Raw genomic sequence first — 144179 nt, forward strand, 5'->3', positions numbered from 1 at the left:
TAGTGAAGGCGTCGACGAAGAAGTGAAGAAACTTTTGCCGGCAAAGATGATCTAGGGGGTGCAATACCCAACCTGATTATCCAATCCCGTCATGGTAAAAAAGGAAACGGGAGCATGGAGGATGTGTAAGGAATTCATTGACCTGAACAAGACCTGTCCCAAAGATTACTACCCATTGCTTAGAGTCGACGCCTTGGTGGACTCGGTAATGGGATACGAAGTCCTCTGCTTCCTTGATGTCTTTAAAGGATATCATCAGATTGGAATGAGCGAGAAGGATCAGGAAAAAACGGTCTTCTTCACTAACCAGGGTGTATATTGCTACACTACCATACCCTTCGGGTTGAAGAAGGCTAGGGCCACATATCAGCATTTGATCAACCTAGTCTTTAAGTTTCAAATAGGCCGAAATGTCGAAACATACGTGGACGGCATCCTCCTGAAGAGCCAGAAGACCTCAGCCTTCTTATCCGACTTGAAAGAGATTCTTGGAATCCTCCGTGATACCCGGATGATGCTGAACCCCAAGAAATGTGTGTTCGGAGTCACTTCAAAAAAATTATTGGGGTATTTTATACCACGACGAGGTATAGAAGCAAATCCTGATAAGGTAAAGGCAATTCAAGAAATGTCATTACCTTGGTGTACCCGAGATGTGCAAAGACTAACAGGGTGATTGGCGGCTCTGAACTGGTTCTTGTCGCAGTCTGCCTCTAAAGCATTGTCTTTCTTCAAAGTATTGAAGAAGGCTGACAAGTTCTATTGGACAGAAGAGTGCCAACAGGTCTTCGACTAAATGAAAGAATATCTGCACCACCTCCCAAGACTCACCTCACCTCGGTCTGGGGACAAGTTGTACTTGTACTTGTCTGTCGCTGATGAAGCAGTGAGCACCGTGCTAATACGAGAGGAATGTATCCAGATGCCAATTTATTATGTCAGTCGGGTCCTCCGGGAGCCGGAGACCAGATACACCTAAGTAGAGAAGCTTGTGCTTGCCCTAATCCATGCAACTCGTATGTTGAAACCTTATTTTTTGGCTCATCACATTTATTTAAGAACATATCAACCCCTCAGGCAGATCTTATCGCGCTCTGAAACTTCTGGGCGTCTTACCAAATGAGCCATCGAATTGGGGGAATACAATCTGTCCTATGAGCCCCGGACGGCCATCAAAACTCAGGCTCTTGCAGACTTTCTGGCCGAACTCACGTTCAACGAGGTCAGGGAGTCCAGCTCAGACTCCGTCGAGCCCAGCGATGGATTCTACACATAGACGGCTCGTCTAATAGTGAGAATAGTGGAGCAGGTTTGATCCTCGAAGACCCGTAAGGGGAGTTGTATTCGTACGCTTTTCGGTTTGATTTCACTGCAGCTAACAACGAGGCCGAGTATGAAGCAGTTATCGCCGGCCAACAACTAACTCACAAGCTCGGTGCCCAGCATATTCCGGTCAACAGTGACTCCCAACTGTCGTGTGTCAGATACTTGGTGAGTACGAAACTAGGAAGGAGGTCATGCAACGTTACCTCTGCAAAGTCCATCAATTAACTGCACGCTTCGAGTCTTTCGAAATCCAAAGGATATCTCGGCCGCAAAACAAGCGGGCCGACGCATTGTCCCGACTCGCTTCCACCTCTTTCTCCGCTCTGAACAAGACAGTTCTCGTCGAAGTTCTAGCTGAGCCAGGCTATTCAGAAGAAATCGTGTGTCCCGTTTATCTTGGGGACACCTGGATGAGTCCGCTGGTTCGATTTCTCGGTCGAGGAGAGCTTCCGGAAGACCGAGCTAAAGCCAGAAAGTTTCAATGTAAAGCAGTTCGATACGCTCTCCGAGATAACCTCTTATACAAGAGGTCTTACCTCGCCCCCTGGTTACAGTGCATCGCGAAGAAAGATGGGAAAAGAATCCTTCAAGGCATACACAAGGGAGTTTGTGGTGCTCACATTGGCTATCGCATACTGGTCAAAAAGGCCCTATTACTTAGGTACTTCTGGCCTACCATTCGGCGAGATGCCCAACTCTTAGTTTTTGGCTATCATTCCTGCCAACACCACGCTCCTGAACACCATCAACCGATCAACCTGTTGATCCCTATCACATCGCCGTGGCCATTCGAATAATGGGGAACGGATATAATCGGCCCATTCCCTAGAGCCACTGGCAATCATGCTTATTTAGTAGTGGCAGTAGATTATTTCACAAAATAGGTTGAAACCGAACCCCTAAGGAGCATAACCGGCTTGGCTGTCCAGAAGTTCTTCTAGAAGAATGTGGTTTGCCGCTTCGATTTGCCCCGAGTCATCATCTCGGATAATGGAAGGCAATTTGCAGATAATACCTTCAGGGGATGGTGCGAAAATCTCGGAATCAAACAACATTTCATTTCGGTGGGACATCCCCAAGCTAATGGATAAGTTGAGAATTTCAATCGCACGCTCCTTCATGGCTTGAAAATCAGGCTGCATCAAGTCGGGTCATTTTGGGTAGATGAACTCCCTAGTGTCTTGTGGTCCTACCGGACCACCCCGAGATCTACTACACAGGAAACTCCGTTTTCTCTAACCTATGGGTCTAAAGCGGTGATTCCTACAGAATTCATCACCCCGAACCCACGAATAACAGCCTTTGCCGCCAAGATTAATGAAGAAGAACGACGACTGGACCTTGACTTTGCTGAAGAGAATCGGGACGCCGCAGTAGCTAAAGTGGCACTGTATAAAAATATCCTGACTAGCTACTATAATGTGCGAGTTAGACACCTCCGGTTCAGCCCGGGAGACCTTGTTCTTCGAAAGAATTCGGTTAGTCGAACTGAACCCAAGGCAAATTAGCCCCTAGATGGGAGGGACCTTATTGTGTCATTGAGTCTAGTCAGAGTGGTTATTGCAAATTAGTTTACCAAGATGGCACTTTGGTGCCACGGACTTGGCACGCTGAAAATTTTTGATTATATTATTCATGAAAAATACGTTATCCTAGATTTTCATTCTTCTAGTCGTGTTATTCTTTCCTTCCCACTTATTAGTTAATTGATCGGAAAGAATAAGGGGACAGATAACAGAAAGTAGAACAAAACAGAAGACAAGAGAAGTACGAGATAACAGAAAGAAGAACAAGTTGATTTGTATTAAGGTGGAAATCTTGAAAATTACAAGTACAAAAAGTCGAAGTCAGGGGCGCTTCTAAGCACTCCCTGCCTCGATTTCCTCCGTATTGTCACCCCTTCCAGTTTGGTGGCACCCGCCGCCTCGGTTCCCTCCTTCAGGTGTGAATTCGAATTTCGAAAGCCATCGGTTGAACTCTTCTTGGACCTCGGTCAAGTCCTTGCCGGCCTGGATGCCCTCAGTTATGCGGTCGCAAAGTTCTTTAGCATCCTCGTTATAGTTGGTCTTGTACTTAAAGGAATCCAACTCTTCGTGCGAGAGGAGGGACGTGACTTCATTGATGGCTGAGGTATATCCGAACATAAAGCTCGACAGAGTCAGCTCGCCAAGGTCGTATGAAGGCCTCGGACTTGCGGCAGGCTTCCAGTGCCGAAGTACCAACCCTTTGAATGGCCTCCCGAGATGACTGCTCTTCCTGGGATCGTCGATTTTTCTCGTCATCTAGAGCCGTCCTCAAAGAGTTGGCAGTAGCTTCGGATTACTCCAGGTTGGCTCTGGCTTTGTCGCAATCCTTCTCGGTCATCTTCAATTTCTTCTCCAGCAGGGAGATTCTATTTTGGACCTCAACCGAGGGTTGCTAGTTCTCGGAGAGTTGGATGTAGCGTTGGGACATCTCCGAGAGAAAGGCCGTGGTGGAGGCCCACGCCACGGATGCACTTTACATAAGCTCGGCCGGTGTTATTTTTCTTGCATAGGCATGGTCCCTCCGCAGGACCGAGTGCACCAATAGCTTATGGGCTACGAGGGGATTTTTACACCAGTCATTGACGTTGATATCCCACTCCGGGCACCAGTGTGCGTCGTGGTGCCTCTTATCTTCTCCGAATTCTTGGGGCATCACATGGTAGAAATTCCACAAGGATGACCCACTGACCGGCACGTCGGTTGCCGAGATACTTTACCTCGACCCGACGGCAGAAAAGCCACCGTTACACCTCGGGTCACCAACCTCTCGGGGATGCCCGAGCCCTGGAGGGCTCCTTCGCGGATGATGACAGGGGTGGAACGGGTCGTGACAGCCGCAGTGCTCTTTTTCTTTTTCTGTTGTGCAGCCGAAGTCTCACCGGTCTCTTTCCTCTTCGGCTGCCTCTTGGCTACCGCAGCAGATCCCGAAGTGATTAGATCGAAAACCTTCACTACTGCACGAGAAAAATATTACTACTCAGAATCAAGTAAAAATAAAAAGCACAAGTATGAATTGAAAAGTACAATGCTTTTGGAGTCTAGTAGAAAAGTAAGGAGGATGGTCCGGGCTGATAAGGGCTCTGCTGATCTCATCCTTGACTAAGATTGCCTCGGGATAGGCCCAACTATTAATCCGAGGAGCTTCCGAAAATTTTCTTCTTCCATATCTTCCAGGGAAGGATCCTTGGCCGCAGTGGGTTGCCTCCACCAGAAATCCCTGGGGAAGTTTTCGGCAGGAACGAAGACAAAGTTATGCTTCCACTCCTTTATTGAGGAGGGAGCATCTACAACTAACTTCGACATGCTGGAATTTCTGTTGCCGAAGTAAAATTAACCCTTCTCGCTCCCGCTGTTCTTGATGGTGTAACAACGGCGGAAGAGGTTGGCCGTTGGAGTCAGCTTCAGTGCTCGGCAAAGCAGCTCGAATCCAATGAGGATTCGAACTATATTTGGGATCAGTTGGGTTATCCTTACCTCCCAGCATCTCAGTATGTCTCGAAAAAATCTAGTGGTCGGTATCCTCAATCCGGCTTCCAGTTGATCGAGGTAGATTGCTACTCTTCCCTTTGGAGGCCGTTCAGCTGACTGGTCAGGCCGAGGTGGATAGATACTGTAGTTTTACCGAAATGGATATTTATGGATGACTTCGGCCGCCTGAACCTTGCCGATCACACTGTTGAAATGAAGGAGTTGCCTAAAGTCCACAGCTGAAAGATTTGGAGGAGTAGTTGGTTCGGGTACCACCTCATCAACCGGTACCCCGGACCCGAGGTCATCGTTATACAACACCTTAGGGCCGAAGTGTCCTTGTTCTTGTGACGCTTCGGACGCTGCTGACCCACCGGACTCTTCTCCCGGACTAGAAGAAGTACCCTTCTCTTCAGATGGGTCAGGCCTTTCCGCCTCACTGGAGTTCGGCCTTATCGTCTCCTTGTGTGTACGAGCTATTCTAGTCATAATAATAAAAAAAAAGTAAACTTACTCTTGAAAGAAGTCGGGGTTTCGGAATTTGCCGAAGAGAAAATGCTACGAAGGATTGCTCTGGGGTGATTAGAAGTTTTTGCAGTAAAAAGTAAATGGTGAAATGATTCCCTTATTTTGTAGACCAGCAATGAGAAGTTGGAGGGACGGCACATTTGGGATTTCCTAGGAGATATCCTCTCTCCTCATTAATAAATCGCCTCCAATCTGACCAATAGACGTGCGTCTGTTCAGAGGCCTGTCATTAAAGCTGCCAGCCGTCTCATCATCTTCCCCCTAACCCCATCTACACGCGTATGACTTGTCGTCGTTACAATTTGCATCTTAGAACCAATTGGAAGCCTCGGGAAGCGGCGAGCAAGTCCCTCCTCCCCGAGGCTTGAGGGGTTTATTGAGAATGGTCATTCCGGCTCGAGATGATCCAAAGCGGTATTCCAGTCTATGGTACTAGGTTTAACCACAACGTTCATCTCGGCTATCTTGTGCCCCTTTGATGACCGAAGTGAACTTGACATCCGCTGTCACCTCGGAACGGAGTGATAACGCACACCATAGTCGAGGTCATGTCTCATGATTCGACAACTGAAAAGTAGTGAATATGACCCCTGACATACTGATCATTGTTCTGACACACTGCCCATTGCCCAGAGTGGTCAAGTCAAAGAGATATGCTGCCTTAATCAAATGTTTAGGGACTTGTACCGCATGGTCTTTCCCTCCAAATTGTCCCCTATAAATATGGGAATCCCCCACTGAGGAAGGGGACGAATCTCTGGTAACCAAAGCTTACTCTCTCCAACATAATTCTTTTATATCTTACCCCAAGTTAACTTAATCTTCGGAGGAAAATTGGGGGATCTAGTCCCACCTCTAGCAATCCAAGCAGGTGATCCTGGTGCAATTACCTTTTCAAGTAAGAGTACGCTCCAGCTATCCGAGGCAACTTGTCGGTTCAAAAATCACCTCTTCAACTGTCAATATTAACACAATCACCTGCTCAAATAAACAGCCATTTGTTTCACAAAGAATCTCACAAAACAAATAGCACCAGTAAACTTAAAAATAAATGAAGCAGAAACTGAAGAAAAACTACTAAAAAGAAAAGGGAAAGGTGAAATGTCACTTATGAAAATATAGTCGCATAAATGAAGAAAAATTGCTCATAAATTCAAGAAAGATAACAAACTGACCTTCAAGTTAAAGGATTTCTTGATTGATGATATGAACCGTAGCAAAAGGAACCTATCAATTGAAGCACATGTGTATATTAGAATTTATTAATCTGTCTATCATTCATACGTGGAAAATTTGACAAAAAAAAAGGGAAAGATTTTTTCTCACCAAAGAGACTCCAAAGAAGAAGGTATAAAGACCAAGATGCTTCTTCTTGCAGTTCACAAGGCAGAGGAGCCAGCACCATGCACTGATAAAATACCTCTATTCCATTTTTTGATTTCCTAATTCACTGGAAAAGATACAAGCTAAATGAATAGAAAACCTATTTCTTATCATAACTAGAATAAGGGAAAAATCATATTTGAAAAGATATATCTCATCATAATCGTACGGCTGATGAGAATTGAATAGAAAACATGATTTGGGAGGAAAATTGAATGGCAAAGTTGATGAGAATAGAATGGCATACCTAATCTAACAAAAAGTTCCCAATTTCGCTCCTTTGAGTGAGTGCCCAACAATTCTTGTAACATGAAATCAATATAGAAATGGGTTAATTTGATATTAGAGAAAGACGAAAACACGGCAAGTGTAAGCAAGAGTAGTTCACCTGCTCCCAATTTTCCTCCTTTGAAGTACAAACACCATGCGAGTGACCAGCAATCCCTGCAACATGAAATCAAGTGTCTGCAGGAGTAGCAGTTGACCTACTGGCTTGAAGAAGGAACTCACAAAACCCATCTCCCAAATCATGTAAAAATTCAAACTTTTTGGTTAGAATAGACGTTTCGAATTGGGTTTGGTAGAATAGGTGCTTGGAATTGGATTTGCTCAGAATAGGCGCGCCGAATTTTTGCTCAAAATAGCTGTCTGGTAGAGAGAAAGGAAGAAAAGGCTTCAACGGCAAATGAAGAAAACGGCTTCAATGGCAAAAGAAAGAAAAGGCTTCGAACAATTTGCAAGAAGTATTTGACTTTGCCACTTGTCAGAAAATTAAGAAGCCATGTGGCAAAAGAAAAGGAAAACACTAATGAGAAAGAAACGGTTCAATGCCAAAAGAAAGAGAAGGCTTCGGACAATTTGTAAGAAATATTTGACCTTGCCACTTGTCAAATAATTAAGAAGCCACTTGGCAAAAGAAAATGAAAGCACTAAACCTTCATCCTTTCTTATATACAAGGTAGATAAGGATGTTAGTGGAATTTTTGCAATTTTTTTTAAGGTTTTGATAGTTTGACAGTTCAAATATGTTTGGTTCGTTTGGAATATATGAAATATTTATTAATGTAAGAGAATCAAATTTCAATGCAGAACAGATGTGTAAAATGACTAGATTTCAATATAACAATTCGAACTTCAACTCAAATTTGAATTTAGATCAGTTTGAGTTCGCATTTGAATTTGAGTTCTATAAATGACCAAACTTTATTATAACAATTCGAGCTTCAAATTAAATTCAAATTTAAGATTAATTTAAGTTTGCCCTTGAATTTGAGTTTGAGTTTGAATTCAAGCGAATTTAAACACGAGCTCGACTTTCCATAATTAATACAAATTAATATCGAACGCTAGAAATTTGTATTCGTTGACTACTAGCTCTAAGCAAATATTTTCGAACTCAAACGTACCAGTGTTTGGGTTCGAATCGATTCGCTGACACTAAGTAATAGTGTGATGATAAGAGTGGAGTGGGCAGAGGCGGAGGAGGGGCGGAATTTGGTGACAGTTGCTTTATCTTTCTACCTCCAATTTTCTAAAACGCCACCAGGGAGGGACGTCAACAAATCCCAAAACCAAAACCCCTACAAAACTCAGAAATCGGAAACGGCGAAGAACGTACAGAGTATAAGAAATGAAAATTTGAAAGAATAAATAATTACGTCACTCGTCTTCTTCTTCTTATGATTCTCCTCCACCATGGCCGTCGGCTCCTCCTCCTCATCCACCCATTGGTTAAGGTAATCCCCCATCACCATCATCATCATCCGCCCAAAAGCTGTGTCAAATTTACAGAAAATCAACACACAGAATGTTTGGCATTTTAATCCCCCAAACCCAAACGCCTTTGCACTTCTCACCACCCCACTGCAACACCACCCATATTCTCTGCCGCCACAGCCCCCGCCCCCGCCGCCGCTTTAAAAGGAACAAGACAAGAGAAGTCTTTCTCAACAATAAACCTCCTACCACCTTCTCCTCATTCCCAATTCCCTTCTTCACTACTGCTACTAGTGCTGCTGCTATTGCCACAGCCAACTCTTCAGCTGCTGCTGCTGCTTCTTGTCTTCCTTATCATAAGGATGATGATGATTGCAAGGGTGATGACAATGCGCTACCGCTTCCTCTTCCCAAATCTGATGCTTCAAAAAACAACAAGCCCCTTCTCTCCTCTGCTCTTTTCTGGCTGCTTGTAGCTGTTTTTACTTCATTCCGAATCCTGGGGAGCCCACATGCTGCTGCCATGGCTGCCGTGGTCACTACTACTACTACTACTACTACTGAGGTAACTAGGAAGAAGACCAACCCTACTGCCGCTACAAACACCGAGCAGCAGGACATCCGACGTGATAAGCCCCGCTACCAGTATTCACATTCTACCCAGAGATTGTTAGACATTGTCTCCCAGCGATTGCTTAGAAAAATGGAGGATGTCAAAAATGGCAAAGACACCGTCCATAGTGTTGAGGAGGCCTTGAAAGATGTCAAATTCAAGAAAAAAGAATTGCAAGACGAGATTATGAGTGGGCTCTATGCAGACTTGAGAGTTTTTAGAGCAGAAAAAACTGTTTTGCTCAAGCGCTCCGAGGATATACTTGACGCTGTTTCGAAGGCTAAGAGGGAGGAGGAGATCCTCAGTAGGAGCAGCAGCAACAACAACAGGGCTGGAGACTTAGCAGTAGCAGTAAAGGATAAGATTGTCAAGTTGGAGGAGGAAATGAGGAATGGTGAAACTCAATACAACGAAATGTGGGACAGGGTAGCCGAAATTGATGATCAGATTTTGAGGAGGGAGACCGTGGCCTTGAGCATTGGCGTGAGGGAGCTTTCATTTATCGAGCGCGAGTGCGAGCAGTTGGTTCAAGGGTTCTTGAGGGATATGAGGCGGACCAATGTTGAAAGGTGAGACAGACCAAAAACAAGGAAAACTGATATTTTTGGTTTCTGATATTTTATGAACTCATGTATTCTTAGCAGGAATATTGCTGTTGCAATGTGAAAGGGTTAATGAACTTACGTCAAAAGATCTCTTGATGATTGATTTGTCTGATAGATCTTAGTTCCAGTCCTTTTGTGCTTCCGCTTCTGCAATTGCTGCTTGTCATACGGGCGAAGTTTAAAAATAGACTTTGATAGAATAGTTTAAAACATGTTATTTGTATTTCTTAAGCCTTCGGTGCTTTTGCTATTAGAAAGTATCAAGTGGGAAGCTAGATGGTAAATGATTTGGAGAGTAGGTGCTGCAAAGATACAAGTTTTTGTGAGCTGTGCATTATTCAAAAACTTGTCTTGCTGGTAGCTCTCCTTGATTAGGTTTCCTTATCTTTATGTTTCTGCCTGATATGCTTTGGTTTCTGACACTCATTATTCAATCAACTATCGGGTTTACTCATATGGAATTTACTTTATGTGATGTATCTGTTAAAAATCAACCTACTTGTCATACTTGTACTGAATCTTGTGAGTTGTTCAGAAGTTGAAAAGCAATGCTTGATGTGATTCTTGAATTTCCTCTTTTCGGTTTATCACTTTTATGTTGGAGAGTAGTGTGTTCTGCCATTCCATTGTTACATATTGTAGCTTTTGGTCTTTTAATGGGAATTTCCTTTTGAACAAGACACTTTTGTGCTTGCAGTGTGCAAAATAATTCTGTTACCAAGCTGTCCATATCTGAGATTAAGGATCAACTGCAAAGTGCACATAGACAATTCTTGGAGCAGATTGCTCTCCGTAATGTTTCAGTAGGTGAGGATCATGATTATGAGTATAATGCAGAATCACTTGCATTTGCTCAACGCATAAAACATGCACTAAGTGCTTCAAAGGATATGCAGAAGAATCTGGAGGATCATTTAAGAAAAAGGATGAAGAAATATGGTGATGAAAAACGTTTTGTTGTGAGCACTCCAGTAGATGAAGTTGTGAAGGGTTTTCCAGAATTTGAGTTGAAGTGGATGTTTGGAAGTAAGGAGGTCGTAGTTCCAAAATCTGTTGGCCTTCATTTATTTCACGGTTGGAAAAGATGGCGTGAAGAAGTGAAAGCCAATTTCAAACGAGATTTGCTGGAAAATGTTGAACTTCGTAAAAAGTATGTGGCCGAGAGACAGGTAAATATGCTGATATTACGTATATTACACCAATTAGGTGATATATTGCAACAAATGTCTTGGCATATGTAATTAAATATGTCTTCTTTCACTTATATTGTATCTACCACTTCAGTGGCTTTTACGTAATTCTGTGTGGTGTGGACACTATTTCTAGCCTTTTCTTAATTTTGTGTGTAATATTTATTGTAAGAGCTGCTTTTATTTAGTACATGCTAAAATTCTCTTCCTTCCCTGTAATTAGTAGTTAGATCTCCCTTTTATTGTTTTGTGCCTAATCTGGTATTAATGGGACAGCTTCTTTGTACTTTGTCTTATGGATAAGGAACCTTGATGCCTCTGATATGGCTGACAAATAACTTAAGTCAATCTTTGTACCCATTTATTCTATTCGCTATTATTCTCTTAATTGTTGGTCAGTAGTGGGTTTCCGATTGAATGGCCAAAAGTGGCATACCTCTTGAGTCAACTAAGAAGTCGCGCTATTATTCCTTTATTTCTGGTTTAATTACTCATTCGAATGGCTATATTATGGTTATCCTTCCTTTTGTTCACTTAAAATTTTACTTGCTCTATATTTCAGTTGTTATGATACTTGTTTTCCAGTTGAATTTTGTTGAACTTTGACATAGAAATAAAGGAAGTGGGAAATTTCTTTCCCCAAAATCCACCATGGATCCTTCAGTCCACATCAAAACTTGAATCCTTTAAGAAATTTTTATTGATTTCTTTTATTTACACACTCATGTCGGTCATTTTTCAGTTGGCCCATTAATCTTAACTTAATTTTTTATATTTCTCTTCTTACAAAAGAGTCCTGATCTTAATTTTTGAAGAAGCTTTTAAGAATTTTGTGGACTTGAAGATACAAAAGGAATATTTCTTTTGGCATCAAACTAGGAAATATCTCACTAGATAATTATTGTTTCTATGATCAGCAGATGTAGAAGATTTTTAAATATCTTCAACAACTGTTCCTCCGCCCTCCCCCCCCACCAAAAAAAAAAAAGGAAAAAGCAGAGAATATTTAAGATTCTGATTTGACAATATCAGGCAACTAATAAAAGAAAGGTTTTTCTGGAGTTTCTTAGTAGACCCTGTGTTTTGCAGCAGGATATAATTGAGAAATTCTTGCTTAAAGTGGCATAAGATAGTCCTGGCCCTTGTGATGGCATGACGAAAAGGAAAAGTGAAAAGGGTTAGAGAGGAATTTTGTAACTAGTTGGGCCAGATAAGAATAACTTTGTGACTGAGTTGAAATGCAGAGTGCTGAATAAAACTCCGGTGTAGTTTGGCTAAAATGGGAAACAAAAATAGATGGATGAGGTATTATTGTTGTTGCAAATTTTTGTAAATGACGAGTCTGTTAGTACTGTTTCCCTGCAGATCTATGAATTTTTAAATTTTTGTGAATGAGAAGTTTGTTAATATTGTTTCCCTGTGGATCTATGGATTTTTCTTCAATTTGCCGGAAGTTTGTCCATCTTCATTATTTGCAATTTCATATGGGTGAAACTGCCCTTCTTTCCTAATAATGCATTCTTACATCTCATAAAGAGAAACACTGTAGATTACACTTTACCTTCTTCTACTGTTACATACAGAGAGTGGTTTTAGATAAGAAGTTACAAGATTTTAATTCTCGCATCTTATTCTGCAATTTGACCAAAAAAGTAACCTCTTGATTCTCAAGCACTTTCCATGTTATTTATTAAATGCTTTTATTATTTATTTTTTATTCATGGCTGATTTCACTTCTATATGTAAGGGATTTTTGGACTTCCTTTAAGTGCTGTATGTGCTTATACTTTATTTTTACCCCCTTTTCTTTTGGTCCAATATTTTTCCTTGATGGTCTTCTTTTCCTTGTAAATGAAAACTCTCCAAATCTATGACCAACCATTCCTTCAATAGTGTGAAATGAATAAAAGTTTTTCCATTGCAAATTCAGGCAAAGTATTTCCTGATAAAAGGAAAATCTTTTCTTTCCGATTTTTTCTCTTTTCTGCCTGAATGATGACACACTTCTCTGAATTGTTTCTTTTTCTTTTTTTCTTATCTGACTAATTTCGTGTTTTTACAGCTTTCTGAATATCAGCATGGACCCCTTCTTATTGGTTGCAGAGTACTAGATGCTAAAGTTTGTAATAAGATACAACTTGGATTTCTGTTGGAATTGGTCTGCTTGCCTCAGTGGTTAACTTTATTTTGTTTGTATGGTGGGGGGTGTGCCGCTAGCTTCAGGAGATATGATATTGCTTCCGCTCAAAATTTTCCAAATTGAGCATGTCTGGGTCTAATTAACACTTTAACACTTATTGGCGTTAAACTCAGTCTTGCTGCTGCTTTGATACACAAAATCACTTTTCATACATCGTAAAATGTACCCACTTAAATGCCTCATAAGTTAATGATCTTCTTTTCTGGTTTAATAATCATTATATGGACTACATGTATCTTTTGGATGCTTGAACTTATTGTTGCAGGAAAAAATTCTATTGGATCGGGACAGAGTAATGTCAAGGACTTGGTACAATGAAGAAAGAAATATGTGGGAAATGGACCCTATAGCTGTTCCTTATGCTGTGTCCAAGAAACTTATCCAGAGTGCTCGAATAAGGCATGATTGGGCTGCAATGTATATTACGCTTAAGGGAGATGAGAGAGAATATTATGTTGATGTGAAGGTAGTTATATATCCTGTGTTTCAAAATTCATTTCTCTTTCAGAGCATGAAAAGCTCAACCAAATCTTTAAATATGCCTATGTTGGTTTTCACCTCTACTGTCTCATTACAGGAATTTGAAATGCTGTTTGAAGATTTTGGAGGGTTTGATGGGCTGTATTTGAAAATGCTTGCCTACGGTGTTCCAACTGTGGTTCAGCTTATGTGGATTCCTTTCTCAGAATTAGACTTTGGTCAACAGTTTCTCTTAGTAATGAGACTTTGCCATCAGTGCTTGACTGGATTATGGAATACTACTGTTGTCTCGCGTGCAAGAGGCTGGATCATTGATAAAATTAGAAATATAAATGATGACTTAATGATGATGATTGTTTTCCCCACTGTGGAGTTCATTATTCCTTACTCGGTACTAATTTAAGCAGTTCATCTTTTAACCCTTATCAAATGACTTCTGGTTGTGGTTTTTCTTAGAAGGCAATTAATTTTTTAAACTTATTCTAATGTCTTGATAAATTCTCATCTTTCTATAGATTAGAATGAGATTAGGAATGGCTTGGCCAGAGTATGTTGATCAATCTGTGGGTTCAACTTGGTACTTGAAGTGGCAGTCCGAGGCTGAAATGAACTTTAGATCAAGGAAAACAGATGGATTACAGTGGTATCTTTGGTTTCTACTTAGATCTGTCATATATGGATTTGTGTTGCTTCATGTCTTCCGGTTCATGAGGAGAAAAATTCCAGGACTTCTTGGTTATGGGCCTCTAAGGAGAGATCCAAACTTAAGGAAGTTACAGAGAGTGGTAAGATAATTTTCTTTCAACTACATTAGTTTTATGTTTCTTTGGACTTTTGATAGTTTAAATTTTCAAAACTTTGAAAGTGTTTTTTCACACTTTCAAACTTCCAATGTATCTTTGTGACGAGTGTTTTGTCTCAGGGAGTTGAAACTCTGATGCTCAAAAGCCAGGCTTTTATGGCCCTTGGATGAGTGTTTCAAGACAAGTTTGTAGACATGATCAGTACCTTAGATGGGTTGTCTTTTTAGCAATTTTATCCATATGAATTTTTGAATTGTGGATATTTAACAAAGATATCAATAACAGGGTGCAGATCCTTGAATCTAATTGTTACAGTTCTCTCCAGAGAAAAGATATAAAACTTTACAATAGATAGGCATACACTGTATTCGTCATGATAGTTTTGCCAAGGGTAGATATTTTTATACTGAAACCGTGAATCTTTTGATAGTTGTTGTTGAGTCCTATAATATAGCTATTACTTTTGGGAATGCCAAACTTTTGGACAATGTATTATAGGAAACTGTTATTGTTCTATGCTTGTGCTGCTTTAAGCTCTTTTTTTTTGGCAGCAAATGTGTAGTATGGATTTCTTAAGGTCATAAAGCGGCAATACTCATTTCTGATTTTGACCTCCTTTGGTGTAATGAACATACTTTAATGTCCTTTTCAAACTTGTTTCTGTGCCTTGGAGAGTAGAGTGCATTTTCTTATCTTTACAACTGGACTTGATACCTTCTGTAACTTTGAAGCTGCTCTGTATTTGTTTTCTGTTCTTATTTTTTCATATTTCTTTAGTCACTTATCTTTTTTCCCCTCTCCAGAATTACCACTTAATATGGGGGCATGGACCCTTATCATTTTATTAGCAATTTAAATAAAGTACAGTGATGGATGCTAATCCCAATTCCCAGACATCATACTTATAACCCATACTTGGAACATCTTAATGTATCTAAACTGGCTGTACAAGTAATTTTGGAACGGAAACTTCAATTTCTTTGTGAATCATGGAAGGGTAATATGTAAACTTGAAAACTTTTGTTACCGCTGCAATAATGTTTATCTTCCAGTACAAGGTGCTACAATTATGGAAACAATGTGAACCATCTACTTGTTTTCAATCTTTTGTTGTTTACCAAAATTACTAACCAATTCAACATAGAATTGTGGGTTCATGATGAATTAATGTCGTTATTGATATTCTGCTGCAGAAATATTATTTTAAGTCTAGGTTGAGGAGTATAAAGCAAAAGAAGAAGGATGGTGTTGACCCTATAAGTACAGCTTTCGATCAAATGAAGGTTGTATTGTGATTGCATATTATCTTGGTTTGCAGGATCCGATCTACTTTTACTTATAAATGGAATCCACGTTATTTATTTATTTGTTTATTTTCAGAGAGTTAAGAATCCTCCTATAAGGTTGAAAGATTTTGCAAGTGTTGACTCTATGAGAGAAGAAATTAACGAAGTTGTGGCGTTTCTACAAAATCCTCGTGCATTTCAAGACATGGGAGCTCGTGCCCCTAGGGTATGTTCATTTTCGAGATTCGATGTTTATGTTTATTCCAAAAAGTGAGGGCCTCTGTCTCCCAGGTACTTTCATTTAAGGGATTTGATGTGTATGTGAAATGCTGATCCTATTATATAATTATAGGAAGAAAACTAAGAGTAAAACATGTTTGCCTCCATTTGTGACATTAGAGAGAGGTTATCATATCAATTGGCAAATTAAGTACCAGGATATATGCTTAAACGCCATTGATGTAGAATTCTTGTCTAAGATTTGCTAGAGTATATGTATGTGATTGCTGTTCTGTATGGTAAAGTCATTTTTGGCAGAAAAGAATGGTTAGTAACTTTTCAGAGGAGACATTTTTAATATGTTCATGGCTATCAGGTGATACCCAGAAAACAACATATTACTAAATGCATGAAAATGAGCTCTTCACTGAGAACTTCATAGGTAATCGATGCAAAAAATTATTGACTTCAGATTATTTATTAAAAGTGAACTCAGCATATAGGGTAGATATGGATAATTGCTTTTAGTTTGTAGATTACTGATAATTTTTGCAGGTCCAAATCCTTTAACTTAATTTCAATTGAATGCTTAATAATGTTGTTTGGTAGCTTAACAAGTACTTGACATGATTTATAGTTTTTAGCTAAATATTTCCCTAAATCATTTGTTAGCCCATTTATTTGTTTATATGGTCATTTTTTTTTTTGTAAGAGTTTATATGGTCATGTTACTTTGATATATTAAGGTGCCCAAAATCTCTTTTTTTTTTTGAATGTCTTGTTATCCATACTAGAAAATGGTCGATTGAAAGATGACCTTGTGGGAGATATGAATATTATGAATTATGATATTCAACAACAAACCCTAATGTACTGAAAAAGAAAACTGATTGGAAAAGTTCTCCCTGCTGGAAATGGATACTAATAATTTTTTTTATACAATAGAAATTTGGAAACAACTCGAAGGATATTTCTCAGATGATAATCAAGTTGTTTTGCAAAATAATAGTCTGTCTTGATGCAGGCTGGCAGACTCTATTAGTCGTTTCGTAGTTCCCTCATGATCTTTATCACTCAAGCTTATGGTAGTTAACCAGAAAACAGCTGAAGAGAAGGGTCCCTAAATTAGGTGATGCAAATGGAAATATGGTAGGACTTAAAGGATACTGCAAGAGCAGTGGAAACTCAAGATATGTATCATGTAAAATCCTTTCTTCGTGGACTTTGGCGCATTTTTAGATATCTCAAGATACATAGTGGACTCAAAAAGAAAAAAAAGACTAACCCCACTAATTGCAAATTTAGTCTTTGATATGTTCCTGGGTCACCAATTGTATGATAACTAGTTTTGGACCCGAATGCATCGGGTAGGAGTTTGGATTGGTGAGGTTATTATTTGATTGAGTTGTTACTTTTTAAGTGAGTTGATTTTTGAGTAGGATTCATATCAAGAGGAGTTGAGCAATGAGATATAACATGAATGAACTTATAGTTAAAATGTGGCATGGATTTTAACTTCATTAGACTTGGATTGGGTGGCAATCAAGTAGTTTTAAATTTTTGATTCTCCTATAATATGCAAGAGTAGACAGTCAAAAGATGGTATGCAATAAGGGGGTGGTCGGAGCACGGGCTTTTTATTAGTAACTGATATATTAGATAACGAATTCATGCTCCAATTGCCTTGTAAATAACCTTTGGAGATCGATTTTGGAATCCAAGAGAAAAACTCAAGCGAATATGATATGATGTTCTTTTGGCTCAAGAGCTATGAGGGAAAGAGAAAAGCTCCAGAAACTATTGTAGATGACACAAAAGTTAATGGTGCTTCATAACCATTGAGTTCAAACTCTATCAGAACACTGCTGAACTAGCCAAACTAAGGTCTAGGAGGTTCTTTTAAGTCATAAAAAGATTTCTTTAAATGGAGACACTTACCTTGAACTCTTCTCTGAGCAATAAATGTAGGAGGTTGCTCCATATATGCATCTTCCTCCCAGTCTCCGTGCTGCCTAGGAGATAAGTTGACTATAGCCTATCTCACAGACTTTGGATATACTTAACCCATGAGTCACCTTCAATCTTTCAACCGAATATTTTGGGATTAACTTTACTATTATGTACCCATTAACAACCAATGACATTTTTTTACCCTATGGAGGGGATATAAGCTACCTTATCTCATACTGCCGTAATGCAAATGACTTCTCTTTTATGGTTACTTTCTTACCAAGTTGACGTATAGCATCAGTGACAAAATAGGTAATTGGATGAGATTTCAGTCTACAAAAGATTGATATGAAGGATATGCATGGCCATCACATAGGAAGTTGGAGATGGGATGAGAAATGCAATATCTCTTACCTTTCCTTAAGTGATGGGGAGATCAAGGTCAAAAAGAGATGTTACAATTTAGTTAAGTAGCTGAATGGAATTAGTGGATTGGGGGATTGGGAAGATATATCAACCTTATGACTTGAGTAATCCTGAAGGTGAAGGTGAAATAAACCATTACTTGAGTGAGAGGCAATATGAGGGATGAGTACTACCTCATTTGGCCATGAAACAAATGAATGGATTTGAAAGATATTCTTTTGTATTATACAGCAGAGGATCCACAGAGTTTCAGCTACTCCTTTTTTCAGAGGCAATGCATAGAATATGCAACATATGTCAGATAATTTTTCATAGCATAAAGTAACTCTACAAAAGTCATCAACAAACGCTACAAAATACTTTTTTGTTTCTAAAAAAAGGACTAGAGGATTGTCAAACCCTAATTTGGAGGTGACATGATTTTGACACCAAAGGGAATGAACTGACTTAAATGTTGGAGGTACAGTTTCTTTACTTGGAGCAAATAACACTATGATGGTTGTCTAAGTGACATGGATCACTTTCTAAAGAAGAGGACTATTTTGTTTAGATTTTGCAAGGATAAATAGTCCAAACGGCAATGAATATCAAGAAGAGATAAAATTGCACGCAATCCAATTGTTTGATCAAAGTATTATCAAATTTGTTCTCATTTCCTCTTCCATTTATCTTCTTAAGTACATCAGAACAGTTGCAGTTTTGTATAGTTTTGTTGCTGAAAATCATATGTACTCCAGTTCTAGAGGATAATTTTTTCAAAAGATTTTAGACTAAGTTTGAATATATATTCTATTTCATTGCATTGATTTTGACTCTGGGATCCCTTCTGATGTAAATTTAAATCATCTGCATGCAGCAATGGTGAATACCATTTACATTTTCAACTTTCTTTCTCTGAGTTGTATGCATATATCGCAGGGGGTGCTAATTGTTGGTGAGAGGGGAACAGGGAAGACTTCCCTAGCATTGGCTATTGCTGCTGAAGCAAAGGTGCCTGTTGTTGAAGTTAAAGCCCAGCAGTTGGAGGCTGGTCTTTGGGTTGGTCAAAGTGCATCAAATGTTAGAGAACTGTTTCAAACCGCTAGGGATCTGGTATCTCTTTCTTTTTTGTTTCTGTTTCTGTCTTAGTGTGCAAGAGGTCTTTAAATAGATAAGGTGATGAAGACCATCTTACCTCCAATGTGAGAAGAAATCTCTTAGGCATTGGATTAAGCCCTTGGAGTTTCAAGTGGCTTTAGAAAAATTTATTCCTTAAAATTCTGGATTATCAGGCTTAGAGAAACTTCCATAGATCATAAGAACCTGAAGTTTGTTTTATCTGTTTTCTTGGAGTAGGTCGTTAGTTCAGACTATGAATGATCTTTTCTTGAATGATGGAATCAACATTTTGCCAAAACAAAAAAAATCAATACTTTTTCAGAAAATAAACAAATAAGTAATCTTAGATTAAAGTAAAAGCTAAGGTGTTTAAACATATTCTTAAAGTTCAAACTGAAAATTACGTTGATGAAGTTTAATGCACAGTTGCAGCTTTTTATCTCTTTAGTTGTGCTGGAAAGTTGATGGTGTATTGAATCCTTTTATCAGTTTTTAATCACTACTACTTATCCTTGTATTTAATTTTGAGATGCCACCAATTGTAATGCATGAATTGAAATACAGTATTCAGTGAACTTTCACCAACCCCTCTTCTCTGTTGAAAAACAATTTATTTCTCTACACATTTTTATTCTAAGATCTCCGACCTCGAAGTTTTGGTATCTATTTTGCTTCAATCATGATGTTCTGTATATGTAAGTGTAGTATAATATAATTACAACAACTCTTTTTTTAAACTTATAGAGCACATTAAGATATTGGATAGATAAGTGATCTTCAGAAGAGCTAAAGAAGATTATATGTGCATAAACAAGTTGTACCTAAATCCAAGATCACATGTAATTGAATTGACCTTATTTATCTTGTAAAGAAGAGCTTGCACTTTGAAAAGCTTGAACTTTGAGTGTGAGATTGCAATGTTCAAGCTTGAGTCTGATATTGAATCCAAGCTTGAAATTCTGAAGTCGGACTGGCTTGTTTTTTTCACAACTTTAATGCGGTTGAAAAGAATAGAATGTCTGAATGTTCCACTGCTTTTATAAAGCTTCATTTGCCACTATTAACCTACATATGTGATGTTGTAAGTTTGTTTTTCCCATTTGCTCATGTTTACCCTTTTCTTTATGGGCCATAGATGAACTGCTTGTGCTATCACTGTCCTTGCTCTTTAACCTCTGTTTTCCAAATTTAAATGCAATTAATTTCTTGCCCAGGCTCCAGTGATCATATTTGTGGAAGATTTTGACCTCTTTGCTGGTGTGCGAGGGAAGTTTATTCACACCAAGAAGCAGGATCATGAGGCTTTTATCAATCAACTGCTTGTGGAGCTTGATGGGTAGGTAATTTTTGGTGTTCATGGCACAACTAACTCAGTTGAATTTACTTGGTGTTCAATTTAAATTATTTCTCACTTTGGATCTCTATTTTATACTTCTAATGATCATCATCTTCTCATTTTTGCTTCTTGCTAGCTCCTTTATAGTTGATACCCTTGGTATCTTCCGTTCCAGATGTAGAATTCAAAACTCCAATTGATTCTCTGATCGCCTTTCAGCATGGGAGAAGCAAGGGGGAGCTGGAGGGGGCAGCTGCCTCCCGCCCTCTTCCCCTCTGAAAAAGAAAGAGATCTTAAATACTGCATTACATCTCCCTTATAAAAATTAAAACTTCAGCTAGATCCTTGTAAAACTATGTTTCGCCCTCTCAACTATTTATGAAATGTAGTATTGGCTAAACTAAAAGTATGCTCATAGGATAGTGAACCCCGCCTTCCTTGAAGCAACCATAGCATCTTATCCTACCATTTTTGAGGGCATGAACGCAGTATTTGTAAAACAGCTTTAGCAGTTGATAGGATAAAATAATTAAAATGGCAATGCAGTAATTATCCAAATGTCTGGAGCAAGTTCTTGGAAGTGCTAGAAGAGGACAAGAAACTTGAATTTTATAGCAACAGTGATCATTGATAAGGTTCCTGATTTGGAGCTGATCTAGGGTTTCAAACTAAGGTTTGTTTTTGTTAATTGGCATACATTTAGTTGTAATATACTTCAGTGATTTTGTTTATTAATATTCTTAGGTCGCCTCTGCTGTAGGATTTTTTTTTTTTTTGGGTTGTTCAGTAGTAACATAGACTTTTTGCACCATATTTGCTTGGAGATCAAGAGATCAAGGCTAATAAATATCGTTCTTCTTTGCTAGTTTCTGCAGTAATTCTCCTTACTATTAGCCATCTAACACCTCCTCTTAATCCACAACCTTTCCCTATCCTCCCAGTGAAGCTTAAGACTCTCTGCCTATTAAACCAACTTCTCTAAATTCTAAGTGACCTTAAATAGACCAAAACAGGTAATGCTTAGCCTAATCTGGGGCTGAAAGTATGCTGCATTAAATAAACTACTGTAAGTTGTTCACTGGCCAACTTGAAGCTAAGAATGGGGTATCCATTTATCCTAGATAACTATTTAGATAGATCTATGCATGCTTTCCAAATGAAAGAGAAGAAACAAACTTTTAGAAGTGCTTGTATTTTCCCAGCACACAAGGGTTACCTGAGTGAATGGTTTTGTGAAATTCAAAGATAAATTCAAGGGCATTTCTGGATTTCACATTGTCATGTCTGAAGATAAACTCGATTAATTATGATCAGTTAGTTGTAGTATCATGTGTATTAGAACTTAAGGTTTGAAGGGCATATCTTAAAATTGGCAAATGCTGAAGTTGGTCATTGTTAGGCCAGCCATGGTAATTTTTTGGAGTCCTTTTTGGAGTCCAGTCAGACTCTATATTTAAAGTCAGTTTGGCTGCCTTATCCTAATTTAAACAAGGTATTTCTTTGAAAGTGTGGGAAAATGAGGAAAAGTCAGTTTTGTTTCCCTTTGCTGTGTTTGGTATACAGGATAATTGCAACACTACAAGCAATTTTTCTGCATGTGGATGCTGCAAAATTTACGGGATTCTGGAAGGAAAAGGATAAGTTACAGAGAAGAATTTCAATTTGTAGTGCTGTCACTTTGCGCTGAAGTCTTTTCTCGCGAACTAACATGCTCAAAACATTGATTTTCCACTTTTCTTTAACTTACTTTACTGCGCATCACTTGTCTCACATAGCATTCCTTCTAGTTACCAAAGCTTTTAAGTGTTCGCTTTAATTTGACTTTTTTTCCCGTATGTCTTAGTTCCTAGCTTTTAACTTTACTGAGAACTTAATACCACTTCCAGTTTTGTTTCCGACAAATCTGAGTTTTAATAACCGTATGAAGCGGATGAAATAAATAAAATTATGTTTCATTGAGTCCACGATCTTCCATTGGGCTTTGTTTGAGAATTTTTAGAAACCACACTGTGGGATGTCAGTCTAAGGAAATTCAGGTGTAATTCCTATTTTGCTTTCTTGCTAAAGACTTCTGTTTAGTCTTTTCCTGTTATCAGATCCTAAAACGAACTGGTGTCTGAAATCTTTTCTGATTTACCATTGATTCTTTGCCTCTTCATCAGAATCTGGATCTTTGGCTGTTATTTTGTGAAGCAGTCCATTATGGTATACAAATCAGCGGCATTCCCTGATTTGAAATGCACCCAAAAGATAGATTTTTTAGAATAATGATAATGAAAAGATAAAGTAAAACAAGATTGAAGGCATGCTGGTTTTCATTGCTAATATTATTGCTTTGTTGCACTTAAATTCAAAGTTTCTATCATCTTTTGTTGATTAAACTGAATGAATTTGAATTATGTTTGCAGGTTTGAAAAACAAGATGGTGTTGTTTTGATGGCTACTACCCGAAACCTTAAACAAATTGACGAGGCATTACAGCGCCCTGGTAGGATGGATAGAATATTTCATCTTCAGCGGCCAACACAAAGAGAAATGGAGAGGATACTTCATATAGCTGCAAAAGAAACTATGGATGAGGAACTGATTGATTTGGTGGATTGGAGAAAGGTATCTATGGTTTCTTTTGATTTTTTGTTTGTTTTGAATATGAGATTTTTTGTGCTTGTTGCATGTTCCTCAAACAGCTCATATGTGGTGTACAAAGTCATTAATGCTTTTGTTCTTGGTGTTTGTCTTCTTGGAAATACTTGTTGATGACCATCCTTATCCTCTTTATTTTTGCTTTCTCTGGAACCAATTTTCATTTTAATGTCTTTTACATTAATGTTAAAAGATGCATGATGGTTCTTAAGGCTTTTCATTAGTTTGGCTGTTCATCTGTTACTAACTAAGGCAAGCTTGTTCTCTTCAATTTGCCTGCATGAGTATTGAATTTCTTGCTCCAAAGTTTGTTCAGCAGTTTCAGTTATCCTATTGATTTTGCTTGTTGATTATGTCCTACTATTTGTTTCTAACTAGTATGTACAAATGATTGAGGCTTTCTTTCCAATGTTACAATTTCTTATGGATGACCTAATAAGCCGTGTAGAGCTTTCTGCTCTGCAAGTTGATGCATAATTTTATTTGTACCATTCTATATGTGCTTGTTGATAATATCCTACTGTTTACTTTTAGATGGTCCAAAATCATCTGTGTGTTTATGTTGATGTACTTGAGGCCTTTTCTTTTTTCTCTCCATAGAATGCTTCATGGATGATGATATGTGATTTAGAGCTATTGAAGCTTTTTTGATGATGAAATTTTTTGAGAAGCATGTTTCTGGTACTTAGGAGTCGGCTTCGCATGCACAGGGTCTCTTTAGTGGTTTAATTGTCAAAATAAACTGGATATTGTTGCCGCAGTTTTTTCTGACATGAGGTATCAATCAATTTAGGTTCTAGAGAGTCCAAGTTGGAGGTCTTACAGGCCTTAGAAGTAACAAACTTAAAGCAACTTGGTATTTACTGGGGCCAATTTGAAGACAGCAGCTGCTGTTATTCATGTAAAGTATAATTTGATTACTTGGTTTTAACTCACAAAACAATAATGCTTGCACAATTTTTCTTTGATGAGATTATTAGAATATTCATTTTCCACAAAAGATCAACTGCTATCATTTTTGGAACATTCACGTTTCATGTGGGTTAAAAAAATCCAATCCAATAGTATGGATACATCCAGTCTACCTCTTGAGGTTTCATTGACCTGAGTATGCGCCCTTTGGACTTAAATAATAGTGTGATATTTCCCTCTCTGATGATGCTAAGCTGTTATAAGTGATACCATGATTTTATTCTGTCTCAGTTTACTTATCTTCTAACGGAAACCTAGGTAAAAGAAGGGAAATTAGATGGAAAAATAATAAAAGAAAAGGTAAACTGAAAAATGTTAAACAGAATTTTTTTTATTTGTACTTTTTAATCTTTTTGTCACTGCTGCTCTTGTGAATTTATCTTTATTCTCCACTCTTGATTCCACTAATGTATAATGTTCTTAATTGCTAAAGTAGTCAAGGTTAAGTTTCAGCATCCCAGAAATAGTGTTAGTGTAATTTCTTGTTAATGATATGTTTGTCTTTTACAAGCCAAAGTACTTGTTGGTTTTATCTAAAACCCATTTTAGGGAAAAATTGCCTGATATCTAAACTAGATAGGTGAATTAACATTAATGAAACCTAGGAAAACAATCCACAAGTTAGCGTGTATGTTTGGAAGTCTGATGATTGCTTTGCATGTTCTATTTGTGCATGGTTTGTTGATTACTAAACTTTGTTTAACCACTTATTATGGTTGGTTCAAATTGACAATATTGTTAATACTGTTCATGCAGGTTGCTGAAAAAACTGCCCTTTTGCGTCCAATAGAGCTAAAACTTGTTCCTATGGCACTGGAAAGTAGTGCTTTTAGAAGCAAATTTCTTGACACAGATGAACTTCTAAGCTATTGCAGCTGGCTTGCTGTAAGTACAGTTGCTATTGAAGTTGTATTGAAACTTGGTTGTTACTAGCTAGCTTGAATTTCAATGGCGTTGCTTGGGAAGAATTTGTTTCTTTACTGAATGTATTCACCTGTTTCAGATTTGTTGGAGAAATTGTTTCAGTTATTGTTGGTGGGTCATGCTCCATTTAATTATGCGGTAAAAGTCATAGGATCAGTATCAATAGCAGTCACTTCTGTTGAGCAGATATATTAGTTGTTGACTCCTTTCAGTATATTTTTCCTTAATATTATGTGAGTAATTGCAACTGTAGTAGTTTTTGCAGTTATGTGCAGTCAATCATTATATTTTTCTTGTTGGTTTGCTGGAAAACCAAGAGTAAATTCAGCTGCAGCCCTGTTACTTGAGAATCATGATGAGCATATGACGAACCTATTAAGTTGAATAATCCAACAATGTTATAGAACTGATTCACTTTGGTAGTTGATGAAACATTGAACAAGCATATGTTTAAATGCTCCATTGAAGGCCAGATTTTTAGGGGAAAAGAATTGATCTTCATTTTGTGTGCACTCCTAATTTTTTTTTCTCCTTGAGATGTAAGTCTGACTTGATATCTACTGTCATACAGACGTTCAGTGGATTTGTCCCCAATTGGGTGAGAAAAACCAAAACAGTGGGGAAATTGGCCAAGATATTGGTTAATCATCTTGGATTGACATTGACTAAGGAGGACTTACAGAATGTGGTTGACCTAATGGAACCGTATGGCCAAATAAGCAATGGGATTGAACTATTAAATCCCCCTTATGAGGTAAGCAAGCATTTTCTCTAGGTTTTATTAACAAAAAGTTGCTTTGAATCCCCCTTATGAGGTAAGCAAGCATTTTCTCTAGGTTTTATTAACAAAAAGTTGCTTTGAATCCTTCATAATTAGTTTACCCTGGTTTCCTTAGAAATTTTGTTCTGGACCTAATCAATTGTTGATTATCTATTTGCTACGATCATCTACTATCACTTGGGTTACATTCATGCTAGATACGAAGGAATATGCAGTATTATATTCATGCTAGAAACAAGGGATATGCAGTATCTCGATTCCTGTTTTGTGCACGTCTGATTTTGTACACATGTTTGATCTCATAATCATCAATGTCGGAGTTGCATTTGTATTGTTTTGTATTGTTTTTCCTGGTTTGCCTGGGCAAAGGGGGCAAAATCATTTTGGTGATAGACCTTTTTATTTAATTAAGGCCACATTGTGGGGCCATTTTTTCCATCATTTTACTTTCTGTAAACCTTTCCCACATTAAGCTTATCATACTCCATATTGATCCTGAAAACTAAAAAAGGGAGAGAAAATACTCTTTTTCATTATTCTTTTAGACTACACAATGTACAAATATATACACAAGTGTAACCTAATTTAGATCCTAAAATTATGCTAATCTAAATCAATCTATTACCTGATTAATATTTGATACTATAATCAAATCAAATCAAATCTAATCTTTCCTAATATCTACAATATCAAATCAAATCATATATTTATGATTTCTATAATATCAGATCACATATCTTCAACACTCCCCCTCAAGATGGATCATAGATGTTAATCATGCCCATCTTGCCACAAATATAATCAATTATCGGATCATTTGGAGGCTTAGTGAAAATATCAGCTAACTGCTCTCCAGTTCTCACATGATTGGTTGAGATCAGGTTTTGCTGAATTTTTTCATGAACAAAGTGGCAATCAATTTCGATATGCTTTGTTTTCTCATGAAAAATTGGATTTGATGCTATATGAAGGGTAGCTTGATTGTCACACCATAACTTCATTGGAAGTGAATTATTGATTCCCACCTCACACAATAATTGATGTATCCATATAAGCTCAAAAGTGGATTGTGCCATAGACCAGTATTCAGACTTTGCACTGAGTAAGATACTACATTTTGTTTCTTACTTTTTCATGATACCAAATTACTTCCAACGAAGACACAATATCTAGTTGTAGATCTTCGATCAATTTTAGAACCTGCCCAATCCATATCTGAGAAGCATTCAACATGAGAATGATTACCATATAGTATACTACATCCTGGAGCTCCTTTAAGGTAACATAAGATTTTTTCTAAAACTGCCCAATGTGTGGTTTTTGGTGAGGACATAAATTGACTCACAATACTAATCGGATATGCAATGTTCGGACAAGTCATAGTAAGATAATTCAACTTCCCCACTAATCTTCGATACATTTCAGGATCTGAGAATAACTCCCTATCATCTGCTGTAAGTTGCATGTTGGGAATCATTGGTGCACTACATGGCTTAGCATCTAACTTTCCTATTGCTTTCAAAAGATCAAGGACATACTTCCTTTGGCGTAAGGAGATACCTTGTTTACACCTTGTAACCTCAATGCCTAAAAAGTATTTCAATATACCTAAATCCTTTGTCTGGAAGCAAAATTTTTTAAGAGTTGCAATACCTGCATTGTTACTATCAGTAATAACAATATCATCAATATAAATAACTAATAGAATAATACCAACTTCAGATTGTTGATAAAAGACAGAATGATCAGAATTACACTTATTCATGTGAAACTCTTGAACCACTTCACTGAATCTCCCAAACCAAGCACGAGGACTCTGTTTTAAGTCATATAATGACTTTTGGAGTCTACAAACCTTACTAGACTCCCCCGAGCAACAAATCCAGGTGGTTGTTCCATATAAACTTCCTCTTGCAAATCTCTATGAAGGAATGCATTCTTAACATCTAACTGGTACAAAGGCCAATTATTAGTAGCAGCAAGGGAAATAAATAATCGAACAGAGGTGAGTTTTGATATGGGAGAAAACGTGTCTGAGTAATTCGTCTCATATGTCTGAACATACTTTTTTGCAACAAGACGAGTTTTGAGGCAAGCAACAAAACCATCAGGATTGACTTTAGCAAACACCCATTTACAATCAATAGGTTTCTTACCTGTTGGTAGATGAACCAAGTCTCAGGTACCATTATTGTCTAGAGCCATTATTTCTTTCTCTATAGCAGCCCGCCAATCAGGATGTTCCAAAGCCTTAGATAAGTGTTGAGGAAGAGATATTGAATCTAAAGAAGCAGTAAAACAACGCAAGGAGGGAGACAAATGGTCATATGAAACAAATGATGAAACGGGATAAGTGCACTGTCTTTTATCTTTTCTTAAAGTGATAGGCAAATCAAGACTAGAATTTGGAAACTGAGGAAGCGGTGGATCAAGACTCGGATCTATAGATGGAGAAGGTGGTAGAGGATGTGAGTCTGTGTTGAGGACGACGAGAATACACTTGAGTGATTGGTGGTCTTGTAGGAACAGTTGTTGTAACAATGTAGACTAGAATATCATCTTCCTCCCCCTTACTATTGTAGACATTAGATTCAAGAAAAATAGATGTGTCTTAAAAAATGTAACATCAGCAAAGACTAAATAACGATCTAAAATTGGAGAATAACATTTATACCCTTTTGGAAGAGGTGAATTACCCAAAAACACTCACTTGAGAGATTTGGGATCTAATTTAGACACCTGAGGACGGGTATCACGAACAAAACAAGTACACCCAAATATACGTGGCTCAATGGAGAATAAAGATTGGGTTGGAAACAAAATTGAATAAGGAATCTCACCAGCAAGCACAGAAGATGGCATGCGATTAATTAAGAAACAGGCTATTGAAAAAGCATTTGCTCAAAATTGTTTAGAAACTTTCATGTGAAAGAGGAGGGCTCTAGCAACTTCTATTAACTGCCTATTTTTCCTTTCAGCAACACCATTTTATGGTGGTGTGTCTGGACATGAAGATTGGTGAAGGATTCTATTTTCTGTCATACATGAATTAAAGAGTTTAGAAAAGTACTCTTTTGCATTATCATTTCGCAAAATACGGACAAGCACATTGAATTGTATATTTATTTCAGTACAAAAGGAACAAAAGATACTAAATAAATTTGAATGACTTCTTATTAAATATAATCAAGTAACATGAGAGTAGTCATCAACAAAGGTAACAAAATACTTAAAACCAGACTTAGATACTATTGGACAAGGGTCCCATATATCAGAGTGCACTAATTGAACGGAAGATGTAACCCGTTTATTGACTTTAGGCAAGGCAAATGATGATGCTTGGCAAATTGGCATGACTCAAATTTTAAATGGGATAAATTCTGAAAATTTGGAAACAACTTCTTCAAGGTGGGTAGAGATGGATGACTCAAACGACAGTGAATTTCAAGCGGAGTCAAGATGGAGGAAAATGCGACAGGTTTCGGCACTTTCATTGAAGGGGTTTTAAGTGTATACAGGCCGTTAGACTCACGTCCTTTACCAATAATCTTCCCCGTCATAAGATTCTGAAAAACACAGTACTCGGAAAAAATGAGACACAAACTTGAGAGTTTTTGTAATTTTACTAACTGAGAGTAGATTAAAAGAAAAATAAGGTAAGCATAAGGTTGAAGATAAAGGGATAGATGACATAGGAATTGCTACACCAGAAACCACAACTGAAACACATGATCCATCAGCCAAAGTAACATTCGGATGATCTTTGTTAGAATTAAAAAAGGAGAGGATACCTTTATTATCGGTCATATGATCTGTTGCACTAGAATCGATGATGCATTTGTTAGAAGATGACACAAGGCATGTAGTAGGTTTACCTGAGTGATCAATAGAAAGATGATTGGTACTAGAATATGGGTTAGTAGATTTTTTTGAGGCCTGAAACTCAGTAAAGCAAGCAAACTCATCAGCAGAGATGAGTATGGATTTGTCAGAGAGCACATAATTGTTTTCCTGGGTTGCGAAATTTGCAAACGGGGATGTTGTTGAGGTCTACCATGAAGGTTCCAACATATACGTATGGTATGACCTGGTTTCTTACAGTGATAATAGACTCGTTGATTTGAGTTGTATTGTCCATGACCAGCAATCCGATCAGTCCCATTTTTGCCACTGTTTCTACTATTATTTCCTCGACCAGCTCCACTTCGACTCATGAGAGCACTAATAACATTAGAAGTAGACAAAGATCCCTCGGTTCTCAACACTCATGTGAAAGTGTCATAAAGGGAAACAATCTCTGAGCTAGAGAGAATTTGTGTTCGAGCAGCATCAAACTCAATTGGTAATCCTGCAAGAAAACTCATTACACCCATTTGTTTCCGTTGAAATTGTTGAGTTTTTACATCAGTATTAAAAGGAAGGAGAAAATTCAATTCTTCATATACTCGTTTGAAATCCATAAAATATTCTGAAAGAGATCTCTGCTGTTTTTTTCAGACGGTAAAATTCCTTGCAAACATCATATATATGATTCAAATTATCCTTACCAGAATACAAGAAAGCCAAATAATCCATAAGATCTTTAACAAATTCACAATGATTGATGAGATTGACTATCACATTATCAATAGAGTTTCGGATCTGCAAAAATAGTTTTGCATCTTTTTGTAGTCAAACCTTCTTTTCTTCCCCATCAACATGTGGGTCATTAGTGAGATGATCATCTCTGTTGATGCTGCACGATATATTCAAATAGTTTTACTCCAATCCAAAAAATTTTTTTCACTCAATTTGTGTTCAGTAATTTTTGATGTTGTAGGAATAACATCAAAAATTATTGTTTTCATCTCTTTACTAATACTTTTCATGTCTGTCATTAGAATTCATCCAAGAAAGAACTAAAAGTGACTCAATAGGGTTACGTCAAAAGACAAACTGATAACAAAGCTTAAAGTTCTGATACCATGAAAACTAAAAAAGGCAGAGAAAACACTCTTCTTCATTATTCTTTTGGACTACACAATGTATAAATATATACACAAGTGTAACCTAATTTAAATCCTAAAATCATATTAATCTAAATCAATTTATTACCTAATTAATGTCTGAAACTATAATCAAAATAAATCTAATCTAATCTTTCCTAATATTTACAATATCAAATCAAATCATATATTTATGATTTCTATAATATCAGATCACATATCTTCAACAGATCCCATTAAGCTTCAGAATCATTTTATGTGAATCTCTAGCTAACCAACTACATTTCTGAAACCAAATTGTGTGCCCATTTCCAGTGACACTAGTATATGCCCAAAATGGCTTGGATAGCATTTGTTGAGCTCTAAAGCAACATGCTATTTTGAGCTAGATTAGTCTTTGGAGGTATAAGCAATTTTTTTGATGTGTTTGGGAATTGTATAGGATATACTTCGGAAGTTGTATTAGCCACATTTCTGGACAAGTAACAGAGCAGCTTTTATAGATGCTATTGTGAACCTAACAAATGCTCTTTTAAGTGGATATCGTAGTCCAATCGCATTTTAGGGAAGATTTTGCGTCACTTTTTGAGAGGAGAGTGCATGTTCTTAATCTAATTTATCTTGGCAACAGGTTGTATAATAGCAAGTGCTGGGTGCATATAGTCAACATGTGATAGTTAACTCTTGTGAGATATAGGTTTTACAATACTTAATATAACTGCACTTGTTATCCATTGAAACAGGCCTTAGCTTTTTTTCTTATAGTATGTGGATGTACATTGCACCAGAACTAGTCTTTGGCGACTTTAGCCATGCATAGTTGGACACGGAAAATTTTGACTAATATGCTTCAGCCAAGTTCTCTTTGTATTCCGATCTTCAGAGTGGCTGGGAGCTTAGTACCATGAGTAGTCAGCACAATCTCATCTTTTTATATGGAATTGTTGGTCATTAGGTGTGATAACATGTATTTTGGAAGAAAAACGTCCAGCCTCTGTATTATAAGTGATCAATTAATATTTATAGTAGTACAAACCTAACAAATTATTTAAAAGAATACCCTTACTAATTTATTATCTACAAGAGTGCTTATATTCTCTTAACACTCCTCCTCAAGTTAGAGCATATAGATCATAAGCGACTAATTTGTTACAAATGTATTTCACCCTAGAGCCACCTAAAATCTTAGTAAACAAATCAGCCAATTGACCTACAGATGGTACATGAGATGTCTTGATGACTCCATCAAGCAATTTCTCTCGAATGAAATGACAATCAATTTCAATATGTTTTGTCCTTTAATGAAATATTGGGTTAGACGCAATATGAATTACCACTTGATTATCACACACTAAATTTATTTGCTATTTGTGCTCAAACCCAATTTCAAGTAACATGCTTTTCAACCAAATCAACTCACACACAGTGAGGCATAGCACGGTATTCAGATTTTGCACTTGATCTGGAGACAATTGTTTGCTTCTTACTCTTTCATGACACTAAATTACCACCAATAAACATACAATATCTTGTGGTCAATTTTTGATCCGAGGCAGAAGCTGGCCAATCTGCATCACTGTATTCTTCAACCTACATAACTGCATCACTGCATCACTCACGACACTCACTGCAAGCGAAATGTGAGGCCTCGTTATAGTGGGATAATTTAATTTACCCACAAGTCTTCGATATTACCTAGGATCATCTAGTAATGCATCTTGATCTCCAACTAATTTCACATTAGGACCCATAGGAGTATCCATAGGTCGGCAACCTAACATTTCAACTTCACTCAGCATGTCGAGTACATATTTTTTTTGACATAAATAAATTTCATATTTAGATCGAACTACCTCAATATCCAAAAAATACTGTAAGTGACCTAAATCTTTTGTCTGAAAGTTTGCCTGCTGATTGGGCTTAAGCTTCTGGATCTCCACAACATCATTACCTGCAATCACAATATCATTCACATAAACAACTAATAAAATCTTACAAACATTAGAATTGCAATAAAACACAAAGTGATCTACTGCACATCTTGTTAGACTGAACTCCATGATAACATTACTAAATTGGCCAAACTAAGCCCTAGGAGATTGTTTCGATCCATATAAGAATTTTTTAAGACGACAAATCAACTGCGAATTCTCCCCCTGAACAACCCCAAGGGGTTGTTCCTTATATGCCTCTTCTTCCAAATCTCCATGTAAAAACGCATTTTTCACATCCCACTGATGCAATGGTCGATTATAAGTTACTGCTAAAGAGATAAGAAGACAAATAGAGGTAATCTTTGTAACAGGAGAAAATGTTTTGAAGTAGTCTATTCCATACACTTGAGTATATCCTTTAATTACCAGGCGAGTTTTTAATCTATCAATAGAACTATTTGCCTGCACTTTTATAGTGTACAACTATTTACAACTAACAACAGACTTACCAAAAGGAAGAGGAACAAGATCCCAAGTACCATTTTTCTTCAAAGCAAACATCTCTTTTTACATAGCTAATCTCCGATCAAGATGATTGAGAGCATGTGTAATAGATTTATGAATGAATGCAGAATCAAGTGAAACAACAAAAGAAGAATATGATGGAGAGATATGAGAATAAAAAACAAAATTAGAAATAGAATTAGAAGTACAGTGCCTCTTACCTTTGCGTAAAACAATAGGAAGATCTAACTTACAGAAGGGTGTCATACTTGGATTTGAAGATTGAGAGTTACTTGGTGAAGCACATGGTGTATTAGGAGCTTTCACAACTACGGAATGGCGAGAATAAACTTGAAAATTAGGACGAGATAACCGAGTTGTGGAATCTAGTGGACTGTATGACTCAGGTAATAAAGATGAAGGAACTGATAAAACAGGAGAAGAAAAAGAGGAACACTATTCTAACTCATTAGGCATACTTTGTTTCCATAAAATAAGGAGTGGACTCAAAGAAAGTAACATCAACACAAGTAAAAAATCGATTTAAATCTTGACTGTAACATTTATATCATTTCTGCGCTCATGCGTATCTTAAAAAAATACACTTAATAGTACGAGAATCTAATTTATCCACCTCGGGAGCCAGCTGATGAACAAAACACACATTCAAAAATACGAGGAGGTAATTTTAATATAGGTTAACGAGAAAAAATAATGTAGTGAGTTAATTGGCCTCCAAAAATATTAGATGGCAAGCGATTAATTAATTAAAATACAGTTAAAACTGCATCACTCCAAACCTATTTAGGCACATGCATGTGCAACAAAAGTGTTCGAGCAAATTCGATTAAATGTCCAATTTTTCTTCCAGCAACTTCATTCTATTGTGGAGTGTGACGACAAGAAGACGAATGAATAATACTGGGCTTAGACATAAAAGTATCAAAAGGAGCGAAAAAAATATTCTTTCGCATTATCACTGTGAATTGTACGTATAGGTACACCAAATTGATTCTTTATTTCTGTAACAAATGCATAAAAAATGGAATATAGTTCTGAATGATTTTTCATTAAATAAACCCATGTAATTCTGGAAAAGTCATCAACTAAGATTACAAAATATTTAAAGCCTAACTTGAAAATGATGTGACTAGGACCCCAAGCATCAGAATGAACTAACAAAAACGGTTCAAAAACCCGTTTATTAACTCTAGGGATAAAAGAAACATGATGATGCTTTTCTAACTGACAAGACTCACATTCTAATGAAGACAACTGATTCAAAGTAAGAACCAACTCCTTCAAATTTTGTAGAGACGGATGACTCAAACGACAGCGAATTTCAAGAGGAGAAACAGTAACAGGACACGCAATCATACCATTGGAGTTTAGAAAAAAAAGATCACTATGCTTATGCCCTCCACCAATCGTCCTCTTTGTCTTCAAATCTTGAATGATAACAAAATCAGGAGAAAAAATAACTGAACACTGTAGAAATTTAGTAAGCTTACTAACGGGCATTAGATTAAAAGGCAAATTGGATGCATAAAGAACCGAAGATAGCGGAAGAGATGGGTTAATTTCTAAATTGCCTAGTCCATTAGTTTTAGTTGTAGATCCATCAGCTAAAGTACCATGAGCAAAGCAAGTAGACTCTTGAATATTAGAAAAATATCTAGAGTTACTTGACATATGTCCCGGAGTCGATAACCCATGAGTCAGAATTAGAGGATGTGGAGAGACAAATCATAGCATTACCTTTTTGTGCTAAAGAAGCAGAGGGAAGAGATGCGTGATTTGCAGTTTGGTGCTGCAGGAATTTAACATAATCTGTCTCGGATATGGTAAAAGTCTTCTGGGACCCTTATGTTGAAGAACCAGATTCAGCTTGATTCGTGGTAACTGTATTAGCAAATTGAGGAGGTTTTTCAACTAAATCCCAACAAGTATTATGAATGTGATTTTTCAAACCACAATGAGTACACTCATGGGTGCCTCGATCTCCACGACCTCTCTACTTCTTCCTCCATGAGAGTCACATCCAAAACTAAGTTGCTCACATCCAGGACTAAGTTTCTCTTTCGATTGTTGTTAGCAACTAATGTAGACTTGTCATTAATTAGAGCACCATCACCCTATTTATTATCCTTAGATGTAAAACATAAGACACGAGCATACGCCTCTATAAAGGATGGTAATTGTTCACCTGCTAAAATTTGATATTTGATTAGTTCAAATTCTGGCCCAAGGCCGGCCAAGAATTTGAGCACAAGCATTTGTTCTCTTTGCCTTTGCATAACTGTAACATCACTCGAGAGAGGCATTACAATATTTAATTCTTCTAAAATTCGCTTGAAATCGGCAAAGAATTCAGTTACTGTCTTGTTATATTGTTGCAACTAAAAATATTCCAAAGAAATATCATACATCCATGAAAGATTACTGCAGTATAATAACTGGACATAATCCTGAACTTCTTTTGTTGTCTCATAATAAAAACATATGTAAGCAATTCGTGACTCCATAGAATTCCATTGTGCTCCAAGAATTTGGGCATCCTCTTGAATCCACATTAGTCTCTTGTTATCCTCCGTAGGAGAGTCATCTGTGAGATGTCGTTGTTTTCCTAAGCCTGTCAGATAAATCTTAACAGCTTTTGATCATTGTTGATAATTAGGGTCGTTCAACTTCCAATTTGTGATTTGAGGCGTCACCATTGTCATAACATTAGTGGATGCCACGACACTTTTTGATGAACTTTCAGCCATAACGAATAGCACTTCAAACCATAGTTGGTAATATAGACTTAATCAACTCTGGTACTCTGGGACAATCTCACCTTTATCCTGATGGTAACTGCTAGTTATGACAGAGTATGTTGCAAGCATGAACCCATAAAATCTTTGGCAAAAATATCAACTAATCTTTCTGTAGAATTTAAAACGATGTTCTTATAACTTTTTTCTAGCAATTTCTGTTGAATTAATGAAATCAACTTCAAGATTATCTTGCTGTACACAGGACTCTGTATAGTGTAAACCATAGTTGATAAGCATTTTTGGATTCACTGCTCCGCAATGCTTGTTGACTAGAATTCACAGCTTTTGTATTTTTAATTGAACTACTATTTTGAAACTTTAGCTGTTGTCATCATTGCTGTTATAAGGGTTATAAATTTTTCTGAATACTGATTGAATCAGAGAAGACTCGACTAGAAAGGTAAACTGCTCCATGACACAATGGAACTTCATATATGTGGTGATGAAAAAGATGTAAAATAGTCATTTAATGCTTTTTCTTTTTTGGCGAAATGGTAAAGTTTAATGCATGTTACAGGGGACAAGTTATTGCTTTAATTTTATTTTATTTTTCTTGGTCCTGAAAGCTTATATGGGACACCAAATTATTTCAATCGACTACTTTTGGTAATTAAAGTAGTTCAGTTTTCAAATCACTAATTTAACTTTTAAAAGTGTCATAGGTAAGGCCATTCCATTAATTTTAGCCGTCAACTCCACTATCTCCCTCGAGTTTAGGGGAAAGTGGATGATGTATAGAACCTTGAGGGGGAGGAAAGAATTCACCGCTTGTCTTTTCCTTTTCCCCTTTTCTTGTTTGTGTGTTTTTCTCTGTCCATTATAATGTCCTTATCTGACATCTCTGCCCTCACACTAGTTCCCTTCGTGCTCCCTCAAGTTGACCCAAGGCCTCAAGACTGAATTCCCACTTCCTGTCTAGAGTCTTCATTCCCATTCTCCACACCTTAGTTTCTCCCACTTTCCCTTAGTTTCGTGTCTGCCAGTTTGACAGCATATAATCATTGAAATGAACTCCATATTTTGTGGCATTAAAGAAGTCTGACCAGCCTGTTGGTGATGTCACTTTCTAATAGGATGGCATAGTGATGAAGTTGGCAAACTATTGGCTATTATACAGAAGTAGTTGACTGTCCAATTACCTTTATGTTTTGCTTCTGCACTATCATAAATTTAGTCCGATGGTGATGTACTCTGTCTTTTTCTGGTAATGAACTTCTTAATGCCAAGACTGATTAAGTGATGCCAGAGAAGAGACTTGAAAGATGACACCAAAGATGGGGCTGAAGAAATTATGAACAAGAAGAATGACAGACATACACATTGATGAAGAAGATGAGACAAAGAAGGGGATGTCTTTCTCTATGCTTCTTGATTTTAGATAACATAAATAGCCTTAAACTTGATGAGTGGAATCATTGATAACTTTTGAATTTCACAGTGCCTAAACTATATCGCTTACCAATTGACTGGGTGAAACACGAAATAGTTGAATGGCCAAAAGCAGACCAGGCCATTTATGTTCGTTGCCCCCTTTTTATCTATTCATTTTTAAGAACCAACTCTAATAGTGACTAGATCTAGAATCGGATGTCTTTTCACATTGAGAAGTACGCGATGAACAATAATCTGAAGTTTGAGTTGATATGCTAATGGTTATGATTGTATCTTTTCTTGTGCAAAACTTTACTTCCTTATCATTTGAATTATGTTGGGAGAATCTAAATGTCACAAGAGTTAATGACCTGCCTGTTATTTGTGACAGAATAAAAAATGTATTATCTAAAAGAACATGCTGAGTCATCTTTTCATTTTTTTAGTGATGAAAGACGCTTAATACTGATAAGAAAGGTGTAGATTCTCATTCCCTTGGTCCTATTTTATATGTCATGGCAACCTTTGCAGACAGTTTTAGAAAATCTAAATTTGACTAAGACACTTAATTTTGCAATAGTAAGTTTACATCGATGCCCCTATACTAAAATGGTTATTTGTTGTTCTATTGTTTATTTCTTGCTGTAAGATTATTGTTTGCAAATTGTATATGAGGCATAGAATGAGAAAGCTTTGGTATTTTCTTTGACTCGTTAAACCATGACTTATTCTGGGGACATAAATTGGACAAGAAGAATAAGATGGGAGGGAGTACTTAAAGTTGTTTTTATCTATATCGGTTCATTGTGACGTAACAAACACCTCCCTGTTTTTGAGTTATTGGGTGCTCACTGTTCTAAGAAGCTTGGTTTTTAATGACTAGAGCATGTCCTACCAGTTTATTCTTCAGGATCTGGAAATATATTTAATATAATTTCTATTTTTTTGTTCATGTTGTAGTGGACCAGGGAAACGAAGTTACCGCATGCTGTTTGGGCTGCTGGTCGTGGGCTGCTTGCTTTTCTTTTGCCAAACTTTGATGTCATTGATAATCTATGGCTCGAACCTTTCTCTTGGGAGGTAGCTTATTTGGTTTCATATTCATTCGTATATGGGAGAAGAATGAGCATAATTCTCCCACAGAACAAGAAATCAATATGTCCAGTCTCCTTTTTATGTCGTATGTATGGTGGCATTCTGTTTTCTAGTTCTGGTAATGGAAGTTTGAGTCTTACAACCTTGAAACTACCATGCACAGACTTCTTGAGTAATGAAGTTTTCTAAACTATGTCAATTATCTGAGTTGAGGGGGAAAAATAGATAATCACGTTTAGGCATTTGTGTGAGTCTCATTGGTGTAATGCCTGGTGCTTGGTGCACTTACGTTATCTTAGGCCTCTGTAAGAGTCAGCATCATAATCAGCTGTCAGTTAATAAGTAATAGTTTTATCCAGTATTGGTTTTTGGAAAGTGCAGCATCTTTCTGATCTTTAGTGCCAGGGCTTGTGTACTAGCCTTGCTTTTCATGATCCAACAATTAATTACACTCTAAAAAACATGAAAATTACCTATTTTTTCCCCTCTTTATCTCTTTTTTCTTTTTTTTTTGGGTCAAGTCTGTCAATGCTAGCTGAACCGGTTATTATCCACTTCTAGATTTACAATTTTGATAAACTTTTTAATGTCAAACCTTTTTGGCTTTCTTCTAGATATTTCATACATGGTACCTGTTAGGAGAATATTAGTATTCTTGTAAATAGTCCGTTAGGTTTGTACTCCTATAAATATTAGTTGGTCACTCATAATACTGTGACTAGATGTTTTCCTCCCAAGATATCTGTTTACAGTACCTATTCCAATTTTTCTGTATATCAAACACAATGCAAGACCAATCTTTAATTTCTTTCCTTGATGATTGATGAACATTAAGGATGTCACTTGTGTCAAATTGTAAAAAGTAGATGCGGAATTTTATGGATTATTGTTTCCTTTGACATATCTTTACTAGGTGATGGCATCTGAGACATTTTTTATGTTTTTGTACTTTTAGTTTAAGACCATTATCATTGTTATTAGTAATATTTGGTAAAGCACACACCCAAGTGGAAAACTATCTGATCTTGAAGTCTTTATTACAATTCCGAAAACATCAGTGCTTATTCATGCAGGGAATTGGGTGCACAAAAATTACTAAAGCTAGAAGTGAAGGTTCCCTGAATGGGAATGTGGAATCAAGAGCTTATCTTGAAAAGAAACTTGTATTTTGCTTTGGTTCATATATAGCCTCTCAGCTGCTATTGCCATTTGGGGAAGAAAATATACTGTCTTCATCGGAGTTGAAAAAAGCTCAAGAGGTAGTGTTCCTGTCTACTTTAATATATTCCTTTCATGAATAACAGAATGAAGTTTGTATCTAATTGCTCATTTTCAACAGATAGCTACACGGATGGTGATCCAGTATGGGTGGGGGCCAGATGACAGTCCAATGATTTACCATCATGGCAATGCGGTATATTCCATCTTCTCCATCTGTTTTCTTCACTTTTCTCTTTTCCTTCCTTTCTTCAGCCAAGTCAGGAAATATATAAACAATATAGATTTGTCTCTTTATCTGAAAAGAAGAGTGGTAAACAATATATATTCTTTTGTCTTCCCGTACACTCATTTTCTTTTCTGTTATCAGTTGACAAGGATAGTCAATTTTTGTATATCTGCTGTCAATCCTCTAAGACTGGAAGCATTTAGGAGAATAAGACATTGGTTGTGTCAATTTGAAATGTGAGGGACCGATATCAGATTATGTCCAAAGAAGGGGACTAAATATCTATTGTCTGAGTTGTTCTTTTGCATTTAGCTAAGCTCTTAAAATTTTAGAAGATGCGCATGTTATAACCAATAATTTAGATGGACAAGTTATTACTCTTTTGCCCCAATGATCTAAACATGTGGAAAAGCTTTAAATGAGTACGTAAAAATATGCAAGAAAAGTTAAAAAAATGAAAATTTTGTCTTAGATTTTGCTCTGGTATGATACACCATAGGAATTCTGTCTAAATACCTTAATATTGATGAGATTTATGTGATACTAATTGCACTTGAAGAGTAATGCTTCTGAGTCTGGTAGTTGGTTACAGTATGTAATTGACAATTTTCTATAATGAGTAATGACAATCTATTGAGCAAATGAAAGCCAGCTCCTTAATTCTTTTATATTCAAGGATTAGAAAGAACCAATGATTTCGTTGAGCCAATTGTGTTTTATGATGATATTTTCGTCTGCAAAGTCCTACAAGGTTAGGTTTGCTGAAAATGTCATTACATCTACCTCCCCTGCATTGAGTATATCAGGGCAGACATTTAGCCGTAGCACATAATGCATACGATGGAGTGAGTAAGCATGGAAAGGTTGGTGCAGAATTTTAATTAGCCTCTCCAATCTTAGCCTCTGGAGCTTTGAAGCCTTCGAGGATCTTGACTCAATAGTCCAAGCTCTTGGAAATGCAGTTGTAATGGGCTATTTTAAAAGGCTGTATTGACATTAGACTGCCTACAAGCTTTGGAAGGTGGAAATTGCTTTCAGGCAGTCTCAAGATATTGCCACGATTTTGCTTTCGGTTAGACTTTGGACATGGGGCTTTTGCACCTGGCATGTACAATAATTGCCAAGCAGGGTTAGAATTTATATTATGATATTTATTGGGAATGTAAAAGTTGAGTGCGTCTTTCTTTTCATTGTTATTTACGCTTATCTTCCCTCACATGATTACTTGTGCTGCTAAGGAGTGCCATTACACTCAAAAGGTAACGTTTTAATGCCAGTTGGGCAAAGTGGACGGCATTGAAGTGTAGGGTCCAAATTGTCACAGAGAGCAGGAGCTAAGTGGTACAAGCCTAACTTTTCCGGGTGCAACATGTTAGTACCCCAACAAATGTAGAAGAAGCTCTGGATTTCACCTCTCTCTCTCTCTCTCTGGTGTCTCTGCTTCACATCACTAGTTCTCAACCATCTAAAGGAGAGAGGGAAAAGGGAAAAGCACAAAAAATGAAAGAGAGAAAAGCTTCATTGACATATGCTGTTCCTCTTCCCTGTCACTCTTGTTCAGTTCTGACTTCCAAGAGAAAGCAAAAATGTTGACTTTTTACCAAAATGTTCCTTGTGGAAAAATTGATCAAAACACCTGTAACAAGTAGTGCCTGTATCCTCCCATTTTAGAGATACAAGAAGAAAAAGGTTAAGATCAATCAGTTTTACTATTTCTATATCGTAAAAGCAGAAGTTTGTTTTACTAGGATCGCTGTTTTCACAGCATGTCAAATTATTCCTTAGAAATATTTGGTTTCTGATACTGATGCCAATGACGCCTATAGAGTCATGAGTATGACATAGAAAGGAAAAAAAGTTTAGCTGTGACATGCAAACCTCAAACCATGTGCACTATTGGTACCTGAACATGTGTGGTAGGATATAAGACTGCTTGATATTTGCTTGCTTTTGTCACTTTTGACATTTTCAAGAGTCTCCTTGACTTTAAAGGTGGAACCTTCATTCACCAAAGTTTAACTAGATTTCATCCTCAAGTCTCTACTTTGCAATAGGAAAAAAAAAAAAAAAGCCTCTACTTTACAGGAAAAATACATTTAACAAAATTCATTTACTTTTTGTATAATGACTAACTGCTGCAGATCTTGATTATTTTCTGTTTAATATTATAGGTGACAGCATTGAGTATGGGTAACAACTATGAATATGAAATGGCTGCTAAAGTTGAGAAGGTATGCTAACTGGTCGTTGAAAGTTTTCAGCTTGCTCTTTATACATGAATGGCTTTAGCAGTTGGTGAAAAACTTGATATTTGGAGTTCCAGTAGATGTGTTTGTGTTTTTTATCCTGTTACCTAACTGAAATTCACTAATATTCTCACAAATGAAGAACAATGAAACTAGAAGTCAAGGCTGAGAAGATCACGCTAAGGAGTAGTTTTTTAGGGCCAACTAATACGAGGCATGGAGATAAATGGTTTTGCCTGATGCTTAGCTAGTTGAATTTGAAACTGTGTCCATTTAACATGCTCTCAGATGGATCCTGGCCTGACAAAATGAGCTCAAGCATGACATGAGAATTTGAGCTGCTTGACCTTTAAAACATTGAAGACTGCATCAATGCTAGTTAAGTATTTGCAGCAAATGTCAATGCAGCTTTTCCATTTTGCACCTTGAAACCATGAAGACACTTCTCATGTCAACAAAGGATGCTAGAAAGGCCTTATACAAAATTCTAAATGCTATATTACCTGATTATCCAATTGATTTTGTTTCACGGCGTAACTTATTGTCTTGTTAAGTTCCCTTTTTTCCTTTTGTCATGCCTGATATCATTGGAGGGAGACACTGTATTTTTTTTTTTGCAGATCTATTACTTAGCATATGACAAAGCAAAATCAGTGCTACAAAAAAATCGCAAAGTGATGGAGAAAATTGTGGAGGAATTGCTTGAATATGAGATCTTGACTGGAAAGGTAAGGTACCTGGTTATTTGCTTGCGAACATCGATTTTAGGTATACAATTACATTATCCTTTTGTATGTCTTAGAAAATCTGCTTTAAGAAATTGTTAGGAACCATTTGGTAGTCTGTTACCTTCTAGCACTTGTTTGTGAGCATGTGAGCAGGTTCTTTCCTTTCATTTTTATGCATGCATGTTGAAACCTACAACCATGGGCTAGTTAGTGCCACTCAATAAGGTTAAAAATCCTTATGCTGTATTCATGATCGAATGTGCTTGATGAAGCTGTTAGATATACCTGTTTTGTTGTTCATGAGGTTCCTACTCTTATGGTGGTCATTTCGTTTCTGACTGACTTGCTTTATGTTTATGCTTGTCAGTTTTCATGCCTAGACCAAGCTGCCATGTGTAGATATGGATCTTGTTCAAAATTTTAAGTGAATGCATATGTATCAGCTCACCTGAATGAGACCCAAGTCCAATTTGCATTTTATTTTGGTTGACATATCTTGGCCTGAATGTGATTGTGCCAATCTGATTTTGGAAATGTTTAAACTGCTGTTTTGTGTCTGTTGTTTCCTATCTGAAGGCTACATGTGTTCATCAACCTCCTAAACAACAAAGAAATGCAGATATCCTAGACCTGTATAGTGCCAATCTGATTTTGGAAATGTTTAAACTGCTGTTTTGTGTCTGCTGTTTCCTATCTGAAGACTATATGTGTTCATCAACCTCCTAAACAACAAAGAAATGCAGATATTCTAGACCTGTATAGTGGAGCTTATATATTCTTTAAGTATTTGGTGCCCTAAAATGAGGCCTTCAAATTGGTTAATGGTACAATCTGCTACTTCAGTTATACTGTTCTTAATTTTTTTAAGGCACCAAGTATGCCTGATAGCAATTGAATACTTCAGGGGCTACTAAATCTTTTTTGTTTCTCCTGTAGCTATTGAATTTTTTGAGTATGCATATTTTTGTATGAAGAAATACCTACTTGCGTATGGTTTTATGATGTATGTGTGTTTGTGTCTGTGCCTCGTGTGTATAACATATGTTGTATGCATATATGCATGTCTCTCTGTGTGGTTGTATACTTGATATCTCATTGCACAACTATGACATGCTTGTCAACATGGTGGTACGGAAATCACTGATAATAATTAAGGCATAATTTTGAGTTTTGATAACTTATCTTTGGGTCTGTGATATGAGAAGTGATTTTTGTGTTCTGGGTAGAAAACATTGTGGTTTTGTATTTCAGCAACAAGGTCATTGTAGAATGTCCAATAATTTGGGTCACTTCTGAAGTGTGAGTTTTTCATACAGTCTGCAGATTATGTTGTTGCTAATGTCCCCACAAACACACCCCCCCCCCCCCCTTTTCTTTTTAAATTTACATGTGGACCAAGACTATGTTGGGACATTTACATATGGTTCCACTAGAGTAAGCTGCAACGTGAATTTTTGAGTTTTCAAATCACATAGGGGGAGTCTGTTTGGATGGCCTCTTTTTGGCCTGATTGGGTGCTCTTTAGGGTGTTATTGGGGTGTTTTGGACAACTACCAGTATTTACCTAAACAACTACAGTGAGCTAGACAAACGCCCAAAAATCACACCATTCAAGCAGAACAGATCAATCAATGTAATGACAATTGAGGATGAAATTTGAAACCAACCTCTTCGGACTGCTGAGAGAGGGCTTCCCCAACTCTGACCAAAATATCCTGATAGAGGGACTAGTTTGCTTCAGTGACCTGTTTAGGTTTCCTGGAGCTACTTGATTTTGTAATTAAAATCTTTTTCTCTCTCTAACACTGTTTGACTTATCTATATCTTACCAGGATTTGGAGAGAATTTTTGAGGACAATGGTGGGATTCGGGAAGAAGAACCATTTTCACTTTCAAGTGCAAGTGGAGAAGAGGTAAAATTTTTCCATTATGTTGTGGGTTTACTGGAGTGAATATTATCGAACAAACATGGGTTGACAAGCCACCCTTGCCAGGCCATAGGCCAGGGTTTTGCTTGTCCTTGCCATTGATAGTGCACATTCTCCCGTTCTTGTTTGTGTCCTTATGAGCATGGCACATTTCTGAATGTCATGGTAGAGTAGTAGATGCCTTGTGAAATGTAACAAATATTTTTTCCATATTATCTAATGACTAACAAGTTGAGATCGATGGCGGAAGGTTTTGTGTCATTTTTCATGTTAAAATTAGATATTGAAGTTAGCTGCTGTCTTTTGTTGATATACATGACTGTTCTTCAAGACATCATTCTTAGAGGAAGTAACTCAATTATGCATGTGTTAAATGCCTCCGACTTCTTACTTTACTCGTATAGGCAAACAATGCAGGAGAAGATTCTAGTTTGTAGATTATTCTTATAGTCCTTATATTCTTATCATTCTTCGAGGCAATTTCCAGCTTCAATATCATGTTGTCGAACTATTGTGATGTATGGAATTTTGGGCATACATATTTTTTAGCTGTTGAAACTTTGTCTAAATGAACCGACTCTGTGACTTAGAAACTTCAACCTAACGTTTAACTAAGTGTTGCTCCGTGTCCATTTTTTATTTATTCTTTTGTTGTCAATCTTCATACAGCCAACTGATGCTAACATTCACATCTTGGCCTTTTTAACCATAGATGGAACTCTCACTTTAGACTAAAACTATATCAATCTCAGAAACCCCAGAATTTCATGATTAATGGATTCTCTGTGTTTCCATGTCTTAGAACTTGAGTCAGAAATAGTAGAATTCTTTTCAGTTGCAAATTGAGAATAATCAGTTTTTTATAGTTGCGAGTTACTTGTGTTTCAGTTAATTTAGCTCGTATATGTTGGTTGGATGTGAAATTGTTGATAAATACGTTAGCCAATGAAATACTGCAACTTTATTTGTTCCATAGCATCTTCATTTGGAATGTCTATGAAAGCTCGATAAAATTTCGATGTTTGCTTTTCAGCCCATCTTTAAGAGCTTTCATGAAAATGGCAATGCGTTGGGAAGTTCTCTTCTCACTACATCAAGCTAGCAATGAAACCATGAACTTTTGGGATGCAAGTTGTCGAGGCTAATCGTGTGTCAGGCAGGTATATGACAAAAGTACACAGAATGGGATATTTGCAGTCTGAAAGTCGTAGTCTCTAGCTGAGAAAAGGCCTTCTTCATTTTTTTCCCCCTATCTACCTTCATTGAGGTTATTATTTTAATAGTAGTGGAAAACTTAGGCGAGTCTCTTTCCATTTTTCGGCTCTTGATAGGCTTCGCTGTGTAAATTTTGCAAAATTTTAAGCGAATGAGCATGTCAATGTCCTGCTTCTTTATCTGTGAAAAAAATATTGGGTTGTTTGTTTGTTTTTTACTATATTCTTTCCACAATGCATTGAGTTGCTGATAACCAGAAATAGATTTTGCTTATCCGTGGCATACTTTTGCTTTTAATCGCACAAGTGGTAGACAAAACTACTCTTGCACTTTGCCACATGTTGTGCATATTTCAAAGATTAAGAGCATTAATCGACGCAATGTTCACAAGTGCACCGGTTAGTTAGTTTAGCGGTCAACTTGTGAAGAAAATTTGTTTGAAAGGCCAAAACTTGACTAGACCAATAGTTTAGCTGTCGCTCAAGTTTTTTGTCCAAAAATGATTGGTCACAAGAAAAATTTTTAGATTACATAAGTGGAATTGTACAAGGAGATGTTTTAAATTGGTTAAGAGTTTGGGAGAAAAATACAGATTAGCTTGACAGTCAAAAAAGGCTAAAATCTTAGTAAAATAATGATTCTAAAACTATCTTTGACAGAATTCGCTAGTTAAATAAGAGAAGGATTTGGAGGTGCTATTTCAATTGAAAAGCATTATGAATAAATAAAATTAGCCTAAAATAAAAGCAAAATATGTGACGTCAATAAATACATTGATTTTGTAAAATTCTATTAGAAGTATTTATGGCAATTAAGGTCACAACTCATGGCTCATTGGGCAGAACAAATTTTTCATAAACTACCTTTGCCATGGAGAGAAATTTATGAAAGACAATATCCGGACCATTTAAAAAAATTGTGACAAAGTTCTTAATGAATCTTAGGAAATAGGATATGCTTCATGAAGCCCCTACCAAAAAAAAAAGGGCACCTTAGGTTTAGAAAATGGGAAAAAAGAAGCATTTTTGTACCAAACAAAGAAATATGTTAGGAAGAAAATTTTTGAGGAATAACCTTAGGATAAATTGTACTTGTTATTTTAGCAATGAAAAAGGTTATATAGCATCTGAATGTCTTGAGAAAACTCCTAGGGTAATAGTGTTGGAAATTGTGCCTCAAATTTAAGTGTTGTCCAATGTCCATTCATTTTTCCCCTAGGGTTGCATTCACTTCCCTCTTAGATTCATTGCTATATTCATGTACGTCTCGAAATTTATGGAACTAAATTCATGTACTTGTAATTCTAATGGTACATGCATCTATATCCTTATGTTCCTACAAATAGAGGACTTGAATTTCCAATTAAAAAATAGTGAATTCTATTTTCGTTCGTTCTTCCTTCCTACTCTGTAATATATTGAGGGTTCAAAGTCTTAACTTGCGAATGCATGCGATCGAGACTAACCACCAAGGACATGTTCCTAGAGCACTTTCAAAGGCAATAGAATATCCTACATTTCTCTTTCAAAGTCTTTGAGTTCTTGTTCAAGAGTTAGAGCACTCATATTGCACCTTTGTTTTCTTTTTACTGAATTTGAAATTATCTCATATTTTAATTTAGCTATTTATACCATTGTTTTCTTTTTACTCAAGTAATAGCACTAGTGAATTTTTTTTTTTTGGTGTAAAAATTTATACTTTGATGCCTTGTATCATTATTAGTGAGATTTTTCCATCATTTTTTATTTATAAATACGTTAACATCTATTTGCTATTTCTTGGTATGTGAAAGGACAAATAGAACTTGATTTTTAGTTTATGCTCCTATTAAAATAATGTCCTGACTCTTGGTCTAAATAGTTTAGATAAAATTTCTATCTGTAATATTCAACGAGAAAAAGATTGTATAATGATCTTAGAAACTCGTAAAGATAGGGCCAAAAGAAGGATACTTCTACAAATTGGTGTCTCTACCTCACCATGCGTTCTGCCCTTTCCACTGTTATTTACTTTGTAAATATTTTTAGTTTCCTTTCCCATCTCTCTTTGAAAATCGATTTCTATACAATGGAGAAGAATCTGCAGATTACATGAACTGTATATACAATACAGTTATTAACCGTTAAAAACATGTCTAGAGTTGTATCTCTTCAAATGATAGTTGAAACCTGAAAAGTTGCGAATGGAACGTAGAAATCTACTTCTAGTTAGTGGTTTTGGTGGTTTTCGTAGCCTGGAGTTCGAGACATCCAAACAAGGATGCCCTGTGGCTATGGCTACACCCTCAGTCATATGTGAGGTTTGGTTTTCACTTCCTGCATTCTGGATCAAATTCCAAAGATTTTCCCTATCAACCGCTCCACAGACCTTGAGGTTCTACGCGATAAATTTGATTTAGCATCGCCATCCAATCCCTACTGGACGTTCTGACCTACCAATCAATACGGACAAAGAACCACCACAAGTCACTGCAAATACCATTTATCGATCCTGGGGGCTGATTATCCTGTAGAGAAGCTTGCTTGTCATGTTTCAGATGATGCCAGTGCACTCCTCACCTTTGAAGCAATGGCAGAGGCTGTTAGCTTTGCCAACTTGTGGGTTCCATTCTGTAGGAAACATGACGTCGAGCCTAGGAACCCAGAATCCTACTTTAATACAAAGCGCCATCCAACGAAGAACAAGAAGACATCTGATTTTGTCAAGGATAGAAGAAAGGTTAAAAGGGAACACGATGAATTGAAAGTAAGGATTAATGGATTGCATGATTCGATAAGGAGGAGATCAGATGCTTTTAATGTTAGAGAGGAAATGAAAATACTAAAGCACACGAGAAAGCGGGGTGGATTTTGTGGAACCTGTTACGGTCCAAAAGGACCCATTGGCCTGGCAGTTGGGCTGTTCCAAGCGAAGACCATGCTGAAGGAGATCACGCTGGAATTTTGCAGGTAAATGCAATGTTTTTAAACTCGGACCGGTCAGTGAACCGGAGAGGTTGCCGGTTCGCGGTCCGACCGGTCCAACCGGTCGGTTCATAGGTTCACTGTTTTTTTTTTTTTTTTTTTTTCCAGTGTTAGTGTTAAGTACTAAACATGTTTCATTCTACACTTGAACTTTACCAACATAACTTAATTTAAGTTAGGATAATAATAAATTTCGTAAAAGTTATACATAAAACATGGAATGATAAATATAATTAAAATATCATAATTCACCACAAGTTTTCATAAATTCATTATAAACATAAATAGATACAATCCAAATGTTCACCAATTATCACAAATAAAAACACAAAAAATAAATAAATTAAATATTGAAATTCTTTTACAACCCTTAAAAAAATCCATAAAAGAGTTCAAGTTAAGACAAACCATTTGAATAGCAAACTTTTATGAGTGGCATGATAAGCAACCACACCACCTTCACAATTTAATCAACTTAAGCTGAAAAAGTTAAAATTTTATTATAAAAATATAAATCTAATTGCTCAAACTAAAAAAAAAACTAAAAATTTTTGAAAAACAAATATACAGTTAAACACATAAAAAATTAATTGCTACTAAACATTACTAATTAACATGTTATATTAAATTCAATGATCCTATACCATTAATTATTTTAAATTCAATTATCAATAGCTTCGATTATGTGCCAACTACCATATTTTTTACCAGCCCAATGTTATTATTTGTAATTCCTACCCAATTCCTACATGGATGTGCACTACTTTTGCAAAAATTTCATCCTTAATTAATCAAATAAAAATAAAACAAAAAATGAGGGAAACATATGAAAATTGAGGGGAAAAAGAAGAAAATGCAAAAAAATCAACTAAAGATAGTAATATAGAAAAAAAAAGCCTTGAAAAGAAAAAAAATTAAACTTACCAAGATGTTGGAAAACAAGAAAAGTTGAAATTTTCAACTTGTTTACAATCTGCTAAAGATAATAACCTGATAATAATGGTGAAGACTTGAGAAAATCTTGTTGTGGATATTTGGGTTAAAAATGGTTAAGAAGAAAAAATTGAAAAAAAAAAATAAGAGAAGAACTTGATGTTTTAATATATTTTTTAGTCAAGTAGAATTCTCAACAAACTTAACTACAGTCTAGCGGTAAGATTGTTATATGCAAATCTGGAGACACAGGTTCGAATCATGGCTACACCATTCTTGATATTTTGTTGAAAAATTTAAAAAACCGCCGGTTCACGGTTCTTAACGGTTCACACGGTTCGTCCGGGTTTCAACGGTTCTCCATGAACTTCCGGCTTTAGCATTAGACCGGACCGATGACATGGCCGGTTCGCGGTCCAACCGGTTGAACCGGCCGGTCCGGTCCGGTTCTGAAAACACTGGGTAAATGAGCACTTTCAGCTACTAGTAACTAAGTTCAATTGCTATAAAATTATTTTTGCAAAATAAAGTGCATAATCCTCAGCATCGTCTAGTGCCAATTGAAAACACGGTGTTAACATTTTTTTTTTTTTGGGCAAATATGAATCTTTATTGATCAAGAAATAAGCGAGTACACAGGAATCAAACAATTCCTACTTACATAAATCCTATCACTATTACAGTAATACAAACTCAATCTTGCTGGAAACACACATGAGATGATCCGAGCTCCATACTTAGCTCTCAATTGGCTTTGGTCAATGGGACTCCTCTCCAACTCACAACAGCATTCCTAACTGATTCAAGGACCATAGATACAATGGTCACGACAGAGATACATTTTCGTTGAAATATGATTTGGTTCCTTCCGCACCATATCTAATAAATTGCAGTTGAAAACACCAACCTACTGATTTGATCAATAAATGAGTTTGAGTTGCAATGATCACAATACCATTTTAACTCAGCATCCCAAGGTAACCTGCTCTTAACTATGACTTGAAAATAATGAATGAGGGGAATAATTATTTCATTGATCCAAAGGAATATATACAACAGGTTTCAGCCTATATTAGGAAACTATACACAATTATATCCTTAATCTTAGGAATAAGATTTTACACCAAATTAGCTCATCTATAGCTAATACACAGTTATAGTTATATAGAATTTCTCTCCACTAATCTCTCCTAATTTATACGGTTTTATTACTCAATATTCTACTTCCCAAAAATACAGATTTTCCCACACTCCCCCTCAAGCTGGTTTGAAGATATCTTTCATCACCAGCTTGCTCACTAACAAATCAAACTGTTTTTTGGGAAGACTCTTTGTAAGCAGATCTGCCACTTGGTCTCTAGTTGGCACATAGGTCATGCAGACTACACCTCCTTCTATTTTTTCTTTGATGAAGTGCTTATCTACTTCAACATGTTTCGTTCGGTCATGAAGAACTGGATTGTGAGCAATAGAAATAGCCGCTTTATTGTCACAATACAATTTCATAGGAAGTACTTCTGAAACCTTCAACTCCTGTAATATTCTTCTAATCCATATCACTTCACAAATACCTTGAGCAACAGCCCGGAACTCTGCTTCTGCACTGCTCCTTGCCACAACATTCTGCTTCTTACTTCTCCAAGTTACCAAATTACCTCCCACATACGTACAATATCCAGAAGTTGATCTTCTATCTGTTATACATCCAGCCCAATCCGCATCGGTATAGGCTTCAACTTGAAGATGTCCTCGTGCCTTAAAGAAAATACCTTTGCCAGGTGTTCCCTTTAGGTACCTTAGGATTCTATGAATTGCTTCAAAGTGCTCTGGGCCTGGTGAATGCATGAACTGACTAACAATACTTACTGGAAATGCTATGTCAGGCCGAGTGTGTGATAAATAAATAAGTCTTCCAACTAGTCTTTGAAACTTTTCTCTGTCTCTTACTTTCTCTACACTAGCTGGTTGAAGTTTCAAATTTGGCTCCATGGGAGTTTCAGCTGGCCTGCATCCCATCATACCTGTCTCTTTGAGCAAATCAAGCACATACTTCTTTTGACTTACAACAATTCCCTCCTTGGATCGTGCAAACTCCATCCCGAGAAAATACTTTAAGTTTCCCAAGTCCTTGATTTCGAATTCCTTGGCCAGAAACTTCTTCGAATTCTCTAATCCTCCACAATCATCCCCTGTTAAAATAATGTCATCGACGTATACAATTAAAATTGCAACTTTACCTTCTTTTGAATGCCTATAAAACAAAGTATGGTCAGCCTGACTTTGTAAGAAACCAAATTTTTTAACAGCTTTGCTGAAGCGTTCAAACCAAGCTCTTGGTGATTGTTTAAGCCCATAAAGAGATTTCTTCAGTTTGCAAACTTTTCCAACACCATATTTGTCTACAAAACCTGGAGGAAGACTCATAAACACCTCCTCTTCTAGGTCTCCATTCAGAAAGGCATTTTTCACATCAAGTTGGTACAATGGCCAATTTGCATTAATAGCAAGAGATAAAAGGACCCGAATAGAATTTATCTTGGCAACAGGGGCAAATGTTTCTTGATAATCTATTCCATGGGTTTGTGTAAAACCCTTCGCAACTAATCTGGCCTTGTACCTTTCTACAGTACCATCTGCTTTGCTTTTAACTGTAAACACCCATTTGCACCCAACAATCTTTTTCTCCCTAGGCAACTCCACCACATCCCACGTATCATTCTTCCTCAATGCTTCCATCTCTTCAAACACTGCAGATTTCCAGTTCTGATCAACCAACGCTTCTTTAATGTTTCTAGGAATCACAAGTTTTGAAATTTCAGTGGTAAAGGCTCTATATTTAGGGGAAAGGTTATCATAGGACACATATTTGGAAATTGGATGTCTAGTACAAGTACGGGTTCCTTTCCTAATGGCGATGGGAAGATCAAGATCAGATTCTTGAGTAGGAAGAATAGGGTTTAAAACTGGGTCAGATTCTGGAACAGCAGAAGAAAAGAAAGGTGAAGTATTACCTGATGTATTTGGACAGACTTCACTCGAGGACTTCTCATGAACAGGAGCTGGACTCATCAATGGACCTTCACCCTTTTTAAAAATATTTCTCCTAGTGTATACCACAGGCTCAAGATTGGAACAATTTTTTTCTCGTCGCAATATTTCCATATCTGATAAACCAATATCAGTTTCTGCATTATCAAATTGAGGGATCTTCGTTTCCTTATCTGTTTCAAAAATTATAGTTGGTAAAGCTTCAGTTTCCCAAAAATTTGATTCACTAGAATTCTCCCCCTGAATCAAAGGTTTGTTAAAGAAAGGAAGACCTTCCAAAAAAATTGCATCCATAGTGACAAAGACTTTCCGTGTGAGAGGATTAAAGAATTTGTACCCTTTTTGATTTGGAGCATAACCAACAAAGACACATTTTTCGGCCCTAGGATCCAACTTGGACCGAGATTTCTTTGGAATATGCACATAAGCAGTGCATCCAAATATTTTTAAAGGCAAATCTGAATTAACTCTTGATTCAGGGAAAATTTTTTTAAAACACTCTAAAGGAGTACTATATTGTAAGACCTTGGAAGGCATCCTATTAATTAGGTATGATGCTGTTAAAACAGCATCCCCCCAAAAATATTTTGGTAAGTTCATATAAAACATCATGGCACGAGCGACTTCCAACAGATGTTTGTTTTTACGCTCGGCAATTCCATTTTGTTCGGGGGTATCAGTGCAAGAAGACTGATGTAAAATCCCTTTTTCTTCAAAAAATGTTCCAAGGATACTATTATAATACTCTGTTCCATTATCAGACCGCAAAATACTTGCTTTTGTTTGAAATTGATTTTCTATCATGTTATAGAAATTTTGAAAAATGGTTGCTACTTCTGACTTCTTATGCATTAAGTATACCCAACATAGACGAGTATGGTCGTCTATGAACGTTACAAACCACCTTTTTTCCGAAATAGTAGTAACCCTTGAGGGTCCCCAAACATCACTGTGAAACAAATAAAATGGTTTTGATGATAAATAAGGCCTTGGGACATAAGATTTTCGTTGACTTTTAGCAAGCAAACAACTTTCACATTTTAGTTTCAGGGGGGTCACATTCTTAAAAAGCAAAGGAAACAAATGTTTTAGATAAATAAAACTAGGATGGCCCAATCTGTAATGCCAAACCATTATTTGTTCATAAGCAGATACAGAAATATTACTACTAGACTCTTGAGCAATTTGAGCACTCGGTGAATTATCCTCAAGACAGTAAAGGCCATTGATCATTCTAACCCTACCAATCGTCATCCTCGAATTCTTGTCCTGAAAAACACAATGAGATTCATTGAAAATAGCCAAACAATTAGAATCTTTTGTTAGTTTACTAACTGATAAAAGATTGCAGACCAATTTTGGAACATGAAGAACAGATTTCAGGTTAATATTTTTTGAGGTTTGTATTGAACCTTTTCCAGCAACAGGAAAGAAACCTCCATCTACAACCTTGATCTTTTTATTTCCAGAACATGGTGTATATGATTGGAAGAGTTTAAGTGAATTTGTCATATGGTCTGAGGCTCCAGAATCTATGATCCATGGAGCAGAAAAGGTTGAGGAATTAGACAAAAAAGAATTGAATTGAGCCTTAGATCCAATACATGTATGAGCCATAGAAGCATTAGGAAAGTTAGATGAGGTAGAACTGGATTTCAGTAGCATAAGAAGATGCTCCATTTGTTCTTTGGTGAAAGGGCCAGCATCAGCTTCATTAGCAGTAGGAACTCCTCGTCCAGACTTCTCTCCTCCTTTGTTTTTCCAATTTGGAGGTTTTCCATGTAGTTTCCAACATGTGTCACGAGTGTGACAAGGCTTATTACAATAGTCACACTAGACCTGTGGTTTTTCACTGGATTTTTCTCCTGTTCTACGCTGATAAGTTGATGTTTTAAAGGATGAGGCAACCTCTAAAGCCGATCCTTCAACAGCAACTCCAGGACCCTTCTTTCCCAGCATTACATTTCTTCTGCTTTCCTCCCTTCTAACCTCTGAGAACACCTCACCAATTGAAGAAAGAGGCTGTCTCCCAATAATTTTCCCTCTAACTTCATCAAATTCAACGTTGTTTAGCCCTGCCAGAAATTTAAAGATTCGGCTGTCTTCAACAGTTTTCTTATGATGCTGAAAATCCTCTGTTGATTTCCACTCATAGCTGTTGAAGAGATCCAAATCCTGCCATATTCGCTTAAGCGAATTGAAATATTTTGTGACAGTGTCTTCCCCTTGACGTAGATCTCCAATTTTGAGAGTCAACTCGAAAATTCGGGACTGATTTCCCAAATCAGAGTACATCTGATTGATATTTTCCCATAACTCTTGTGCCGTTGAATAGCACATGTAGTTAGAACTGATATCTTCCTCCATTGAGTTTACAAGCCATGTCATTATCATGGAGTTTTCCGCATCCCATGTTGCATAAGCAGGATCCGTGCTTATTGAAGCCTTTGTTTCACCAGTTAAATACCCCATCTTGCCACGACCTCAGATATACATCCAGACTGCTTGTGACCATCGGAGAAAATTATCTCCATTCAACCGAATGGTAGTAATCTGAATTGAATGAGAATCAACCCCAGTTTTCAAGGATTCGATTCTGTTTTTGGATGAAGAGGCAGTAGTTTGAGGATTAATGGTAGAATCTGATGATGTTTCAAACATGATGAAGGGACAGGGGACAATGTAAAAAAAATAAGGAGGAAAAATGAAACAGAAAAAATCAGGCAAAGATGCTCTGATACCAACTTGAAAATAATGAATGAGGGGAATAATTTATTTCATTGATCCAAGAGAATATATACAACAGGTTTCAGCCTATATTAGGAAACTATACACAATTATATCCTTAATCTAGGAATAAGATTTTACACCAAATTAGCTCCTCTACAGCTAATACACAGTTATAGTTATATAGAATTTCTCTCCACTAATCTCTCCTAATTTACACGGTTTTATTATTCAATATTCTACTTCCCAAAAATACAGATTTTCCCACACTATGGCACACAAGTACTGTAGCTTCTCCCATACTGTGTTGGATAGAGTTCAATCAAAGAAAATATGCCTCATGGACTCCTCAGCACTATTACATAGGACATACTGATCGGACTCCAAAGCCACTCCCCAGGCTTTTAAACGGTCTCTGGTAGGTAATCTTCCTCTACAAAGCATCCAAGCAATGAAAGAGTAACGTGGTACCTTTCCCCCATACCAGCTTGTACCATGGCACTGGAGCTCCACAAACTCTTTTAAGTTTTGACATTGCTAGCTGGACTGTAAATTGGCTTGAAGCACTACCATACCAGTATACTTCATCAGCAACATGTGTATTAGGCAAAAATAAATGCAGGGTCTCCCGTATTAGTTTACATATCTCCCCTGTTCTTCTTCTCCCTTGGGGCCATTTCCACATACTCCCTTGAATACAGTTAGAGACTCTTGAAGCTTTTGTAAGTCCAAAGTTGAGCAACAAATTTTTAGAAAAATATTTATATGAAGGACCCATAGGGTGCCAGTAATCGTACCAGAAATATGTATCAGCACCATTTCCAATCAATGTCTAATGAAAGGCTGAGCTTCTTCCCTTAACAACAATATTTTCCTCCATACCCAAGAACTATTAACAGGAATCTTTGCTGCCCAAAAGGAACACCCTTTCAAGTTGTTGGTATGAACCCATTTAACCCAAAGGGTATCCTTTTTACAGCAAATATGCCATATTTGCTTCATGATTAGACATTTGTTCCAAAGTTCTAAATCAAACAGCCCCAACCCTTCCTTCTTCCTAGGCATACATATATCAGTCCACATAACTTTTGCACAATAATGAGTTCTAATCTCACCAGCCCATAAAAAGGAAGTTAGCATACTACAAATCTTCTTGATGACAGATTTGGGAAGAATAAAAGCACTAGGCCAAAAAACCTGAATCCCATTTAAGATAGATTTTATCAATTGTAATCTGTCTCCATATGAAATTTTTTACTGGCCCAACTATGAATTCTTTGTTCTATCTTATTGAAAATAGGTCGACTATCCATAAATCTCAGTCTAGATATCAATGGCAAGCCCAAATACCTAACAGGGAGTGAGCCTAAAAGCATCTGCAGTAGGTTGCAAAGTTAGATCTGCATATCCTCATTCACACCAGCCATATATATCTGACACTTGTGTAGATTTGGCTTGAGGCCGGACATTTCCCCAAATTCATGCAAGGTTTTCTGAATCAACTGAAATGATCTCCTTGTAGCAGCAGTAAGTATGAAAAGGTCATCAGCAAAAGATAAATGGGCTATTTAAGTTCTTGACACTTGGGTGATAGTCGAATCCATTCTTATCAATGTTCCAATTCAGCAATTTAGTGAATATCTCCATAGCAACTAGAAATAGATATGGGGATTTAGGATCCCCCTGTCTCACTCCCCTTTCGTTTCTGATGTATCCTACCATTGATCCATTTAGGTTAAGCGAAATGGAGACCATGGTCACACAATTATCCACTAAAGCAACGAATTCAGCAGGTAAGCCCAATAGCTTCATAGCAGCAAATAGGAAATCCCAATTAAGGGGGTTGTAGGCTTTCATAGTATCAATCTTTATGACAGCTCTTGGTGATCCATCTTTCCTGTGATAACCCCTCACCACCTCATGCATCAAGAGAACATTATCAAGAATGTGTTTGCCTTTTACAAAGGCACACTGTGTGTTACTGATAATTTCAGGAATAACCTTCTTTAGCCTATTGATCAAGATGACAGAATAGCACTTATAAAGTGTATTGCACCACACTATGGGCCTAAAGTTCTTCATGTGCATAGCATTTTCTACGTTTGGCACCAACGTGAGGACAGTACTATTAAGCGGATAATACATGAAACAATTTGTAAAACAGTATTGAATAGCATCGATCATATCATTTCCAACTACATTCCAATTCAATTTGAAGAATTCAGCCAGATATCCATCAGGTCCAGGTGCTTTGCCATCCTTCAATTGAAACATGACTCTTTTGATTTCTTCAGGAGTAACTCTAGCAGTTAAGTATACACATTGTTCACTACTAAGTACAGGATTAATAAATTGCCGCATTCTATTTTCATAGTCAACTTCCCAGAGATAATCCAGAGAAAAAAGCTTTTGATAAAATCCAATAGCCAACTCCTTCACTTCAGCATAGTCTGTGATCTTTACATCCTCATCATCATATAATGCCAATATCCTGTTCCTCACAATGTGTGCATTTACCTTTCTATGAAAAAAGGAGGTGTTTTTATCTCCCTCGTTTAACCACAGCACTCTGGATTTTGCTTTGTATAAGGTCTCCTCTGCTTGTAATAGTTCAGCATATTCTTTGATAAGAGTTCTTTCCAGTGTGATTAGCTTAGAGTCAAAAGGCCTAGACTGCATCATAAGCTGCACCTGCACCAACTGATCCTTTTTTTGCACAATTCTGCCACTAAGATTGCTGAAAAACCTTTTATTTAACTCCTTCAAACCATTCTTTAGGTCCTTGAGTTTGTGGGATAGAGAAATCACAGGATTACTATGCGAAACGTTAGTCCAGCTCTCTAATAGAATACTTTGAAAATCCCTCTGTTTCATCTAGAACTACTGAAATTTGAAAGGTTTGGGTCCAAAAGACACATTCTCACAAATTTCAACAGAAATGGGGGAGTGATCAGAAATTCCAGGCCCCAAAAATTCCACCTCTGTGACAGGAAAATGAGAAAACCACGCCTCATTTGTGAAAATCCGATCAATTCTCTGTATATTTTGTCTTCCACTTCCCTCTTGTTACACCAAGTGAAAAAGCACCCCTTGCTAGGATATTCAATTACATCTAGTGCATCCAGACAATTATTGAAATCTTCCATGGCCCCAAGGTCAAAGTCTGAGCTGCCAATTCTTTCAGTGCTGGTCCTTATTGCATTAAAATCCCCAAAGATAAGCCAAGGGGAGTTGCCAATAGTAGTCCAGATTTGTCTTAGATACTGCCATAATCCTTTTCTTTGCTCAGTTTTATTTGCCCCATAGACTATGGTCAATATAAAGATCTGACCCTCATGTGTGTCAACAAGGTAGGATATTGCTTCTTGATGAATGAATAGCAAGCTACAATGTACTATTGAACTATTCCATGCAACCCATATTCTACTGACACTACCAGCCACCCCATTATGAAAAAGTTACCACTGGAAAAAATATTTTGTAAAAATAGTATTTATGTTCTCATACCTAACTTTATTTTCAACAACTCCAAAAATAGCAGGATTTATAGTATGTACAAATTTATTCAATTCTATTTGCTTTATAGGGTCATTTAGACCCTTGATGTTCCAACAAAACAACTTCTTGTAATAGGAGGGGAGAAGGGCTTTGTACCTGCCTTCTTCCTAGCTCCCCCTCCTAGCTTTTCACCCTGCACCTCTATGACCTGAGAGTTGTCTGTATTATCCAGAGGGCTATAGTTGTTACGCATATTCACCATTCCAGTAGGTTGTATCTCCATCTTGGCTTTGGCCTTCGCATTCCTTTTCAAAGCCACGAAATATAACTCTTTTGTTTGCTGCGTGTGTTGTCTATCAGTTTCCAGCCTTTCCTCCGTTTGCTTACCCTGTTGCTCTGTACTAACTTCAGCAGCATTATCAGTTTCCAGCCTTTCCTCTTTTTGTTCACCCTGTTGCTCAGTAATAGTTTCAGCAACACTCTCCACAGGTTTCGGAGAAAATAGCTCATCAGGAACAAGGATTTGTTGTATAGTATCCTGCTTGTATTCAGTTTCACTTTGACTAGTAGCCTTTGGCATCCATTTAGTAGAAGCTTGTGGTGCCAGAGGACATTGCTGAACAAGATGTCCAAATTTCTGGCATTTCAAACAACTAGGTGGAATCCATTCATACTCAATCTCTTGATATTCAAGCTGTCCATGTTCATTTATGTAAGGGATACTATCAGGCCTAATAGTGTCTATATGCAGTTCCACACAAATTCTAGCACAAGCAACTGGAGACTGGTCAGCAGTCTGCTTGTTTGTATATCAGTGTAATAATGAAGTTTAAGATGAGGGAGACGAATCTAGACAGGTATCGACTCCAAATCCATCTTTTTCACATCCAAATCAAGTGTCCATGGTTTTAAGAAAATCATTCTGCTAGCCATAGGCTAGGGAGATTGTTCAAGCACTCCCATCTTAGACTCAAGCGACTCGAAATTGAAAAGAAATACCCTATTTTTCAGAGAGGTTACTTCAATTTTCCCCAATTCTACCCATCTGCGTTCCACAAACCTTTGAATCACAGTAAAAGGAGGGTTAAAGCCAAACATGAAACCGACCACCGCATTCTGCCACTTCACCATTTTTGTCGCTGCATCCTTGGGTAAGACTCGCACAGGCCTCTTTTCTTCGGGTGGTAGGAATTTTAATGCAAGGCCACTATTCAGTTGATCTTTTTGAAGTTCAAGTTAGGTCAACCCGATCGACGAGATGGAAATTGAGTAGAGAAATCAGCCGCCATTGCAGAGAAACAAAGGACAATAAGGAGTCCCGATCCAATAGATTGCAAGAAGCATTCGTCTTATCTGTAACACTTTTGCTGGGGACATTTTTGAGATTAGTCTTATCTGTAACCGTATATCAGCTTTGGCAGAGTAGAATCAGTACGGAGTTATACGGATACGGGGCAGGGACAGTCATTCTGATGACCGTCCCTGAACGGTCCCCTCACAAACACAACCGTGAGGACTAGAAATAACCACGTCAGGAAGGCTAAAAAAAGATGGGTGCTTCAAAAAAAATTGCACTAGCCCAAATGGTAACAGACGGAGCAAATGGAAGAGTTGAAATTTTGAAAGTTGAAAATTTGAAATAGCCGCACAAAACAAAATCGACCGAAAAGGGTGCTCTCTGAGTCCCTAATAGCATAAGCAAACGACTGAATCAAGGAAGCAAACGACTGGAGAGTGGTTACCCGACTGAACTGTTTGCTAACAGAGGAAGCAAAGAGAGAGGAAACTGAAGCAAACTTGGTTGAAAGTGAAGGTCGTGAAGCAAACTATTATGAAGCAATCTGAAGGTCGTGAAGCAAAGTATTATGAAGCAAACTGAAGCAAACTATTAGAAGCAAACAGGAAGCAAAGTGAAGGTAGAAGCAAACAGAGGAAATTCATCATCTGACGAACTTGGTTCAGTCACGCAACTTAATAGCAGAAGTAACTGCGCTCTCCGAATTCGGTGAAACATAAAGCGTATTAGCATAACTGTGGCCAATCATTTGTCACCCAATGCACATCAGTTTAGGGTTTAGGGATGAAATTAGAGTCACTAAAAACATAATATTGGTTGTGAAGAATAGTGAATTTGTACCATATGTGTGTGTGTGTGAGCATTCAGCTTTTCAGTGATGAACTATAATGAGATAGTAGTTATCCGAAAATCCAGGGGTATGTATTGAAGTAAAACATCAAGCGGAATTGGGGAAAGATGAGAGAAACAAAGTCACATGTAACAAGTGAATGAATGTACATCTTGTTGTAAATAAGTTACAGGTTATAGCCACCATATTACAATTGGTATGAATCATTGTGCATTTAATAGTTGGTCCATGCTCATTATACAATCTTAGTTTGCCTTTCTCCGGACCATGCAGTGTGTATAAAATAGAGGTATAGAATTGAATGAGGTGAAACAGAGAAAAAAAGGCAAATAGATGTGAATAACAAATGGGTGTACCTAGTGTTGTAAATAAATTACATGATATAAGAAATATATTACAATGAGTAGAAAATACTTGTTTGGCCCTCAAAATGTAGAAATAGTATATAATGCGGAGTTGGCTTAGACTTATATAATTAATGAATGACATAAGGTTCAGTGGGTTAAGGAACCTAGAATCTAAATATAATCACTAGAATGGATGTACATACAGTTAAAAAAGACTTACATCGTGTGACCAACATATTACAGTCCGTATAACTTAGTGTACAAGGAGTTGTATTTGTATATAAATAATGCCATTGTCTTAGAGTCAAAGTAAAGTGATGTGAATCATTAATCATATTCATAAGCATAATAATAGGATTTGGTATACGAGTAATGTGTGATTTATAACACATTATGAACGGTAATATACATTTATATTATTGTTTATGTACATACTATTCATGAAGTATTGCAAATTAGGATATTTGATGCATAATTGGTAGGAGCAGAAGTAATGGATTGCAGCAAATTGGCAGAAGATAGGACCCTTGAGTTTGGAATAGAGTTCAACGGTGAAGAGGATGCGAGGATGCGTACAAGTTTTACAACAAATATGCCTCTAAAATAGATTTTAGTATACGCAAAGACTATTTAAATAAAGACAAAGATGGAGTGACTACGTCTAGGAGATATAGTTACTGCAAGAAAGGTGTGAAGCGCAAGTACGAAGGTGATGTGATGCCAAAGAGGGCACGAGCGCCGACGAAAACAGGGTGTGGAGCTAAAATGGTTATCGTATTGTTTAGAGGGACAATAAAGTACCATGTGCATGACCTTGTCTTAGAGCATAACCATGAGTTGCACATTGAAACTGGATCACGACCTTGTGTAGTTGTTTAAACATTTCAATCGAGTGGCTGATGATAAGAGACATAATGAACTCATCGCAGAATATGAAATAAGGCAAAAACTGTCCATGATTGGGTTGAGACAAACACATATACTTGTGCATGCAGCAGAGACGTATTCACTAACAGTATTTGATGCATTCCAAAATGAATACGGCGAGTCAACAACTATGATTATATTAAGACAACAAGATGCAGGGATGTTTGAGGAGTTTGCGGTCATGAGGTATGATGGAGGACCTGAAAGAATAGTGGTATTCAATCGGAATGATCTAAATGTACGCTGTAGTTGTAAAAAATATGAGAATGAAGGAATTTTGTATAGGCGCGCGTTGAAGGTATTTGATACCGTGGGTATAAAGGCAATTCTTTCTGAATATGTTAAGAGATGATGGCCATGACTTTAGCTTTTATTTAAATGTTTCTAACGGTATAATTAGTTACATGGATGTTACATTATGTGATAATTTTGTTACGCCTGACATACCTATTTGGTCTGTCTTATACAATGTAGGAGCCATTCAAAACTCGTAAACACATTCAAGGAGCCAATCAGTGAATGATCCTCCAAACGCCGTTGCTCCCGAAATAAAAAAAAAGTGAAATGGTATGCATACATTTAGTTGAAAAAATAAAGATGCTGTTCGTATCATAAAACTACTTTTCTGATTATTGTAATGGTGGACACCTGAACGCTTCAACGCATGTATATTATGTAGTTAACGTATACTCGCTTCTATGACATATTATTTTGTATTATCCGAAGGTCCACCGTTTGGTTAATCAGGAACCTCCTGTGACAGTCCCTACAGAATAGATACACCCAAATTTTCTATTTTTTTCAAACATAACTCCGTCAGAGATATCTTAATGGTTTGATATATAATTTTTTTTATAATGTCTAGTCCAATTTAGCTTTTGAAGTGAGCAATATAGGCACTGGTAATGCTTTATTGACAGTTGAATAGTTATATTATATAATGTAGGAGGAGCATGCGACAATTTCAACACGCTATGATAGTGATGCATATCATGTATTTTCACTATCACCGCGGGTGACAAACTTTTATCGTTACATCACATATTTATGTAGTATTATTAATTGGATGTCTTGGATATCGTATATTATTAACCGTATGTTCCATTACGTGTATTTAGTTTCGATTATTCATTCACCAAGTTGACCTCATTTATTGATGTTAGTACTTCTCTGTTGAAGATATTATTCAGTTTCAATCCCTTCCCTATTATCAGTTTCTTTTAATCTACAATGTTGAAATGAATTAGTGCATGTTGACTATAACTGACTAGATTTTTTTTTATTTTCATACATTAGTTATCTTGAACGAGATTTGCGGTGTTTTTCGAAGAACATTTGTTATTGGACCTCCATGTCGGCCTGATTGGGAATGCTGCATATCTACGTTACAAGTAGTTAATAAGCTATTACAAGTTATTCATGTGCCTGGACAGGCACCTTCAATGTTTCACTCTATTCAAACTTAGACAAGTGGGTTATAATTGTAATTATATCCAGTATTAGTAGTTATCAATTGTTCTGTAATGGGTTGTATAAAGTTGTTAAGAAATTATAAAGTTGACTGAAAATTAACATTTTTACAATACCATTGAACGTGCTTCTTTATGATTATGGTATTTTTCATAGAATACCACAATAAATGACTGTCGTGATATATGCATTCGTGATATGTCGTGATATATGCGCTCGTGATATACCACAAAATGGTCCTGCTTGCTTCAATAAAAAATGGGTATGCGTTCGTAATAAAAGTAATATTTAGAAGCATATATTATGTAAAGAAAGTTGTTGTATTAAAAGAGTAGGTGTCCTAAAATCTAAACTTAAATTTTGGACGGAGTTACCACGTAATTGTAAATATTCACCAAACATTCAACTTAATTGGCTTCAACGTTTGGGGTCATGGTCATGGTAAAAGGTCAATTTAGAAACAAATAACAACTATAATTACTCAGTTTGCATTAAAAAGTAGTCATGGACTTTTTTATAACAAATCATGGCCATTCATTCATGGCCACTCTATTTTCTCGAGTGGTAATATGCGGCGTTAGAAGATGTAAACTAGCAACTAATATTGCCTGTGAAAATGAGTATGTATGAAATCCTAGTCGATTTTGTTGTTAAAGATACAGAAATGCCAGCGTAACTAAGGCCGCATATGTTTTGATTTCTACTATGATAATAATGCAAACAAATTTCATAGAGCTATGTTTGTTAGTCGACATGTTCGGATCGATGTTGTATAACAATGCACGTGTACGAACTTTATATGTGCTCTGAGTAACAAATTTTGAACTACGAAAGCTATTCTTGGGTCCAAACGTGACATGTATGGACCCTATACTGGGTCCAAATATATATGTGGTCTGCTTGTGTTCTGTTGTATGGATCACACTGTAACTGCTGAAATAACTATTTTGTAACAATTTTCAAACACACTGTGACTTTTTAATAACTATTTTGTAACAACCTACAGACACACTGTAACATGCAATCATCAAATATGGAGTTTTGTATTAATTTTCAATCTCTAACTTCCCAATTAAGTATTTTGTAACAGTCTTCAATAACATTCAACTTTTCAATAACTATTTTGTAACAACTTACAAGCACTTCGTAACTAATAGTTTTCAAATATGGAGTTTTGTATTAATTTTCAAACTGTAACATCCCAGATAACTATTTTGTAATAGTTTTCGAACACACTGTATCTTTCTAATAACTATTTTGTAACAACCTACAAATACATTGTCAACAAATAGTCAAATACGGAGTTTTGTATTAATTTTTAATCTGTAACTTCCCAAATAATTTTTTTGGTAACAGTTTTCAAACATACTGTAACTTTTCAATAACTATTTTGTAATAGTTTTTAAACACAATGTAACTAACAATTTTTCAAACACACTGTAACTTTCCAATTGGTTTAACATGACATTAGGCTTATATGGATGTAACTTGAATAAAGTCACACCTAATTATTATACTCAATTCAGTTTGTCAGGTCCGCTTCATATGCAGCTGACATGGTGTATTATGACAGTATGCCTACTAACAACAATGTTATACAACTCATTTAGCTCAGCCTGCAGTTACATGACGATATTACCAATCCATAAATGAGCCACATACTCTCCAGAATGGAATATAATACAAGCATATACAATAATACATCTAAGTGAAACTTATAAATTTAACATTTGTACTGTTGGCATAGGTTCTATAACTATAAGTTCTACAGCAATAAATAAAATGGTCACCGCGAAAACTGAATTTTCATTTATTTATAATATGATTATCCAAAAGATCACTACATTTATGTATTTACATGCATGTAATTTAATTCAAGATAACTTATTTGTTCAATGTAATATTGGGATTGGTTTCATATATTAACTGTAACTGTATGTAGTTACAAGTTGATAAACCTATCAATGACCCATGATGTCGACAATAATATGCAGTAATTACGTCAAACCAAACAATAAATTTCGTTAACCATGAAACAAGCCCATTTACACCGATATCGGCATGCCCGCTATTCATCATCATCCCTACCAAATCAGGGGGTAGTTTAGTACGCCACGCACCATATTATTCTCGTCCGGATCATGTCGTCCAACCTTTAACATCAAATTAAACCAACCATTTCAATAGCAAAGCCACGTAATACATACACCAATACTTTTTATATGAAATGAGGTAAACAATAAATAACATGTTACCAACTTTCCTTTTCCATAAGCCCCAAGATTCTTAATCTCCAATGCATCCCTTTTAGAGATCAGAGCATCTGTCCATTTAAACTTTACATAGACAATTGCACTTCAGTTCCATTATGTTTTCCCTATTTATTCTTAATACATTACAAAGTACTAAGATAAATAATATATCACTTTCAAATCTTAGTAACAATAGTTATGAAAACTTGTAACTTATTTTTCATACTCTGTTTGTCAAAATTAACAGTAGGTTAATTATTTTGTCTCACCAATTCCACTTACAATCTACTCTCACTCATTTATCAAGTTTGATGGGATTAATTTCTTCTTCTATTTCTTGTCCTACTCTATAAATATGAGTTAATGTAACAATCAGGAGGTACCAATTTCATAGTTATATTCACAAAATTTTACAAAGCAGTTCTTATATTGTAATTGCTAACTCACTGTATGTTACAGTTATTCAACTTCATGTCCACACACACTAGCAAAGTAAAACTTGTAACCTTTTCCCACATTGAGTGTGCCAAGTTAAAAACTATGTTATTCATTTTGCCTACCCTGTTCAGATAGTCGTCTGCTGCCCTAACTATCAAGTTTCAAACAATTAACCTCTTCTTCTATTTATCCTGTGATTATGCAAATACGAGTTAACTAACAAATAATAGGTAGCAATTTTATAGTATGCTCACGCAATATTACATATCAGTTCTTCTACTGTATCTGTTGACTAACTGCATGTAACAGTTATTCAACATGGTGTCCAACCCCACTAGCTAAAAAAACTTATAACTTTTTTCTCTGCAATGCGTCTACCAATCTGAGTGTCATGTTATTTTATTCCTCATAATAATTTTACTCCGCGTCATTATTTATTCATGTGAAATGTCTCTTATATAACATGCTGTAAGAGGCAATTTTAAGGAAATTATCTTTGTAATGCTTTTTCTTTCGTTTTGTATGTTGCCATGAATAGTATGTACAAACCACATAAAGTATAATCTGCACGCAGGCACTACTAATCAACAAAATCTATAAGAAATTCATAAAAACAATCAGTACCCTTGTTATATTATTACCCAAGCAATTTTCCATCCCATTCACACCATTTTACAAACACTTGGCGCACTAAATTTTCCTCACCTATCCTCCCCTATGTTGGCCACCAAAATACCTACGTTCTTCTACTCGAGACTAGTGAACAGTCTGTTCCACCAAAATCATTAAAAATCAATTGACCTATTCATTCACAACATTGTCCAACAATGACAACTACTCACATCGCTCCATGACCTTGTCAAAATTTGAAAGTTATGTGATACCATTATTGTTTTGTTACCTGGATGTTTCCTGCTTTATCTCTTCTCCGGATGCGAAACTCTACTCTTCTGTCGCTACTTCTTCCTTTTTCTTGCTGTAATATACCTTAGTGCAATTGTATTTTCCCTGCTTTCTCTTATACCTAGTCTGCCTTCAACCACTTTCTTATTTTGCCTCCAGCCACTTTCTTGTATTCTCTGTTTGCTTCCATTTTCTGGTGTTATGGATGAATGAAAAATGGCAATTATTGTGGAGGGAAAGTAAATGAACTTTTTGTTTGATGATTCATTTGAGCGGGATTTTGTGGAACGGAGCTAATGCTTCATGACGAGGTCCGTCAGAAGCGTCAAAGTTTTTTTCCATTACTAATTTATGTGACGTCATTTTTTCACCTTCCCAAAACTAGTCGACGTGGTTATTTCTAGTCCTCACGGTTGTGTTTGTGAGGGGACCGTTCAATGACCGTCCCTGCCCCGTATCCGAGTTATACACATTCCATCTCCTTTTGCAGAAGATTATCACTGATGTTCGGCATGTGTAGGGATGTAATCAAGCCGAGCTGCTCGCGAGCTACGGTCAAAAGCTTGACTCGAATTCGGGTTGAGTTCGAGCATCCAAAAGCGATGCTCGAAGGTTCGTCGAGTCTTATAGAGATTTTTAATTTTAATTATTTAATATATTATTATTATAAAATTACTCTTATATCTAAAAGAGTTGTTGAATTTACGAAATGTTTCAAATCGTATAAAAATTTTAAAAGGGCAATAATGTCTTTTCGCACAAAAATTATCAAGAAAATGAAATTTAGTAACTCGAGCTCGACCGAGCTCGATAAACTCGAGCCCATGCGAGTCGAGCTCGAGTATTGTAAGCAAGTTTCGAACTCGAGCTCAAGCTTCAATAATACTACTCGCTCTCGCTCTCGCTCGAGTACCTTTCTTGTACATACTCGAGCTCGACTCAACTCGATTACAGCCCTAGGCATGTGACCACTATTTGGAAGGGCGTGCCCGAAAATCTTTTTTTTTTTTAACAAACGTTATATATTAATATTTGAAAATACAATGGTTAATTACAAAAAAGGAACCTCAGCCCTCTAGTCATTGTTAGCTACTTCTACTAGCCAAGGTGGGAAATTATTTTCCAATTTATGTCATTAATTATCTCTGTTGCAAAATGTGCTAGTCTATGATTTCCTACATTAGTTGATCTAGGTACAAAAAAGACTCTGCATTGTTCAAAACCTTTAATTAGGTCCTTAATGTCTTCCAAAATGGTTGCTATATGACTATCCTGCACATTGTTGCTTGTGATCATGTCGATTGTTTTGCAGTTCGACAGCACTTTTATTTTATTGCTGTTTTGCAGTTTACAGCACATCTATTTTCCTCCAACCTGCTTGTCTTGCCATTTGGAGTGCCATCCTAATGGTTAAAGTTTCTTACATTAGAGCTTCTCCCTTCTTTGTCTCCACTACTCCTCTTGCTCTGATGATATTTCCTATCCAGTTCCTTGCTATTATTCCTTTTCCTGATCATTTTTGCACTGATAGCAGCATCCCTATTGATTCTAATGATTCCTTCCTTTGGTGGCTCTTCCAACTGTTCTCGTTGATTTGGAACCACTCCTCCCTCTTTGTCCCTTTTTTCTCTTGCAATGGCCTAGGAATCAAGACAACTGGATTCTTGCAATGGCCTGGGGACTATCACAGAAAACTTTTGAGTAGGTTATTTGTAATAGATTGGTCTTTGTCAAAAACAGAAGAAAATTGTTTGATTGGCACAAGACAAACTTTGGTTAACTCATTGGAAGAGGTTGAATACAAAGGATGTGTTGGTTGCTTAGGGTCATTGAGGTGGATTTTTTGTCTGGCTCGTGGTGTAAGCAAATGAGTCAACCAGTGTATATTTTTGTTTTCTTTCCCTGCATTTGGTAGGTTGTGTAGAATAAAGGGTACCAGGAGATTACGATACTCAGCTAAAATGGATGCTGCAGCATATTCTCACGCTTCTTTTAATCTGTCTGGTTATGCATGTTGCTTTTATGAACCAGTGTACTATATAGATGGAGATGTAGGAACAAGGAGGCTTTTTGAGGAGTTCATCTTTCGATGCGAGTCTGTTAGTGCTCAAATTTGAAGGAATTGAGAGGCATTATTGTCGATCAGAAGACCGTATTTAGCATAATTTTTTTTTCGGAGACGACAATTATTGTATAACCTATCTATCCTAGACTACAGGGGAAAGGGAGCCTAAAGAGGCTGTGTTTGGAACTAACAGGTACACAAATCTGACTAGACCAAGTGAGTGCTTTAACATAGATAAGAACAAGACATTTTGCTTTCCAATCTTTGCAGCTTAGTTTTTCTACTGTGATACACTTAGCTCGTCGTCTTACTGATTGCTTTTCTAATTTTCCCAATGTTTTCCCAGTTGTAAGCCGTCCCTTGTCTATTCTTCCTACAAGATCAATAAAAATAAATAAAGTAAATAGTTTGTGTTCGTGTGTTTTGTTGTTGTCATTGTTTTTGCTGCTCATAGAGGAAAGGAAACTCCATGATTAACATCAACATCCAAGATCTTACAAAGAAAAATGAAACAGATGCGTCGAGAAAATGAAAGAGCTACATCTTAGCTCTTCCCGGCCAAAACGTCATGGGAACAAAGAAATTTTAGTCCAGTTATGCAAATCTAACCCAGTTTCAGAGCTCGAATCACGAAACAGATGAACGCTCGTAAGAGCTATCACCTGAACATCACACCTGCTGCTGATTTCATGGCAGAATTCCTTTTAATGACCTCAGTAAATTTGCAGAAAACTCACGGGGAGGGCTCTGATTTGCATCAATCAAGAATTAAGGACTAAAGATGAAAGAAATGGACGAGAAAAGGAACGAATATAGTGATAAAAGACACGAATTGCAACTGGCAAAGAAACTTAAGGGGTAAAGGGGAGATCCAGTTAAAGGTTGATGGAAACAGGTGGTCTTCCCAACAAGTAAAAAAACAATGCCTTACCCTCATTATAAAACACTTTTACAAGTTATATTCCTTGATCTTAATTGGTCCTATTTGAATTCCTCACCTGTTTGCCAAATTTTTTACTAACGTACCCCATATCTCCACTATATCACAACAATATTACAGTGTACTAGAAGATCTCAGGCCAATCTAAATGTTCAGTATTTCCTTTACTAACATGCCAAGCTCCCTCAGCAATCTCATGAAACAACTGTTCCCAACCCCAGCTTGAAAACCCCAAGAAAAACCAGTGACCACGAACAGATTTATTCCCCAACTTCAGTTCATCCATTAGTCGAAGTGTTGCCCATTGATCAAGAAAATACACATCCGGCAGCACTTCTGGGTGCTTATCATCCACAAATTTCTGTGCTAAAGCAACCAGGGGCATTCCTTGTTTCATAACAGGACCACCATAAGAAAGAGGAGCACCCTTTAGCTTTTGTAGACCTTCTTCAAGTTCTTCAAGTGACTCCCAATTGATATGTTTGTTAACAATCAAACCTTCAAATCCTGTGGCTTGATTCACTTTCACGATAAGAATTTTGGATTCATCAAAGGGCTGTACATTCAGGAGCTTGTCTGTTGCAGTTAAAATGCATCCAGGAACTACTAAAGGGGTTGATTCATGTGAGCTGCTCCAAGATTGAACTCTGAATTGAGTAGCTGCAACTTCTCTCTTCTGGTCCTCCAGGAAAACTTCATAGTATGTGCTCTGGGACAGAGGAGCAGTTATAGAAAAACCTCCACCTTCTTTGATCTCACCCCATGAAATATCTAAAAAAAGAAAAAAGGTTGAATGCTACAAGGACAAATTACGAAACAAATACCCATAATTAAGCATCATGATTTAGATACTTAATTTCAGTTAATTACTAGCTTTTTGGGCTCCAATAGCTGGCATCACCTAACAATTAGAGTTCTCATTCGTCGTTATCAAACTACTAAATTGGTGTCTAGCCCCAAGACTACAAATCCAGCCAAACCACCCAAATCAAGGAGTATACAAATGGATCCACAAGCTCTTCCAGAAATTCATGGCCTTACTCAATCAACACACAAAGAATCCACTCCCTAGGTTTGTTACGAACACCATCCAAATCTTTGATTTGGCTAATAGCACTAAAACTATTCTGAAATTCCATGTGTTCATATGTGATTCAAGTGAATATACATGTATCCAAATATTTACTGCTCATGTGTCCTTCCATGGCTTGACCATTTTTGACTGTATGGGCATGTTTACATGTGTTCTGATCCGTCCATCAGTTTGGTTTTCACATGTTCGAGTATGTGCTGTGAAAGAGAATGTAGCAGGAGCAAGCAGGAAGAAGGGTAGACAACTTGCATAGAATTTAGGTCTGTCATGCATGCAATTTGTCCTGCTCATTCTTATCTGTGGAGATCTCAAGGAAAATGAAGATGGTTAAGAGATAATGAGGAAGAAGAAGGTAAGATGAAGGATGTGGTTCCTAAGATTTAGCATGACTACAAGCGAAACCCTAATAAAAGTGTGTCCATGCCATAGGTCTGTGGTAGACCTGAGCATGGGATGCATATGATCCGTGTTCACTGACATCTCACTCTCGTATTATCTTCTTATGCTTCCAATTTTTCTCCAAAGATACTAAGAACTCTTTTGCCATTGTATTAGTTCCAGCAAAGGGATTAAAATGAAGTATAACCCAAGATTGAATTGAATGTGGTTTGGTGAAATCCTAAGGGGCTTGGTTTCGCCAAACCCTGAAGGGAGCACATACACAGAACCCAGTGTAAGCATAATTAGAAAAACACACCAAACCTAAAACTTGGCCCTTGTCCACTGCCCCAGCCTTTTTTTTTTTTAATCTTCAAAAGCACCACTTTTCATTCAAAGAGTAATTACTCTTGTTTGATATCTTCATAGATTCTTCCCAGAAAACCAACTTATTTTTCATTTTGGTTGTCTCCCATTTGAGTTCAGCTCATTATTTGTAGTTGCAGACACTATGCTATGCTTGAACTAAAGGAAAAATTGTCCAGGACAGGACCTTTGGTTACCAGCTCTATAGTTTTATATTAATCCTACTAGTGGATCCATATAGAGTTCTTTTCAGTAGGGAAGGGGACCGAGAGCGGAACAATTCCAGTAACCTTTTACATTCTCCCCTGCTGTGCTACCTTCCCACATAGAACAGATCTATTTTTTTTGTTGTCCCAGTTTTACATCCATCTTGACAATTGACGCGGAATGTTCAGGTCTTTTGATCATAAATGAAATCTAACTACAAGCCCATTGGGTGTTTCTTGTTCAATTTGATTACCTAGAGCGTTCTTGGAGGAGTAACTAGCATGGTTAGGATGCTTTTAGTCAAATAATTAGAACAGTGTTGGTCTTACAATTAAGTGGCCAATCTAATCTAACCAAGCAAATAACTTACAGTAAATAAATATCAACCAGTGCAAAATACAACGTACACCTCACTATAAATGACATCAGTCACAGCACAGGAGGATACTGCAGAATGTTTGCCTAGTTATTTGGTGAAAAACCATCTCTTGCATGATTTCCAGAAAAGATCGTGACTGAAAGAGAGCAGATTTTCTTCCTTTTCGAATTTCCAGATGAGGTAAAATAGGCGAATGAGAAGTGGAAAAGTAGGCAAAAAGTTCTGAATGACTTCAGAATTGTCTGGCTGATTGAATCCCTGGGCAATCCTCCTCGCTTTGTGCACCGGGAAGGAGCCCCAAACTGAAATTCTCTCAAATCCCTTCATATATGTCCGGGTGCTCAGCACCTTCTTGTAATATTATTAGCAGTTAAAAGGCTAAAGCTAAATGATGTAGAATAAAGTCAATCAGATATTAAGGATAAGAATACAAGCATAGGGAAGGTATTAGATTAGGACCATAAGGATTAGGATGATATTTGAACTAAATTAGACTTCATTTTGTAGCTGGATTTCTTCAAATATGCAGCTTTAGCTTGTATTCTAACACCATTTTGATATGTACGAAATATCATCGTTTAGCTTGATTTCTTCAAGTGGAACTAATAAGAATGTTTTCTACATTAGCTGGTTTCCCCCAATAACCATAACTTTGATCATGAATCAAAGTAACTTTATCTCGGGCTTCTGCCAGTGTCTGTTTGTATCAAAGCCAATGCCAACCAGTGATGTGGCAGTTAGTAATGGAAGAAGTCAAGAGACAGCAAGACTGGCTATAGCAAGCTTCATCAACGCATGAAATAGGAAAATTTCGAAGTTGGTTACAGGATTCAAGATGGAATTTGAAATTCTGCAATCAAACCGGAAGTAGGGAAAACTTTTGCTGATGACACAGATATGGATAATTTGGGAAACAAAAACGTAATATTGGAACTCATTTATGGCGTTTACATGGATGACTATTATATTCATCTCAGTTCTCAACAAACAGTTTTGTAAAGATTATGTTCATCTTAATTCTCGGATTTAGAAGATTTTATTCACTTCAGTTCTCTACCGACATTTTAGAACTCAAGAATTTAGGAAATTTTAAAAACTACCAAGCCACTTGATGGTCTTGCAATCCAAAGTTCTTGGCCTGACCCAGTAACTTTTGGACCCAAGTTATTAGTAGCTCATTGCCCTTGAGCATACAAACTGTTCCCTTTCCATGCAATTTCCAAATGTGGGTCGGGGTCTCACTTTCACCCACCTTAGGGGCTTTGCATCCTCAGAGACCACATGAGGTTCACATGATGCCAATTGTAGCACCCAGGGTTCTTGGGCTAGCCCAATAATTTTTGGACCAAAACCACAAGTCCAAAATGGTTAATCCAAGTTATTAGTAGCCCATGGACCTTAAGCTTATAAACCAACCTTTTTCCATACGATTTTCCCATGTTGGGCAGTGTCTCACAATTCTCTTCTCACTTGCATTTATGTTGCTTCTAATTTAATTCTTGGCTGCTTCCACTTATGGTACCCCTCCCAGATAAACGATTGTCTAAGATTAATAATCCTTCTAAATACTCAATTATATAGAATTACTCCCTAAATGGCTTGGCTGCAAAACCTCTTGATTGGGAAATGCTAAAACACATTTCCTCAAACCCAAGGAGATCTGCATTAGATTAGGAATTTAGCATGACAGGTTGAAGAAAGTAATAGACTAATATAAGGTATTAATTAGATTAGGATCCTAGTTTATAGCTGCATTTCCATAGATATTCAGGTGTAACTTGTATCACTTATACAGTTTTCCTTGTGCTAAAATTAACCCCAAATCAGGTATATTAGTGGTCCTCCCTTGAAGCTATAACTTTACTAAAGGCAGGGGCATTGAAGTGCCCAAAGGCTACTAGATTGTGAATATTCTCTTATTCTCAGAGCGTCACAAAACCGCTGCCGTATCTGTGCTGTTCCAAAACTTTAGAAAAGATTGTACCACTGAACCTGAAGAAAATGCCCCCCCGTGAAATTTTCATAAAGCCATTATTTGAAGCAAAAGATGTTTCAATGAAGGAAGATATCTAGAGGTTTGTCCTACCGTGACAAGGACAGTCCATTTATCTTCCAGATTGTATTCTCATGTAACAAACAGATAAAAGGGCATTTTAATAGTCCAGGAATATTAGAGGAAAAATCTGTAGCCCTTACACATTAAAAAGATAGCAGCCATCGAAATATGAGATTGCCAGATTGCTTCATCTATTTGTGAGATGAAGCAATAGTTTCAGTACCAAAAATGACACTGATGAAAGCATCATTAATTGTTTTTTTGACTATCAAGCACTAGAAGTTAAAAAACATAATAGAAAAGGAAAAGATAAGCAACAAAAGTATGTAGCTTATGCACGTATTGACGAATCAGCATACATCATTGAGTGTACTTAACAAAACTAGCATAAGAGAACGTGCTCTGCATGTTGCCTGGTATCTTGCTTAGGGTTAAGTTTATAATTTAATAGTTATTAATTTGCAAGACTATTGTATATGTACAAATTCTCAGGAAATGCAAAAAGAGATACTTGAATTATAAATTCTATTTGATAACAAAAAAGGCAAAAATAAATGAAGTGTGATTAGCTAATCTGGTTTGTTTTCTCAACTAACTATATTTTTTAAAGAAAACATATATGCAGGTATTGTGCATGAATTGAGTTATAGAAAAATTTCAGTAAACCAAAAGAAAGTTATGGTTATGCTATAAATGTTATGTACGTATTAAGTTGGATCTTGTCTCTCCTTGATTTTATATTATTAAAAATGATAAAGAGTATTAGCAGAAATAATTTTGTAAGATCGAGATTTTATTATGATTTAACAATCTATCAAATAAGTGTATGGGTAAAGAATTAATATTCTCATGTTAGTCTACTCGTTTAATTCTTATTTTAGAATTTAGGCTACAGTTTGTTTTGAGGGATAATGTTATTCATTTTGTAACCTATATCTGTCAAATGTAATTATATTTTTAATTAGATATTTATTTCATAATCCTACTATGCATGTTAAAACCAAACAATCAAAAGAACTAAACTTCAATTTTGTTAAAAGTCATACATTAAAGATTTAGATGTCAAGCTATAAGTCATACCAAATTATAAGTTAGGATATTAAAAATAGTGTCTTCATATACCATTCTTTCCTGGAGATTAAAAGATATTTCTACTTGAAATATTCTTTCTTAGAGCATTTTTTTTTTTGGGGGGGGTTCTTTGTTGCTTAAAAAGTACAGCTAGATATTTTACCCAAATTTAATCTAGGCTCAACATCCTTACCAACTTCAATCTACTAAATACCTATTTCGTACTTTTATTTGATGCATTTATTGCTGATAGGTTTCACTACCATATTTAATTCCCAAAGCCTAAAGAATATTCATTCATTTAAGAATCTTTAAAAAACTCAGTATCGATTATTAAGGAATTAAGAGTTTCTTATTTTGAACCTGAGTGGTCTTTTTTCTTTTAAATACTGTTTTCGAATTATTCTTTTGTCATGACTGTACTATTACTAAATAATTGCTATTGATTTACATTAATAGCTAGTGGCCTGTGTCATGGATCATAGAAATAACTTTTTTCAAACTTATAATTTGATAAAGTATTTGATCAATGATGGACAAGTGCATATGAATGGCTTAGCTTGTTCTTAAGGAAACTTTTTAAATATTATTGTTTAATTTCTAAAGCTTGTAGTAAGAAATTACTTTCGTAGTTGTTTTGTTTTCAAAAGTCATTACATTTGAAATTTATTCCACATCAATTTTTTGTATAAAAATGTTTTAATAAAATTATATTTCTGAAATATATCTCAAAGTATTTTTTTGGAGCAAAATCTATTGCAAAGTTGGTATTACCTTGCGGGAAAAGCCCGAAGAAATCATTCCAAATATGCGCTCCCTTTGTGTATTTCAAGGGAGTTAAACTTATTTCGTGAAAGATTAGATTTCTTTCCAATTCATCTTATAGAAATTCAAAGGAATCTAGCTGTTTACAATAAATTGATTTTCTGTCACAATTGCATATTTCCTTTCTAAACCAAATTCTATTGGAGTGAGCTTACTTTAATAGAATTTTATTCCTAACTAAAACATCAAAGTCGATATTACAAGATATCACATCGTAATTAATCGCAATTAAGAGTATATGGCAAGGGAATTGTTGGAAAAAAAAAAACCTAAATCACTAAATTACCAAATCATATTGGTGATTAGTTCAATCTGTCTTTTTTTGTCAATTTTTTTTTATTTTTTCTCTTTTTCTTTGTTGCTCCACAATTGGCACCTATTTCTTCCATGTAAAACTAAATTACATAAATTTTGTTTTCCAATTCATGTTTAGTTTCTAAATTACCCAGCTAAAGTTTTTTTTTTTCTTGTTCTTCACTAATTCTGGAATCTATTTTTAAGACAAGATGAAAATTTACACCAGCAAGTTCAATTTCCTCAATGAAAATTTAAAGTCTGATATTATATGAATAAGCGCAAAAAAAAAAATAGAAAAGGACCTTGGGAATATAATGCAGTCATTAATGGGTCACTTATTCTGTTAATTTTAATATAGAATTAGGTATACGTCAGCAATGTGCACCTTTGGAAATCAGTAATATCACGGAAAAGAAAAACAAAATATGATTCTGAGGGGCTTGAACTAAATTCAGCCATGTCTACGTTCTTTGTATAACTATCTTATGCCCTCGAATATGCAACCACTAATATAGTGATATGCACCTTGTTTAATGTACGGTATGTAATGAGCCATTGAATTTATAAAAGTTTCTAATCAACTTGGCTGAAATTAATAAAAGTACAAGAAAACTGACATACAAGAAGTTAGTCAAGATTTTTAAGATTATGGCATAACTAATGCCCCGTCATCAAATTTTAACGGAAAATTTTTTCAAATAAATTAAACTATAACCTATTACCTTTCCAAATCAATTTCTATTCCATAAGGGATTCTACTTCTAAAACAAAACCTAAAGGTTGATAGTACGTAAAAGGCCCCAGTAATCCTTAGAATTACATTTATGTTTGGAAATAGATTAAAAATCATTAATATTACTAATAAGGACATTTTAGGAAAGAAAAATTAAATCACCAAATCATATTGGTGCTTTTAATTTAGTATAGACATTATTTAATAGAGAGTTGAAAACCTAACATGTCCATATCAACTCAATGCATTATGCTTTACAAGACAGAAATCCAAAAGGGATGAACTATCAAGGTTACTTTTATGACTAGGATGATTCTAATCATAATTCTTCCAGTAAACTGGAGATTAAGACATTACATACTAAATCCTAAATGCGATTCCTATGTTTCCCTTATCATATCCCGATTTCCTGCTACATCTATTAAACAAAGCCTAAACTCGTATCACAAATACACCAAAGTTACAAATTCTATCCCCAAGCAACCCAACAATGAATACTTACTAAAATGACTAAATAATTAAAAAGAAGAGAAACGAAACTACTTTTCTACCAGAAAAAAATCATATAAAATAGCTCAATTTAAACACATTGCCAACAAGATAATAGCTTGTTTCCACTCCCTCCCCCACCAGGCCCCCATCCACCCTTCCAGAAAAATATAAACAGGAATTCTCCTCGCTACAAGTAGGGCAAACTTGTCTCAAGCCCGAACAGACAGAAATTCATTTGCTCCTTCAACTATGGTTTTACCTGTCTATCCAAGCTTGAAAGCTTTATGCACCACACTTTCCAATCTAGTAGATGTAACATTTTCTACTTAATCACCATCACCTGGGTGATATTGTTATTGTAACTCAACTAAATAGTTACAGGAACTTAATACCTGTAATTTTGTGGAAGCATCTATAATTCAAAACTTTGTAATTTAAAATGGCTCCCGAGTAGTTCTTATAAGAACCTATTGATCACGAAACAAATTTTCCTCAAGTACTTGCCATTTTAGAGCAATCCAGGTTTACTAGCAACTTGTCATCGTAATAATTTTCTAGAAAATTCTATTGGATGACTTCCACGACTTCCCAAAATGATTTTCCCACTTACTTTTAGTTTTTCATATTTTGAACATCCCACAAATCTAGATATTAGTATGACTAGTACTACAAGTAAGAGGAGTACGTTCATCAGATTTCAATGTGGTTAGTCACCATGACTGTCTAAGGCTAGCACAATTTACCTTTCTCATTGACCAGAGTTCCATGATCAGACAAAAATCTTATGACATCATAAACTGCTACATCTCCTTCGTAACTAATCACATCCTTCCTGCCAGCTGGAAATAGTAACAGAGATGGATAAATTTCCCTCTGCAAATTAGGACCAGAATACAGAATTAGTAGCTCATCTTTAAACATTTATAGGACAAAGAAGAATTATTTACATTTGATCAATACATAAATTGTAAGAAAGAGGGACAGAAATTTGGTCGAATCTTTTGACAGACAAGAAAGCATCTTGTGCTCAGAAATACCACAAGGTTTAGTTATTTCCTTGATACTTTAACACAGTAATCTTGACATCAAACTAAAAAAACTCATGCCAAAGTACTCTTCTCCGTGATCTATGTTCAAAATGCTATTTATTGGCCATTTCCCTGTCCTTAATGAAGAAATCTATTTAATTGCTATATAATATAACAAAATAATGGTTTGCTCCAGCCAACAAAAAAAAAAAAAACTAACTGATATTGTTTGTCTCTAGCTTCCATTTAGTTTTTACAAAATAATGGTTTGCTCCAGCCAAAAAAAAATAACTAACTGATATTGTTTGTCTCTAGCTTCCATTTAGTTTTTTACAAACTCTAAATTGCTGGAGAAATCAGTAGAAGAATTAGGCAACAACAATTAAGTAACACACAGAGGCCTGGACCCTATATAGTCATTAACCTGACCTCATTTCTTTTCACCATTTCAGGAAGCTTTCAGAATAAAGATAGTACTACAGTAATAAAACTGCAAAATCTAGTAACGTACTAAAGGAGGTAGAGACATGATAGTGGTCAATTTATTGTACATGAAGAATCAACCATAAGTATTCAAAATTCACACCTGAACCACAGATTTCAAAATCCAGCTGCAGTCATTCAGCGTGCAATCCATCAAATAAATGAGTGGCACCTTTGTGGAACTCCTAATGTTATCTGCACATATCTGACCACATATTAATGGTAGAAACAAAACAGAATCATTTTTATTTGAAAAGACATGCATGAGTTTGTTTGGATAAGAGTTTATTTGCATGATTTATTTGAGATAATTACTGTAGCACTTTTTGTGATGTGATGTATGTGAGATAAAAAGGTGGCTGGGAAGATAAAAATGTGGTTGAAATTTGTGAAGTAAATTTTTTTATTTGAAATCAAGCCAATCCAAACAAACCCCATGGTCATTTTCTGCAATGTTAAAGCAACCAAGAGAAGAGAAAACAAAAGGAGAGACACACAGAGAAAAGGAAAACGCATCCTTCTTGCTAATAATCTGCGATGTGCATGCATCTGTGATGTTGAAGATAAGAGACAGATGAAGAAGTTTATTGACCATGATAAAAAATTTAAAAAAAAAAATTTGCACACCATGCTAGAGTCCTAAGAACTATATAGCCCAGCATATGCCATCATTCACTCCAAAAACTGGCATCCAACTGATTTGCATGAAATATTATCCTCTCACTTGACTTGACAAAGCACAAGAAAATTAAAAATTAAAAGGAAAAAAAAAGCAAATTTGTGACAAAAACAAAATGTTGGAACGAGGTGCTCAATTAACATTATCTCCCCTGCATAACAACAACATCTATTACTTCTCTTTACATCAAATGTTGTAGTTTCCTTACTGCTACTAATGTGTAGAATCATCCAATGTTTTGCATGAATTAAATTATGGTTGTTGGATGAGTAATATTTTACAAAAACATGTGTTACACAAATATGTAAACATGTAATGTAACACATGCAAGGCACATTAGTTCAACATGCTACCAAATTGAGCAGCATCCAGGTATAAAAATGCTACATAAAGAGTGTGATACATCTCATGTAACAAAATTAACAAACTATCAAGTCAGCAAGAGCTGTATAACCTTCATGTATAAGGTAGTGCAAAGCATCATTCCATGTCATCGATAATGTAAAGGACAAATTTATTGTCCTCCCAACTGTTCTTAATAATTTCTCAGAAAATTTGTTGAGTTTCCACACATTTGACCGCAAGCTATAAGATCACATTTGCTCACTTTTTTCAATTTCAACATCACCCGTTTTCAGACTGTATGTAATCATAAAGCAAGAACCATAGTTTTGCACAAAATTTCATGTGGAATTATCCAGATCTTATAGAATTCCTTCACTATATTTCGCATAGCCGTTTCTCATGAACTCGAGCTTGAGCAAAGCATTTGCACCCCTAGTTGGGAGTGTGAAATTGAAACAGTAAGAAAATAACGGGTGGGGCACCAGCCGACCCAACCCCAATTCAATTGAATTAAAAAGAAAAAAAGAAAGAAGTAAAGTCAAATATTTTGACATAGCAAAGTCATACAAAATCAAAGAGGAATAAATCTGTTAAGGTTTATGGTACAAAAATTAGCCTCAAGAATAAACTTCCAGTCATATAAACAGCATGAAAAATTCGATCCCTTTAACAATCAAGCAACATACATGAGGTTACATAAGCTTAAACAACCCAAAAATAGATAACGTAGTTAAGTTTAACTAGCTTTTTCTTCTCCAAGCGACTCACATTACATTTTCATTCTCTTGCATCAAAAGCATGATTAGCATTATCAGGAAAGAGAATACATTAGAGATCATACTTGCAGTATCATTCCCATATAACTTGCTAATGCATCATATAGGTAGCATAAATTAACCACACTGTAACTTGCTAATACATCATTCACATATAACTTGCTAATACATCAAGGATTTCATTCAAATATGGAACTGCTCAAAAAAGCTGTTAACACTACAACATGCTCCAAAGTAGCAGAAACTACCTCGATAAGCATTCAGGGTAAAAGCAAAAGTACTTATAGGCATATATGTCTGAGTAACAAAAAAGACCATTGACTCCAAGTAATTGGACTTGTTACCTTTTGTCAATAAAGAATTCTTGCTACTTGATCTATCATAACCTTGAATTGCTCTAAATACTTCACGAACAACCATTTCCATCCGCTGGCAAAATCCACACCAGCTGTTGCTTAATAGAACCAACGCATCTTTGTCCCAAGGATTACCATCGTTCACAGAATCAGACTGATTACCAAGGACCAGCTCAGAAAATGTATGGGCTGTAACTCGAGGAATAGATTCAGTCTCATGAAAATCTAGATTGACAAATGGAGGAACTGGAGCCTCCCTAGGGCTCTGAAGAACAGTTTCAGATTGTCGATATGGAGAAAGACTTTGATTTAGAAACCCATCAAGAAAATCAGATAATGAGGAATAACTCAAAGTAGCCGTCTCAGGTAAGATAAAATGTTTCTGCATAATGGGATCGATTATCACCACTGATGGAATCTTTAAGCTAGAAGCAGTGAGTGCTCCAAGCAATCTAGAGTGACCATCACAAAAGAAAAATGAACCACTAAATCCTTTGTGTCGTGTCTGCTCATGCACTCCGGCAAGTCTTTCCTCCTCGGGCATCCTCTCTTGACCATCACCAACTCTAGTTGTATGAATACGAGTGTATTCAGCAGATGATTCCTCATTCTTCCCAATGGGATCATTCTGATGACCTAGATAAGAAGATGTGGCATCAGTCATTCTGGATTCTTCATCAGTCACTGGTTTGAAACTAACATGGTTTTGGAGCTTAGTGTCCCTGTCCAGACCCAAAGTATCTTCAATATCATCTTTTTGAGAAAACTCCAAATTAGGCTGAAATTCTGGCTGGACAGGTAGAGGTTCAGCATCTTTAATTTCAAAATCTTCAGACAAAAGTTGAAATCCTGCATCTTTTGCAAGGGAGCTTAACTTTAATTCTTTCTTTTTCTGGAGCAAATTTTCCAGGATCTCATGCAAGGAACTACCCTGTAAATCTGAAATAAATTTTTCTAGCGAAATTTGCGTCTGATCATTCATAAGCACTACAGACATCTTATCCTTCACATTTAACTTCTGAAATGCTGGAAAGCGCTCTAGTTTAGGGACTACTGACGTACCATGTCCTCGAGCAGTTTCATCAGATGACTTTGTCAATTTAATAGTGCTTCCTCCAGGCATATGCTTTGAGATGTTATGGTGCATTGCTAATTGTCTGAAAGCATCAAGAGCTTCCTTGCTGTCTTTCCTGATAGATAAGGAATCAGATGATCTGTCAATGAAAAGAAGTATTGACGCCCTACTCGCAGGTAAAGTGGGTACATCATACATGTCATCTGTCAGCTGCACAAAAGAACAAAGACATTTGATCATCAGAATAGCAGGAAAAAGCAAGCAATTGAAAGTATTGTAAATATATAGTACTTAATTGCAGGATTTGATAGAAGACAGATTTAGATAGCATCTAGATAGCTTGATTTAAGGATGTACATTGATTAGCTAAATTTCAGAATCTAGATTATTCTACACACGTATATGTACGGATCTTTTGTACTCTTGATAAGAGTAAGATAAAACAAGATATGCTCCTCTCAGTGTTTCTCTGTTATATTTTTCTTTTTGTGGTATGACCCTGAGGAATCCAAGTCATCTCCTCCTATTGTTACAAATGCCCTTGTGAGACAAAAAAACTCAATGAGGCTGGTCAAGGAAACAGCAAGAGCGACGGTAGTTGAGATGGATATGGTTTTCAAGGTCGTGGGAGTGTTGATCATAGACAATATGACCTAAACCAATACATCTAAAAGTATTTTCTATCACTCTTTGCCCTTATAACCATTCTGTATCTAAACTGTTTTTATCTTATTGGTTGTTTGTGCTGATAACATTGCAGGTAATGATAGTAATAGAGAGGCATTATAAAGGTCTTGGATATGTTAAAGTATTTCTAAAGCATTGAGGTTACAAGGTGTACAAAGGTACCTTGTTATCTCAAAGAAAGTCTATTCTTGACCTTTTGATTGTGGCAGGGAACTTGGGTGCTAAATCTTGTAGTGCACCAATAATTACCAACGTGTAACTTACGTGAGAAAACGCTTTCAAATCCTAAGATATGGCAGACAATAGTTGGGAAACTAAACCATCTTAGAGTGACTCATCCTAACATTGCATATCCTATTGTCATCGTGTACCAGTTCATCTTCAAAAACAACTCAATGGGAAGCTTTAGAGCATATTTATTGTCATCACAAGGAGCTCCAGGACATGATAGACTATACGGTAATCATGATTACTCTCGTATTGAGTCTCTTAGCTACAAATGGGGCACATTCTAAGATTGATTGGAGATCCACCAACGGGTGTTATGTTTTTGTTGGGAGTAATTCAGTATAAAGGAAAGTAAGACCTAAAACCAGTGCAGAATCAGAATATAGAGCAATAGCAAATCCACTTGTGAGCTTATGTAAATATCGACTCTCAAGCAATATTAGTTTCACTGCCTAAGAAATTATGGTGTGATAATCAAGCTGCTCTTCACATTGTCAAAATGATTTTTTCATTGAAGAACCAATCACAATGAAGTTAAGTGCCTTTCTTTTGGTGAAAAGATTAGGAAAATCTTGAGCTTTGTTGGCATGCTTGTTTTTCAGCCTATTTTTATGTAACTTTTATTATTGCCATTTTATTGGAAAGAGTGTATGTGAGATAAATAAGGTGGTTAGAGAACATCAAAAGGTTTAAGAATAGAGTGTTTTGTAGACAAACCATCAAAACAAAGCCATAATTTCAACTAGCCACGTGAAAACTGGAGAGCAGTTAGCTGACTTTTTAGCTGAAGCATTGAGTGGTTCAAGGATTGGTTATATCTGTAACAAGATGGGCATGATTAACATCTATGCTCCGAGTGTTTTGTAGAACCTAGATAGCTTAATTTAAGGATGTGATTTATTCTTGATTTGTAACTTCTGAACCCTTGCTAAAAAAGTGAGCAGCAAAAGATTTTATTCTTTCCATTTACAAAAGCCTAAAAAAGTATAACCAACCAGAATTGCATAGTTTTCCAAGGACTGATGAAATTGAGCTTCATTACTTGTCAAAACCTTGCCAAAAAGATTGATCTAAAAGTAATCAACATTCTGACATTCAAAGTGTTATGTTACAACCCAAGCATGAGTTTAAAAAAATGGCAAGAGTAAGAAGAAAAAGAACGAGGCATCTTAGGAGCATCATAGGACTGTTTTTAGGACTGAAAATTCAAAAATGGAGGATTAAAGGAATTCAACTGAGTAAAATATATGCATCAACTAAGAATTATCATTATTTAATAACATGTAACAGGGACAAAAACAATAAGTGTTTCTTCATTTAGATTTGCCAGGACTCTAAGGATTAACAGGTTGTGACTTAAGCTATCTTAATTGGAATACCATGGCAGGGAGAAACTCACCCAGAGAGCTAAATGGAGAAAGTAACCATCAGAAAATTATGACAAGATAAAGAAGGTTCAATTAATATCTCCAGGGCTTCACAAAATATGGAACCCTCAAAGCTAAGTTGCTTGCAACACAAAGGAAACTTGTAAGCCCCTAAATCATTGCATAAATTAACTGTCCTTATCCACAGTGGAAGAAAGAAGTGCATAAACATTTACTTGAGAAATCCTTTAACTTTGAATTTCAGGAGGAAAAAAATTCCTGGCTAAGTCATTTAAAAATACCTAAATACTCTGCACAACTCAACACCAACACAATCAGAGAGAAACATACTTTCAGATCTGTTACAAATCAACAAGTACCTAAGCTTATACAAAGCACATCACTGCATCAACATCTTATGGATAATTACACAGACAACTAAGTTAAGCCACAAAACTACATTCAAACGGAAAAGACGATTCAAACTAATAGCATGTGAACGGCCTGCTTGTAAACCTAACTGAATTTCGAAAATCTGCCATGCAATCAATCTTAGTTCTTCTCATGATTCTTATAAAATGCATCACCAAATAAAGGCTATATAAGCAGTATATAAGCAGGAGAGATGAGAGCATACAAAGATAGCAGACCAAGTGGTGTGTCATCACCCGTCATTATTATAACAAACATATCAACTAAACTAATTCAGAGAAGTTCCCCCCTCCCTTTCTGGAGAGGGAGGGAGAGAGAGAGAGAGCACTAAAAGAAGTCTCCTTCAACATAATCACATGTCCAACACAATGAGAAGATTTCTTCGATTTAAACAATACATAAAGCAAAGGAGGCCCATGGTGCAATGTGATTAACGAAATCCTCGTAACTATTCTAATATTTTCTTTTCATTGCATGTCAGGGGAAAAAAGATACTTTAAAGGGAGCCTACTTAATTTACCTAATACCCATTCCAAACAAGTGAATAAATTAAATGTGAAGACATGATTTGTAGGAATTTAGAAACTCACAAATGAGTAGTCTTGCATGGAAAATTAAGTAGAGACCCATTCAAAACAAGTGTATAAATTAAATGCTAAGACATGATTTGTAGGAATTTAGAAACTCGCAAATGAATAGTCTTGCATGGAAAATTAATTAGAGACCAAACTGAACAAGTATAACATTCTAAAGAATTCATGATTATTGATTCTATCCAACACCAAAAAATATATCTCAGCAGGATCCACATTTAGGAAAAACATTAAGTTTCAAACAACAGAATCAAATAATAATTTTCAAACCATTAAGTGCCATTTTAGAACCTAAAGCACAAACCCTAACAGAAATCAGTAGGATTACTAACTAATAATCAAGAAGGATAACCATATGCTGCACTAAAAGCCAGAGCAAGCACCTAATATATCTCGATATGAATGTGTGAGGACAGCCAAGACTACGTCCAATTATAGTCTGCAGAAATTATTTACACATTAAACTAAAACAAATTCGATAGTCTGCATAACTCATAGTTTTCTTCTATATCTTCAAAGGCGAATTTCAACAGTATCAGTGAAACATAACCAAAGCAAAGAATTATCACATATGAGAAGTAAATAACAAAAATACTATGCCAGCTTGCCTCTGTGACAACAGACTTTTGAGTCTGTAATATGGCTTTGAGATCATCACCTTCCGTAAGAACCTTTGAACAAGTTGGGCAACCAGCAGAATATAGTTTCATCAACCAGGGAGCAGCAGAAGCCTCGATATCTAGCTCAGAAAGCAATGATTTCTCAGAAACCAATCCAAATCCTAGCCTTTCAGGAGGAAGGAAGAAATCCCTTGCAAACTTCATTAACTTTCGCAAGAAAGATTTAAGAAGCTGAAGTTCATCAACTGTACATGAAAAACCATCTGTATGTGTAATCTTATCTGCCTCTGAAAAATTGCCATCATTCCCCAAGGTAAGCTCAGTAAGCCAAGGAAATTGATTAAGCCCCTTATCAGCACTGCAACTCATTTTGGGGCCTTGAATGCCTGTTGAACCAACATTACGAATAACAAATTGCAATCAATCCATCAGATATTTTGGGTCAAATCATCAACATGATAATGGTGAGCAAGGAAATACCATCCACCTTCGGCTGCTTCTCCTCCTGCACAAGTGTTCCGTTGGTCTCTTCACTCAAACCTTTTCGAAAATTAAGAAAAAATTATCACCGGTGTCACTGTAAGGAAACGCTTGCTCGCATTTTGCAACTTTGAAAGTAGAGAAGGTTCATCATCTACAAACAAGAAAATGTGACTGACAATCCAAGAAATATAAACCATGCAAAATTGACTTCCAGCATGATTAATGATGTATGATCAAGGCTAACCAGCTGTCTGAAAGTTTATTGTTACACCACCACTATGGTAGATGTACATTAAGCCTATAGCAATGGAGAAAAAGACAATGCCTGCATTGCCTACACCTCTTCTATAATACGGCTTATGATTAAATTTCACAAAGGCCATTAGAATTGTGGCATTTTAAAATTATGAAGACCATTTTTCACTACACTAGAACCAAAATCCAGAATGATTAATGCTCCACCAATGGGGCAAAGATTGTAGTCAATACACCTAACAAAAGAGTAGACAGATAGACAATAGTTAATTATATTGAAGCCCACCAGAAATTTAATATAATCCAACATTCGTTTTACTGAAGCATGTCTATCTGAATCGTGCAAATCTCAACCACTAGCTTAATGAGCAAAATTCTCAGACAAGTAATGTAGACATTTCCACTGTGCCTAATAATATTTGAGTTACATGAAGCATCTCAATTCCATTTCTGAAAGTAACAATTACTTCAATTGCTCCCCTTGGAAAGACTATCTTATGCTCTCACCCATTTTTCATCCTTAAAACAGTGTCCAGAAAAAGTTCATAATTTTATTGCTCATGATGACCACACAGGCATGCAAGGGGACAATCACCTTTCACAAAAGCGCACCAGCTAATGGAGGAAAAGCAATCATTAAATGTTCTTTTGCAAGCAGTAGTGCGCTACTAAGCATGCTAAAACAGAAGCGATAACTGTTGGAAGGATAACTTCTGCTGAATGACAAAAATAATAGTAATACTAGTTGTCATAGAGAGATAAATGTTCCACTCACTCCATAAGAAGATTGGGATGCAAGGGCTAATTAAGATTGAAGTTCAAGACTTCAAAATATTCAAGGGAAGCGCCTCAATCATTTTTGCAAATCTTTATCCTTGGTCATCAATTCTTTATTTGGAAGCTTTAAGAGGAAACCATTTTCTTCTACACAAGGCAAGGGCTAAAACATGCGACATTGCAGAAGCACATAAGCAAGTAAATCATAGGAAATGAGACTTGAAGTCGTGCTTTACCCCTAGCAAGCAGCCCGGGAGTCCATCCGCAAAAATCCAGAAGAAGCAAAGTGATGTCAGTTGAATCAAGGAAATTCCTCAACTCGTGTGATGTGCGTAAGAGTCTTAAGGGAAGGTGTTCAGGCAAGAGAGACATGACATGATGAACAGAAGATAGGATGTTTTGCACTCGAAGTGTTCCGCGGTACTTGTAAGACAAGGAATGGTGGAAGTAGATAATAGTTACTGCATCGCCAGACTCGGAGGCGCCAAGTGCATTTGCCAGCATTCTCTCAGTATTTCTGTACAATAACATCAGCTTTAGGGAACCGAATCTCTCTTGCTGAGTTGTGACAGCATTTGCTAACTGCTTCTCAAGGGACCGCGACTCTCCACACCCTTTTTTTTAATGTTGGGGGTTTTGTTTGTGGTGGGGGGGGGCGGCGCCAGAAGGGAGGAAAAAGTTACCTCATCAGACAATTAATAATTAATTAAGAAACATGAATATGTACTCTTTTTTTTCTCTTTTAATCTCAAAGATTATTGCCAATCCATCATCATCATCCTGAGATCAGTATAACAAGAGAACAAAACAAAACGATAGTGACTTTGCTCTTTGATAGATAACTCCTCCTCTCTGGCTTTCATAGGAGAAAATGTTCTCATTTTCAATCATCTGATCTGATCAAATGTGTGTGTGTGTGTGTGTGTGTGTGAGAGGGAGTAGGAAAAGAGGATGGCGGGTGGCGTAGCTTACATGGTAGGGTGATCATGAGAAGGAGATTGGGATGGCGACGGATTTCTGAGGAGTAGTTGAGTTTGGTGAGAATTTGCCATTCCACTCCTTTTCTTCTGCTGCTGCCGTCCGACGCTCCTGAATCGACGCTCTGGATAGAATGACCTAGCACCAGTAGGAACAGCAGCAAGTAGAAGAGAGATTGCGTATTACTATTACGAATGGGGATCAGCCTTAATGGAAAGGGTTTCTCTGAATTTCCCATCACTCTTCGGAGGACTCTACACTGCACTTCCAGTTCCACTCTACTCTACACTCCGATCTCCACACTTTTTGTAACTACTCAACCAAAAAAAGATAATTAGGGCTGGCAATTAGATCCAAAATCCAATAACCCCCGGTTTTAAGAGTTGGTAATTAAATCCAAACTTCAATAACCTGTCCACTAATTTTAAAGATTGTGCTGTATCAATTGGGCGATGAGTTTTGGCGACTGATAAAAGAACTCGCGGAAACCAAACAACAAAAAGTTTCTCGTATATTGATTTTGGGGCAAATTATCCATTTCGCCCTTGAACTTTTTGTCTAGGTAAAATTAAGCCCCTTAACTATTTTTGGTCAACTTTGAGCCCTCAAACTTGTAAAATTGGGCACCCGTGACCCTTTTGGCCAGTTTATCCGGTTTTGCAACCGGTAAGCAAATTCACACAAATGCCAGTGTGCTTTGAAGAAGGGCATTTTTGTCCGCATATTCTAAGCAAAAAGGGAACAACTCCTCATTCATCCCTCCATTTTCCTAACCCGTCCAAACAAGTCGAACCACACCGCATTTTCCTTACCCCTTTTCATCCAAACAAGTCGAACCCTAATGTAATACCCAAATCCAAGTTAAACAATAAAAAAGTTCCAACTTTTAATCAAATGTTGATTATTCGTAAATCCCTATTCGTTTTGGGGAAGCGTTAAACCTCCGTTGGGTGCGACAGCTTCGAATTTGGGAGTAGAAGCCCAATTAGACCTGACCCGCTTGGTGGGGGGCTTCTTGGTCTTGGTCCTTTTAGTGCCGAAGTCGAAGGCGTAACTGTTGGTGTTATTGTGGTGATAGCTGCGGTCGGGGCGGGGGCAGGGGGCGGCGCCGTTGACGAGATTGGTTAAAGGTCGGGTCTTGGAGGTTTTGGCAGCGAGAAAAGGGTCTCTGTGGAAGCGCCAAGTTTTGGAGGGGCGGCGAGGGTGGTGGGAATGATTTTCGAAAGATTGGTGGCCGATTTCACCTAATCAAACACTGGGACGGCCTTGTCTCTTGGGGGCTAAAACAGTTAGAGGGGGCGATAGTGGTAGGGATATTAGGGAGATGGGAGGGGGCAGGGGAGGTGGTGGAGGAGGAGGAGAAGCAGCAAAAGAGGAGGGGGCAGGAGGGGTGGAGATGGGTGGTGCAGAGTCAGCTGAAGAAATAGTTATAGGAGGGATGATATCGGGAGGCTGGAGGTCAGCCATGTGAGATGTTTCAAACAAGTGAGTGAGAGAATAGTAGAAAATACTAGAGTGGAAGAAGGAGGAGGAGGAGGAGGAGGACAGGTGGGGTAGGTGGAGAGGAGAGCAGAAGTTTGCGGGAGGGAATCTAGTGGCGTGGCTACTTCAGTTCTACTATTACTGCCTGGGCGCTGTGTTGTGCTATTGAAAGTGGTTCTCCGGTCCGGTTGTCCTTCTAACCCTTTTACCCCCCTTCCTATCGTAGTTCGACTTGTTTGGGCGGGTAAAATGGAGGGAAGAAGGAGGAGTTGTTCCCTTTTTGTTTAGAATATGTGGACAAAAATGCCTTTCTTCAAAGCACACTGGCATTCGTGTGTATTGGCTTTCCGGTAGCAAAACCGGATAAACTGACCAAAAGGATCACGAGTACCCAATTTTACAAGTTTGAGGGCTCAAAGTTGACCAAAAATAGTTAAGGGGTTTAATTTTACCTAGACAAAAGTTCAAGGGCCAAATGGATAATTTGCCCTTGATTTTACTAGTAAGGTCTAGCTGTACTATGCACAGCCAATGCCCACCCAAAATTACCCGCAAATCCGAAAATTCGCAATATTCTATTTAATTCAATCCAAAAATTAGGATATCCGAATGGTATTGTTTGATCGGATCAAAAGAGGGTCGGGTACCAGCTTAGATACGGGATAAGTTAGGGTTACATAATTAAAAGCCTGTGGGTACTCCACCCATTCCGCATATATATTTTTTATTTTTTATTTTTATACACATACTATAAAATAATATTTTTAGAACTAAATAAGCAATTTCATTGAACAAATTGCATTACAAATATGAGAGTCTATAGTTTATTTACAAACTTCATGTATAAAAGTCATGATCTTCAATGTCTTCTTACCAATGCAATAGACTCAACTGCAAGGCATTTATTTAAAAAAATGTGCTACTCATTTTAAATTTTTATTGATTTTGAATTCTTTTAATTTTTTTCCTTTTCCTTGTATTTTTTTCGCATGCTTATTTCTTGGTGGGAGACTTTTTTTGAGAAAAAAATCTTTATTAAATCTTAGATGAATGTGTAAAATACAAAATTAAATTTAGTACAAATTATTTTTTTAAAAAAATTAAATGATAAGTGGGGAGGGACAGGTACCGTTGACCTGACTATATCTCAGCGGGTATCCGGTTATAGGGTACCCGCTGATATGCGGGGCGGATCAGGGTTAAAAAATGGCTGACCCGCAAGGTGCGGATTGAGTCAGCCAAATAACAAAATTTGAATGATTGTTTATGAGTTGAGTATCATGTGTAAATATATTATAAAGAGTATCTTAATGCATTACTGGTTAATAAAGGGAAAAAATTCGTTGCAATAAAAAGAAAATATTAACACATAAATAAAATAAAATAAAATAGATAGAAAAAGTGTATATTATGTTTAGTGGCAATTCCAGTTGGTTTATACAGGTTTAACTGGTGCTAAATAAAATAAGTAAAGTGACAGGCAAAGCAAAAATCTTGAGTATTGAAAGTAATGGTGCAAAAGGAAAACACAAAACACATAAAAGAAAGTATATGTTACTACAGTAATAAATAAATGCATAGATTTGTTGAAGTAAAAAATAAGACAAATTGTATTATCAAACGTGAGAAAACAAGAAAGTGGAGGAAGCTTTCTCTCTGCTATGTGAGAACGAGAAGGAAATAAAATAGGAAGGAAATGAAGCACAACAAAGGTTGGTAGTGTATGTAAGGGTGTGTACTATACTATTCAAGATTAGTTTGTTGATAATAATTTCATCTAAAAAAAATCTATGAAAGCTAAATTAGGCTAGAACTTTGTCTTTCAATCTATTGGTTATAAACGATGAAATACAATTGATAATTCATCAAAAGGTTGATTTTCTTGTGAAGGACAACCTAATTTTGAAGAAAAATGTAAATATCTAATCTGGTTAGGTAATTGAGAAAAAGTTGAGTAGTTGAAGAATAATTGTATTATTTGACTTATGACTTATTACAAGCAAAGCAAAGGAAAAATAAGAGAACCAAGCAATCTATAAGCTAGCTTGTTGAATAATCTAATAATGCAATAAGGTTAGAAAAACGTTTTTCTCTCCAAATTAGAACTTATAATAAATAAGCTTTATTGAATAATTTAATAATCTGACGGTATAGAAAATAAGAAAAAAAATGCAAATCTAATGGTTGCCATGAAAACAACAACAAAGAGCATTTTAATGAAATATAATAGAGATACACATATTTTTTGTCATTAAGTCGTTAATGCATTCGTTTGATTAAGAAGGAAAAAATTAATTGTAATAAAAAACACATATTAAGGTATAAATGAATTAAAATAGAATTGATAACAAAAATATATGATCATAAAGTCAAATGCTATCAAATATTTTAATATGAACAAATTAAAATAAATTTGAAACAGAAAAATGCACATAACATTAAGCAGTGGTAATAATCTTTTTCTTTACAATAAGATGAAATTTGTTTAAATAATCTTTTTTGTTACATTAACAAAATAACAAAATGTCAAAGAATATAACAATTTGAAAAAATCCATGCAATTTGACGAATTTTAACAAAGGCAACTTAATTTGTCAAATATAACTTTAAATGATAATTCATATTGAAATAAATATAAATATAAATTCAAATAATAATGATAATAATGTTGTAATCTGATTAAAACTTAAGTTAATTTGTTAAATATAAGTTGGAATGATCATGTAATCCAATTAAATTATATCTCTCCAAAATTTAGAGTTTGAAAAATCTATTAAAAATATTTCAACCTTATAATCGTAGACAGAGGACTTATTCCCTTAGTCAACCTTATAAAATAATGCCAAATCCATAGAGAAAGCTCAAAATTCATCCATAATGCCACGTGTCAGCAAGGAAAGTTGCTGAAGTAACTTTGGACCTTTGCTTATATTATAGTTTTGATTAAGAAGGAAAAAATTAATTGTAATAAAAAACACATATTAAGGTATAAATGAATTAAAATAGAATTGATAACAAAAATATATGATCATAAAGTCAAATGCTATCAAATATTTTAATATGAACAAATTAAAATAAATTTGAAACAGAAAAATGCACATAACATTAAGCAGTGGTAATAATCTTTTTCTTTATAATAAGATGAAATTTGTTTATATAATCTTTTTTGTTACATTAACAAAATAACAAAATGTCAAAGAATATAACAATTTGAAAAAATCCATGCAATTTGACGAATTTTAACAAAGGCAACTTAATTTGTCAAATATAACTTTAAATGATAATTCATATTGAAATAAATATAAATATAAATTCAAATAATAATGATAATAATGTTGTAATCTGATTAAAACTTAAGTTAATTTGTTAAATATAAGTTGGAATGATCATGTAATCCAATTAAATTCTATCTCTCCAAAATTTAGAGTTTGAAAAATCTATTAAAAATATTTCAACCTTATAATCGTAGACAGAGGACTTATTCCCTTAGTCAACCTTATAAAATAATGCCAAATCCATAGAGAAAGCTCAAAATTCATCCATAATGCCACGTGTCAGCAAGGAAAGTTGCTGAAGTAACTTTGGACCTTTGCTTATATTATAGTAAGATAAGATATCTTTTTACGTTCACATTTGAAACAATCATACTCCACATATTAATTCTACACCTTTTACATCTCTTGCAGCTAGTTTGGGAGTTTGGGACAGAAAAGAAAAGAAGAGAAAGCTTAAATTAGAAAAGAAAGAGAAAAAGAGATTGTAATATCTCTTTGTGCTGTTTGAGAGTTTTCAGAGAGAAAGATAATGAAATAATTTTCCTTTATTGGAAGTAATGAAAAGCCAAAGGAAAAGATTATATTTTACATAAGTGCCCTTGAAGTTTGAAATTCACATAATATAAGAAAACGTTATATTATAATCTTTATAAGGGCAAAATTGGTATGTTAAAATATTTACTTACTCACTTTCCTTTCTCACGCTTTCCATCCAATTTTGGGCTAACGGTTTTCGTAGCTTGAAAAGGATGTGAGATCCCTTCCTTTCTTCCCATTTCTTTCCTAGTAAAACTCCTAAATGCCAGAAAAATTTCACTTTCTCTCTTAGTCCTTTCTTTTCTCACCAAATCCGTCCTCCCAAATTGGCTATTAATGTCACAAGTTGGCTATTGGTAGGAATGGCAATGGGGCCCTTCCCCTGTCCAGCTGCTTCTTTTGCCTCCATTACTTACTCCTCTCATCCCACAAATAAAAAATGCATATTTCAATTTGAGTCGTTCGACTCAATTTTACTTGTACTCTTGTTGGATAAAGTTCCACCCATTTTTTTGGGGATTGAGTCAAAGTTTCGACAGGTGGGAACGTTTCAATTGGGAATATTTCAATTCATTGTTTTAGTCTTATTGCATCTTAGAGATAACAATAAATGCAACCATCACAGCTTCTTTTTCCAGACATCAGACCAATACATTTTTGTTAAACCAATCAAGAAAAACTTGACCAAATAAAGTGGAATGCTCCGGCCAAAAAAGACAAAAAAAGTAGAATGCAATGTCTTGTCATCTTTGTAGGTCTAGTAGCATAAAGTATGTAGTACTAAGTACCAATAAGCTAGATTTCCTTTTTTGTTTCGAAAACGATTAATTTGTATTGATGGGCAAAATATGTACACTTATATGAGCAAAGGCTCAATTGATTCTATACAAAAGTGCTAAACACACTGAAGATTAATCGATTCCTCATCTTGAAAAATGCCTAAAGCATAATCACTAATCAATTGACATCTATCATCTATACCCCTATCAAAACAAAAGGAGCATTTCTGGAATAAGGACCTCAAGTTATTGATGTCATCAATTAATGTTGCCATTCTGCTGTCCCTGGTCTTCTTGGACATTATCTTCTTCAGCAATTGGTTGATGAGGACATGTGCTATTATTTCCTTCAACTACTTTCTTTTGGCCTTGATGATGGCCAGTTTAACAGCTTCACCAGTGTACAATAGTTGATTTCCTGAGCTTCTATCATTAAGTGCCTAGGCTATCACTACCTGGTTATGGCTGTTTGTTGCAATGATCCCCATTCCAACTCTGCTTGATTCTTTTTTCATTTGAGTTGTTACACGAATTTGAATTCCTGCATTCCCCTCAGTTACAGCTACTGATTCATCCCTTACTCAACTAGTATCAGCAGAGTTCATTCTTTCTTTCTTTTCCATGGCTATTACATGCTCCTGCAATTCCTTTTGTGCTTTTTGAATAGTTTTCATTGGATGTCTTTGTTTGGCATTGAACTCCCAGTCATTTCTATTTTTCTAGATTTGCCACAGTGTATTGGCTATCAGCTCAATATGATCCATGCCATTTATCCCGCTTGTTGCTCCTATAATGGCATTCCACCAAGTGAAAAAATTCCCTGCATGCTCTTCTATTCCATCCCATTGTACTGATGACATTTTCCATACCTCTTGAGCTTTCCTACAATGGAAGAGTACATGCTCAACAGATTCTTCTTGCTCTCTATATCCTTTATAGATTGGATCACTGTAGACACCAAATTTTGAATAATTTGTATGTGGCATCTACTTCATGATTTTTATTTTAGATCGCTTGCATTTAGTTCATTGTTGTGTGTTTTGCATTTTTTAGTTGTTATTTTATTTTAGTTTTATTCATTTTGCCCTTTTAGTTTGTCTATTTATTTTTATTTTGTCATTTTAGGTTTTTAATCACTTTTAAGTTTTAGATTTTAGTTTTTAGTTTTTAGTTTTTTTAGTTTTTAAGCTTAGCATAGAGTTTTTTGAAAAAGAAAAGGAAAACATCAAAAATATGTTTTAGTCATTTTGGTTTTTATTCAATGCTTTCTTGAAAGAAAAATGGAAATGAAAAATCATAAAAAAAGGAGAAAAAAGAAAATGTAGAAAAAGATGGAAAAATGGCCATTTTTGTTGTTTTTAAATTATTTTCATTATTATTACCTGGTTTTTGTCAATTTGTTATTATTATTATATTTATTAAGTTGAAAGTTAAAAAAAAAAAAAAAAAAAAAAAAAAGAGTGATACGCGGCAGCAAGCTGCGTTTTTCGCAGCTTGCAAAGAAATGTTCGGCAGCTCCTTGGGCTGCAAATATAGAAGAGCTGGCTTGAAGTTTAGGGTTATCATGGGATATAAAAGGAAAGCTGAAAGGTAGCCGCAAGAGGGAGCAGCCGCAGGGGGGTTTTGGAGAGGAGCGAACGGAAGAAAAAAACTAAAAAGCAAGAGAGGAGAGGTGAACGGGAGAGAGTTAGAAAAAGAACAGCAGCCGAAAAAGGAAGTTGTGAGAGGTTGACGGCTACAAACTAAAAAAGTCCGACGGGCTGAGGGTTGTTGAAAGAAAACAAAGAGAGGACTGGGTGGCTGAGAGTTTGAGAGCTTCGAGAGAGTTGAGGGCCGCGAGGTTGGAGAGCCAAGGGAGAACTAGAGAGGGGCGGCGCAGCAAGGAGGAGGAGTCCCAACGTCACCATCATCATCTTCGATTCATCAAGAAATACGAGTACTGCGAACCAGAAGAAGAACATTGACAGCCGAGGAAGATAAAGCTTTTCGGGCTGGGCAACACTTTGTTCATCATCCAAGATTCTGTTTTTTCCTTTTGAAAAGGATAAAGAAATACGAGTACTGCGAACCAGAAGAAGAACATTGACAGCCGAGGAAGATAAAGCTTTTCGGGCTGGGCAACACTTTGTTCATCATCCAAGATTCTGTTTTTTCCTTTTGAAAAGGATAAAGGTAATGCCTTTCACTTGTCTTCTGCCCATAGATTATAAAATCATGTCTGAAATGTTGAAGCTTTGCTGCGATGCTGGTTTTGTTTTGCCGTGAGTTTTGCTTTTCTTTTTCTGCACTTCTGGGATTGGCAGCACGGTCAGGTTTACTGGATTTGGGGTGAAGTTATGAGAGTTATGTGATTGGGGATGGGCTGTTGTGCAGCTTGACTGGGTTTTCTTTTCCTTCTTCGCATGAGTAGATTTGGTTTGGATTGAAATATTTGCAGAAACTGATTAAAGCTTGTGTCTTTTGCTGTTTTCTTTTGCTGCATTTTCTTCGTTGTTTTCGATTGGAATGGTCAGTAGATAGATTCATGTTTAAAGATGTGTGCGAGTGGATTTGTAGATGATGAATGCCGTGCAATACTTGAGCTGGACAATGGATTTCAGGTTGCTAGCTATTCTACATGATTGTCTGTCAGATTTTCGGTAGTCCATTAGCCTTTTGTTTGTTCTTGTTGGTTTGGAGTTAGAGTTCAGTAGCTTGTTGTGAGTTAAAGTGAGGATGTTGGGTTGGAAATATTTAATCAAAGCCTTGTCTATGAACCAAACTTGGTCTGCACGATGGAAAGAAAAAATCTGGTTACCAAAACCATTTCTGCATTTATTTTTCAGAACTTTGGGACGATACATTTCTATTTTTTCTGGTCATTTGGATTGTGATCATTGTGTAATTTGTTGCTTAGCTTAAGGTTGTAATGTTGGATTGAAAAACATCTGATCAAAGCCATGTATTTGAATCAAAATCTGGCCAGCATCATGAAGTGGAAAGAAAAGCCGCGGCATGTGAAAATTGCAGAAAAATCTTGTTCCTCAAATCATTTTTGTTGCATTTTGAGTTTAAAACCTGTTTGATCTTACTCCTACTTTTGCTTCAAATCTCTGCATTTTGATTCAAGTGGAGATACTTGGTTTATTTGCATGAATATAGATTCGGCCAAATGGATAGGAAATTGAATGAGACTATGCAACCGTGAGTTTGCAGCATGCTTGAGTTTTTCCGTGACCTTTTGCACCAGTTCCCCTATGTTTCTTGTTTGTTTAGATGTCAAATTCATGTCTTGTTTGTTTAGTTCAAAGTTTAGGTGTTAGATCAAGGAAATTTTGGTTAAGGTTGCTTGAATCTGAAATCTGGTCTTGGAATGTGAAGCTAAGAAAGTTACAGCAGTTTCATTCTTCAAATGTTTTGCCCACTTTTTTCATGATCTTGCATGGTTTTTTTAAGTTTTCTACCTGTTTGGATTATGGGGATTACGTAGTTTGCTGCTAGTTTAAAGCTTTCATATTTGGGTTTGAGAACTGAACTTGAAAGCAAGTTATGTGTGCTGTTTTTCTTTCGGTTGCTGATGGTTTAACAAGAAGTGTAGCAGAAGCATTTCCTACGTAAATCGCATGAGCTTGCATGTAAATGCTCCTGAAAATTGCACTTTGACCCCCCAAGTCTCCCCTTGTCCTACTATGGCCCAATCAATTGAATGATTTCCTCAATTGGTCCTTGATAATTTTAATTTGTGCAACTTCATTGCTTGTTTGCTTCAATTAACTACCATGCTTAGCTTAAATTGCACTTAAGTTATGACTTTAGGGACTTTATGACTAAGTGAGCCTTGTTTTGCCCATTTCTTTTAATTTTTCTTAAATAAAGTGGTGCCTTGACCTTTTTATTATTTTGGAGGGTAATTGAATAATTTCACTTCATTGGGGCGTCAATTCAAGGGAGGTACACTCTATCCCTCATTTGCACTACATTTGACCTTACGTGCTCCTACGTGTTGTGTGAATATGCCTGTCTACTTCGCTTTCCTTACCTCCTTGCATGCATTTACTTGCTTTTTACTTTTATTTAAGTTTTTATGGGGTATGTGTACACCTCTTGGCTTGTAATAGATAGTGCTCGGAGAGCATCTGGTCCATTCACCCTTTCCCTTTTATGCTTTTATGGGGTATGTGTACACCTCTTGGCTTGTAATAGATAGCACTCGGAGAGCACCTGGTCCATTTCCCCTTCCCCTTGGTTGCTTGTTTTTGTTGCTACATGTTTAATTGCTTTATTAGGCTCTTGCATCTAGTCGAGCATGCTAAGTGCTATGTGCTATGTGTTTACGAGTGTTTTGGCATGTCTACTTGCTTTCATAGCCATGAATGAGTGGAATGGATGAATGTACGTTTCCGCTAGTCCAGCGCTAGTCGGAATTCATAAAATGGGCTAGTCCAACGCTAGACCCTTAGGGATTTCCCCTCGTTAGCACATCATTTGCCTGTTCACTACATATCATGCATTTTTCCTTAGTTTTATCATTTGGCATGATCCTCGACTCCCTTTTCCCCTCATTTTAGGTTTTGCATCCCATACTAGCTATAGGGTTCATTTTGCTTGAGTGTCCCCTTCCGATAAGGGAAACGAGCGAGTGTGGCTACTCGATAGCCTTAGCACGCTAGTTTCGCCTTCTAATCAAAGGGAAAATCAAGTCACGATTTAGGTCTCCCCGTACCCAATATGCATGAATTCCCTAGGCTCATGCATTCTCAATCCACTCTATCATTACACTTTCACTTTTGTCTCATTTGCACACATGCACCTTTTTATCACCTTCACTTGCACATGAACACTTTTTTGTCTCCACTTGCAGACGAACCCTTTTATCTTCACTCGCACACGAACATTTTTATCTTCACTCGCACACGAGTACTTTCATCTACATTTGCACACCTTCACTCTTATCTTATTACTTTTATCATTTTTCTCACTTCATACAAACTCACATTTTCACATGGCATGCATTCCACTCATTTTTCACGTCATTTAGGTTTAGGTGTGACCTCTCCAAAAGGATCATTATTGGGCTTCACAATTAATGTGATTGGCACCACTCAACCTTTGAAGAGAAATTTCCCCCAATCCCCCTAGGTCTAGGTTTTTGCATTCATATAGACATATCCAATACGCGATACATACCTTGGGTAGAAAAATTAGGAAAAATTGGTTCAAGTCACGCAACTAGCCTTGGCTAGGTCGAAGGGGTGCCTTGGATTTTTATCCTTGCCTTCCCCTTCGTCAAATGTGACCCCCGATCCCTCTTTTGGTTACGTAGACCCAAAAGTTCTTAAAAAGGGTTTATTTACTTTTTTATTCAAAAACAAAAAATCATTTTTGGGTGACTTGGTACACCCTAACTCTATACCAAGTGGCGACTCCATTTTTGATACAAAAAACCCTTTTGAACTTCACTTGGCCAAATCGTCGCATTCTAAGTCCCATGGCCTTTTACTTTTCATTTTGCACACGTTCACACATTGCACACCACACACCACACAATTCAACTCGAATCGAAAAGTGGGGCGCGACAATCACCTTTCTATGTTCTTTTATGTATTAGTCCATTTACTGGCAAGGCACCATTGACACACCTTTAGATGAAGTGTTTTATCTTACATTTGATGTTAAGCTTCCACAGTACCTTCTATGTTTTCCAGCAGGAGTTAAGTAAGCTTGTTTCTCCCTTTGGTCCTCTTCTCTCCCGCTGATCAATTGACCATTTGCATAGTTCCTTGTAGCTTGATTTGACAATGTGTATTCCATTTTCACTATGAATCCAGTAATTGCAGTTATCTCTCTCTGAAATGCTGATGGGGATTTCCAAGATTCTTTTTGCATCCATTTGTAGAAAGTCCTTAGAACTATTGGTTTCTTCCATCTAAAGCCACCGATAAGTTCATCTACCATCATCAGGGTGCTATGCTGAGGTCTCCCAAAAGTGACTTTGACCTTCGAATTCTCAGGGATCCAATTATCCTCCCAAATTTTAGTAGCCTTGCCATTTCCCATCCTCTTCCTTGTTCCTTTTTCCACAAAGTCTCTTACTCCCATTATGCTTTGCCAGATCCAGGAAGCATTCTTAGGTATTTTGCACTTAAAAATTGATTCCCTATAGAAGTACTTTGCCCTCAGAACCTTACTGACTAAGAGGTTTGGGCTTGAGATCAGTCTCCATACTTGTTTTGCCAGCAGTGCTTTGTTGAAATTCTGAAGGGCCTTGAATTCCAAGCCTCCCCATTTTTTCTTCTTAGTCAGCTTACTCCATGAGCTCCAATGCATCTTGTTTTCTCCTTCAGCTTCTCTCCACTAGTAATTGGCTAACATGGAGGTTACTTCTTTGTTAAGTTTGTTTGGCAGTTTAAAGCAGGACATTGTGTAGACATGCATAGCCATTGATACAGCTTTCAATAAAATCTCCTTCCCACCTTGACTGAGTAATTTCTTCTTCCAGCTATTCATTCTATTCTTGATGCTATCTTTGATGTAGTCAAAGACTTGCTCTTTAGATCTTATTACCAACATAGGAAGTCCCAGATATTTTCCTTGTATTGCAATCTAGATAATGCAAAGGCATTGTCTTACTTTCTCTCTTATCTGTTGGCTCACATTTTTACTAAAGAAAACAGAAGACTTTTCCAAATTAGTGGATTGTCCTGAACCTCTCTCATATTTCCTCAAAAGATGTTTTAGTTCAGTGGCTTGCTCACTATCAGCTTTATAAAATATTAGGAAGTCATCTGCAAAGAAAAGATAAGTCATGTTTGGCCCATTCCTACTTATCTTCATCCTTGAAGTCCTTTTTGTCCAATTCTGCCTGTTTAAGGAGGTTAGAGAATCCTTCTGAACATAATAGGAACAAGTATGGTGATAAGGGATCACCTTGTCTGATCCTCCTTCCAGGGGGCATAAACTCCTTTGGTACTCCATTAATGCTAAAAGAGTATGTAACTGAAGAGATATAATTCATAATCCACTTCCTCCAAATAGCAGGGAAGCCCATCTTGTCCATCATGGTAGGAGTGGGCACGGGTCGAGTATCCGCCCCAAACGGCAAATGGCGGACCCAACCCTAATATATCGGATCACTATTTTTTTGACCCTAATCCGCTCCGCTTGTTCTCGGGTACCCGAGGATCGGATACCAGAAAAAAAAGGGGCGAGTCACAGGGCACCCACCCCTAAAGATCAGCATGATGCGCTGCTAAGATTTTCAACATCTCTCCGTCAACTTCATTCTCATAATCAATATATGTATCTACATTACATTTGCGTTCGAATATCCATCTATAGATCACTCCCTCAATGATGACAAAAATTCGAAATATTGGTAACATTTTTTTTGGAAGAGGGAGAGAAGGGTTACGTTACAAATCTAGACTGAGTGCTCTCAAGAATCTTCTGACCGGCTGCTAGCTAAGTAAGACATATAGAAATGTTTCAGCAGTGTGAGACAAAGCCATGTGCTTTTATTTTTCCTTGATGGATAAAAGCATGTGCTCGTTCCGAGTACTGGAGCCGTAATAAGTTGGTGAATGCATTATTTATAGCAGTCCATAGCTCAAGCAATCAAGATTCAAAACAACGAAAATCCAAGTAGAGAAAAATTGCAGACGATGATTGATGGAAATGGAATGACGGATTCGATATATTCGACTCCAATAGATTTCCTGGTATCAACCAAATGAAAGCAGCAAAAGGAAAATTAAAGAAAAGAAAGGCTAAATCCTGGTATCAACCAAACTTCCAGTAAACATCAAAATAAAAGTAAAATTAGCAAAAACACCATCAAAATTTTCAAACTGCAAATGAAGGTCCGATGTTCTGCAGATGATGCGTATTAGTTCTCAGCTAGAGGAAATAGACAGGACTAATACAGTGAGTCGATGACTTTCTGTGTGGAAATAGGTTACCCCAGTTGATTGGACCAGGTCTACGCCTCTACGGTGACTAATGGGCTTAAAGAAACTGAAGGAGCTAATAATGGAGTTTAGGGGTTGAGGCAGAAGATGATGACTAAATATAAGGAAACTGTTGGTAGAATGTACCTTGACGAGGAGGTGATTGAGAAGATTATTTCTTTGAGCTCAACTTGAAACAAAAATTGAAGAGAAGGAGATTGGTGACTGGTGAGTATGGCAAAGGCAATCGATTGAAGTACAGAGACTCAGAGAGAGTTTTGGTCTCGGAGAGTGAAATGATTCATTTAAGTTTTAGGGTTAATAACTTAAAAAATTATAAAATTACCCCTATTTTTTTTAATATTTATATAATATACCCTCGGATCGGGTACCCACGGATTTTTATTTTTATGATCCGTATCCGTATCTAAATATTACGGGTACCTGGCCCTCATTTGCTCCGCTGATAGAAATCAGATCGGATATCCTAAATTTCGGTGTGGTTCGGATCAGATCTCTCAAATTTTCAGGTTACCGAATATTTTTGCCCACCTCTACAGCATGGAATCAAGGAATTTGCATTCCACTCTATCGTAGCCTTAGCTATGTCTAATGTCATTGCCATGAAGCTATCCTTTCATTTCCTTTTATTTTTCAAGAAATGCAAATATTCATGTGAAATAATAACATTGTCTAGGATTGCCTGCCAGGGATGAAAGCTACTTGGTTTTGTTAACACAAAAATTTAAAACTTTCTTGAGTCTATTGGCCAATATTTTTTAAATCACCTTGTAAACTACATTACAAAGACTAATTGGCCTATAGTTCTTCAAGTTAGTTGGATTCTGCACTTTGGGGATAAGGGAGATAACTGTATGATTCCAAGCCTTAAGCATATGGCTAGATTGGAAAAAAGACCTGATGGCATTGATGATATCAAATTTAACAATGTGCCAAACTTTTTGGAAAAATAAAGGTGTCATGCTATCACTTCTTGGTGATTTATTTGGATTCATGGAAAAGAGAGCTGATTTTATTTCCATTTCATCTACATCTTTAGTTAATTTTTCATTCATCTCAGTAGTAATTGTAAGAGGTATGCCATGTAGTAGCTCTTTTGGACCCATACTCCCTGAACTAGAAAATAGATGCCTGTAATAATCAGCCACTTCCCTTCCCAACTCATCCTCATTTGCTGTCCAAGTTCCATTCTCCCTCTGGATATTGAGTATTCTATTTTTCCTTCTTCTTCCTTTCACACAAGCATGGAAGAAACTTGTATTCTTGTCCCCCTCTCTCAACCAATTAACTCTAGCATTTTGAGCCCAATACAATTCCTCCTCAAAATAAGTTTCTTTCTGTAGACACCAAAATTTTTTAATTCATTTGATTATTTTCTTTCTTTTATTTTTATTTTTATTTATTTCTATTTCATTTTCTAAGAAAAATCATTTTATCTCATTTGATTTTTATTTGATTGGTTTTTATAGGAAAATCAAAGAAAGGAAAAGAAGGGAAAAACAAAAATAAGAAATGCAGTTTTTGAAAAAAAATTTCCTCACTGCACGTGCGCTGTTTCTTTTGCAGCCACAAGAACCAGCATGCATCACAGAAATGCAATTCAAATTTGATTTTGCTTCCAATTTCTTTCCATCCAAGATTGGCTAGTACGGGACACAACTACCCCAAAATCTCTCAAGTAACAGCTGGCAAAGCAAGATCAAATGGACCAAATATGGCCACCAAAAACCCACAAAAAACTTGATTTCATCCAAGCCCTTGTTCTTAGGGTTTAATGGGTTTTATTTCGTTTAAAAGGCTAAGGGAAAGTCTTTAGGGCAAGAGAGGGAAATGATGAAAGCGGCAACAGCAACAAAAAGGAGAGAAAAAAAGAAAAACGGGAGGGGGGGGAAGGGAGGCGAAGAGTTTTTCTACAAATTTTTTCTGGAAAAAGGTTGATAAACCATGCTGGTTCGGAGGGAATTTTCCCTTCCAATATAGGTCGCTTTTAGGTGATTCTTCTTTCTTAGTTTTGGTGAGATATAGAGTAATAACTTTCATGTCAAAGAGTTCCATCGATAACCATCAGAGATCCCTCAAATCGAAGCCCAAAACTTGCCTCTTCAAAAAAATCTTTTGCAGAAGCTGGGACAGGGCTGAGCGAGCAGGCTTGTTCATGCCACTTTTTTTCCTTCATTTTGGCCTCGTTTTGACCGATTCTTTTTTTTTTGGTACTCTATAGATTCATTAGAAGAACTTTTGTGTTGAAAGTTTCATGAGAAAACAGCTATAAGGCCACCAAATTCGGTGTCAAAGTTGAGCGAAAATCAACCCTGGTTCCCAAAAATCTGCACTTCAAAGAGGAAAAGCTTCAACAAATCCGTTCTCATTGCACTTGTCTGGTTCCATTGATTACTCCAAAATTGTACCATTTTTGAATGAAATTGCAATCACATCCCTGTAGATTTCCTTTAAGGATACCAAGAGTTGCTTCTTCTCTATTTTTTATTTGGTTATCCAAACTTCTTCGAAAGCATCGGTTTCTAATATAAGATTATCTTCATCAGATGGTAAAGTTAAAAATGGTAAATTTTTACATTGCTCTTTTATTTTCTTTGCTAGAGCTATATGATTTTCAGAGAATTCATATTTATTGTTTTTCTTTAGCAATTTTTGTAATTCTTTTCTTTTATCAGCTAAATTGCAGATAAAATCAGATGCATAATTTAATGAATCTTTGCAATTATTTTTTATTTTCTAATTTATTAGGGAATGCTTGTATTTTTTCTAAAATATGTGGTTGCATTTTTATTCCTTCACCATTTATTTCTAATCCTAAAAATTCAATTTCTTTTAATCCTATTTTTGCTTTCTTTTTTGATAGCTTTCATTATCTAAAAGTGTATAGATTTGAAATATTTTTCATAAAATTTTTTGCAAGAGAATAGAGTGCAAGCCATATCAAAACTAACAATTTCTTATTAACAAAAAAAATGGGTCCAACACGCTTTCATATCTTAAATCTGATTTTTGACCGACAAAACTCTGACTATCTTCCCGAAGACTTCTTACTTGGGCGTTGTAGCCTCCAACCACCAGGGTGACTTCATTTAAGGGCCGCTTCAGAGTTTTGCAGCACAACTTAGTTTCGTTTCCTACCTCTAAGTATACTCAGATGTAAATATGAAAAGTTGTGAAGAAACTTGCTTCTTTTATTAATGAAGAAAGTTTAGTACAAGATATTGGCCTAACACACTACTCTCTCTCTCTCTCTCTCTCTTTATTTACTATACACGAGAGAAATTTTTCAAGACAATCAGTGAGTTGAACTTTTGATTCCCTCAATTCCTTCTCAACTCCAATTCTTTCTCTTTCTCCAATTACCTTCTTCATATGGCGTCTACCTATTTATATAGGTGTTTGGCGGACATCAATATCGGACTTGAATTGATTTTTCTTTGATTGCTTGATGCCGTGTCCTTATCGTCTTTTTTAGTATAGGCTAAACACATGTTATTTTTATGTTTTCTCATCCTGCACAAAGTCTTGATTGCTTTATTATTGGATTTAATTTTGCTGCTTTCTAGTAAGCGTATTTTTCAGTTCAAATAATTCATTGCTACTTCTGGAGCCTTCCCTGCATATGTAGTCATTATAGAAGAAAATACTCCATTACCTCAGTATGTACGAAATCTTTACTTGGGTGTATTTTCTAGATTTTGCAAAACAATGAAGGAGTTAGGCACATCTATCAAAATAATCCTACATACGGTCCCAAAGACATTTTAATACTCAAGATTATTTCAACTGGACCAAATTTTGAAGATTTTAATAGATATGATGCCTTTCATCATATCAAAGTCATGAAGTTTGATGAGTTGGAAATAAAGGTCTACCCTCAACAGAAGGAATATGAATATTTTTAAAAAATATATTATCGAAGAACTCTTGAATAAGGATTGTTTTGCAAAATCTATTTTCTTCAATTATTTCATAAAGTTTTATTTGATACTTTACAATCTCAAATACATTTCAAAACTCCTTGTGGCCATTGGATAGTGTAGACACCAAATTTTTGGTGTTTTATTATTTATTTATTTACTATTCGTGGTTTATTTGTTCTATTTTTATTTGTCACAATTAGTTTTATTTACTTTTAGTTTTAGTTATTTTAGTCATTTTAGCGTAGAATTTCTCAAAGGAAAAAGAAAAGTGTTCAAAAAATATGTTTTAGTTGTTTTTAGTTTCATTATTTAAAAATAAAAAAAAATGAAAAATGAAAAATTGAAAAAAATTGAAAGAAAAAGAAAAACGAGAAAAACGATGAAAATAGAAAATGAAAAAAGGGAAAATTGGATTTGCATTTTGTTGTTTCTTATGTTAATTAAATTGTTTTTGTTTTAACTTTTATTATTTTCAATTTTGTTATTTAAGTTTTAAATATAAAAAAAAAATGATGATACGCGACTTGCAAGCTGCGTTTTTCGCAGCTTGCAAGGAAGGGCCCAAACGCAGCTTGCAAGGAAGGGCTTTGGGCAGCCCTTAGCTGCAAATATAGGAGAAATGGCTGGGGTTTTAGAGTTGGAGGTTCCGGTATAAAAAGAAAAGAAAAGGCAGCCGCAAGGGGGAGAGGGGAGCGAACGGAAAGAAAAAAACTAGAGCAAGAGAGAAACAGAAAAAGAGCAAGGAGAGAGTGAGCGGCGGGATCAGGAAAAGAAAGAGAACCGAGAGAGAGTGGGGAAGAGATAGAAACACAAGCAAAAGAGAAGGAAGAAAAAACAGCCGAGAGGAAAAGTGGCAGCTGCATCAGGCAAGGGGGGGGACCGAAAGAGTGAACCAGAAAACTAGAAAGAGTGAGGTAAAGCTTCGGGAGTGGAAAAGAGAGAAGGAGCAAGCTTTGGTCAACAGTAGGTGACTGAAATTATCTCCCAGGCCAATAGGTTGAAGCTTGAAGTAACGGGATCTGCGTTGCTGGAAAACGTTGAAGCATAATTTCTGGGTTCATCCTGGTAGTCTTCGTGATTTCCTTGAAATACCTCACCTTCGTGGATTACGCTAGCATCCTCAGTCTTGGGGGTTCTCGGTAGTGCGAGCGAAGGAACCAGGGGAAGGACGTTGACAGCCGAGGAAGATAAAGCTTTTTGGGTTGAGCAAGGACGTCCTGTTCATCATCCCAGATTCTGTTCTTTCCTCTGGAAAGGGATAAAGGTAACGCCTTTCATTTGTTTTTCTGCCCATAGCTTGTAAAATCATGCCAGAAAGGTTGAAACTTTGCTGCGATGCTAGCTTTTGTTTTGCCGCGAGTTTTGTTTTTCTTTTTCTGCACTTCTGTGATTGGCAACACGGTCAGGTTATCTGGATTTGGGGCAATGTTATGAGAGTCATGTAATTGTGGATGGGCTGTTGTGAAGCTTGTCTGAGTTTTCTTTTTTTTCTTCTTACGCATGAGTAGATTGGGTTTGGACTGAAATAATTGCAGAAACTGATTAAAGTTTGCGTCTTTTGCTGTCAGATGTTTCTGAGTTCAAAATTTTAAGTGGGCGTTGATGCTTTCTTTGCTATTTTTCTTTTGTTTCCTCACTACTGAGATTGATGTTTGGGAAATGTGCATGCATTTGGTAGATGAATGGGGAGTCCAATGCAATGTTTCTGCCTTTAATCTACATGAGCCCATAGCTGCAGAAAATTCCGCAGCAAAGAACAAAAGGAATTGCATTTTCTGTTCTGTTTTCCCTTCCGTAGCTGCTCTTCGAGTTCTTATACTTGAGTTGCATGATTAATCTGGTGTGGAGGGCAGGGAATGGAATTAGTTAGGACTGCCGAGTAGTAGCAAGTTAGGACTGTCGACCCTTTTTGCATAGATTTTTCCAGCTTTGGCATGAATTTTCTTCTACGGTTGAGCTGGTTTGAATGCTGCAATGGTATTATGATGCTTAGATCCGTTCTTGGGTGTTTTGTTGAAAGATTTTTGAATCAAGATTGATGTTGAGGTTGATATGCATTCGTAAGAATGAAAATTGCAGCTAGTTAGTTGCAGAAACAAATTTCCTTCGTAAGTTGCATGTTTTTGCATGGAAATATTTTCAAAAAATTACACTTTGGCCCCCCAAGTCTCCCCTTGTCCTATTATGGCCCAATCAATTGAATGATTTCCTCAAATTGGTCCTTGGTAGCTTTTAATTTTACAATTTCATCACTTGCCTTGCTTCAATTAACTACCATGCTTTGTCAATTGCACTTAAGTCACGACTTTAGGGGCTTTATGACCAAGTGAGCTTGTGTTTGCCTGTTTCTTTAATTTTCACAAATAAATTGGTACCCTGACCATTTCTCTTATTTTGGAGGATAAATAAGCTATTTTTCTTTCATTTGGGCACCAATTGCAAGGGAGGTAACCTCTATTCTCCTTGATTTTCATTTCTCCTACGTACTCCTACGTGTTATGTGAATATGCATGCCTATTTCGCTTTCCTTGCCTTTACTTAATTCCTTGCATTTGTTTCATTTACTTTTACTTTTATTTAAGCATTTCATTATGGGGTATGTGTACACCTCTTGGCTTGTAATAGATAGGGCTTGGAGGAGCATTCAATAAAGACCTATCGAAGTCATGTGCCTAGCTAGCAAATGTAATAGTTAGGGCTTTAATCGTCTTATGTGTCTTGCATGCTTAGTTGCTACGTGTTAATTTGCTTTGTTAGGGCCTTGCATCTAGTCGAGCATGCTAAATGTTATGTGCTATGTGTTTATGAGTGTTTGGCATGTCTACTCGCTTTCCATAGCCATGAATGAATGTGATGGATGAATGTACGTTTCCGCTAGCCCAACGCTAGTCGGAATTCATAGAAAGGGCTAGTCCAACGCTAGACCCAATAGGATTTTCCCTTTGTTTTTCATTAATGCATTATTTGCCTGTTCACTACATATCATGCATTTTTCCTTAGTTTTATCATTTGGCATGCTCCTCGATTCCCCTTTCCCCTCACTTTAGGTCTTGCATCTCATGCTAGTATAGGGTACATTTGCCTGAAGAGTCCCCTTAAATATGGAATATAGACGAGTGTGGCTTTTTCTAAGCCTTAGCACGCTTGTATTCCCTCTATCAAAGGGAAAATTGAGTCACGATTTAGGTCTCCCCGTGCCCAATATGAATGCATTCCCTAGGATCATGCACTTTAAATCCATCTTATCATCTTCATTACACTTTCATTTTTACTCCCATTTGCACACGTGCACCTTTATATCCCTTCACTCGCACACGAGCACTTTTTCATTTGCACCCCAACACTTTCACATTCTTCTAATTACATATATGCATTTTGCCCACTGGCACTTAGAGTATATTTTCACATTCAAAGACATTTTCTTTGCACACTTCCACTCACACTATTGTTTTTATTACTTTTTCACACAAACTCACGTTTTTCATGGCATGCATTCATCCACTCATTTTTCACATCATTTAGGTTTAGGTGTGACCTCTCCAAAAGGATCATTGTTGGGCTTCACAATTAATGTGATTGGCACCACTCAACCTTTGAAGAGAAATTTCCCCATGTCCCCCTAGGTCTAGGCTTTTGCATTCATATAGACTTATCCAACACGCTATACATACTTTGGGTAGAAAAATTAGGAAAAGTGGGGCTAAATCACGCAACTAGCCTTGGCTAGGTCGAAGGGGTGCCTTGGATTTTATCCTTGCCTTCCCCTTCGTCAAATGTGACTCCCGAACCTTTTTCGTTGGTTTACGTGGACTAGGAGTCGTTCAAAAGGGGTTTCTTTCTATCTTTCCTTTAGAAAATTTCTTTTTTGGGTGACTTGGTACACCCTAACTCTATACCAAGTGGCGACTCCGTTTTTGATACAAAAAACCCTTTTTGAACTTTATATGGCCAAACCGTCGCATTATCAAGTCCCATGGCCTTTATTTTAATTTTGTACACGTTCACACTCACACACCACAACACGCCATCAAAAAATGGGGCACGACAGATAGTAGTTTTCCATCTTAAACATGTTTATGCCCGTAAAATTTTTATAACTTTTCATCCTCGTGCAAGTCAGCGTGGTGATATTGAATATTCAGAAAAATAAAAAATACCAAAAGGAAATCCTATGTTAAAATTTGAAAGACATCTACATTTAAAACAACCACAATTAAAATCTTTATCTACTACTCTAGAAGATATAAAAGAAAAGTTATCATTAAGTTATACAGAAAATCCTCTATTCTATACTATATCAATAGCTATTTGATGATATCATTTAAATATCATTATCTAAAAGAGTTTTATCAAAATTTTTATCTTGTATGTTATAAGAAATTTTTGAATATATATTAAAAATTAGCTTCTGGTATTTAATTTGACGATTCTGATTGGCACTACCCATCCCCTTAAAAATGGAAGGTTGTCAAATCTATGATTCTATGATATATTCTGTCCGATATTGAAGTCTGCCAAACACCTATATAAATAGGTAGACGCCATATGAAGAAGGCAATTGGAGAAAGGCACCGAAATGGTATTAGAGCCTAGTGATCTCATGAATAATTCCAGTGATTTCTTATTTGATCCCATAAACCCAAACATAAATGATCTCACACTTCCTAGAAATAATCTACGTATTTTCTTAAATAATAATGATGATTATATTTCTGATGAAGAATTTGATGCAAATCCAGTACCTATTAGATACTTTAATAATGGAATAGAATTTGACGATTCAAATTGACACTATCCATCTCCTTAAAATGGAAGAATGTCAAATATGTGATTCAATGTTATTTTTTATTAAAGAATATGCATATCAGTTACAGCAATTAAATGAAAGAATTGCATATTATCAAGAAAGGTGGATACATGTCACTTTGTATGATTGTAATCCAGTTACTTGCCATGATAGATATAAGATCTTAAGAGATGCAGAACATGAGAAATATTTAATACCAATAGATATGCAGAACTCAATAAAGACTTTACTGATCATTATAGAGAAGCTCATTTAAATCAACCATGAATTCTTACGAAAAAATAACATACTGCCAAGAATGTCAAAAATTTATTAGTCAAAACCTCGTAGCTAAAGCTAAAATAAATAAGGTAAGACAACTTATTGTTAAATATTCCTTTGAAGAAATAATATTAGAAGTATTAAATATATTATTAGATATTGAAAAAAGAAACCTAGAAAAAATTGTTTCAAATCGAAATTTACATTTAATAAGAACACATACATGAATTCGGATAACTATAAAATAATAGAACCTAGAAATTTAAAAATAGAAAAAGACTTATTTGAAATACAAAAAATAATGTTATATATATAAAGATCGAAAGAAAGAAATTCAAATAATTAAAGAAAAACTAGAAAAATAAATTCAGGAGAAAAATTACTGAAAAGAGAAATAAGACCACTATAGAATATTTAACAGAACATATAGTTAAAATAAAATGAGTGAGTCTAAAGGCGACTTTATTTGTCTTTCAGATTCTGAAATAGAAAATATAAGTGATAAACTGAATGATCTGATGATAAATATAAAACCAAATATGAAATCAGAAATAAATCCAAATATAAATGACATACCTTCTTCCAGTAGATCTGCCTCCTCCTATGCTCGGCGTAAACCTGGTTCAGGAAACTCTGTTATTTCATTATTAATGAACATAGCAAAGCAAATAAGCTATTTAGATAATGAAAGATATACACTTTTAGATAGGACCACACCTGAAACTATATTTTCTTTGGGAAAAGAGTCTTAATAGCCCTCCAACTCTTTTCCAGATAAAGTTTTAGCCCTCCAACAATTAACGATAAAGGTTTGGCCCTCGATCTAATAAAATAGCATCTTCGTGGCCCTTCTGTCAAATCCAACAGTTAAAATTGACAAGAAGCATCATCTCGTGAGACGCGCGACCAAATATCAAGGGTATTATTGTCCTCCTCCTCCTCTGCTTCCATCCCCACCGCCTGCAGGCCTCCTCTCTTTCTGTTCCCACCAGGCAGCAACAGCAGCACCTCCGCCCCCACCTACTCCTCCACCACCCCACCACTTGTGCCACCGCCACTGCTGCCGTTGCTCTTGCTTCTCCTCACGATAATAAGCAGCATGACCACACAGCTGCGAAAAGTGGGCTTTGGCGGGGGAGTGTAGTTGGTAATCCCACTGAAGTACAACTTAGTGGTAGTGTGAGATTACAGAAGCTTACTCCATAGCAGTCGATGGTGGCAACAACGGAGGGAAGGGAAATGGAAATAATGGGAATAGGAGTTGGAGTTGGAGCTGCTTCTTCCTTAAAAAACAAGAATCATCCGACCACGGACCACCCAACCACTTCCACTTTCACTTCCACTTGCACCCCTCCAATTCAAGCTCCTCAACGGCGGTTATGCGGCGGGTACTGCTATTGTTAAAAAGTACTATACCAGTCCTACAAATAATTTCCCTCGCCTGAGCATCCCACTCCAACACCATCATCTATATCAGCCTTTCACCTCTACATCATTTGCTTCCACCAATCTCAACCTGTGAGGACTCGTAAATTCCTTATATTTTTCTTAAAATTTCCTTTAATGTGAAATTTATTACTTTACAATAACTTTAATACACATTCACTTCCCCAATAGTTACAAATAACCATAGAAACAAGGGTTTCCTTTTTACTTTCATTGTTATGATAAATTAAGATTTTTACGTCTTTTCGTAGTGTGAGTAATTGGTACGGAGAGGGTACTAAATTTGGCGATTAAAAGTGAGTTTTAGATGAGAAATAATATGTGATTAGAAGTAATAATAATAAGTTAGTGAATGGTAAGTAAAAAACCTAGTACGTGTGATTTATAGAAAAACGGTGTGAACCGACGGGTACCGTTCGCTACCGATTGAACATACCAATTGACCAATATTTTTATCAAGTTAATTTTATTGTTATTAGAGCCTAAATATCAGCTCAAAATCTGATCAAGGTGGCCGAAATTTTTGACCAATAAACCAAAGGAAAAGAAAAAAATTTTGGAAGTTAATCTCTTGGTGACAAGTGGAAGCAATCTAACTATCTTTGACCCAACCTAAGACCAACCTTCTTAACCTTCCTTAGCCTTCATTCTTCTTCATTTTCTAGCCTTGTGGCCGAGACATTGAGAGAGAAAAATCAAGGGAAGAAAACTCCATTTCATCTTGAGCTTAATCCATTTGAGTGAGAAAACAAAAAAACTAAACCGATTAACTCATAAATTGAGAGTTTAGGAAGCTTGGGGAGCTAAATTTCACAAGAAGAGGTGAAGGATATCTCTTGCAAGCCCTTTTATTGAGGTATTATGGCTGACCATCCTCTCCCTTTCCCTTAGTCTTGTTTGATTTATGTAGTAACTTGTATTCTTGCTTTGTGATGCCTAATCTAAGTGATTTTGATGATTGTAGTGGTGAATTTTGAGTTAGGGTTTTGAATGGTTCACTTATAATTCTTGTTGTTTGGAAGGTATATGGTGTATATAATCTTGTATAGGAGGTTGTGGTAGTGTTTTAAGTTAGAAATGTGAAGTTTACCCTTTGAATTCACCAAATTCCAGATTGGAGTATTCATGTGACCCTGTTCTGACCGGTTCTGTTTGACCATGATGGGGGCCGAATTAGACTTAGAACAAAACATGAAAATTGTAGGGAATAATGTTTTATATTTGCCTGTAAAATTTCAACTCAATCCAAGTATTGTATCACGTGAAAAGACAAAAATATCGCTGACTGCCATAGGTAGAGCTCTGTGGACAGTTTTGACATTTCACCAATCTGACAGCATTTTTTCACCCTGATCCGTACTGAATTAGCATTTTACCAAAACACGGAAGTTGTAGTGCTATGTTTTAATTTTCAACGCCCCTGAAAACGCCTCAATCAGACTTCAGTAGCCTGAGTTATTGTCATTTGAACATAGTGCGGTTAACTAGCCTGTTGGTGAGATTCTGGTTCTGTAATTTGAAAATTTGACCTAGATACACTATGAACTGGATTGAGTGGTCTTCATCAAAGTTGTAGCCCTTTGTCTTAGCTTCGAAACGGTATAAATTACACTCCAATCTGAAAAGCGTAACTTCGATTGTGACCGATACGCTAGGAGACGTCGAATCTATCTTTTGTTTTTTGACTTACATATCATTTCCGGACATTTGTTTTCTAGCTTGATTTTGTACTTGTATGACATTGAGCCTATTGAACAACTATTATAATGAGATTATTTTGTGTGTGACTTTGGGACTGATTGAGGAAAAAAATGAAGTCATAAATGGCTGGAAAATAGGTAAATACAAAGGGCGTGCTGCCCGAATTACGCTCGAGGGCTAGTAGGTACTTGAGTAAGGCTTGAGAGCGAATACCACTTGAACCATCTAGGCTATTGTGTCTTCTTTTATCGAGGTATATAAGTTAGAATTTGGCCGAACTTGTACCCTTGGGAAATGAAATAACGACTACTAGAAATACGTTTTCCTCTTTTTTTTTTCCGAGTCAAATGGCATTTCCAAGTATAATTGCTACAAAATTTCACAGTTTGAAAAGGGAGCAAGTATTTCACGAATATTCTCCAAACGAATTTCAATTACTTGATTCTTATTGAATGAAACGTTTAAGTTTCGAACCTTAGTCGCTTTTCAAAGTTCTTAAACAAAGTTTTATCGCAGATTTGAACTCCAAACCCGGAGTACAACTCAGACGTGATCACTAGAGGCACTACATTTTGGTGAGTGTTTCCAAATATCTGATTGAACTTGACATTTGTGTTTAATACTTGACCAATGTAATTACATGATATATAAGTGAATTGATAGGGCAAGAGTGTACTTTATCGCACTTGCCCTAATGTGATTTGTTCTTGTTCATCGATTGCAATTGACTTGCTATACATGCATATGAATTGTATCTTGTCTGGAATTTCAGAAATCATGTGGCAAGTTAGTCGAGTCGAGCTGGCAAGGGGCTGGTCGGTTAGATAACGAACCCTGGGTAGTTAGTGATGTCGAGTGAAGTGTTATCTTCTCGACTAATCGGTATACTCGAATATTACCACCAGTGTTTATTGTGGAGTTCGGATCCGGTAAGGGGTTTGGTCGGTGGACGGAGATTGGAGTTAAGTGGTGTTCTACTAGACTAGTTTCTTACTTAAAAGTTGACGGAGTGTCAACTACCCATTGATCAAGTTATGGTGGAGCCGATATATGAGCAACTGTATCCTTATATGTGAAATGCGGAATATTTATTGTTTGGCTATATGAAGTGTTGTTACTCACTTCTTGACTTGTTTTACTCGCTATTTCACTACTATACTACTTTTACTTTATTTGATGGACAATTTGATATTTGGAACATCACTGAGTTTTAACTCACTCCATTAGTTTTGTTTTCCTTACAGGGGTACGAGCGAGGTGTGAGACGTGTACAAACTAGCGTAGTCTAGTTATTTTGAATTTTGAAATTGTACTCACGCTAGCACCCGACTAGGGTTGTGTGTACTTGAATTGTAAACCCGTTAATGTATTTGGGCATGTATGAACCTTGTAGTTGGACCTGAGTACTGTTATATATATTAAGCTAAAGGGATTGCGTTCTTTATTTTTCTACGTTTGTAAGTTATTTTCTCGAGCTTTACGTGAGTGAGTTCTGACGAGAGTTGGGCAAGCGACTCGCTAAATCTTAGGGTACGCCCTAGGGGGAGCTGGAGTCGTCACACAACCAGGTTCTTGTTTGGGACGACGACGACGACGACAATGACATCCTCCACCGCCATGAAGTACTAAGGATTTCGCAGCCGCCTGAGAATTTGATTCTGATCAGATGGAACTTGAGGGGTGTTCCTCGGGTCCCTTGGGAGGCCAGCGGATCAGTAAACAAGAATTTCAATTACCGTAAACAAGGTATGGATCAAAGTAGTCATCTCTCCTCCGTATTTGCCACTCCATTTCTATCTTTACAACCCCTCCCACGCCGGCAATTAGCACATTCGCTACAGCATCTGGATTGAGTAGTCTGATTTTTTCGCACTAGGGTTTTGGAGCAAAAGGAATGGAAATTGTTGGAGGGAAAATCAGTGGTGAAAGTGTTTTTACTCTGTCCTGGGAAAGAGACTATAATGCCCTTGATATTTGGTCGTGCGTGTGAGAACCCGTAATTTGCATTTTCTAGGTTTTCGTATTTTTCATGGCTTGTTTTCTGCATTTTCGTGATTAGGAAAAAATTCTAGATATTGTTAAGGAGCAGATATAGTTTTTAGATGATTTTTCTAGTATCGAATAGGTTTTGAGAAAGTAAGAGCGTATACTGGATGTGGGACCCACTAGTGCGAAAAGTTCGGAAAAATTCGGCTAACTAGGTTAAGTTTTGAATACTGGAATTAAATTACCAGGTGTTATGAGATATTTAGAGGTTGCCAAGTGGATAGGTGTGAGAGAGACAAAAGTTAGGCAAACCATTAATGCAAGTGACATGTGTCACTTAGAGATTAAATTCTACTTTTGACTTACTATTCATGCTTTTACCATTTTACCAAAATAACTCAAAAATTTGACCCAAAAATTCCCACAAATATCAAGCTCATAGCCGGCCCTCATTAGAGAGAAAAGAAAAGAAAAGCTCTTCCAAAATTTGATCCAAACTTGCTCAATCTTCCACTCCTACCGTTTAATTTTGGTTTTGCTCCACAAAACTCCTCCACTTGGTGATTTTAAAGTGATTGGTGAAGTTGTTTGAAAAGTTAAGGTGACCAATAGCTCTCTCTCTATTGTTTTAAAGCCTCTGACCGTGCATTTTTCGGTTTTGATCCTGTACGATCTGGGTGTCAACTCCTTCATAAGAAATGTAGATCTTGGTTTTAGCTTCGAAACGATATAAAGTGCGTCGAATTCCGAGTTCCGTAGCTTCCGTTATGACCAAAACAAGATTGATCGTCAGAACTGCCTTTGATCTGGACAGTTCTGACGGGTACTTTGGCACTCAATTTTCGTTCTGTTCTGAATGGATTCAGGTCTTGACCAAAACATCAAAGTTTTAACCTTATGTCTCAGATTTCAAATGCCTTTGGAATTTCCTGATTTCGATTTGTGAGCTGGGAGTTATGGTCCAGCCAACATACCCTGTTCGTCACTCTAAAGTGCGAATTTCTTGAACGATTTTCCATACTTTCGACCTATTTCTGTTCAGATCCGGACTTAGGTGTCTTCATGAAAATAGTAGCCCTTCCTCTTAGCTTCGCAACGGTACCTCATGTACCTTGATCCGACATTCCTAGGCTAACTTTTGATCAAAACGGTTTGAGAAGGCAGATTTGACCATTTCCGTTTGCCGTTTCGCGCGGGCGCGTGCACCCGTTTTGCCGTTTCCGCACTTGCATGTGCCGATTTTGCCGTTTTGCTTGTTTTAAGTATGTTAGTAGCCGTTTGTGATATATTGTGACACAATCTTCAATTTCAGACGTTGGTGAGTTAGGTGGAGCCGGTGGGGCCTACTAGCTACTCCTCGCGGCACGAATTTCGTACTTTTGCTCTTTTGTTCGTTGTGTAAGTATTCAGGCCGCTCTTATGTGTTAGTTGCTTATGTGTTTTGATATGTATGAAAAGGGTACCTAGGCGAGGGTGTACTTTATCGCACTCGACCTAAACCCTAATTTACGCACACATTTGTATATGGCATATGTATATGAATCATTTTGGAACTAAACCCCTTGAGCTTGTGGCTCGGGGTGACTTTTGAATAATTTTGTGAAGTTTGTGAGTTTGGGGTTGATCTTCCGACCGAGATGGACTATTCGAGCCGGTCAGGGCTTGGTCGAAGCCAGTCTAACTTAGTCTGAGGTCACCAAGTTTGTGAATCCGGTTCACCGAGAATGTGGACCAAGTTTGTGACCCGAGCTTGTGACTCAAGCTCAAGTTTGTGATTTCGTTCGCCCGGGCAAGTTTGTGAGGTGACTGGCCAGTGAGGGTGATAAGGTGTTCGGTGGGTGTACAAGTGAAGTTTCTACGGACCTTATTTATGGTCGACGGAGTGTCGACAGGAGATCACGCATGGCAAATGACTTGGCTTTGGAGCCACCTGTATCCTTATTATGTGATGTTACTTTTCTGCTTTTGCTTTACTCTTACTGTGCAATTGTTGTTACGTGAGATTTACGCTTTTGCCCCTGTTTACTTACTAAGCATATAGCTTACCCCTTTCCTTTTGTTTTCCTTAGCAGGGGCCGACGCGGGGACTTTTGACACATACACTAGTATAGTTAGGTTTGATTGTAACAGTCGGACAGTTAGGATGTTTGTTTTTGTTTGGTGGTTTGTATAAGAACCCTCCATAGGGTCTACCTTCTGCTGGTTGTTATTCTAATGTATTAGAGTGGTTTGACTCGATACTTTTGAAGATGTAAATAGACCTCTTTTGGCGTTAGATATCTTGTGAATAGTATGCTTGTAGGTTTATTTAATTTTATTGTTTTAAAATTTTGAGTCCCGGCGAGAGTTGGGCAGGCGGCCCGCCGAACCCTTTGGTTCGCCTTAGGGGGAGGTGGGGCCGTCACAGTGCGTCTCACGAGATGATACTTTCCGTTAATTTTAACTGCTGGATTTGACAGAAGGGCCACAAATATGCTATTTTTTTAGATCGAGGGTCAAAATTTTACCCTTAATATTTGGAGGGCTAAAACTTTATCTGGAAAAGAGTTGGAGGGTCATCTGAACTCTTTTCCCATTTCCTTTTGGAACATTTTTAGATTTAGACTGTGTAAAAAATACAGAAGAAGCGATAGATAAATGGAAAATTGGATTAAGATTAGTTGTTTCCATAAATAAATTATCATATGAAGAGACTAAAGGAATTTTAGAAAGATTGCTAGTAAATAGTGTCTCTCGATATTGGAAAATATTACCAAAAGAAACTAAATCAATAATATTTGGAGAAGAACAAGATATAAATGGTATGATAACTAGGGCACTTGAATTAATTCTCCTTGAATTTGTTGGTGAAGAAAGTTATTTTAAAAATGCTAATTCAGTTTAGAAATATACCGATGCATTACTTAAATTAACACTATTTGATATGTGTGAAATAGATAAATATATTTGTGTTTTCCAAAATTATTATTATAGGACAGATTCAAAAAAAAAAAGAGAAATATATTTAAAAATATTTTTCTCAAAAATTCCTGACCCATGGGATAAGAAATTAAGAGAAGAATATAATCTTGGAACTAAAGATACTCTAGGAAAAAGAATATTCCATACACTAGATAAACTAAGTAAATAGTGTGAAGAATCTATACTCCTTAGAAAGACACGTAATTTAAAATATCAATTGAAACTATATTGTAATAATATTAATATACCTACCCAAATAGGATGTGACACTCCATATTATTATCATAAGATGAAAAATAGATATAAAAAAGGGAAATATTTTAAAAGAAAATATATGAAAAGAAGAAATGCTAAATACTATAAAAGTAGAGAAAATTTTCCAAAAAAGAAAAATATATATAGGAGAAATAAAAGAAAAAAATATAACAGATTGTCAATATTTGAAAGAAGAAGAAGAAATGGTGTTGAAATAATAGCTTGGTTTGTGATAAGTATGAAACTTAGTCTTGGTCAAGGTTGGTTAGGTGAGTGACAAATGGCAAGTATCCAACTCAAATCTATCTAATTGTTTCTAATGCACCAAAATATCTACTTTTTCTCCAATTAACTCTTAACACTTCTTGGCATATAATCCCTTTTGTACAAAACTCCTTCTTGTCCATCAAATTTATTGCACTCACCTCACTAGTTAGTCACATTAGCATAATGCACCATGAAACTGGACATGCAATAAGTTGAAGCAATAGAATACAAAATTCATTACTCGACCATTAAATCAACTATGAATTCAAGGCAAATAAGTTAAAATAAAAGATATGAAAATAATTTTCGGATCCTCACACCATGGGCCATACTGATTCTCCTGCTTTCCCTTTCTTACCTGGATTATTGCCTAGCGGGATTTTTTCCCCATGCCCAAGTGTTCCACATTTGTAACAAAAATCCGGACATCTTTCATATTTGAAGTTCAGCATTTTCATTTCTCCATTCACCTTAACTGTTGTTCCCCTTAGAATAGGCTGAGAGACATCCATTACTACTAGCATCTTTAAATGTCTGCCCTCCTTTCCTCCTACCTAAGGTACTATTACTTCCTTGACTTCATGATAGACTGCTCCAATTTTTCTCCCTGCTTCCTTTGTTATCTAATTCATAGGCGAATTTCAAACTTGAACCCATAGGGGAGCCAAGTTAAAAGCTGTTGTATTCTCCTCCATACCTTCAGACAATCTTTTTATCACAAGAAGTTGGTTGTCCATAATCCATGGCCCCCCTCCTAGAATCCTCTCTCTATCCTCAGCGTTTGGAATATAGAATTGGAACAAGTTTTGACCCAACTCAATGATTCTGAGATTTCCAGGATATCCCTATGTTGAGTTCACAAAGTTCTCAACCCCAACAAAGTTTACCGTCTTTTCTCCTCTGATTCTGCCAACAAAGTTGGATTGACATTCTTGAATTCCTCTATGTCCTCACACCCAAGATCAGCTCCTTCCAAATCCTTTTCAAATAACACAAACTTCCTCATTGCATCTGCTAGTTCTTCCGCCATGCATCTGCTAGGGTTTGTTTGGATTGTAAGTTATTTGGGATTATTTGAGATATTTTTACTGTAACACTTTTTGTGATGTGATGTATGTGAGATAAAAAGGTAATTGGGAAGATAAAAAGGTATATTAGAAATTGTAATGATGATGTAAGCAAATAAAACTGGGTAAATAATGCTCAATCCAAACAAACCCTAAGGCTATCTCTTACAATAACAACTAAGATTTAGAAAACTAAAAATGCACAAGAAAGGAAAAATGAAAAGGTAAGCTTATCTTTGAAAACTTAGAAAAAACAAAGATTAGGAAATCAGGGCAACGATGCAAATTTAGGCAAGGGATGCTTTTATCAGTGAAAATTACCTGCTAGAGCCCCTCTTAATATCATGGAGTTTATTTCCCTGGTCACTACTTTTGCTTTGGCGTTCTTCATCAAGACCAGTATTACCTAATTTAACTACCGTCCTAGTGTAAGTTGGTGTTGCAATAAAAGGAAAATGGGGTTATAGTTTGCTGAAACCCAAACTGATCTTAGCTAGGGACAGTTGATTTAGCTGAGTGTTAATGCTACTTGATTTCTTCCGGACGTTAATGCTTGAGGTTGGTGTCTGAAATTTGGGATTTTTGGGAAAGTTTGAAAAAGTTTCAAACTCTCAAGACTGAGAGACATGCACTCATACCGAGAGGGAGGGAACTCTCACAAAGGAGGGTAAACGGCAGAGGAGTTTCCATAGAAATAATAAGCTAGATTTCCTACTAAATCACATATTAGAGTTTAATGTTACTCAGCCGAGCACTAAACTCCCCAAAGAAATGGGCCAACACAAATGTCTATTAGACCTAAGATTTTTGCTGCCTTTATAATTACATTGCACCTGAGTAGAGAAATATCATGGACGCCAATATCGCCATCTTTCTTTGAGTTCCAAGTAAAATAATACAGTGCGAAATCCGCTGGCACTGCCCGCATCTTGGTGAGGTTCACGAAAAGCTGAGGTGCGTAGATGAAGACTTCTAAACGTCTTTAGCACCAATGCCAGTTGCAATACTACACAACTAGGCACCTCTTCTTTGACTTCCATCACAACTAGGCAGATTAACTTTTGTATGACAGATTCTTTTTTGTGGCTTACAGACTCAACAAATGCTCCATTTGTAGAATATGGACTCAACTAACAAAAGGTCTCCACAATCTTTCTATTGATTAAGCTTCAATGTAGCAAAAGAAGCTGCAATGTCCATAGCTTCCGACACGTGCGATATGCCAGATCCCTGAAAGGGTTAAAAAGCAGAGATAGGTAAATTAACTCTCCTAGTTTCCCTCACACCCAATAAAAGATCTTAACAAAATGTGTGAAACAAAATTTGTAGCATAATTATTTTGCAGAAGTGTGAGAAATTTCAAACCTGCCCTTGAGCAAGACAACCCTTTCCTCCTCCTTTTCCACTCAAAGGCTCCAAAGCAACCCTTAGCCACTCCTTAGCATTCAGCTGCTTGTACTGATCATTTTTCTCTGGAACCCCAGCGCACACCACAACCTTGTTTGCAGCATCATCTTTACTGATGACCATAATAGCCATGCCCTGCAAATCCACCAGGACAGTCAGTCGAGCTCACATTTAGAGCTCAATATAATTTTACAACGCAGCAACACATTTTAACCTTCTGTTCTGTCACTTTAAGAACTGCTTCACGGATTGCAGCAGTATCTCCACCAACATTGACATGAGTTAGGCAGTAGGCCTTTCCATCAGACGAAGAAACTTCTGCCTCCTCTAATGCAACTTTAACAGCATTCTGGGTATTTTCTTCAGCAATCTTCTTTTTGGCTTTAATGATGTGATTCTGTCACAAAGTACAGGTCAATTTTTATGCTTTTTGTCCTTTTCTACGGTGTTACTATTTTATGTCACCTAAAACAAGCAAAAGCTAAGTACAGGCACAAAAACAGATACAAAAAGTTGGACAAGTACCTGAAGTAGAGAAAGTTTGGCCTTGAGATCAGCCTTCTTCACTGTTGGAATAACAGCACCTTCTACACGACCATTCAATTTAGTGACTCTCTGGAATCAATAAGAATGAGAAATAGCTTTATAAGACATCAGGTAATCAAGGCGGAAAAAATAGAAACTAAAATAAAGCATAAATTTAGCAGCAAAGTTGCAAGTAGTCAGATGATATCATATAAGAAATGCACTTCTAAACATTGCAGCTGTCAAAGCAGTTATGCAATGAGGAACAGGAAAGCAGCTAGTAATCCATGAAAACCATGAAGCAAACTCAAACCTGATGCTCGGCAAGTTCCTGTGACCTTTGGTCCAAGCCAGAGAGCAACTCATGGTTCAAAGTTAGCAAAAATATACTACGAAGGAAGGAAAACGTGATTATCGCTGAGACCTTGCTTATCATTGGTTGTAGCTATCAATCTTCATATTTGGGTTCCACGCAACCCCAAATGGATTGGTCTTTCATCTCTCTTTGTAAGGACAATGAATGAAGTGCTTGTTTAGCTTTTATCTTTATTCACATAGCATCACTTAAATAGTGAAAGCTGCCTAAAGAAGAATATGCACAGACTGCTGAGAACATGTACTTGTTTTTGTATTTAGCTTTAGGCTAGAGCACTACACATTCTATGCAGTCAGGCTCTAACTCTTTCTAGATCCAACAAGCAATTGTAGCAGGAATACAGAAAAGACCATGTCAAGTATTCAAGATTGGACAGACTTGCCTATCAAACTAATGGAGTCACTTCTTTAGATGCAGACCCTAAAAGGAGACTAACATCCTCTTATCACTATTAAGCGAAAGAGAGATCTAATTGGAGTCAATATGAGGTGTTTAAATTGCACTGTCAGATTGTATTAAGATAAGGACACACAGTCATATCCAAAAAAGGAATAAAAAATGAAAAGAAAGTTGTTTTCTGTTCTCTAGTAAGAAGATGTGCATGCTAATGGATCAACAGAAGCAAAAAATTCACTTGCAAGTTATTTTACCAACAGCAATAAGTAGACAAAAATCCTGTCAGACGAGTTTTATGGAAGCAATGAATTTTACGCAGACAAGCATACTTGGGCCAAGTAGGAAGGCCATGAATTGCACAAATAAAAACATATAACTTAAAAAGGATTAAAGAGAAAAGGGAAGGAAAAAAAACACATTGAGAAATGATTAATTATTTCATGGCTTGTTATGGTGAGCAAGTAGACCAGATGTCAGTCAGGAAAAGAGAAAAAGAAGTAAAGGGATCCAGACGATGGACACACACCATTGTCCCCGATAGGTCTTCAATAAATTTTTCCAACAGTCTTACAACATGTTAACATATGTTCAATCCCATAATCATCATGACTGAAGAACTAAATGCAGATGCAACCAAAAACATGGTATCAGCAAACCAGCTCAAATAAGTAGAACAGTGTTTGAAACTACTAACAAACAAGAAACGTTTTCAAATGAATTCTATGCCTAGCAATACAGTTTGAAAAGAATGACGTGAACAGGCACCAACCTGTTCCAGTAAGGCTCCTTCAGACTTAAATGTTTCATTTACTTCATGCTCAATTAAAGAAGCCAATTCCATAGCATTCAATGCAGAAACTGTGGTGACAGCAGTTATTCTACGAATTCCCTTGGCAATTCCTTCTTCAGACAAAAGAGCAAAAGCTTTGGCCTCTCGAGTGTTTGAAATATGGGTCCCTGAGCAAGTCAGTGAAATTAAGCTTACAAGAAGTACCGATCAAAAAGCATTACAAAAACCATTTACCTCCACAGAGCTCCGCGGATATTGATAACCAATTTTGATTCTCTGGATCTGCCAGCAGATCTTCCACACTTTGTCCAATGGCAACTATTCTGACTGGGTCAGGGTAAACCTGTAGATACAATCAGAAAGCAACAAAAGGTGAGACTTCCACAAGAGCTACTAGTAGAATAACACTCAAATGCACTAAAAGATGAAGCTTACTTCTCCAAAAACTGCTCGTAAACCATTGATGCGCTTTGCATCATCTAATTTTGCCTCCTTTGAGAATACATCCATTTCTGCTTTAATTTGTTCATTCACAATGGTTTCAATTTTTCTAAGTTCCTCAGGCTTTACAGGCTTACCTGTTTCAGAATTTACAGCATAAAAATGTGCATTTATAGACATGGTCTATTAGTATGCGACAATCCTATTCAGAATTTAAAGAACAGACATCTATATCCGGTACTCTATGAATAAGGGCAAACTAACCATGAGAAAAGTCGAATCTTAGTTTTTCAGGAAGAACAATAGAACCTTTCTGATCGACATGGTTTCCAAGTACTTCCTGCACTCAGGTCACAGCAATGTCAAGTGTTCATATCTATTGACCCGAAACAGAACTACAGCTAATTTAGAACAGAAGCAACAGTTTATGGGACCTGGGAAGTTAATAACCATTCCATATAAGAAAATTACCCTCAGAGCAAAATTTAGCATGTGTGTACATGTGTGGTTGGGAGCAAGAAGGGAACGCCTGTCATAATCAACCTGATCAATTTGCCAGAGATTTGACCACAGTTAGGAGAATCAAAGAAAAAGCACGCACGAAGCTATGCAGTAGTTTATATGTCATACAATATGCAAAAACAAACGAAACTCACCTTACAAACAACTCTATCACCAATGCTGAATCTATCAGTCTCTCCACAGAAAGAACCAACATGAACAACAAATCCTCCAAAGACTTGCACATCACTAACTTTGAACAACCCTGAAGGGCCTTCAAGAAATCCAGTATCATATATCTATAGCCAGAAGAACAGACTACATGTCAGAATAACTCTACATTGCAATTAACATTACTACCAGGCAGAAATACGTTTAACAATTCATTCCATTTCAAATCTGTAGCTTGTACCATTAATGAAGAAATAGAACTGGAAAAACTTCACTCATACTTTAGTTTGCAAAGAAGCTGCCCCAAATACTCAAAAGCCCAAGATTAATGTAGAAAAGCTTCCCTTACCCAGACTTTACAGGAAATTAAAATTACATGCACAACATTTATGTGCCCCCAAAGCAGAAATAACCTAACCTGAAGCAAGAAATTCCATTAGATCACAACTGTAGCTGTGATCCATTCCATCACTTACAAAAATGACCATAATACTATCAGCCAATTCTCTACCAAGGACTTTATCCCTAAAGAAGTGCTCTTCTCAAGTATCATTTCTTTAAAAGGAACCAAAAGAGTAAATCCCATTTCTAAGTGATTTCAAACAAAAAGATTGCAAGGTCAACCCTATTGTTGCATTTCAGAGTCTATCAAAGAGTTCATCAGCAACAGCACAGCCCTAAAACATTACAACAAACAGTTCAACATAAGATGCATCACTCTTTAATCTTTTGCTAACCAACCAAGCTAATAGGGCATTTCTGTTAACTTCTTGGGAATAGTGGATTAAACATCAATGAAGTTAACCATTTCCAAATAGTAGCTCAATGTGACAGACAGGGCAGGGCTTTACCTGACCACCTTGCTCTGCATAAAAGCTTGTAGATTCAAGAATGATACCAACTCTAACATCACCAGAAGCACTTTCAAAGAACTCATTCTCTCCATAAATAGCTTTTATCTCACTTTCATGGTCCTGAAATTAGAAATAAAGGTTGACAAACCATCACATGGGTTTGCCCGAAATTCTCTTCAAAATCAATACAGTAAGGGAACATGAATTAAACTGAGTACCAATTGAAGAATAATCATGACAAAAATGGAACGCGCTTCTTGCTACAACTATTCTGGTTACTTGAGAAAGAGCCTTTCCAGTAGATAGGATTGTTTACATTTTATCTCACACAGTAATATTCCTAAATCCACCTCAAAAATTGAAGCCAAAGGGTTACAAGGGAAACTATGCCTGAGACATAAAGCTTCTGCAACAAAATAGCACCCAAACAGAACAAGTACTGGAGATATATACAATTTAAACATTTAAACCCCTTCCTTTTCCAGCCCCCAGTGCCCCAAGAAAAAAATGTGAAATAGAAACAAGGGGAACGAAAAAGAAGGAAAACCTTAAAAACAGAAAGTGCAGTGAAGACTTTATAACTTAATGCAGATTAACTAATCTGTCAACATCAAACCTGAAACCATGTATACTTGAATGTGTCATTTGTTGCAACAACCCCTTTCTTGTGCAAAGCTGTGGTAGCATCAGCATCCATTATGATACCAATACCAGCTTGCTGCCAGAATTACATCAGAATGCAAACAGATAAGTATAAAATGCCACAGAAAAACCCTTCTCAATTTTGGTCAGACATTTGTATTTATGCTACTTTAGCGTCCTAAAACTTTTGCATGGATCAACAGTAACACAAGTTAGAGAGATGTCCTTATGGTAGCTCCCAATCTGATGTATGTGATCCCAATCATTTCAAGAAGAGAAAATCAAGACAACCTTATTCTGAGCATTTCTTGATCTTTCCCTTGCTTCATTCATGGCTATGTTAAAACCATTGATGTCAACTGCCAAGCCTCTTTCTTCAGCCATCAACTGGTAAAAGAAATGCAGACCAATTGAAATTGTGGTACTGTACAACAATATACAGGAGAACAAAAACTCAAAAACTCAGAGAGAGAGAGAGAGAGAGAGAGAGCATAGGTCTTCATCACCTGAGTAAGATCTAATGGAAAGCCATAAGTGTCCCATAACACAAATGCATCCTGCAACCAACACAGCAACAGGGTAACAAGTTGAGACACAAGGTTGGCTGTATCTATTGGCGTTTTAAAACTCCGTGGAATTAACAGGTTGGAAAAATGCTTTAAAACAAGTCAGGACAGTGAATTTCACAGTGACAAAAGCTTCACCAAAAAAGAAGCACTGTTATAACAGAAATCGGAAAATCGATAGTTTCTTTCTCGTCGGGTTAAAACATTAATATCAAGATACTGAATTTCGTAACTTGCAAAGTTTACGGAGAATTACTGTAAAGAGCAAAATGCACATACGAATTACATATGATAGCATTTCAAGAGAGCTAAAGAGATAATCAAAATATATTAGAATTATCTTGATTTAATAACTCTCACTACAGAAAACTCTCCCAAGGCTAATGCCTTCTCACATTGCAAATATATATAGTAAATGACCAAAAGGAAAAGCATGCAAAAGAGTACAAAAGTCAACATAGTATAGCCACAGATTTCCTATATCAACCTTCAAAACTTTTCACAACTCTGTGTAACGCAGTTCCAAGATGTAAAATTTGCGAATGGAGTGGCAATCCTTAAAATTGCCAAAATGCTGACCAATGCATTGACCACAAGTTAATGCAGTGACAAGAAGCAATTTGGGATATGATCTGATTTTATAACTTTTAGATATATAGAATTTAGGTTCTAGAAGGAAGTATTGGCAGTCTTAATAGTAGTATTTTGCTCTATTGGGAGCTAGAGTTTATAGGAGGCAAGTGTGAAAGTCAAAGCTGCTTCTGTAGTTGGGTTTGCTTATCTACAAATGAGTGTTTTAGCCTCCAAGACTATGGCTTTAACTCTCTCTAAAAATATATATGGAAATAGAAAGTAGGCACTTCCCGCTGGGATAATTCATGTTTTCTTTTTGCAGTTATTAAATTGAATTTCGTTTTTCTAAAAATGAAGGCAGCCTCACAACAGGTGGTGAAGCATAAAGAATTATGGGTGGAATTCCTAGAACTTGTTCGTCCTTCTACTCTTGCTCTCTCCAAGTTCCTATGCAGAAGCAGCAAGAGTGTCCACATGCTCATCGTTTTGGTCGGCATCATGAGTACATACCACTGAGTTCTTTCTAGAGAATAACATGACTGTAAAATTAAAATATAAATTGGCATTTACAGCCAGGCAAGTTATCTCAAATTAGTAAATGAGCGTACAAATGAATAAGAAGGTAAATACGTAGCAACAGAAACATCTACATGCATGATTTAAGTTATGATTGATTTTTGAACTAACAAAAAAATTCAGAAAAATAATTCGGCTCATCCCATTCCAAAATGATTATAAACCTTTTGTATATATGTCATCCCCCTAAAACTAGTCCATTTACATTTATTTTCCAATTCAACCTCAAATTACCTCTATTTCGATAGTTATGTTAAGTGCAGTACATATCAATTAATTATCAAAATATTTGTTCCTACCACATGTATGATGCAGAAGTACTCACTTTGGCAACAGACCTAAGTTGTCAAGCAGTGGAAAACTTCCCAACATATGATCCAAAGAATATTGATGATTACAAAAAGGAAAAAGTAACAGTTACCTGTCCACTCAAGGTATTTCCTTGAACATCTTGAGCAGCCTTCTTAAACTTTTCAAGTCCCTGAAGACAGCGCATAGAAGATAATGAACACTTAATGGTTCAAATCAGAATACAGATATATCTGAATTAGAATTACTATTTTGAAAAAAAAAGGGGCTTGTGTCTCCCTACAAAACATTGAAAACTAGAATTAAGTCTTTTAGGTTCAAATGGCAACCTTATTAATCCATAAGAGCCTGACTACCTCACATCTAGGCAGAAAATAAAGTCATTGAAAATGCAACGATTTTACAATTAGATGTCCTTGAATGCCAAAAAATGCTTGTAATTGTCAGTGCGTAAGCAACGGATCACAGCAAGTTTTGTGTATGTCAACTCAGCAATGAAAGAGCTTTTAAAATATAAAAGCTGGGTGCACTGTAATCCAGGCAAATCTTAACAAATAATAACAGGTCAAGTCAGGATGATACAGTTTCGAAAATGCTAATCGCTTGATGCACTATGACCCAAGCAAATCTTATCAAGTAATGATTGTACTCGGTTATCACAGAAAAGTGTGGTCAATTGCCTATATATAGCAAGTCACTTAGTCAAAAGTAATACTTAAAATACTATATGCATTTGAATCAGTGTCAAAGCTCACGTGAACAAGGGTCCTGCCAAAACTGGCTTCTTCAATTGCAATCGTATTGCTAATGTGCACTTCATGCTGCTGCAGCTCTGGAAAAACATCACCCATCACTTCGACAACAACCTTTACCAAACTGCTTTCAGCACAAACAATGATGAACGTAGAAGTTACAGTCAATATATTCAGTAACCTTGTAAACCACTTAACTTACTTGGCAAACAGGAAAATATAGATTCTGGAGAATTAGAATGAATTAAATGCACTATATTAAGAAATGAAAGGAACGCATAGAAGTTTATCACTCGTACCCACTGAAAAAACCTTGTTTGGCTTTGAGTACTTCAGTACCATAACGAACTGCTCGTCGAAGAATCCGTCTCAGTACATACTCACGACCCTCATTACCTACATAGCAAGAAAGACTGAGCAACTTAAAATTGAAAACCACTAATGATACCAAAAAAAAATGAAAATAACAAAGCCAATGAATAAATAAGCAATCCCTGGTTGATATCTACATGGTCAAAGCTAAGCTTAAAAGGCATATCCTTTTACTTGGCTATGATACATATATGCTTAATCGCACTATATAATTCAGATTGCCAACATAAAAATGCGTCCATTTCGCCTGGTGCACAAAAGCTTAATACCCACAAAATGATCAAAAAAGAAACAATTCAGTCCCTTCACAGTTACAATTATATATATCTAAAGTTCAAACTAAAAAAAAAATTGTAACAGTCTCTCTCTTGTGCATGGTTTTCTGAATAGAACAATGTTGCAAGAAACAAATAACTTTCAAGAAATTGCCAATTTACTTTATCAAACAGGAAGGTAACATAAGCAAATAGAGCTCATACACCATTACACTTTCCACACCCAAAAGTCAAAAGAACAAGTACATATTTCCATATTGCCCCATACATATTTACACAATAATTGTGTCTGCAATACCAGAAAGAACTGGGAAAAAATTAGGCTTCAGACTACTACATAATTCACAAGCAAGCAGGAAGCTTGAGGGACTAAGTCCAAGTATCCTGTGTTCCACCTGGACAAGCACCATCAGCAATGGCAAATGATAGAGTTCTGATATGGTCAGCCACAACCCTGTATGCCATGTCAACATTGTCAGCATCATCAGCTCCAATTTTCCCGGAGTATGCTCTAGCACCAGTCGCCTACCAGGGAAAGAAGAATGTTGGATATTTACTTCTGGAAACATTTACAGCAAAATAATAGATGCTGGCTTTCGGGTATGTCAAGGTAATAAATTTATTTCTTGTTGATCTTTACTAAGGACCAAGAAGGAATGAGTAAGAGTAGATCTCGCATGGTATATGAGAAGAATTTCAAAACCCTATGTTCGTAGATTAAGAAAAAGAATGAAGAGTAAAGAACAGACATTTTGGTAGCAAGGAAAAAATGAAAAGAGCTCTCTTTCTCTTGGGACAAAGAAATTTTTGTATATAATTTGCACGTTAAACACAATATTCCATTGAGACGATTGATCTGATAAGGCATAAAAGGTAAGAAGCTCTCAATATATTTTTTACCTGTTTCTACCCATATGTTCAAAAACTACAGATGGATATATTCTCTATAGTTCTCTAGGTTTCCTCTCTTACTCTCCTTCTAAAATTCTTGAAAGGAGATAACCACTACTTACTTTCTCGATTGTTTCTTTTCTCCCAACTCCTAAATTCCCTAACAACGCATCTTTCCATAATAGTCAAAAAAAGATACATCCTTGAATTCAGTATAAAGAAGGCATCCTAAACACACTTGACAAGAAATTAAGCCATCAATAAAGCAGTTATTAAAAAACAAAAGCTACAATGAGGACATGAACAAGTGTCATCAAATATCAGTAACATAGAAAACACAGTGATCGTACAGGAAAAGAACGAAAAGAGACAAGCGATGCCATATTGGACCTCACATAAAGATCAGAAAACAAAATACACAACAGGTGACACCATTATATTGGACTAGCCAGCCAGGACTATTGACTGTGCACAATCTTCTACATGATTTTAAAACAGAATTGCACATGGCAGTGATTCTACCTGTTGAATGGCCTCAAAGATTGGTAAGAACACGTCAGTATCATAATTGCTCATCTTGTTCTGGAGGACGGACGTTAATCGTTCAAAACCCAATCCAGTATCAACATGTTTTGCAGGTAAAGGTTTCAAAGAGCCATCACTTTCCCTGTTAAACTGCAGAACAGATATCAAGAACTTAGACTTGTTTAAATAACAAGTTCAGTTGGATTAATTTCTCTTTTAACAAGAAATCATTTCAATCTACCTAATGCTACCTGAATAAAGACAAGGTTCCATATCTCAATAAGGGTTGGATCATCGTTGTTGACAAGTGAAGCAGCATCGCGATTACCAATCCTATCAAAGTGTATCTCTGCGCAAGGTCCACAAGGCCCAGTATCACCCATCTCCCAAAAATTGTCCTAATCAATGTAGCATAACAATTTAGCATACAAGCATAATTGAAGCTAACATAGAGAATTCACATGAGGATGTGAATCTCCAATACTGTCTTGTATAGCGATAAACAAAGCTCATAGAAAAGGGCAAGCACAGCACAAGGCACCAGCACACAAGGTCCCGTAAGGGCTAAAGACTGCAGCTTCTTTCCAGAAATTCAAAATTATGAATTAAAAAAAATAAATAAAAAGGCCCCCCCCGGTACATTCATAAAAAGGCAACAATCAGATCATGACCTTGCCCCAGCAGGCACCATAGCATACGAGTATTCACGCTTAAGTAAACAACTACTAAAGAGCGAAAATAGACAACCTATTCATCTCATCATTTATCCTAAAGATAGGAATTTATTGAATTTAATGTACACTACCATTTTGATTAAACAAGATTGCTCGTTGCAGTCATTATCTCTTTTGGCACCACCCTATATTGCTGCAGGCAGATTCTCTTGATCTTATGCTCCATAGAGATGAAACTGGAAGAATTGATTTCCTTCTTAAATTTTTTGACTTCTCAAGATTTGTTGATTTGTAAATGTTACATATCTTCCTAGATTCCCTATAATGCTGTTCCTAGATTTATTATAGGAATAAATCACAACCACCTTAGTAATGATTTTATCAACCGATGCCCAAGCCACTGTCCCTCAAATCCACACAGTCTCAAAGCAGACAACCTGGTAGTCCTCCCCATTAAGCTCCATGTTTATACAGGAAAATAAAAGTTTGTTCAAGTAAATAACTTAAGAGAAGCATACTTTAGAACCAAAAGGCAGAACTCGTTTGTTTGGAAGAAACTTGAGCCAGAGATCCCTTGCTTCAAAATCAGCCGGAAGACCAGATTTATCATCACCACCAAAATAAGTTGCATATATTTGGTCAGCAGGTAGCCCATAGATCTGTACTAACAACAAAGCATACTTCAGGCAAAAGAAATCACTTAACATTGATTGAGAAAATGTCACATAACAAGTCAATAGAATACAAGTGAAGTGTTTTATTCATGGCAGCAGGTGCTAAATTGTAAAATTATATTTGAAATTGCAGCACTTGCCTTGGTGAGTAGCTCCCAAGCCCATTCAATAGCTTCGGTTTTAAAATAGTCCCCGAATGACCAATTGCCAAGCATTTCAAAGAAAGTATGGTGGTAGGTGTCCTTGCCAACGTCGTCAAGATCATTGTGTTTACCACCAGCCCGAATGCACTTCTGCGTGTTGCATGCACGGGTGAGTTTGCTCAAGGGAGTGTTTGGGTCTACCGTGCCCAGAAAGATAGGCTTGAATTGATTCATACCTGTAAAACAGCAAATTGTTTGGATTGTGAATTTTCGCTGAAAAACTTTTATATTTTCTGCTAACACATTTCCCAATCACTTTTTATCCTCTCATACGTCAAATTGTTACTACAAATTTTTCTACAAAAACTCCAAAAAATAGCAACCAAAGGGAACACATTTTACAAGGCCAAAGAAATTACAATGGTTTCTTTTTCCCTTTAAAAAAAATTGAAATTCTGGTGTTGACAGTCTCTAGTAGTGAAGAAATTGGAAGCGTTCGGTCGATGGTGAACAATATACAACACAGGTGAAGATGAATACGCAAAAAAGACCACTCTACGATAAAATTGACACAACAAGTTGAAGGGGGAAACGGATATCAATTCAAAGTGAAAGCAAGGAATGTAATAAAAAGATGAAATGGAAATAAAACAGGACAGAAAGAATAAAGGAAACAAACCAGCATTCGCGAAAAGAAGGGTCGGGTCATTGAGAGGAACGACGGCGCTGGATTTCCAGTTGACATGATTTTTGCCCTCGAAGAAGTTAAAGAAAGTCTCTCTGACCCTGCTGGCCGGCCAATCCGATGCTGTCGTCGGCTGCTGGGAAGCCATGGCCGAGAGTAGTAGTGATGGGGAAACTGAACAAGAAGAAGAATTTTTTAGAATAAGATGCTGATGCAGAGGAGGAGGAGGAGAAGCAGCGAATCCTCTTCTAATGCTTATTCCTCTTCTGCCACCGCCGCCTAAAGCAAACGCAAGGACTCGGCTCCTCTCCAGCGCTACTCTTGACCAGTCTCTCAGGCTCCGTTTGAACCTGAGTTTTTTTAAGTTTATTCAAAAATTTTACTGTAACGCATTCTAGAAGTTTTTGGAAAAATTTTTTAAGGTGAAATTTTTTTCCCTTTTCTTTTTTTTCTTTCCTTTTCTCTTTCTCTTTCCTTTTCTTTCTTTCCTTTTTCTTTTCTTTCCTCTTCTTCTTCTTCCTTCCCCCTCCCCCTTCCCTCCCTCGTTACCTCTACCTCCGACGAACTAGCAACCATGGTTCTATCATTTTTTTTTCTTTTCTTTCCTCTTCTTCTTCTTCTTCTTCTTCTTCCTTCCCCCCCCTTCCCTCCCCCACCTCTGCCTCGTTAAAGAACCAGCAGCCATGGTCCCAATTTTTTTTTCTTTTTTCTTCCCCTCTTCTCCCTCTCTGCTCCCCTCTCCCCCTCGACTCCCCTTCACCCTCCCCCTCTCCCTCCTGAAGCTGGAGAACCAGCAGCCATGGTTTTTTCATTTTTTTTGTTTTTTCTCTCCCTCTCTTCTCCATCTCCCTCTCGCCCACTCCTCCCCTTTCCAGTTCGTGCCAAAATCGACCATTGTTATGCATCCTGAAAACTGCTTGCTTTCACGTCTGAATATTCAGATGGGATAGTATTGTGCAAAGGTTTTCCGTTTGCAGGACCATTTCTGTGTGAAAAAGGAAAATCTATCATCAATTTTGCCTTTTGACCGGTGTAATGAAGCCCGCAGCTTGATAATCATCTTGTCTTGACAACTGCCAAACGTTGATACATGGCTTTTACCTGCTGCCTTGCTTGTTGGTAGGAGATTTTGTATTCCAAGATGCAGCTCGATTGTCCTTGATTTATCAATTCCAAAGCTTGGTAAGGTCATATGCGACTGGTTGCGATCTGGTCACGCGAGCAGATCGCAGTTAGGGGAAGGGGGAGGGTGGCCAGGGAGGGGAGGGAAGGGAAGGGGAGGGGGATGGAGAGAAGAAAAAGAAACAAGAAAAGAGAGGGGTCGCAGATCGATCAAAGGGAGAGAGGGAGAGGGAGAAAGGAAGGAAAAAAAAAGGAAAGACCGGCGCCGGAATAAGTGGCCAGCGCCGGAAGCAGCGGCGGAGGTGGTGGTCGGCGATGAAGGCGTGGTGAATTAGGGTGGGGGAGAAAGAAGAAGAAAAGAGGAAGTTTTTTGTGTATTAGATATTTTGAAGTGTGTAGATTAAAAAATTTGATAAGTTTTTTTGGGTTCCTATAGTTAAAGTTGTTAAAAAACTAATAGCAAACAAACTTGCCAAAAAATTTGGATTCCAAACAGGGCCCTAGTTTCCCCAAATACAATTTTCATTCAAATACAATTTTGAAAACAATTTTAAAAACAATAATAAAAAACACATTTCAAATCATTGGTACATTAGTTAAATCTTTTATTCATTAATTCATCAATGGAGCTATTCTATTCACGTACTATCCTCTCTCGTAACAACATTTGATCGGTTGAAAGAATAAGAAAATAGTTCTTAATTCTCTCTATTTCTTACTCTACTATTACAATCATTGTTTAGCAGTTTATTTTATTAGTTCCACAATTTTGTGTACTGCACAAGAATCTACCTCTGGAGAAAGAAAAACAAACAAGATTCTACCATTGGTAGGCACGTGTTGATTTTCTTGAGAGAATCTCTGAGGTAATATTCCTACTTTTCAATTTATTTTATGGTTAGTCTTACAAAACAAGAGTTCGTACTTGTTGATATTTCTGAAAAAAAAAATTATTTATCATGGACATTGGATGTTAAAATTCATCTTGAGACAATGAATCTTGAGAATAATATTATTGAAAATAATGAAGTCTCAAATCAAGACCGTGCCAAAGCTATGATATTTCTTTATCATTATTTAGATGAAGGATTAAAAATAGAATATTTTTCTGTCAAATATTCATTTGTCCTTTGAAAAGATTTGAAAGAAAGATTCGACCACCTGAAGATGGTCATTCCCCCAAAAGCCCAGTATGATTGGCTTCATTTACGATCTATTAATGAATATAATTCAATCATGTTCCAAATTATTTCTCAATTAATATTATGTGGTGAATGTCGCGCCCCATTTTTAATAAAAATAAGAATGATAAGTGAGTGAGGTATGGTTTGAAAAATGGTGATGTGTGTGAAAATGAAAGGGAAAGGCCATGCGACTTTGAAATGCGACGTTTTGGCCAAAAATAGTAATCTAAAAAGGTTTTGGTAAAATGTAGGAGTCGCCACTTGGTATTGACTTAGGGTGTACCAAATCACCCAAAAAATGTGGATTTAAACGTAAAACCTTTTTAGATTGACTCCAAAATCTACGGTAAATCAGAAAAAAAATGGTTCGGGGGTCACAGTTGGAGAAAAGGGAAGACAAAGACAATGTCTAAGGCACCCTCTCAATCTAACCTAAGCTAGTTGCATGATTTAGTCATGATTTTCCTAATTTCTAACCAAAAGATGTATCGCATTTGGATGTAACTAATATGAATGCAATTCTAAACCTAATGAGGAATCGAAAGGGACAAATATCTCTTAGAGGCTCGATCGGACTAAATCACATGAGTTATGATAGCCAAGGATAAGCCCTCCAAGAGGTCACGAGTAATACTAATGATGAAAAAAAAAATGGAATGAATGTATGCAATGTGAAAACATGAGCTTGTGTGAAGTGAAAAAAGTAATAATATAAAATAATAGTGTGTAAGTGAGAGTGTGCAAATGGGGGTGCAAGGTGAGGTATGTAAAGTGATAGTGTGAAGTGCATGTGTGCTCAGTGGTAGTATGTAAAGTGCTAGTGGTAGAGTGAGAATGTGTAAGATAAGAGTCATGTGAAGTGAACATGTGGAAAAAGTAATAGTATATGAAGTGAGAGTGTAAAGTGATAGTGAGTAAATGAAATGCATGAACCCTAGAGGAATGCAAGTAAGACGGGTACGGGGAGATCTTAAATCGTGACTTTTGCTTTTCCTTTTGGTTAGAAAAAGAATGAGTGTGCTAAGACTATGTGTAGCCAAACTCGTCCATCCCCCTTACCAAAAGAGTAACTCCCTAACCTAATCAGACAAATGACCCTAATGATTAGAGTGAAATGCAAAATCCTAAAGATCATACTTTGAATGTGGGAAAAGGGTAAAGGATCATGCAAAAACGTAAAAAATACTAAGAAAAATGCATGAAAATGTAGTGAAGGCATGCGAGTATGTACTAGCGAGGGACGGCCCTATTGGGTCTAGCATTGGACTAGCCCTTTACTAATGCTCTCTCACGAGCATTGGACTTGTGAGCGATCGGGAATAAGTAACCATGACTAGCATTGGACTAGCCACGGTTATATCGTACATTTGCATTCATCATATATACACAAGTAAATGGGCATAGTTAAAGCAAGTAGGCATGTGAGCACGTAATTCACATAACACATAAGCATGCATATCTAGATGCTAAAATCTAAGAAAGCGGTAACACATAGCACATAGTCATGCAAATCACATAAGTAAGAAATAAAGCAAATAAAGACCCTAACTATTACATTTGAGGGGGTCCTACTACAATCTAAAAGGGGAAAGAATTAAATGAAATGATATAATAGCCTAACTATTACAATTGTGGCATTCAAGTGCCTTTCAAATGATCAAAATTGAACTAAAATAAAATAAATATACTAAATTAAAACAAATAAAGTGAATAAATAAATAAATAAAATGAAAACATTCAAAATGCATGCAATTGAGCACATAAAGTCACATAAGGCACATAGGATCAAATAAAGTCAAGAATAAGGGATAGGGTGTACCTCCCTTGAGTTGGAGCTCTAATGGAGTGAAATTATTTATTTACCCTCCAAAATAAAAGAAAAGATCAAGGCATCACAAATAATCACATAAATGCAAAATTGAATCATTAAAAGACATTTAAACGACTAAAACAGTCCATATTCACTAAATAAGGATCCAATTGGGAGCATTAACCAATCATTCAAGTCCAATTAGAATACTTTGGGAACCTCAAAGGTCCATAAGTAATGGTTCAAATTGCAATTACTCTAGGACCTAATTGCATGAAATTAGAACATATTTGGGCCTTTGTAGCATCAAATGAAACTCAAAGGGTCAGAATGCAAATCATGAAAAACCTTTGCATGCATGCAACGAAGCTTTCTTTGCTTCTATTTTTCTGCTGAGAGCTTTTGCAACCCCATGAAACTTTCGGAAAACAAGATTCATGCAGCACTTTGATTCATTTCCAATTAAACATGGCTAAAACCTAATAACAATGGGATTCCTGGAAGACTTTCATGCAAGTTTCATGCAACAAAAGAAGACAAAAAGCTTCTGCAACTAATTTCTATTAAAACTTCAACAATCGAAAAATGAAAACTGTTGCACTTTGCTTCTACCATGTTTTCCTTGCTGCAAAACTTTGCAGCTTCAATCCACGAGACATTCACATGAAAACCGTTTGTAGCTTTGGATCAAAACATGCGACCTCACCATTAATTTTTTAGACACCAGATTTAGCTAGCAAAATAGATGACTAAAACCAAGTTTTTGTGGGCTGTTGCGGGACAAAGGAAAAGCAACAAAACATGAGGACGAAATGCAGCTTTTCTCATTCAACCAAGAATTCCAAACTCTCATTTTAACAAAATCCAACGAAAAAAACACTCCATCGGCAAGATTAAAGCAATAGAGACAAACAAAAACACATAAAACGGCAAGGAACTACGAGCGTCAGCAGTTCCAGCTTGTGCCTGATACCCATCGAGACAATCAGGCTGTAAGAAGAAAACTTTACGGTGAATATGTAAGCTCACGGCTAACCTATCAATCTACAAACGAAACCCCATAGTTCTGTCCCCAAACCCAGGCCAAACCTGCAAATCCCTCAACCAAAACCGAAATAAAACCCAACCTTACTCAAATAACAAAAACTAGTTGGCTACGCGTTAAAGATAAAACAGAGCAACGTCGAATGAAAGCCATAAAGAACCGATTGAATCCCACAAAACCAGCAAAACCTAACATCCGACTATCTATAAACCATATTTACATACATCTTGAGCCATCAAAACTGGACCTTTGAAACAACAGAGATCATCAAGACGGGGATGCCAACAAAATGCATGTGCGATGAAGAAAAACCCATTCGGTGGTTTAACAAAATTTATGGGAAGTATCAGATTAGCTAAGTTAAGGAGTATTTATTACCTGGTGATGAACTTGAACGAGGTTAAAGCCAAAGGGACGAACGGATGATATTCCACAAGAATCTTCGCAGATTCACAGATGCACCAGCAGAGCCGATCCGCGACTTTGGAAGGCAGATTTGAAGGCTTTCCTGAGGTTTTTTTTCACAAGATCTGAACAAGAATTTCTCTCCTGATGTTGGAGAGTGCACAGCAATCAACAGTTTGGTGAATGATGCCGAATTTATGGAGAAAATCTTCGATCAAGAAGGCTGGATGCTCAGCCTTTTCCAAGGAAAAACGCAGCCTGCATTCTCTATTTTGCCCTCGTTTCTTGCCATTCCTTTTTCTTGCCCAAACTCTCCCTTCCCTTTTTTCTCTCTGCCTTCCTCGACAATCCCTCAAAACCTAGCCGCCACACCTTTTTCCCATCAGCCGTCCACTAGATCCCTCCTCACCCTGCTGTCCGCTTCTTCCTCTTTCCCAGGCTTTCTCTCTCGGCTCTCCTCTCTTTTTCTTTTTCCGTTGCCCAGTCGAGGACCCTTTTTTTTTTCCTCTTGTCCGCCGCTTCTCTTTTCCTTTCGTAACTCTTGCTTCCTTCCCCTAAACCCTCACGGCTGAAACCCTTTCTTCCTACTTGCCCAAAGCCCGTAACTTTCCTTGCCTTTTACACAGCCGAAACCATTTCTTGCTTTTCTCAGCTCTTTCTCGTTCTTTTCTCTCGGTCTTTTCCAATCTCCGCCGCCCTCTTTTTTCAGCTCTCTTTCCGTTGCTCTCTCCCTCACTCTTTCTCGGCTTCTCTCAAACCCAGCCGCCTCCCCCCCTTCTATCCGCTGTTCCTCACACTATTTAAATGAGACAAGGGTCCCTGAAACCCTCATCTCAATGGCCCTAAAAAATCAAATTTTTCTGGGATTATTGGAGCCGTTAGAAACCTCTTTCTGGATCCTTCTTGATCCTTGGATTAAGCCAAGTGGCTTTGGGTATTAACATGATCAAATGCACCGTGAAATGAAGTTGCGTGCTTGGTCTTGCGAGCTGCGTTTGAGCTTGTAATATGAAGGAATGGCGCGCGTGCAAGTCGCGCGCGGGCGCGGGCTTCTTTTTTTTCCTTTTTTTTGGTTAAACTACTAAAGATAAAAATAATTTTCCTATTAGAAATAAAAATAAGATAAGCAAAAATTAAAACCAAATCAACTAAATAAATAAAAATAAATAAAAAAATAAAGTAAAATAAAAAGTTAAAATTTTGGTGTCTACAGTGAAAATGTTATTGATGAAGACATGTTAGAGAAAATATTTTCTATTTTCATGTTTTTAACATGCTCCTGCAGCAGCAATATCAAGAGAAGGGATTTAAGAAATATTCTAAATTTATTGCATGTCTTTTTTTGAGTGAATAAAATAATGAATTATTACTGATAAATCATGAGTCATGACCAAATGGTACTAGTCCATTCCCTGAAGCGAATGCTACTCAATCTCAAAATTTTAGTCGAAGCCGTGGACGTATCATGGTCGTGGTAGATATCAAGAAATATTCTAAATTTATTGCATGTCTTTTTTTGAGTGAATAAAATAAGGAATTATTACTGATAAATCATGAGTCATGACCAATTGATACTAGTCCATTCCCTGAAATGAATGCGACTCAATCTTAAAATTTTAGAAGAAGCCGCGGACGTAGCCGTGGTCGTGGTAGATTTGTACCTCATAATAATTATAACTGTAGCAAACAACAAAATATCCCCAGAAGCGGGATAATAATAATAATCAGAAAAAAAGCTTATGAAGAAAAATGCTATCAGTGTTGCACGGAAGGTCATTGATCCCATGCCTGTCATACAACAGATCATCTTGTTGACTTTTATCAAGTATCATGGAAAAAAAAGATTAAAATGTTGTGAAAAATTTTATTGATAAAAAGGTGCTTATGATGATGATAATGCTGACATGACATACTTTGATATTGCTGATTTCCTTGAGTATTCTGAAGATGTAAAATGTTCATATGTCAAATATTTAATGTTTGTTTAGATGTTTGATGTTTCCTTCTTTTGCATATTTTATGAATTTTCTTTGTATATTATAAATATCTATTTTTGTATCTTTTAGTAATGTTTATATTTGTTTGTAACTTTCTTCTTAAAGAAGAAACGGATATCAAACATTTGGAATTAAATAATATTGATGATGACATTTGTCTCATTAATAGTGCTATTACGCACACTGTATTGAAGAATAAAAAGTATTTTTTTATTTGAAAATGAAAGAGACAAATATTAATACCATCAGTGATAGTGTAAAATTGATTGAAAATTGTGAAAAAACCACTCTATTTCTTCTTAGAGGGACTAAAATTGTCATAAATAATGTACTAATCTCTCCCAAGTTTTGAAAAATTTTATTAAACTTTAGAGATATCCGCCAAAATTGATATCACATTGAGACAGTGAATAAGACAAATGGTAAATTTTTATTAATTACAAATACCATTTTTGAAAAGAAACGTGTATTAGAAAAATTGCCTTCACTTTCTTCTGATTTATATTATGCACAAATTAGTGCAGTTGAAATTCATTACCTAATAGATCAGAAATCTACTCATTTCAATGATTTTATGATTTGGCATGATCGTTTCAAACATCCTAGATCTATAATGATGAGCATGAATAATTGATAATTCACAAGACCACTTATTGAAAAATTTAAAGGTATTAAAATCAAATGAATTCTCATGTATTGCTTGCTTCCAAGGAAAATTAATTGTTAGACCATCACCAGTTAAAGTTGGGACTGAATTCCTTGCATTTTTAGAACGAATTCATGGTAATAAATGTGAACCTATAGATCTACCATGTGGACCATTTCGATATTCCATGGTGTTAA

The 144179-nt window shown here is 36.5% G+C and overlaps 3 protein-coding genes across 11 annotated transcripts; 1 reads left to right on the plus strand and 2 right to left on the minus strand.

Moving 5' to 3' along the window:
- Positions 1-8203: 8203 nt before the first annotated feature.
- Positions 8204-46460, plus strand: LOC113751673 (probable inactive ATP-dependent zinc metalloprotease FTSHI 5, chloroplastic). 2 transcript variants are annotated; one of them, XM_027295762.1, is made up of 19 exons: positions 8204-9629; positions 10363-10834; positions 13321-13521; positions 13633-13926; positions 14051-14320; positions 15532-15621; positions 15719-15850; positions 19138-19311; positions 20532-20653; positions 23062-23263; positions 25025-25153; positions 25764-25946; positions 38547-38666; positions 39755-39940; positions 40021-40095; positions 42300-42359; positions 42995-43102; positions 44935-45015; positions 46064-46460. In XM_027295762.1, exons 1-19 carry the CDS (start codon positions 8539-8541, stop codon positions 46130-46132), a joined length of 4059 nt encoding a protein of 1352 aa, XP_027151563.1. In that variant the 5' UTR covers positions 8204-8538; the 3' UTR covers positions 46133-46460. The 2 variants fall into 2 exon arrangements, with proteins under 2 accessions (XP_027151563.1, XP_027151564.1); XM_027295763.1 differs by lacking the exons at positions 38547-38666; positions 39755-39940; positions 40021-40095; ... (2 more) ...; positions 44935-45015; positions 46064-46460 and adding an exon at positions 37443-37821.
- A 7960-nt stretch (positions 46461-54420) lies between these two features.
- Positions 54421-90362, minus strand: LOC113754129. 8 transcript variants are annotated; one of them, XM_027298475.1, is made up of 9 exons: positions 89957-90362; positions 89221-89598; positions 87950-88009; positions 87458-87855; positions 83530-83752; positions 82456-83103; positions 80415-80506; positions 79544-79673; positions 70775-71674 (listed from the first exon to the last, which is right to left on the minus strand). In XM_027298475.1, the coding sequence occupies exons 1-9, from the start codon at positions 90198-90200 to the stop codon at positions 71028-71030; spliced, it is 2820 nt and encodes a 939-aa protein (XP_027154276.1). In that variant the 5' UTR covers positions 90201-90362; the 3' UTR covers positions 70775-71027. The 8 variants fall into 8 exon arrangements, with proteins under 8 accessions (XP_027154279.1, XP_027154276.1, XP_027154274.1 ...); XM_027298473.1 differs by having other exon boundaries at positions 82456-83316; XM_027298472.1 differs by having other exon boundaries at positions 82456-83322.
- Positions 90363-123317: 32955 nt separating this feature from the next.
- Positions 123318-136099, minus strand: LOC113751731 (alanine--tRNA ligase-like). Its single transcript, XM_027295844.1, has 23 exons — positions 135768-136099; positions 135086-135324; positions 134790-134930; positions 133849-133995; positions 133595-133747; positions 132577-132706; positions 131834-131930; positions 131538-131658; positions 130895-130954; positions 129265-129315; positions 129050-129145; positions 128733-128834; positions 128114-128236; positions 127247-127390; positions 127062-127133; positions 126855-126930; positions 126585-126727; positions 126384-126492; positions 126129-126316; positions 124588-124677; positions 124277-124459; positions 124021-124197; positions 123318-123885 (listed from the first exon to the last, which is right to left on the minus strand). The coding sequence occupies exons 1-23, from the start codon at positions 135919-135921 to the stop codon at positions 123811-123813; spliced, it is 2871 nt and encodes a 956-aa protein (XP_027151645.1). The 5' UTR covers positions 135922-136099; the 3' UTR covers positions 123318-123810.
- Between the last annotated feature and the right edge of the window lie 8080 nt (positions 136100-144179).

The sequence above is a fragment of the Coffea eugenioides genome, chromosome 11 (assembly GCF_003713205.1).
Source record: "Coffea eugenioides isolate CCC68of chromosome 11, Ceug_1.0, whole genome shotgun sequence".
In the NCBI taxonomy this organism is placed as follows: Eukaryota; Viridiplantae; Streptophyta; class Magnoliopsida; order Gentianales; family Rubiaceae; genus Coffea; species Coffea eugenioides.

What these genes read in the sequence shown, in the direction of transcription:
- LOC113751731 (XM_027295844.1), bottom strand. Translation starts at nt 135,921, where the DNA reads ATGGCTTCCCAGCAGCCGACGACAGCATCGGATTGGCCGGCCAGCAGG. An exon ending in ATGCAGAGCAAGGTGGTCAG is followed by an intron (nt 127,391 to 128,113) that starts GTAAAGCCCTGC and finishes TTCTGGCTATAG; the next exon opens with ATATATGATACTGGATTTCT. An exon ending in TACGAGCAGTTTTTGGAGAA is followed by an intron (nt 126,493 to 126,584) that starts GTAAGCTTCATC and finishes TTGTATCTACAG; the next exon opens with GTTTACCCTGACCCAGTCAG.
- LOC113754129 (XM_027298471.1), bottom strand. Translation starts at nt 90,200, where the DNA reads ATGGGAAATTCAGAGAAACCCTTTCCATTAAGGCTGATCCCCATTCGT. An exon ending in AAAAGTCTGTTGTCACAGAG is followed by an intron (nt 83,753 to 87,457) that starts GCAAGCTGGCAT and finishes TCTTTTGTGCAG; the next exon opens with CTGACAGATGACATGTATGA. An exon ending in GAATTCTTTATTGACAAAAG is followed by an intron (nt 80,507 to 82,455) that starts GTAACAAGTCCA and finishes AGATATGTGCAG; the next exon opens with ATAACATTAGGAGTTCCACA.
- LOC113751673 (XM_027295762.1), top strand. Translation starts at nt 8,539, where the DNA reads ATGTTTGGCATTTTAATCCCCCAAACCCAAACGCCTTTGCACTTCTCA. An exon ending in TTCAAACCGCTAGGGATCTG is followed by an intron (nt 19,312 to 20,531) that starts GTATCTCTTTCT and finishes TTTCTTGCCCAG; the next exon opens with GCTCCAGTGATCATATTTGT. An exon ending in TTTACCATCATGGCAATGCG is followed by an intron (nt 40,096 to 42,299) that starts GTATATTCCATC and finishes TTAATATTATAG; the next exon opens with GTGACAGCATTGAGTATGGG.